The following is a 144179-nucleotide window of genomic DNA, read 5'->3' as shown; positions in this document are numbered from 1 at the left end:
TGCAGAGAAATCTCAGAATTTGCTTGTAGCCTGTAATCGAGCACATGGAAATAATTTCTGTGAAAATGAAAAATCATGAAATATTGCATTGCCCATGCAGGGAACAATGCCATTCTGTGGATCAGTTTTCTATGCAAATGGTTTTTATTTTGTTTGGATTCATCTTTTCAGTAGGGGTCTAATTCCTACTTCCCTGTGAATAGGGATCCTCGCTCTGAGCACTTGGAATGTCACTACAAATATTCCCTTTCAGTACTGTAAATGTACTGGAAAAAAAAAATAACTACAGCACATGAATCCCATGTATAACCTTTCACATCTTTGCTTTTTTCTTTGGATGTTTGTGTCAGGAAAGAATAGTGATGATAAAGAAGCTAACAACGCTCCCTAAAGAGGGGAAGCACAGGAAACTGCTGCTTGCGTCACAGTCTTGTCATATACTGGACTTGTGGTTGATGACTGCTTTTTCAGAGATAGAAGGGTATCTTGTCAGTGCCTTACTGCTGGGCAAGAAGCAGAAGCTTTCAATACTGCTTTTCTCTTCTGATGGGGTCTAGGAATATATGTGTATGTATCAGGGTCTCACTTTGTCCTGCCTGGCCTAGATGGAGTAGTGTGATGTGAATCACTGAAGATGTCTGGGTGATAACCAAGGTCCTGGTGTTTTCCCCATGGTTACCATGCGTGCTGGGGTATCTCCAGCTGCTGGTAATCAGTGGTGATGACTTTTCATCCACAGTGACACTCTGCACTGCCAGCTTCCCAGTCAGGCAAAGCAGCTTAGAAAAAGGAGGCCCTTCTCACTTTTTCTTTATTCTGTATGACGCCTTATGATGGGGCATCTGAACCCTGAAAAGTGGTCCAATCCCCATGTCTTAATGATCATCCACACCCACCACAGCAAAACGTTTTATTTATTGCCAGCTAACCTAAAATCCCCTATAAGATAAAAGTAGAGGAATAATTTACTTAGTAAGACAAATATAGACAATGAACTTAGTAGGTGCAGAGGCAAGCCAAAAGAAATAAAAGCAACCCTTTATATCTACCTATTTTAGCTTAGTTTCAGCTAGTAAGCAGTTAGAGTATTTTGGTTCTTTGTGGTTGGGATCCAGTTCATAAACAAAAAAGCACTGCTCTGGATTTAAATATCACTGAAGACAATGTTAAGGGCTTATCTGTATCTGATAGCTACCTAAATTCTTCTTGGAATTCTGTTCAGATTCAGGCACTCCCTCTTTCTTTGTCTTCATGTTTCCATTTAATTCAACAGTTTCTCAGAGGTCAATTTTAATATTTCTCATACAAGACTAGTGACATCTCACCTTACTGTAAAAATGCTGGTGTATTTCGGGTGTTAGCTAGAGTCATCTCCTTCCCAGAGAGCACACAGGCTAGTTGCTTTACGTGACTACAAACGAATCATTAGTCCAATGCAAGCTAAACGTTCTTTCGGCTGATTGATGCTCAAATGTCAGTAACATAGCTTTTCATAAAGGCATATCCTTATAAACTAATGCTGTGAATACTGGGTACAGACGTGTAAAAGATCAGAAGTTCAGTGCATCACCAGTTCTTGTGGCTTATCATGCCAATAACTGGTGTCTTTGGTGAGACACTGGATTTGAGATCAGAGATCCCCAGGCCTTGAGAGACACCATCACAAGTTATTTTCTGAACCAGTAGACAAAAAGGGATGGAGAGAATTCACTTCTTTGATCAAATTTTAGCTGCTGTGTATAAACACAGAAGCACTGTTATTAATACCAGAGTTATTGCTTTATTTAGACATACCTGGGATAAAAGTAGGTTGTACATAGTCAAGGGAGTTGGGGCATTGCTTTCATTGCTGCTAAGGAGTAGGGATTATAGAAAGCTCTTCTGATAAAACATGATTTTTTTTAATTTACTCAGCAGTCAAGTGTTCTGTCCATCTAGCTGGTATAAAAGTTAAACCCCTGGTTGTTTCCAGTGTGAAGGGGTTGGCTACCACAGTATGGTATGTGATGGTCCTTTACAGAGAGGATGTAGATGAGAGGTCAAAATGAAATGTGCCTGTCAAGGCTGTTGATTTTTCCTTTGTAATAGCTTGCTTAATATTACAAGTGAGCGCTAAAAATTTATTTGAATTAATGGCTTTACTCTATCATCATATATAATTTCAGTTACACCAGAGGAACTGCAAGTTAGTGGAACTGTGCTAATGGGAGAAGAAAATGAAAGATAACACCTATCTTTAGCCTGTCTGTATACATATGCTGTTTCCCAATTTCTTTGCATATGTACATACATAAATTGAGAGATTCTTAAAAACTGTATACAGCAAAGTATAATTAATAGGGAAAAGAGTCATAAGAAAAAACTTGAACTTTACCAATTAGTCATTGTTTATATAATTTTTTTCTGTTTGCAGAGGGAAAATAACTTTTTTTTTTTTTTTTTTAAATATTATCCTCCAGACTATAGACCCAGTTCTCAGATATTGTGGATGAAAGCCTAGCTCCACTGAGGCCTGCAGCAAATTAACTTCAATGAAACCAAGATTTTGCCCTGAATTTATAAAGTGGTGAAGTACTACTAAACCACACATGCCATAATGCACACCCTAAATGCCAGTGGTTTCTTTTCAGGGATTGGCAAGAATGCTGTTGCCAGATCATGGCATACTCAAACAATGTTTCTGTTGTCAGATATCCAACAGAACCTTTGTTGGCATGCAGAAAAATGTTATTAAATGCTCCACCCCCAAAATGGTTCTTAATATCATATGGATGGTGTACGTTTTTACATGTTACTTTGGGGTTTAGATATATGTGCCTGTTTGCAATGCTTTGGAATTTGTCTTTTGTGAATACTTGAAATTCATCTGCAATTGCCTAAAAATGTCAGCTTCGTGTGTTAGCATGGTTTCAAAATACCATTATTTTGTGTATGAGCATAGTGTGGGATAACCAACCTCAGAAGACCTGTTATGAGCTTTTCCAATGTGTTTTTGGCTTGTTGCAGAACTTCATCTAGGCTTAAAAGTGGAAGAATTCTTGGTGCTAAAACTTGGACATTTACTTATAATTCTGTATGACACCTCCCAAAGAACTGTGTTTTATATAGATTACTATGCATTTCAGAAAGTGGTACCGTCCATCACTTATGAACTGATCTCGATGTAAACTACTCACTGAAGATTAAGGAGTCTGTAGCCAATACCAGCTTTGATCTGTACTGATTTGCCTGAGAACTGAGCACTATTGCAGTTGTACAGACTGGAAATGATACATGTAGAGGAGACATGGAGCTGTGATACTGGAGCTGCTTCCAAACACTTTAGTAAGACATAAGGAGTAAATGTATTGAAGTAAAACATATGGAGTACAGTACTGTAGCTGACACACTTAAGACTTCTTTTTTTCTTGAGTATAATGTAATTGTCCAAAATTACAGGACTTCTTATGGGTATGTTGAAATCAAATTGCTTTTTGTAAAGGACTCAGTTCATTGACTACACTGGACATCTTGTGCCTCCATGTTTAAATGGATTTTTGTTTCATTCACTGAATTAAAGAAGGTTGCTTAACTGCAGTGACTTAATACAGAAGGGAGACACTTTAAAGGTGTAGTTCTCCTTACAGTCAAAAGATGGTAGTACAATTTCTATTCCAAGCAGCCCAGCAACAGAGAGCAATTGCTACGCATCCATTGTCTGCATTTATAGAAAGGGCTTTGGCAACAAAAGAAGGGTGAAAATCCATAGTTGGGATCACAACAACCAATTGTTTGGCAGGCAGTGGTTATGACCTTGATCTTCTTTGTTAGTCAGTAATTCTGAATGTGGTCATGATTGCCAGATTTCATTGGCTCTAGCACAGTTTTGGAGTTGTTCAGAATGGACGTGTGTAGTAAATGCTTTAATGAAGGATTTAGGGGGCTGAGAGAGTTTGAAATGAAAATGTCCTTCTCACCATCTCTGATGCTTTCAGTGAAGTCTAAAATCAGCAACTGATGTAATTAAAGCAGTAAGTTTAATTAACTACTAATACTAACTACTGACTAGTATAATGTTAATATCAAATTATTTTATGGTGTGGTGCAAGTTGTTCATTGCAAGAAAATGATGATTTTGTGGAAAACAGTGCTAGAGTTTCCTTAAATAAAATAGGAGAGAAATCACTATGCATTAACTGCCCAAACAGATTCAAGACAGGCTGTTAACTGAGATCTGTGGGCTCTTGCTGTTTCATTTGTTTTGTGGGAATAAAACCAAATAAGATGCTGATACTAAAGAAAAGGAACTATTTATCTGCTTTACTTGGTAGTCAACAATGAGATTAAAATCCCATTTTCTCTATAATGAGTCTTGTTAAAGCAATTAGTTGCTTGAGTATACTGCTGATTGTAGCAGTACCTGGAAAATTTATTTCACACAAAGGATGCATGATGTTCTTAAGCAAAGTAGAATCATCTAGGATCTGATGTTCCTAGCACAGTTACTGAAATGCCTGTGACACTGCATCTGAGCTGAGAAAGCAGGAACATGGCTGTACTCCATGAGTGCAAGAATTGTGGTTGAACGCTTGCGTCCTTGAATCATATAGAATGCCTCTGTACACCCTGAGATGCTATTGTGAATCGGCTTAGAAATAAGACTAATAACTTGAGATCCTGAATTACAGGTGCAATGCTTTTAGATGCTCGGTATCTACTTGAAGAATCCCAGTTCTGCACTGCGGTGCCTCTAAAGATTGTGCTTAGTTCTAACAGGCTAAGCCTGCGAACGAGAATTAGGCACCCTGCGGGGTCAGTAAAGAGCTTTTAGGCTCAGCAGAGAAATACCCAATAGAAAACAGTGAGCACAGGGCTTTGTCCACATTTTCTTGCTTTCAGGATCAAAGGTGTGATTAAAAGCCACCCATTAACACATTTTTTCTACCCAGGATTTCCTTGTGGATGTCATCTATTGCAGCAGGACTGTATTCAGAGGAGGCAAAGCAAGTAGTGGTATTTTCTCAATTCTTAGGCTTCAGATTGAAGGGTACAATGAGTTATACTGCTGAAAAAGCTGTGATGGGTATGAGAGCATTATTCTGTAAAACCATGAGTTGTTTTCTCTTCTGTGATTTCAGTCTCAGCCTGGGAGCAGAAGGGAGTCTGCAACTCCTAGAGTTAAAGGATTACTTCCAGGCACTGGGATTATCTGAGATCTGTCTAAATCAATCTGGTATCTATGGAAAACGATAGCAGGAAGAGACTCACTTTTGATTCTTTCTCACCAAGCCAGAGTGCTCTCACTTCCAGAAACTAAGGAACTCTCTGTGCATAGAGAAAAACTACTGAAAAATCTAAAGGAGAGAAACAATACTGCTAACACATCACTGCAGCTTTTTGCTCCCTCTTCCAACAATCTTCATCTGAATCTGCCGTGATTTCTGCAGCATTCTAGGTCTCTCTAGGAATTCATTTTTGCAAGCATGACATAGTGTGTGCTTCATAAATTATAAGTAATCCCCTCAAATAGCTGATTTGGACTGGAGTGCTGGAAAAGGTTACTAACCAGTGTTTTGAATGAGTGCTTTCATCATTTCCATTCCACTTGGAACCCCACACACCCAGAAAGCTACTCAATTCATTTTAAATTTGAGGTAAAGCCATAAAGAGGTTTAAATAGCTGAATGTGTTAGTCACATTGGAATAATTTTCCCAGAGGGTAATTTTGGTTTGTGTGTTTCAACTTATTTCCTTGTATTTAACAAACATAAAGACGTTCCAAGTAAGCAGTGCAGTTTGTGGAAAGCTGCCTTTGGATGTCCCTGGAGTCTAGAGGCATCCATTTCAGGTCAGAACTACTAGGGCACAAATGGGCACAGCAAGCAACAAAGTATCTCCGTGCTGACCTGAAGCAGAAGAGCTAAAGGTAATTTTTTTTTTTTTTTTTAATTATTCTTTGTTTAGCTCCCTGGGCTGAAAGGGCTAAGCAGAGAGATCATAAGTGCTGGTTATGGTGATGGCATAGAGTAATTCCTGTGTTTTGCAGTTAGAGGTACTAAAATGCAGGGAGAATGTGGAAGGTGGACAAGGAAAAGACCAAATCGTGACACCAATGGCTCATTTGTTTTCCAAATAACTGTTTGACTTCCTTTTTACAGATATATATTCCCCTGTGTATACCAATACCTCAGTTCCACCTGCTGTCTTGTAGTAGCAGTAAGCAAACCAAACAATCTAATGATAAAGGCATCCTGCAAACAGGATGCTGCATGTACGGTGTTCAAGAAGCTTTTGATAGATATAACCTCATTAAAACACATCCAGATGTGTTTGAAATTATGAATAGCTGTTAAAGACAGAACCTGCTGCTTTGGAAAAGAATCATATGAGCAACTCAAAACCTGTGAGACAGCTAAGAAGTTGTGCTCTGCTTTTTGGATGCATTACTCTCTGGGTATGTGACAACTTCAACAGCTCTTTTTCCTCTTCTGAATTTATGCTGATAGATGCAATCCAGGAGGAAACACATTTTTTTTTTGATTGAATTCAGAACACTGTTCTGTGGAAGTTTGTAGGATTGTTTCCCACTTTTTAATTATAATGTTAATTATTATGTATCTGTTTTTCCTGCGTTTTTAGCTAAGGTACTGAGGCATGGATAAGGCTTTCACCTTCACTTCTACACCACTAGAACTCTAAAACTTCATAGTGTAAATAGCAAATTTTACTCTCCTGTTTGTTACCTTAAAGTACCCTCCTCTGCTGTAGCTGTATAGACCCAATGGAGCTTCTTTCTGCTGTATCTGTTCTGCGTGTACAAATAAGATCACAATGGCTAAAATTCTTCTTTCTATGTTGTGGGGCCTTTTAAAAATTTGTGTGAATGCATTTGATTCCGTATCCATTTTATTTGGATAGTATGAGTACAGAAAGAGTCACGTAAAACAGAACGTTAAGCGGCAGCATTTTGGATTGGAACTTTTAATTTCATCTAGTGATATAAGGGAAAACTTGGAAGCATTTGAGGTATTCTGGATTGAAAAGGGAAATCTTATCCTACAGTCTGTGATTAGAAACTTGTGGATCCATCACTCTGTAAAGCAAGGAAAATCATTAGGTTACAAGTAGATAGGAGATCTAGGAGGCAGTTTTAGGTCCGAGACAACCTTGCCACAAGCACGGAGAACTGTGAGAACCTTAGTTATTGACATTCTGGTATAATAATACTTGACCATTCTCAAATATTTATTGGGGAAAAAAAAATCTGAAATGACAGGAACTGTTAACTTTGCATAGGGAAAAAAGACAAAACATTCTGAGTTCGGGGCTGAACTATTGAGTTCCCACTTCAACCTTTTATAAGTCTCTTGATTTTTCTACATCATTCAGTCCCCTTAGGAATAAACACACTTCTGTTTAGCAATACACGGAGTTTGTCTGAGGTGAAGAACCTTGTTTAGGGATGGCACCTTGCATGTTACATCATCATAACATGTAATTTTACAGAGCAGTCTATGTTCCACTCTCCAGGCAGTTGAACATCATCTCTGCATCTCACCCTAGGGAGTGAGTAGTTCATTGGCCATGTCATGCAATCATATCACAAAAACCTTGGGGACTGTCAGCATTTAATCTGCCCTTAATGAAGCCTGCCAGATCAGCTTACACTGTTTGTCACTATTTTCTGGCGTGGTTGCTGGAGCCTTGGCAATGATTTCTGCTTCTAAAACAGGGGAAGAAATAGGCAGGCAGGTCTGCAGCTGGGAGCATTAACTGAAACTGAAATCCATGAGAAACCCAAGCAGAAATCCACCTTTGATCTGTTTCCTGTGTGTTCGAAGATAGATGAAATCAGATTAGTTTTAATCCCCATAATGACTGTTTCCTTGGCTGAACTCAGGCAAAATTCAAGCAGGGACTGAGGTCGGAGGTAGGGCCTGCCCGCTCTCTGGGGTAGACTGGGGTTCAGGAACCACTGGTCTGGAAAGGTCCCCCAGGAGAGTGCAGCTTTGTGCACAGCACTATGGCTTGTTGGTGACCATGCACAGGGCCGGATCGTCTCTGTTCCTGCACAGAGCTCCCCAGCATTTCTGGGCTATGAGTCAGAATGCAGATCCCTGCCAGCTCAGGTGCCCCTGTTCCTGCATTGTAGATGGCCTCAAGTACCTAATAGCCACCTTAAACACTTCAGGCAGAAATGTAGGTCTTCAAAACCTGCCACGTAACCCAGGTGTCTGGAGATGCTAAACAGCAGAAACTGGGCATCTCCCTCATACCTACACGTGTCAGGGCCATCACAGAAGACACTCCGTGCCTGTCCTCTCTGAAAGCAGTTTGTCTGACAGAGCTCTGAAAGCACTTGTTGAACCCCAGCGAAACAGCTCCTACCATCAGGGACCCAGAAACCTGGTACTACTGATGAGCAGCCAATAACCGAAGCAGATACTGGACTTGCCAGGTTAGTGCCTTAACCAACAGCCTGACTACTAGGTTACACGGTGGTCTTTGTTCCCTCCTTCATTCCTTTAATTGTTTACTGTAGCAGGACAGCTGTTTCAGGAAGATTCCTACCTTAGAATAACCTAAAATATATTGTTAAAGAAAGGGAATGTTGGTTCAACTTTCATCTGGATGCTAGTGGAGTTGAGCCACATGCTCTCATCTTGGAGTATTGTAATTGCCTCCCATCTCTTTGCCAGTCAACTTTTGTGAGAAAGGGTACGGGTAGGCACTTAATTCCGGGTAGTGGCTGTGTATGAATCCCAGCCAGAGATGGGCATTTTCCTGCAACCCTGATGAGGATACCAAGTTCATGGATAGAGTGTAAGGTCTCTTTTTTGGCTTTCCCCATTAGCTATCTTAGACAGCTCTGTGCTAGTGTGCTGGCTTTTATGGGTGTCATTCCTGTGGACTGCTTAAGCTAAGAACTCTTGGCAGGGGAAATCTGCAACCTATAAGGCACCTTGCAGTTAGGATCTGGCAACCCTGCCTGTGTCTCTTTGTAAATCTGTCTCCCCCTTTATTTATTTCTATCAAGTAGATAGAAAGAAGGACCTTTCTCCGTAATACAGGAGATGATTTCCATAGCAGGAAAGAGACTGCTGTATCAAAAGCAATATAAATCTGATGTAATTCCAGGGTATCGACTGTTGAAGTAGTTTGTCTACGTAAAAGCGAAGCATGGAGCTAATTAAGGTGATATGTGGACTAGAAATTTCTTTGGAATAAGTAACGTAATATTGTACAAAGATTTCTATTGACGCTTCTCTCTACCTTTGAGGAAGGCCATATGTAATATTGTGTTACTAATACAGGGTTTTCTTAAGCTTGATGTAATGAGATAGGAAAAGATGTTGGAAACATAATAAATACTGCTGGAATGGGTAGATAGCATTTTAGATATAACCACTGAAAGTCAGCATTTCTCAGCTGTGTGTTAGGCTGTAGGATTGCTATCATGTTCAGTGACAGGCGCCAAACAGTGTCCATGTTGTAATAGCTCAATTACATGTTTTCTGAGTCTCTTTGCGAAGAGACAATTATTGCAGATCCAAAGCTGTCAAGAGAAGTTTGTAGTCCCGGAGTGAGCTAACTCTGTGCTGGAAGGAAACTAACAGCAAGTTCATGAGTTACAGCTGCATCTCTGCGTGCCTGCGTCCTGCTGTGAACGTAAATCTTTCTTTTGTCAGTCTAACTGCCTTCTCAGCAGTATCTCAGCCAGGTCACTTAGTGCGATCAGAAATCTGTGCAGTTTGAGATCCCCACGTAGCTAAAGAAGGAATTTAGAGGAAGAAATATAAGTGCTGCAATGTTCCTTCTTAGGTTAATTTACTGGGAGTACACTGGTAGTAGTGAGATGCCTGTTTCTGAGTTTGATGCCCAAACACCCTATCCTATGCATGAGGAAGCAGCAGGTGTCTATGAATTGGTTATTTGCATAGGTAAATGGTGATGGATCTAAGTTCATGCTGCCTCTGTGCTGAGCTGACCAGTTAAATAATAACTTGGTCTAGAAGCCACGTAACCAATAATAACAATTGGATATTATTCTGTGATGGAAGAATTGGTACAGCTATGAGAATTAGTTGAGTTTTCTCATTCTATGTCAGATGTTTGCTTTTTTTTCTTCATTTCTTTACCCTCTTTGGTTATAATATTAATTTCTCAATTTGCCCCTCTTGCAGTCTTTGTGCAACATACTCTTAGAAGTTCAAGATTTTACATAGCAAAATGTCAGAATGACGTGAATTTAAGTGACAGTTTAGCTCTTTCTAATTTGCTCACAGAGTATTTTCACTATTATTGCTTTTCTTTTGAGTATATTTTCTTTCCTAGGGCACTAAATATGTGTTTCATTAGACATTGTCTAATTATTATGTGATTTTGTATGTAGGATTAATTTGGAAAGATGATGAAAATGTTTTCTAATTTCCTGGTTTTTTTTTCTTTTTTTTTTTTTTTTTCCAGTTTTGCAAGGCAAAGGGTTGTTTTTTATACACTAGTTGTTGTGTCCTGTGGATAGAACATGAGATCAGAGGTTCAAAGATCAACTGTCAGAGAGGCCTGACTCCTGTGTAATATTTGACTATGTATGAAACTTTTATGATTTATCCAATATCACAGTCACATAAGGCGCAGAGAATGTTCTGGTGGTGGTGACCTTTGTCAAATCCATTTGAAATTAACACCACGCACCAAATTTCCTTTGTTTTTCTCTGTAAAAGAGAGATAACGTTTAATACTTTCACATCTTCATAAAACACTTGAGTTTTAGAAGGAAAAGAAAAAAATATCAGCCAATCTGCCAGTATGATTGTCAAAGTAGGTGTATATTGTGTAAGTCAGTTTGGGTATTCAATGCAATTAATGGAGCAGTTTTCTTCTTTAGTTTAAAAGTCAAACTTTTCACAGTCAGGGAAATCCCTTTGCTTGGGTTTGTCTTATTGGATGTCCCAATCACTTGTGTCACCAGCTGCTTTTTAGTGAAACCTTGCTCTTGGTTCTTGAACACCTGCTTGGAGAAGTAACATCCCAATCAGCACCTTGCCTTCAGGCAGCACAGGTCATCTCAACCTCATGAGATTGTAGGCTGTGGGGCTTTAATCAATGCTTCCTGCTTGCCTTGTCCCATCTGGAGAACCCCTTTGCACAGTGCAGCGCAGGAGGACCTTGCTTAAATTTGGGGGAAATACTCTGTAGGCTGTGTGTTCTCTCTTGTTCATCTTCTGAGTAGACATAAAGGAAAATAATCAGTCCCCATGTATATTAGTGTATTTTATGCTAATAAATTTGCTAGATTGACAGGTAAAGAGAGATTGTGATCCACTGAGTCACAACCCTGATACCTCAAAGATAGGCTTTTACTCATGTCTCCCCAACAAGATTCTTCAAACTGAGATCTCTTATTTTGTGTAAATGTATAGCTCTGACTTTTTAATCATTTGACTTGTGTTTTTTCTTAATAATAAAAGGGCTATCCGCAGGTGTGGCTGGAGGGGAGGCAACACCTACCTGCCTTACAGAAGTCACTAAACATCTGTTACATGACCACCACTTCATGTCATTTCCAACATAGGCAGGTCTTCAGCTGCTGAATTAGAAGCCTGCACAGCCCCATTACCAGGGCCCTCATCTTCCCATCTCCCAAATAGGATCGGATAATCTGCCCTCCCTGCCATGGCTGTGGACAGGTTCATCTCCTCCCAGCTGAGAGGAAAGCCATGTAAACAGCAATTTGCCTGATCGCTTTCTGCTCCACTGCACACTATGCCTCACTGACTCGTACAGCTCCTTCCACCCACTTCCTCGAGTTTTAATGTAGCACCATCTCATAATGTCTAATGAGTGATTCTGAAGCTGATATTTCCATTTTGAATGTAGTAGATGTAGTGAGATCTCCATTGCTGGAAGAATAAACAGGAAAAAAAAAAAAGCCTCTACACTTCAATGTGCAGTATCGATTGCTATGTTGAGCCATAATGTCAACTAAATGCCTCCCTTTCTCCTCGCTTCCCACAAATGCACAATAATAGACCTTGCTTACTGGAATTTAGAAATTATTTTCTTTGTGAGTGGTGCTGTGACAATGCCCGCTACGTTCTCATTTAATTTGTAATATCATTTGTATATTGTGTATTTCGGATACAATTTTTAGATAACTATATTTCTTGCCCCCAAAACTAATCAGCACTAATTTTGTAATGAGAATTTCAGTGTTACCTTATTATTAGGAAGAATCTAGGCCATATGCATTATGTAAGGTTGCCATAGGAACAGTTTCTCTGAGGGGAAAACCGACTGTCCATAGTTTCCACAGAAACCACTCCCTGCTGAGACAGGTGCCTCCAAGGGAAGTGAAGGGAATATAAATGAGAGAGAAAGAGACGCACACAGCTGTCATACGATCTCTGCAGCATCCCCACATTGCTGCAAATTCATTTCTGGGTTTATTTTTAGCCTGTAGTTTTTGTCTGTATGTCTGGCACCTTCTCTTGGCATGTAAACTCTGCCCATCCCTCCCTCACCTGGAGCTGGTTTTGCAGATGGAGGTCCGGAAATGCTCCACCTTGGCAGTGAACCGACCACATCTGATAAGAGAGTCCAGTGCTCTGGGAACCACAGTGCATGGGAGGATTTAAATGGTAAATGAGAACTTTCCCCCTTTTATTAATTCAGTTTTTCTGAAAGAAGTCAGCAAAGGCAGATTTGGAAGTAATTCCTTCTGGAGAGGAGTTGGCTATCTCGACTAATTTGTCAGTTAATGGTTTTATTATTTTTGGGTACCAGCAGTTGCTGCTAGGAAAAATGTGTGATGAAAGATCAGGAGTTAATTCCTTTTTGCAACATCAATTCCTAGGATTTGTTAACTGAGGAAAAAAAGCCATTTCTTTTAATACGCTTAAATGTCACTGAAGGCAAGTATGGATTCACATTTCTGAAATCCTTTGGCACATTTCTCCACAAATAATGTTGATCTGTTTTATTTTTTTTTTTCTTCAAGGGAAATAAAACCATGACATTCGTTCAAGGCTTAGTGCGGCCATAGCTACAGATTAACACGCTGGCTACTTCATCTTCATCCTGTCATCTCTGCTGCTTTATGGGGAAAGCAGGCTGACATGGTTATTAAATCTGGCAGCTGTGTTGTATGCACATGGGAAGAAAGTAGAGCACAGCATATAGAAAATGAGTAGCTTTCAGATAACTGCCTTCTTTACACTGCTACAAGGCTTGAAACGCAGCCTAAAAAGCTCCTTCTCCTCTTTGTAATCAGCAGTCGTTGGATCAGTGCGCAAATATTGCAAATACAGTTGCAAATGTAAGTATTCCTTGCCTGTGTGCTGCTTTCAGATTGCTAATTAGGGTTTCTACCTTGGTGTTCTGCTTGAAAAAGCAGAGAGATGAAAGCTGAAAACATCCCGACAGGGAAGGCTTCTATGCAGTATTGTTTCAGCTTTCAGTGGAAGAGCTGCTAAGGGAATGGGATGCATGAAAGCTTTCCAGAACAAATAGTTTGCAGTTATGTTTGTTGATTTTGAGGATATCTGCTTGCCACTTTGTCTCTGAGGGAAGAACCCAAGCAAATGCAGGGGGTGCTTCTAGATAGATAGTTTTGTTAGATAAAATTAGATATGCAGTGGGAAAGATACTTCAGTATTAATAGGCTGCTTGTGAACACATAGGAGGGAAATCTGCCGTGGTATTTTTCACCTTGAATCTTTTCTTTGAAAATCCAAAAATGCAGAACTGGACTTCTCTTTAAGAAACTCAGCAGTACCTTATTATCGGAAGCACAAATAGTCATCATAAGGGGCACCAGTAAGTCTGCATCTGACCTGATAAGAACAATGAACGTAGCACGGTGAGCGATGCATGTTTTTCACCAATCTCACTCTATTTGTATGTGAAGAGGATCTTTATCTGCTTTGTGGCATGAAGGCAGGATGGTAAGGTTGTTGGGAAGTAGAGGAGTTGCAGGTTTCTTGGTGTCACGGTAATACTGTAAAGAAGAGAATTGGTATTTGTTGAGTGTTTTTTTTTTTTTTTTCCTCTTACCACTGAAGAAACAGCATCCTGTTTTTATAGCTTCCCTTCTAGTTCAAAGCTTCTGTAGTACCATTGTTCTATTGAGTTCATGGCTAGTGAATTCATAGTATTCTGTGAACAAAATCTGTTTATTGGAAACAGCCTGCAACCAGTGACAAGTATAAATGTCAGATAATTGCATGAGAAATGCAGGCTATAGCCAGTTTGTCTGAGATGCCATGTCATGTTTCTTGCTTTATTTACGCAAGTTTTTGTTTCCTAGGGACTGCTTCGGTACTGTAAGCTTTTTATGAACCTCGTGAAAAAGTCAGGTGACTGCTGTGAAGTGACTAGAGAGACAGTATGTTGTATTGTTTGGTGCAAGAACTAAATGTATTCATAGTATTACTGTCTCTATAATGCTGTTATAAGACAGGTTATGTGCTTGGTCCATCTGCTGTTTAGAAGCTGTTTTTTCAGTATTTCAGCTTCATCTTACAGATGTATACATAGAAATGCCTGTCTTCGTTTTAGGAACTGAAAGGTGATTTTGGAGTTTCTCTTCATCTTGTCCTCAGTGCGTACCCTACTCCCACCCTCCCCATACACAGTTAGAAATTAATAGCTTCTCTGAAACTTAGCTCTGAAAACGGTCATTTTCGATGACAGCCGTGGAGCTAATCTTCCCAAGCTTGAGTGGCAGCAAGCCAACTGCTGAGACAAGTGGTGACCTTTTAGGACAATGTCCCTCACAAAAATGTCAAAATGTTAAAATGGCAGACATCAAATGCCATGTGTGCAGGGAAGGGGTGTCAGCTGGCAGGCTTTCGGCTGAAGGCAGTTAATCCATTGCTTGCCTGGATTAAATACGGAAAGCTCCTGCTTAAGTCTATAAAATGTAGAGAAATAATTCATGTGTGTCCTGAATCATTTCAGATTTGGGACATGGATGAAAAATCTCAGGTGTTTTACTTAAAATCTGCTCTGGCATTTTCCTGACAGATATCCAAAAAAACATCCTTTGTACACTGCACTTTGAACCATATACCAGTTTTTCCCCCAGATCTCATCCACAATGTAAATTGATCTTGATGAAGCCTAAGCAATGTTCATTGATGTGCATGCAGCTGGATGCTGAAATTCAGAAAGTGTGTGCACTGACTTTTAGGCATATGCTCACTGAATGTTAAACAATCCCCTGCAGTTCTTGGTGCTGCAGCCCCGAGCTGTAACCTCATTTGTAATTATGTACACTGATGCTTTGTAGCTTTCTTTGAAAGCAGTGAAGTCTGACCATTCCCATGCCTTCTGCTGTGTCAGCCTCTTGCAGATACCTTTACCCCTGGTAAACAGCACAGGACCAGATCAGTGATGCTGATTGCCAGCACTGTAGGTGTGTCATCCCCCCCCCGCATATTTCAGGGAGGTGTGGGAGGTGAGAAACCACCCAATCCTGTACCTTGGCCTGTAGGAAAGCAGTATGGGTGGTTGGAAACTAACCAACTATCCTGTTCGCCTTTTGGTTGACCTCACTTGGAGAATTAGAAAGGTTAAACCAGTGTCTGTATCAGGCCAGTCTTGTCTGGCCAGGTTGCAACTGGCCATAGTTGAAGAGAACTTTCAGCGTTCTCTATGCAAAATACAGGGTGCACTGCCAACGCAGGTAACCCCTGCAAAGCAGTCAATGACCAGAGTTTTTCTTTCCAGTCATTATTGTGATCACTCCTGTTTCCTAATTCCCTACATGAAGAATTGTGAAGCACACGAGGTAGGTAAGGACAAATTTCCTTAAATGTATTTCCTCTCTCCTTTCTGTTTCTCCCTCCCACCTGTCTTCTAATTTCTATCTGCTTTTCCACAAGCACTTCCATGATTTGTGATTTACCAAGACTTAGAAATCTGTCTGGAAGAAGAGCATTATGCTTATCTAGTTGAGGAATAAAAAGGAAACTGATGTACTGCTTAACGTAACCAATTACAACAAAGCTACCTACGAGGAATTCTGGATTTTGATTTTCAAACAGCAAGCCACATGTAGTTACAGTCTGTTTAGTCATCCATGATAATTAAAAAAACAAACGAACAAGATGCTACTGTTTTTCTGTGGACTTTGCACGAAGAAGAAATCTGAAGAAAGTAATTGGGTCTATTCATTCAGTTATAAATTGTTTTTAATCCAATTATACAGGACTTGTTTGTTTCCTAAAAACCCATGCAGAGTCAGATCAATTTGTTAAACATTATCAGTCATTACACCTGATATGAAATTCTGATCCCAGCAATGGCATTTTCACTTTATTCTGCATATTAGATTATTACTCTTCTATTTCTGTATCATCCAGGAACTCTCTTATTGGAATATCACTGAGCTAGATACTGTATAGAAACAGAAGGTAATCCTTGGACCTAGATTACTTACAAGCTGTTGTAAAAATAAAGTGAAAGCTTAGCCATGAAGGAAAGAAGAACCAAATATTTTAATTATATGTGGTCCACATGTAAAATCTTATCATACAACCCGTTTTTGTGTTTGTATTTTTATCTGAAGTCAGAATACTGATGTCAGTGGTATGTTGAAACTGAATTGGTCATGAGGATGCCAGAGTTTTGCCTAGATATGAGTTGAAATTGCATGTAATTAAAATAAGAAAATGTATACTTACTGTGACCTTATTTCAAAACTGTCATACTGATTCACATGGAATGGAATATCTCCCTTAGGCTGTTAGAGTTTAGCTATGAAGTTAATGAAGTATATTAATTGAAATTAACTCTACTGACCAAAGCATGGCTACAATTACAAGTAGTTGTAGACCAGTAATGAAGATTTCCCTTAAAATCATTAAGACACTATTTTATTATTGACTTTAGTAATTACTAAGTTAATAATGTTGACGATAACCTTAATTACCAGGGCAATAATATTCATTATTAAGTTTAATGAAGCATGTTTACCTGCAGTTACTTATAGGATCTAAATTTCAATGTTAATTATTGGAATGAAACAGCAGCAACATGACACTTGGCCGTCAGATGGTAATCACCATGATAGACTCATCATGGATCGTGTACTGTGAACAGTGGGGCTCATAATATCCGTGTTTTCTGTAAAGCCAATTTTTCCCATCTTTCTGCTCCTCACCCATTTTACAAGTAGATTTCAGGATAAGTCACACATCTGTTAACATCACTATTTCTGCTATGTTTTGTTTGAAAGGCATGGTGTAAGGTAGGCAGTGTTTTTTTTATACCCATAAACTAGAACTGAATCTGCCATGTGAAATAAGTCAGAAATACCCATATTATAATATGCTATTCCATTGAGATGGTATTTCATTTATTCAGTTTGTACAATCTTCAGATCATCCTTCATGAAGCAAGGCTGGAGCACATGAATGCAAGCTACAGCTTAACTGAGCAATGTGTAACTGACATATCTGAGCAAAATTGTGTAATTATTCTTTCTGGACATTTATATTGTGCATATGACTTCTAGTTGCCATTTTTAGTATGAGGGCATGAACCTAGCTGTATATGCAGCACTAAAAATTCTAAAGAATCCCAGAGGGTCAAATTGCAGTTGGAAAACTGCAATACCTTGAATTTGATTTTTATTTTATTTTTTTTATAAATTTATTTCAGGTTGAAACTACTTTGCAATTATATCTCCTTCTGTATTGACACTGCAACTTGTATAACTATATTACTATGTTATATAATTATGTTATCATAAACATACACAAAGCTAACAGTGGGCATTAGTAATGGGCCTAAATTTAAATATATTCTGACAGTGGTACTGTTGTCCTTTTCAGAAAGCAGTTGCAAGAATCTAAATGAATGGAAGCTGCTGAACGTGAAAGGTTATTGTACTCATCAAATGTCTTTTTTTTTCCTTGAATGCAGGGAACAACGAGTAAAACAATTCTGAAAGATTATCTGCAAGCATGCAATTATCTAGTTTGATCTGAATGGATAAAGTAGTATCTTATCAGTCTGGTTTGCGAGTACTTTGAAAGGATTTTGCAGAACTCATTAGTTCAGGAGTATTAGGACAGGTGCCTTTTTTTTTTTTTTTTTTTTTTTTTTTTTTTTTTGAGGCAATGCTATGATTCCCAAATGGATAAGCTAGAATGGCCAAGGCAAAATAATTTATCCCCAGGAGGAGTATGGATTACTGTTAAGGAGTTTCTGAAATCCTGTCCTATCATTCACATATTTCAAAGCATTACTAAAAGTAATGACCTGATTTTAAAGATGGTAGATGAGAAATAACCACTGCAGCTTGATTGTCATTTAGAAAGATGATTAGTATTAATTTTTAAAGGCTTCAGTTCTTTTTAGTTGTCTTTACAAAGACATTCCAAAATGTTAAATACTCACTGGTCTGAGTTTTTTTTTTTTTTCCCGGATTCAGTGGGAATTCAATCAAGGGGCCTTTCTTAAGAACTGAGAGAGTCTGTAGACTAAAAGTGAGCTTCCTCTGCATTGTTACAAACCTACTTCCATTCTTTGCTGGATGGAAATAAGTTCATTAAAATATAGCTCTGGTTCTGCCTCAGCGGAGTGTAGAAAAATAATTCCTCCTGCATACCAGGGCTAGGTTTTCTTTTGTTTTTGAAAGAGGAGGTTGGTATTGACTCCCTTGACACTGAGTTCTTTCCTACTGATATATCTGAATCCATAGGCTGTTACAAGAATCCATAGGCTGTTACAACTTTCTTATAGTATGTGTAGCCCTCAAACGGATTTTAAATTAGCCATTAGTTTATGCTGAGGCATTAGGTAAGTCCTATGTAAAAGCGAACCAATGAGTCTGAAAACTGATTAAAGAATTAAATCATCTAACACCCAAATCATTTTAATGTGCTGGAGTTCCTAGGGCAACATGTATATTAACCTTGTGCCAAGACGTAGCCATCCTACAGGTGAATGTAACTCAATACTGAATATTCTCATGGCAAAATTTTACCCTGAAGGGACTTCCAACCATCATACCATTCCACCCAGCAGGATGGCCAAAGTACTCTTTTATTTGATTCTGCGATTCACAAAATGATGGCTGTGCAATTTAAGATGTAAAACAATGAACTTGTTCAGCTTATTTTGTTTTTAAGAGCATGCTGAGACTTAACAGCGGGGCTTATAACATGGATGGCTTTGTATGGTGCTAATAATAAACACCGTAGTATGGACATCAAAGACATAGAAATCAATAATTATTGATGAGAAAAGTAATCGTTCTCATGGTAATTACTAGGAGACTCGTGATTGTTTGCTTTGATTCTGACCTTGGTTCTTCATGCACTGAAATAATTTCAGCTAATTCATTTTTTCCAGAATGTTAATTTCTTGTTCCATGTCAGACAGTATAGGCAAGGGAGGACCACAATGTAAAACACCGTTATTCTTATATTTTGGGAATTATCAGTTTGGTCTCTTGGGGCAACAAAAAGTCACATCATTGTTTTCAGGTAATGTTTTTAAAAAACAGGTCTGTCCTTAAAAAGTTTTCTGAAGAAAGCACAAAAGTTTTTTTGGCGTTGCTTGCTTTGAAGATATGAGGGCAGTCAGATGCAGAGGTGACCTCACCTGACTGTACGTCCTGTGGAGGGCTAAAAGAAGAGAGTTCTCTGACACTCCTTGATCCTCAGCTAGCTAGTCCTTGGAAAAACAGGGCTGGGCGTTAAGCAACCCTGATTTATTGAGCTGGGAAAAGGTTGCTTAGATCTTTCAGCAGCAGAGACCCCCCACTAGTCTGACCCTATCTTCTGAAAAGCTTTTTCCTTTAAATATACTTCCCTTCTGTTGCTGAGGAAAGTTTGAGTATGGCCAGAGCAAGAAGTGGCACAACATCGCCGTGTTGTCAGCTGTACTTCTCGTGAGCTATCCAAATAAAGCTATTTGCTATTACTAAGGAGAACTCAAGAGAGCTCTTCAACTGATTGCTTCAATCAGGTGTGGAGATTAAAAGTAGGTGCAGGGGTGTCTGTCACACTGTAATTCTCTAGGTCAGTGGGGTGTTGTCTCTGTCTGTGAATGGATGCGTGTACAAAGAAGTCCATAGTAGTTTGTTTATCTACTGATTCAGAGCAGATGCTCAAATAGCACAACTTTTATGAAGGAGGAATTGATAAAGAGTGCAGCTGGGATGTGGTTGGTACAAGAAACTCCATCCATCATTTTCCGAAAGGCACAATGAATGGCTTAATTGTTGCTGCTAACAATTGTTGGCCATTTTATTTGCTATAGACAACGTATGATCCCACTAAGAGCCAACTCAGAGAAATACAGTGACAGAGGAGTCTTTTTTCCATTCATTTGACTTCATTCACTGCACAGATTCCCTCTGGACCCTGACCTTTGAATACTGCTTACCTGCAGAGGAGACAGCCAGCAGCTCACATCTTGTCCACCGTGAGGTCCTGAGCTGCCTAACATAGCTCTAAATGGGGAAAGAACAGCCCTGACAGTAAGGAAATAGTGTTAGAAAAACATGCAAGAAAAAAAAAGCCAACATTGTTTCATGCTGGGAAATCTGTGTACAGCAATATGTAAAGTTACTACCTTCTGAGAGAGCCACCCATGGGAATACTTCTCATATCAAAGAGTTTCCTTCAGAGTCTTGCAAATGTAATCTGGCCTCTTCTGTGTAACTGGGTTCAGTGTGTCTTGTTTCATATCTTCCTCAGTTGCAAGGCTTATATAAAAAAGGCTATCTCTGGTGCAAGCTTAATTTTACTGGAGTATTGACATCTCTAGAGGACTTCACAAAATATTTGATGTTAACAAAATGCCTATCTGAATGTGTTTTTGTTTATTTTTGTTTTGTTTTTAATTTTTATGTTTACATGTTAACAGTCTCCTGTTCCTTTCTGGCTGACTTGTGCTTTTTTGATATCTTTAACCTGTCTTTAAAATGGCCAAGAAATATAGCTTTAAAATAAGTCAATTAATTAAACAATTGCTTAATTTTAGCGATTATCAATACCTCCTTCTATGAGATCTCTTTCAGCTTGAGTCAGAAAGCAACCAAGAGCAAACAATCAGTTCTAAGCAAGAAACCTCTTTCAAGCATGCCACATGGCTCATCTTGACAAACATGCAGAGAAGCACAAGTGAATACACAGAAATTCTCAAGGCCTGCTGTTCATCCAGACTCTGGGTACTGTGCAGTATCGCCTCACAACACATTTTGTTCCTTGCATGCAAATGGACGGCAGTGTGCAAACTGTAATTTAATCCATGCCATAGACAAGGTCAACACGAAGGCCCTGGTAGGGCACTGGGTTGTAGTCAGGCAGCTGTGACTGCTTTAACAGAAATCAGGGAGTCCTTGCTCAAGGAATGAGGCAACATAGTCAGTACTTTTAGAGCAAGAATAGCACTAAGACCAATTGCTGAAAGAAACACTTATATATATATAAATTATTTTAATGGTAGTTAAAAATAAAAAAAAAATAAAAAAAAATTGAGGTGGAACTGATTTCCTGTAACTGTAAAAAACATAGTGCTGCTAGATCTAAGTTATAGATACTTCAATTTTTTTCTCATTCTGCATATCTTCAGAAAGTCTTTGCTAATGTAGATAGCATTGGAATTGCTTTTACACGTATTTTTCTTTACTTATTTGCTTAAGATAGACTATACAATATCCCCAGTCTTCTTAGTTGGCTGGCTAATATTTCAAACACTTTGTTCTTGCCCCAATGTAATATTAGCAAGAAATCTTTCTGGACGTATCTAGACACTATTGGTGGTAAATAAAAAGCTACCTAGTTGATTTTAGAATCACACTGAATAAAAAATTAAGTATGTTTAAATTCTCAGACATGTTCTTTGTACTTCATATTGGTTATAAGTACGTTCTTATATGGATTTTCCTCCATAACTTACAGTTGCTGTATCAAAATACACTCTCATACAACCATTTTCTTATGAAGAATGTTTTAAATGCTTGCAGATCTCTAACAGAATATATATTTCTGGAGCATTTTATCATTTCATGAATTTCATGTCTTGTCAAAACAGTGAGACTGTACCAAATGGGACTACATTCCTTCAGTGTGCATTAGTTTAGTAGTTTTGCTTGAGTTTTATCAACCCTTTAGGAATTTGTGATAGCATTGCTGCTTTCACTCTGCAGTTATCCATTTGTCTATGGACTTGTTTGTTGTTTTTGCCTTTAACATGAATCTTAGTATGCTCAGTCTGCTAGCATTGTCTTTTATACATTTTTATCCTGGTTCTTGTATGCGTGATTGACAGAAGAAAGCTCTGGGAGTATTTTGACTCCCAGTTCAGTTTTCTTAGGCTGCTATAAAACGATATGACTTAACGCCATGCATGGGAGCAGTTTGGTCCTGCTCACACGACAGCTTTAGCCATGTGCTGCTTGAATCAGGGGACTCTTATGTTCTAAATGAGTTCTTCGTGGCTAAAGTTTGTGATGTCTTATGATATTAAGCTCTTCCCCTCTCCTGCAGTTCAGAATACCTCTGTAACAGAGGTTTGATTGCAAACTAGCATGGCCCTGTTTTTATAAGGAACTGGGTGACCACAAGGAGCCAGACTTGAGAACACCTGGAAGTCATCAAAAGTTCCCTTTTATGTGACCCAGTTACATGAGGATGCTGAACACTTAGACTGTAGTGTTTGCTTGCTTTCAGGCTTCTGTGAGTACACACTACCATCTTTTAAAACTATCTTTAAAAGCATTTGTTCATTCAAGTGAATGATTCTGACCTTTTTTGTGCCTCTACAGTTTCCTTTCAACTGTTTGAATTATTTAAGTGCTTCCATATGCTAGGTAACTAACATGCTCTCTAGGTTTGCTAGATAGAAAAGGGGTTGTAGAAATAAACTGGGTGTAGCATTTTCTTGGTATCTCCCTCACCCAGATTCAATATGTAGACAGCCAACATAAAACAGCTGGGTAGTCTCACTCAGGAAGAGGTAAGCTGCTGATCTTTATTGGGAGTGGGAAGGGATGAAGGGAGTGAGCCTCATCTGCACTGTGAGGTGCAGACCACTCTGGCCGTTACTCAGTGTGTGTGTGTGAGGAGAGTTAATTCCTTTTAGTTCCTGGCTAAATCCATGGCTGACCTCATTGATGTGAGAGTGAAATCAGCAGGAGTTCTCATATGCTTGAAAGGAAGGCACGTATTAAAGTGCTTTCTTTGAAACAAGGTCACTGCATTGCTAATTGAGCATTTTTCCTCTGATGGGCAAACACCTCCTCTTCTCTGAGCATCCTTTGCTCTTGTTTGCAGAGGTTTGGTGCCGTGCCAAACAAGTGAGTGTGATATTTATGTCTAAGTTCAAGATAAATAGGTTTTATGATGGGAACAGGAGCCACTGCTATCTTGAAGGCAGTCTTCTAATTATTCATATCTATTTGTTGCTTAACAGCAAGGTCTTCACAAAGAGTTCTTTTCAATATTTTCCCCGAGTTCATATGTGTGACCAGGGACATCTCAACCCAGAGAAGTGTGAAGAAAAAGCCTGTGTTACAAAGGCCATATCTAAAAAGGGAGATGGCATGTTTTTTCATATCAGTTTTTCTGTTCCAAATATACTGCTTGAAATATTTATACTGTTATCTGGAAAAGCATTCCTTGGAGGTGAATCATTTTGTGTTGTTTGAAATGTATTGATGTTGCTGGTGTCAGTGGCTCTCTTTGGAAGTACCTGCCACTGAACGTAGGCCTCTTCCAAAAGCAAAACATTTGTCCTTCTGGAGTATATAGTGAACTCCAAAGCTAATCATAGCTAAGGGGTATTTCAGCGTTGTTTGAAAAATCCCACTACAAGTAGATGAATCACCACTGAACACCAGTGGAATTTAAATATCATACCTAGATTCACTCAGAGAATTTAGCAGAGGAGTGACTATAATGTAGTACAGCATAGATCAAAGTAGCTTACAGCCAGCTGGGGTATCGGAGAAATTTATTTAGGGCAACATAGTGTCCAGCTACTTCGCTTTGTTGCTGGACAGAGTTTTCTAGTATTTTGGCAGCGTATATAGCAGACAGCTATCTTAGAGCTAGGTTTGGTATTTTTTGCTACTCTTGACGCAGTGCAGTCTGGTCAAACTTTGAGGCTCAAAAAGTCTTTGGTGAGATGGGAAACTGAGGAACTTAGTCTTTAAGTAGGATAGAGCATATGCAGAAAGTAGTTTGTACATGAAACATCTCCTCCAAGCTCTGTGAACCACCTCTTACAAGGACAAGGAACCCAATTAAAACAGGGAGAAAACTTGCACAGAGGGAATATTAGCCTGAAGATTTACAGTGCCCTGTGACACCAAGGTTAATCATTATCCACAGCACGTGTATTTTTGGAGGTGCTTCTGTTTTTATTAGTATATTTGTATTATGTTTGGAATGAGTGACCTTAGAGGTGTCAAAGTTGAAACAAAACTTACAGAAAGACCACATCAGTTGAACTGGATGAAGAAAAATTTCTGGCCTATTCTTTTTCATTCTCTATGCACTGATGTTCTCTAACAGTATTTAATTGGTACTGTGATCAACCAGAGAAGGTCAAAATTAGAAGCATTAAATTATCCAGCAAACTCCTGTTGGAAATAAAATTCTGCCAAACTAGTTATCCTGTATTTATTGGTTCTGGAAAGTTGTCTTTCCTAAATCAATAATGAAAGCAGTAAGAGTCTGCGTGTCCAGAATTTCTTCAATGAGAGCTTCAAGGTGCTGTAAATGTATCCACACAGTAGTTCTGTGAAATAGATGAGACATAAGATTGATATTTTACAGCGGAATATAAAGGATTAAATCACTAATCCACATCTAACTAGAACGTCAGTGATAGTCAGATAGAATAGGAATTATCACAGCTGTTGATGTACATCAGCTATGTAACCTTATTTCTTTCAACACAGTTTCTACCATGATAAATGATATTTGTATTTTTGCTTACAGTTTTATTGTATTATGCTGCTTGTCCGCTCCTGTGCTGTAGAGAAACAAGTCTCTGTGTGCAATTTGGCATTATTTCCAGTGTTAAGTTCCAGGTGGATATCTCTGCTTTGATCAGATCCCTGGTGTGGCATTACAGATGGGGAGCTGGCAGAATAGGGGACATCCCAGCAAGCCTTCAGTGGTGCGGGAAGGAGGATTTGTGAGCTTCATCTTTCTGTGTAGCGAGCCATGAACAGTGATGTGCTGACAGCTGTTGTTTCACTTAACCATTTGGAGCAGAGGGATGTTTCTTGTAGTCAGATGTGACCTCCAGGGGCTAGATATATCCCCAGTGTCTTTTCTGGCATTTGCTTGACCTTGTGAGGCACCACAAAAGGGTTAAATAGTTCCACAGTGTGCCCCTTGCTCTCTAATTAGGAAATGGTCCAAGAGCTCAAAGTTCAAAATGCACATGGTCTGAGCTGGGACTAAGCCCAAGTTCCCATTGATTGCAGCCTCATGTGTTAGTGTGCTACATCTGCACATGATCTCTTCCCCTTGCCATTTCTGCGATTTCTTTTCCTTTTTTAAAGAAAAGTGGAACAATTCACGTACAGAGTTTCACTTTTGTCACCATCCAAAGTCTTTTGTTGCCTGAGCTTGTGTGCTTTCTGGGAACAACTTGTGACCCACTTTCTAATTGAAACCAGGCCAGTAAAACATGACAAAAATCTTCCTGCTTAACTCCCTTCTGCAGTGTCTATGGCTACTGCTGGGGAAGCAGGAGAGGACTACTCCTAGTGGAGGCACAGATACAAATTGGTCAGGCTGAGCCCCAGGGTCTGAAGCTCCCTGGTGGCCTCCTAAGGGGTGAAGGTGACAGGCAAAACAGCATGCAGCTGGAATTGTGTTTTGAGAAGAAAGGGCAGGCTGAAGATAGGCTGAGGCCACAAAAAGGGAAAGGGAGAATAACAGTTTTACCGAGCAAAGAGTAAATGGTATAAGCTGGATGCATGGATGGAAGTAGGGAAGGAGACAGACTCTAAATGTTACCCCATGGAGAAGCCTGCAACCTAGGGAGTAGGCAAGGTTAAATTGTGGTGATTCATATTCCAAATGCTTTCTGTTTTCAGATGCAAAATACTTAAATGCTTCTTTTTTTTTTTTTTAATTTTTTTTTTTCCCCCCATAAGAATCTATCCCCTATCCATTTTTTTTTTTTCCCTGGTAAACCAAATTATTACTGTTTTCAGAAACCTGCATTTAATGAATATAGTACTGCACTTTCACTTTGACAACATTTTATTAAAACATGTTAGTGCTTGCTGGAAATCAAGCAAGGGGGGGTGTTAGGTGCTTTTAGGATCTTGTGCTTAAGATTGCCATGGTTTGGGACCTCATAGTTTTAGGTCCCACCCCAGAAGGGATGGTGGTTTCTGGGGATGACAGCCAACTTTCTGCTTATAAAAAAAAAAAAGAAGACAGATCCCAGTCTCCACCTCTCTACTTCTCCTGCTTCCAGCCACATGTGATCACTGCTTTCCTTTGCTGCCTCTTGCGCTGTTTGACGTGACAGGGAGATGAGTCAGATCATTAACCTGTCTGAAAAACATACCCAGTGAGTAGAATTGGCTCCGTGAGCCATCGCACGGCTCCTTGAGCACGTGTGAGGGAGGGGGCAGGCCTGTGCAGCTGGCAGTCATGATGAAGAGAGGGGCTGGATGGCCCCTTTGGTAAAACTGAGCTGTTAAATGAGCTTGGCTGTCTTCAGATTAGCTGGCACTTGGGTTTGTACCCTTGGCAGTGCTGGTGACAGTTTTCCTGCGTCATACAAGGCTTAAGGACAAAGAGGCAGCTTCATCCTTGGCATAATTCTGTGAGTGGAGTCACTGGAGTTATACCCAGAGTGACTTTGTCTAAAGTCTGCCTTTTCAACATAGTTCACTAAATCAGCTCATTCTTGTTCTCTCTTTTGTTTCTGTATTTGTGGTTACACTGAATTAGCATCTTAAATAAATTGCCATGGGAATCGGAGATGCAATAGCTAGCTTTCTTTCTCTTGTGCATCTACAAACAGTCTTTTCATAGCAGTCTTTTCACAATCTCATGTACAGTGTTTGAGCACTTGATCCATGTCCATCAAGGGCTTTTGATACCTATCCTCTCCATTAAAAATCTAGCACCAAAAGGTGCATTAAATATGGCATATGGTTGATAGAAAAATTTGAGCACATAAAATTTATATTGTGTATGGAGCATCTCTCTTTCTGAAGTTACTTGTAGTCTACTTATTGCTCCTGAGACTCATTCTGATATATTATTTCAATGTTTTGTGTTGTGTGGGTTGTAGAAAAGAAAGGGAAATAGATACTTTGATTTGATCAAGCCGGGCATTCTCTGCATAGAGGACAAGGTGGAAAGAAAAGAGCTTTGTAGGAAGAAAGAATGCTGAAAAGAAAGGCCTTGTGGTGAAGAGAGCTGTGGGAGTGGATCAGTAAGAAAGGAGAAACTCTGAAAAGGTCTTGAAGCTCAGGACAAGAAAGCTTGGCTTGCATGGAGATGTGTAGGCAGTGTGGCTGGACTATGAAACAAAAGATGACCTTAGATGCTGAATTTTCTAGGGAGAACAATGCAGGTGCATTGGGAATGAGATCCAGGCTCAGTAATCAAAATGACTGAAGTAATCAAATCCTGTGATCACACAGTAAATATCAATACTGAAAACATTAAAGAAGAGATCTCTAATAAAATATTGCCAATGTGCCTAGTTTAGGGTTAACTAAGCAGCAGACTTGGATAAAGGTATAGGCGCTGTAGATTGTATGCTTGGATGGCAGCTGATGGAGCCGTGCGGTTGCACTAGGATCTCAGCTATCATTAAGAAACGTGCCCAGTATGCCTCACTGTGAAGAGAAACTTGCAGACGTGACCCAGGCACGTTGTGATGCAGCGCAGTGTGCCAGAACTCACGCGCAGCCTGTCAGCAGGAGCCTGGGAACTGCGATATGCCTGCCCACCCCAACGAGGTGCTAACTTCAGCATCTGCTTTTGCAGGGGGCTCAGCTCCTTCAGCAAAGCAGGGGGACGGGAAACGGCTTGTGCCAAGGCTGTAAAGGCAGTAATGAATGGAGTGTGATCGGCCGGCTGTAATCTGCTCCCAGAAAAGGATCTGAGAACTAGGAGCTGTCAAGGCATTTAATGCAGTATTCTTAAAACACTGGGTAACATGTAGGACCAGAAAGAAGCAGAAGGCTGAAAAATAGAAATGCACGCTTACAAAAGTGAAACAGGAGACTGCACCAGCAAACAGTAAAACCTGTATGAAGTATAACAAGAAGTAGGATGCCTTGGGAGCGAGCGAGGAAGATGCTGAGAGAAGAATTAATTGGAAAGGTCAGAGAAAAAATAGCGAAAGCCAAAAAGATAGCATGGCATTTAAGAAGCATTTTAATTATTTCTGAAGCAGGGAAATTGCTCAGAGAGACTGAAGTACAAAGCATGATATTCATCCAGGGAGTTGGTGTAAGAGACTTGATGAGATTGATTTCAGCGGCAGACGGGCCTCACAGCCAAACTAGAGGCAAAAAAAGTAGGACAGAGCAGGGATGAAACAGGATCAGCAGCTGTAAGCAGGATATTCAATTAAATAGGAACAGTTCAATTCAAACAACGAAGGAGATAAGAACTTGGAGAAACAGGTGTGATCATAGACGGCTGAGGCAAGATCAGGAGGAGAAATTTCAGGGAGTACTTGCTGCATGAAGCAGCTCTTCTGTCTCGCTGTTAGAATCACTAAACTGACCTAGATGTATTTGCTTCTGGGCTACCCTGCTTTTTCGTGGAAGGATGGGGGGGGTGGGAGGGTAAACAGAAGGGAGGCTCGGCATCTCCACTTTCACCAACAGTATGTTGCTAGATTAGTTTGATCGTCTCACAAAACCTCACCTTGGGGGTGCTGGGGTTGTGACTCTGCCCCAAAGGGAAGATGATGACCAAAGGAACAAGCAGTGACGATGGAGGTGAAGAGAAGCAATGAAGAGGATCGGTAAAGGCTGGGAGGTCAGGGCCAAAGATGTTTGTGACTGACAAGTGAGAAGCCACGGTGTCAGCAAATGAAACATGTTAGGAAGGATGAGAATGTGAAAAAGAGTGGAGAGAAGAAAAATCAGAGACTTTGCAAGTGAAACTTCTCTATAGCAAATATGGACTGGACTCAGTTTGCAGTGTTTGTTTGATTGACCTAAAAGAAACAATGCATTGGGGACGCCTGTGGGTTTTCTAAGAGCAATCGCTGCAAGTATGTGTTTTTCCCGAAGTGACTTATTGATTCTTTTTCCTTCCGCCTTAAGCATTTTACTGCCCAGCAGTAAACTGTCAAGCACTAGTCCTTCCCAGCCAGCCCCTGCTGAAGAATGAAACACAATATCTCGAACACCCAGAACGCCGAGCAGCTAATCATTGGCTTGCATTGTGGCCGGCAGGGCCGGCCCGCCTCTTTGGCTTGTGCTGACAAGCTGTTTGTGTTTGTGCAAGGCCACCCTTCAACGCAGCCGCCTGATGGCCAGAGTGGGACCAACTGTCTGAATGCTGCAGGGAGCCGGCTCCTCTGGTTGGAGGCAGAGTGAGTTTCAGCCTCTCGTACTCCTGCCCGGACTCTATGGAACGGCAGTAAGTAGCCTTCTGCCTCATCGTGGCTTTTCTCCTAAGATTAAGGGCAGATGTTTTAGCAAGGCAGGTAGGCACTGCCATTCACAGAGGCAGCTGTTAGAGTATTTTCCTCTGTCTGATGTAAAAAAGCAGCTACTTTGTATGCAGTGTCATGACTACTAGGATTACGCTCTTTCAGTCTCAGATAAGACCTTCCTGGGAGGGCAGAAGTTAACGGGGACACGACCCATTTAAACTTGCATTTTTAAAACTAAATAAATAAATAGGTAAATAATTAATCAGTATTTAGTTCTTTTTAGCTGCGTTTCCCGTACTTGATCATTCAGTTTTGTTTCAAAGCGTAACAGTTTTTGCAATGTCATGAATGGCATTGTGTGAAGTGGCTAGATATGGGGTACTGTTAAATGAATGCTTCCTGAAATGCTGATAGGTGCTGTCATATTCTAAGATATATACCTAGCCATAGGAAAAACAAAGTCACGTTCAGAGATTTCTGTCCTCTTTGCTGGCCGCTATTAGGAAAAATTCACAGTTCCACAGAGCAAAAGACTGCAGAGATGGATTGAGCTTTACTTTTTTGTTTGTTTGTTTTGTTTTTAATATCATTTTTTAATGTTCAGAATTTTAAATACAATAGTCCATTTGGGCAGTATTCTTAAACTTAATCCTGCAATGCAAATATTGATGGACTTTTCAGATTCTTTCACCCTTCCCACCTACAAAGAAAATCATAGTGACCCTATCAGCTGGACACCATGCAGAATCTCAGACGCACTCTGCCATTGAAGTTTTGTCCAGTCTGTCTAGATTTCATGTGGTAGCTGAGCTCATCGTCATTCACATTTTATAAATGAAGAAAATTGAGATATAACAGATTAAGTGACTTTGCTATGACCATAGAGCAAAGTATCTATTGCTCAGCAGCATATTGCTGAGGCTACTCATATGTTATATTTTTTTCTTCCTTTCATTTATTTTACAAGATTCTGTTGGATAATGCTAATGATAATTCCTAGGGATGCCTGTGTATATCTCCCGGGGTTCAGATTGGCCAAGCAGATTGGCTGCTTATCCAAAGTGCTCTGAGCTCAAAACTGAGTGGGAAGCCTCAAGCAGATGAGGCTGCAACAGTATTTTCAGTGTTTCCTTCTTCTGGAGTAGCTGGAAATGTCCCATATGGCACTACGACAGCACTTCAGTAGTGCCAGGATGGCAGGGATGGTCCGTTCTCCAGGGTGCTGCTTCAGATGCTGCCAGAACCAGAAGTGCTTGGATCTGCAGAAATTTCAGCTCAGGCTTGGAGTTCAGAGTACCTGGGGGGGGGGGGAGGAGAAGCTGTTACTGTACATAAGCATATTCACTGTGCCTATTTTTAAAGTCACAGAACTAATCTTACGTTGAAGTTTCAATCGGATCCTGGTTAGCCTTGAGTCATGACAAAAAATTAAAATCTTAAGAGACCTGTTGCCATATAATTGTGCCCCTGTGTCTGCCCTGCTGCTTGCGCTTTGGGGTAGTGCACTGCTTCTGCAGACAGCCCTAATGCAGTTGTAGACCCTTGGCTTAATGCTCATACCCCCCATAATGCTTCTAAGGACTGCTTCATTTAGTGAATGTTGAGTTGCAGAGGGTTAATCAAGCAATATTATCTGTGCAAAACACTGGTTAAGAGATATTTAGAGAGGAACCTGCAAATAAAACCAGCCAAACTGTGGGCAGCTATTGTACTTTGTACATTCTAACTAGAGGGGTCTTGATGCTCACAGAAATTGAGGTTTATTGTTAAAACACTAGAAAGAACAGTTCAGTTCTGAGACTGAACCTCCTCCAAAGCAATAGTGTGTGAATAAAAGGTAATTACAGAAATAGGCTGCTTCTGTGTCAGGCTATGAACACAGACCGGAGGTTTTCAGTTACTCTAAGTAGTAGATAGATACTAAGCCTTGAGAAATAAAGATGAAAATGAAATTGTTTTTTTGTCTATAGATTAAGAGACCTGGATCTCAGTACTTAAATAAAAATGAAAGCAGAATGGGATACATTAGGCATAAATGCACACCTAAGAGTTTTTGCTGTGCTCTCATCGTACACAGTTAGGAATAATCAATATGCTTACCACATTGTCTGTCTCCCGTCTAAAGAAAGAACTCCCTTGTGCATCACGAGCTCAGCACAACATGGCTTGCTCTGTAGAGGCAGACTGTGCCTGTTTGATTTACATCAGAGTAAACAGGCAGCAGATTAAAATTGATTTGTCTTCCTCCCAGAGAGATAATTTTCAAGATGTATTCACAGAGGTTGCTAAAACAGGGCACTGAATCAACATCCTTCATTAAAAAAAATAAAGAAACTGACTACTGTGAACAGCATACACTATAATTGTACTTTCTGATTCTGAGATGATAGGCAGTGTGTGGAAACAAAATGATTTACTAATACTCATTAACTCAGCTTTCAGATAACCAAGAAAGCAGATTAGCATATCATCCTCAATCTACAAGAGGGGGAAATGAAGTCTGCAAAAAGTTGGAAATAGAACTAAGATCTGCTTCCCAGGGATGTGTTTTCAGGGCAATTCATTTTCTTCCTCTGTCTCTGTAGGTGCACTGCATGTTGACTGTGGGATCACTTGCCAACGTTTCCCTGTGGCTGGCATGTTCTGCTGGCACATGCAATACAGCTGCACTCATGTTATTGTTCAGTAATATGGCAGTTAATAGAGGGAATTAATTAGGGGTTGACCAAAACCCTGACCTGTTAATGAAAATTGTAATCTGCTAACAATATTTGGCAAAGACTGTAAAGTTGAATCTGATCTACTAGATTTCCTCTTCTTTGTCCTTGACAATGTCAGGTGAGCTCCCAAATGTGATCCATCTCTCGGGAAAGAAGGGCTACCTAGATTAATAAGTTTTGTGTAATTTATGAGCTGTAATTTATGACACTGAGCATTCAAATTCTCAGTGAAAACAGGAGGCTTTGAGGGCGCTGTTCCTCTCAGGGATTGAGCTTATTTGCAGGTGATCTGTTGATGTGTCCTATCTGCCTGACATTTATCAGCTAAGGCTATGATAAGAGAGAGAGACATCAGCTGTTTGAGTCTGAACAGAAAACTGAGCTGTCAGGTAACAGAAAAAACCTGAGTGCATGAAAGAAGCTGTGGGAGCCTGCTGTCAGGTGTGGGTAGATTTCCTTGTAAAACTCCTCATGATCAGCACTTGGGTCTCCGCTGGAATAGAGACTGAGGTTTGCAAACAAACCATCCTCAGCCTCCCTGTATAAGGTTGTCCCCTCTCTTAAATCTGAACCCTCTAATATTCTCCATGCTATTATCCTCAACCTTCACTCACACCTGGGAAAGCTTTTAAAATCTTTAACTGTATTTTTTCAGGTCCGTTTTCCTAGGTATTAGATCCTTTTCTAGGTAAGGGATATTGTTGCCAGTGAAGTGCAAATTCTGCTTCATTCTAAAAAAATGTAAAGAAAAAACTAGAAGGGTTTTAGTACTCAGATCTTACTTGGATATCAGAAGCAGAGGGTCTCCACCTGCTGTCAGTTTTATTTTGGTGGCGTTACTCAGAGAAAGCACTGCACCTAGGAAAGAAAAGGATTGCAAGGCAGGGTATACATGCAAAATTCACCCCAAAACAATGGCAGAAGTTTCTCAATTGAGAATTTGCTACAGAGACAGTCCCGTAGAGTGCTCTGCATGCAATATAGTTGGAAACAGGTCAAGGAAGAAAGAACAGGGACCTTCCTTGCCTGTGGTGGAGGGAACTGCAGTGGCTAAGTGGCCTTCAGACCTGTGCTGCCTTAAATCTGTGTTTACCAGAATCCACTGGTCTTTTTGACTTCTCTCCCTCCTGTTCCGTGTACCTGGCCTTTCAGCTGGCCTGAAATGCTGAAGGAAACAGGAATCAGCAACGCACGGTACTTGTACCGGCTGTGCTCTGTTCCCATGCTGGGAAGATGCTCCCTTGGCCTCCACAAGCAAGCCCAAAGCTTTCTTCTTACAGGAATCACTGGCTTACAGAATTAGGCTATCTGCATAGCTGCATTAGTTTGATAGTGTAGGAAAGGCAGAGTCTGGCTAACCACCTTCTTTTAGGATATGTACAGAAATGGTGTAAAATTAATTGCAGCCTCCAGGTGGCCCACCCAGATTCCTCTCTCTACCCTACGTCTCCTGGGCCCAGAAAGTAAGCTGTGTCCCAGTATGTGCTCAGGTAGTCGGGAAACGTTATAAATGCCACTGCTCTTTCATCCATAAAGGAGCTTTTAAATTTTTCAGTTTCCTTCCTTTTTGCCTGCGTAGCTAGGTTGAAGGTCTGAGAAAGCAGCAATTTAAGCATAAAAGGGCCTTTAATTGAGTGGGCAGCTTGCTGTGTTCTGTCCTGGTTGGTGCTGTCTAAAAAAAATATCGCCTGCCATCAGCCTTTTCCTCTCACCACTGCTGCTTCACAGCATGTGAAACCGAGAAGCGTAGTACCCATTAAGCTTCAAGGCTAGTACTGTAGTTTATCTCATGTAATCAATTCATACCGGGGCTCATGTTCTTCCTGACTTCTTTCTCATTACATGGTGTCTTCAGCAGGCATTTTACCTCATGCTCCCTGAGTATAATGCCCTAATCTACTGTAAGACAGATGTTAATGTTTGTTGCAGTAATATCCTGGCATACAATTCTGCATATATACATTCTCGCATATGTTGTGGGAGCCAGAGCTGCATCAAAACTTTTTTTTAAACTTTTTTTTTGGTTCTCAGTAGCTATGGAAAATGTAATGCTTCAATGCACAGATGGGAACATGTGAGCTAGAACTTATGTGGCTCTGACAGGGAAAAAAAAAAAAAAAAAAAGAGGATATAGGAGTGGGAAGAGATGATCATGTAGGTAGGAAGAGCAGGGGAAACATTCTTGTATGTGTGCTTAAGTACCTAAATTAGGGTATCCTCAGTAGAGATTCCTTGTATTTACATCTGCCCCAAAGCCCTGCATAGCCAGGAGCCCCTCAGGCTTTCACTCTGGCTTTTAGTGTCTCCTAGCCTAAGGCCCCTCACCCTTTGTCCCAGTCTCCAGCTCAAGCCAGTGCAGAGCATCTAGCTCCTCACTCCCTACAGCCCATGTCCCCGTACCTCAACCACATGGTTCACAACCTCTCCAGAAGAGCTGCCTTCTTCCCAGGAGTCCTCCTTAATCTCTTCGTTCCATACCATTTAAGATGCTTATTCTGCTTTCCTCACAGCCCTTACAAGCTCCCCCAAAGCCCTCCACCCGCTGACATATTCTCCTCCTACCCTCTTCTTGTAGTCTTTCCCACTACAGTCCCATGCTTGCAGTCACAAACAGGCTGTTTTTTCTCCCCCTGAGTTCCATGTTCCTCAGTGCAAAGGTCTCAACATACTTTCTTTTTCCTTTCTCCTTGTACTTGAGGGCAGAAAAGTAGGGTAAACCAGGCATATACTGGCCCTTTATGCTGTAAGAATGGATGGCTCCGGGCAAGGTCAGAGAAGAACCAAGTCAATAAATATTTAAGCTTGGTATGCTTTTTAGAAAAAGTAGCCCTTCCTGTTTCTTTTGCCAAACAAACTGCACAGTATTCAATACACATCTTGTGAACCAACTTCAGCCCCACAAGGGCTTTTGAACTGTTTGCTGTGGTTATCCATGTGCTCTTTTCTTTGTGTTACTGGTCACATGGTAACACTTCTGATTCTTGGATGAACAACATTTTATTTATTTTTTTTAAAAGGAGGGTTTGGACACATTACTTTTGGTTCTGAACTTCTCATGAATGTAGCCATATGAAAATGTATTACATCAGTGTTTCCTGGACACTTGCTTCTGAAAGAAAATGTGCTTATGTGAATGAAAGCTCCTGAAAAACAGTAATGCTGAGACACCATGATTTAATGGGAGCCTGGACTGGTGGTTAATTTTTGAGGATAGCAAACTATGTATGATTCAGGGCAGTACAGAGTAGAACTGTGGGCCTGCCGCAAACTGAGGGTATGCCAGAATTTAAGGGTCAAGATTGCCATGGAAGTGGGGCTTTGAGCTTCAGCAGGCAGAAGTGGTGTGGTGCTAACCTGCCTGTGTCATGGTATATTTTCATGAGCAACTTGAGAAAATGGCTCACAGTCTTCATTCTTCCCCTGCTCTGGTCTGTAATGCTCAATCTCTTCATCACCTGTGGCACTCGCCAGACCTGTGAGCTAATTCATCTCACTCTCCTTGCAGAAAATTGATGCATTTTGCTGTGGGTTAATTTTCTCTCAGGTAATGAACTGCATCCATTCACTGGAGGTCCCAAAATTGCCACAGTCAGCGTAAGAAAATATAGCCACACAGTGCAAGGTAAGAAATAGGAGTGTGCAGCTGGGGCTTGGGGAAGGGAAACAGGAACCTTTGAAAACAGCCTAATGTATGTCTTTTGGAATCACATCCTTCCAATCTGTAACCTTTATGAACGCCACTGGCAGAAATACATTGCATGCTCTTTGTTTGCTTATTTGTAAGCTTGAAGAAGACAAAGCAGTATCCAGCCATTAGATTCTGCACTGTGGGCTTCAGAGTGTGAAAAAAGGGCTCACCATTGCAGCTCTCTTAGAAGGGACAAGGCTGAATGTCACCAGAGCTCTCAGAATCAGATTATGTGTTCCAGGAAAGCCCAGATCCCTGCAGTCACAGATGTTAAGTGAGAGTTGATGTGAAAAAGTGGCTTAGTGCTATGCATGTTCTTGCTTTTTCTTGGGGACAGCCAGGGGCTACTCCAGGCTGTAGTGAAAATATCAGCAGCCTTGGGGCTACTACAGCTATGGCATCAATATTATAATGTAATTTTTTTTGTCTGAGCTGTGTATTTGCTTTCTGTGGAAGAGGAGTGTTACTGCATTATAAAGCAAAATACCAACAGCTTTGAAGCAGCCCAGTCCTGATCTAACAGTAGGAGCAGACTGCAGAGAATTATCACAGTATTACCTCTTCAGATCATCAGCAACTTGCAGGGGAACAGACTTTTGCCAAACTTAAGTCTCTGGACAACAATCTGAAATACTGAAATGAAACACACAGTAAGAGAACAAATTCACAGTAAGGAATACAAGCTCAGCATCTGAACCCCAATCCGAGATACTCCGTGTGCTGGTTTTAAATGTTTTAAATCACAACTAATTCTTCTTTTAAAAAAAAAAAAAAATCCAAAAAAATGGGTCATGGTCAGTGCCAAAATCTACATTATTATATTTCATCAACGGTAGGAGAACTGAAGCTTTACCTTGAACTCCTCCTCCAAGGGTAGATTTGTCTGTTTATTTGACTTGGGGTTTTACAGTCTGTACAAAGCATGACAGCTTGTTTGCATCAGAAGATTCATATAGGACTTGAACTATGACCAACCTGGAATGTATTTAAAATCCTACACCAAGTAGTTTACTGTGTGAATGAAAGGTGAACACAGAGCTGTGGTGCATCCCTGGTTTGTTAATCTGCCATTCTGAGCTTCCATCATTCTGCAGTTTCATAGGTTCAAATTAAATGGTAAGGTGTGTTCTCCAACAAACCCAGACCTTTCACCTACCACTTTCTCAGTATTTAAACTACAAAGCAACAGGATAGAAAATAAATTGCTTCCATCTATACCTTTACGATATAGAAGTTCCAAAAAAACCCCACTAGGCTCAATGGGAGCAGAATCCAATCCAAGAGAGAAACAATTTCTGCCAACTACTGTGCATCAAAACCTGTCACTGACTGAGGAGGGGCAAATTTCTTTGCTTTAACAAAGATACAGTGCAGTTAAAAAATATATTTCAAGAATCTAAACACGAAGTTGCACATGATCAGTATTACCAAGATCTAAGCTGCATCCTTCTCCTAGTCCTTGTCCTGCTAACACTGCTGATATAGTTGATCTTGGTGAGAAGTCAGGGTTGCTTTCTATTTGCATGGAAAATAACAAGGTTATTTTGTAGCTGGCATTTGAAAACATCCCTAATGGAAGCTGCTATTTTTCTGAGAAATAAAATTGTTCTTAGCAGATTGTTTTCCTGAACTGATCTGGTCTTTGTTGCAGTTGTTCTTGTTTAAAACCTTCTACTGTAAATTTTCTCTCATCAGCAAACTGACGAATATCTTTCAGTTTCTCAAGGAAAACTAACACCCCTATGCTAGATAGGAATGTGATGCTTGTCTGCCTAGAAGTCTGTGGAGATGGTGTGTGATAAACTGGGTATCAAATGATGTCTTAGTATTATCCAGGGGAAAGCAGTGCATGCTACAGTGAGGGGACACACAGCCAGCCTGCCTCGGAGCAGGAGGTGTCTGTGGGCAGTAGGATGCTTCTACTCACACAGGTGGTAGTAAGGAGGAAATGAAGAACAGGAAAGGAAGGGGAAACAGTTGAAGAATAAGAATGATCCCCAAAGCCTGGAAAATGAAAGATCGTTTAAAATCAGTCCTCTGTTTCTGAATCTTGAATTTTATTTTATTTTTTTACATAGCAGTTATTTGTGAAAAAAACTCTTGATGTAAGTGGACTGCAGTATTTTTCTGAGAGAACAAATAAATTGAAGGGTACCTGAGAGATTAGTGTAAGTAATGCCTTTGCTCCTCAAGGCAAAAAAACATTGTCTGCACCATCATCACAAACTGAAAGTGGTAATTTCCACCTACTCTTCACTTTAACACCATGTCTCACTAGAAAATGAATTCTTATTCCAAAGATAATGCTCATTCAACTTGTCCTGTGCTATATCAGTATGGATGGGAGGAGAGCCTGCACATCCAGAAAGCCACACAAGGGCTATTCTGCTGTACCCTTGTGAAACAATTTCTGTCCCCAAATCTGAACTCTGAACCAGGATTAAGTCCTTTGATTTCATGGAAAATATCAGTCCTGATAAAAGTAAGATGTAGTCAATTGACCCCAAGCGTTTACTAAGAAAAATAATAACTCAACTGTTAACCAACCCTGTTTACTGCTATATCAGAAAGATACCTTTGCTTAAGCTGATGCCTGTGCATTTCAAGTGTTTTGCTGTTAACCTTCTTAGGGGAGCAGAACAAAAGGAAAAATGCTAGCCTGCAGGCCAAAGATGTACAACTGTGGTAGCAGTCAACTGGTAGGACACAGGAAATCTGTTCTCATGTACCTCTTGTTTGTGTGGGGTGCTCTGGTGTCTAATAATATGCCTGAGCTCATGTGTAGCCCTTTACATTGGATCACTAGATTGTATTTCACTCTTCTGGAGGGCTGCCTGTTTTCACAAAAGCTGTAGGAATGTAATACCTTAGAGAGCTCTAGCCCTCTACCAGATTTGATCAAAATTATGCAATGGCTTCTACAACTATTGGAAGGAACTGTGACAGCACAGGCAAAAGTACGTGTACAGAAAATTAGTTCATAATTTTCTCCTTTGTATCTATTAATTAGAATCTTTTTTTTTTTTTTTTTTTTTTTTTTTTTTTTAATAACAATCCAGTCATATCAATCCTGAATCCAAGTAGAGGATCATAATCATGCAAAGATGAGAAGTGGAGCAAGTGACAAGGCTCAGGATTTTCAGGCAGACTGTTTACAATGGTGTTTTTATTTTGTTAATGACTCACTGCACTGATTCATGCTTTGGTGAAAGCTGCCTCATTTACAGATTCTCAGTGTCCAAACAGAGTAAGCTTATTCCCAGCAGAAAAGCTTGCAAAAGTTTGCTGGCAAAACTGAAGAGTAAATCAAACTTGATATTTTGAAGTAAATAACACAGCAACAACTTTTTGCCTCGAGCAACAGCAAAACTTCTTTATCATCTGTAAAGAAGAGAAAATTCGTTTTTGCAATTTTTTGTTGGAAAAGACACATAATTTTGTTCTGACTCAAAACCTTGAGCTACCCAGAAATGTAGGTGAGCACTCAGGCCTCTTGCATCTGAATGTAATCAGGGCAGTAGATCTTTAAATAGCTGAAACTAGGGTGTGAAAGTGACTTGGGAGCTTCAAGTCAGGGACTTTCACTGGGTGCTTTTAGAAGTTTTATTTGTGATACTTTTGGTGTAGTGCTCATTGTAATTATGGACAGGATCACCCCAGAGGCTCTCTATCAAGCAACCATCCACTGATTGTGAGTTGCCTTACTAGAGGAAGAAACAGCAAATGAAAAGAAAAAAAAAAAAAAAAAAGACACCCCAGTGGGTTTGTTTCCTACCTGGAAGCATTTAAAGGATGTAAGTGGATCAGCATTCACTTCCCTGTTTATAAAAACCAGGTTGTTCTAACTGAGTTGCTAAACTGTTGAACTAAGCAATGCACTTTTTTTTTTTTTTTTTTTTTTTTTAAATTCCCGTTCCGGAGAGGCTGTTTGTGCTGGGAGGGAGGGCTGCAAGCTTGCTTTGTTCCCCTGGGGGGGGGGGGGGGGGGAAGTGTCTGCCACCTCCCTGAGCCGTGGGGTGCTCTCAGGGACTGGGGGCTGCTGGGGGGCAGCGAGGCGGCCAGCTGCACGCACGCAAGAGTGCATGCAGTCAGTCTGGCATGGGGCTGCCTGTTTATTTTCAAAGCCTTTGTACCTCAGGTTACTTGTAAGGCTGGTGCTCGGGGAGTTCAGCTAAAGCTGGGCTGTGTATATTCCCCGCTTTGCTCGTAATTTGCAGTTTATGAAAACCAGATGGATGACTCCATGCTCTGCGAATTAGCGCAGGGATGGGAGCTCCTGACATGAGAGCAGCTTTTACAGAAAACACTGAGTTAAGAAGATTCAGGCTCAAGCTAGATCGCTTCTTCCCTCCCCCCCTTTTGTCTATTTTTACTGCATCATTGGTATGTGTCCAAGGAGAGTCGGCCATATCATTCGGAAATACGAGGGGATAAACTTTTGACTGTTGGATCTCGTCAGGCTGAGAGGCTCTAGAGTAAATGAACTGGGAGAGAGAGAATTAAAGAGGGATTTCTGTAGGTGAACTTCTGTGGTTGTCTGCTCTGCCAACAGCAGTGTAAAATAAGGAAGAAACCGCAGCAGTCCTTTCCCACTGTCTCTCTAAACAATGTAAGTTATCCTTTCGCACTCGTCTCTAACTATCCTTGTGCTTTTTCTTGCTCTTGAGTGTTTTGGGAGAGTAGCGGCTGAGCAGCGGGCGAGCTCCAGCCAGGAGCTGAGCTGTGTGCGTGAGCGAGGGCTTTGTCTTCGTTTCTCTTCCTAAAGTCAGGGTGGCAGTGGCGGAGTTGGAGCAGTTTGACAGCACCTTTCTCTGACAGTCATGCCGGCTCAGCTTTAGGTGGCTGTCGAAACCTTTAAACCTTTTCAGTGCTTGTGCAGAAATCCGTTTGTGGCTGGCACGAGACAATAGGAAATGTTTTGATTGAACCGTGTGTGTGTTGAGCTTGCTGTAAGAGCAAGCGTTTCAAAGGGGATTGATGGTGTGATGCTGTGTAAACAGGACAGGATGTGACGGGGAAACAAATGCCTTCTGCTCTTTAATATTTAAAAGCAATAATTGAAACAAAGCCAAGCAGTTTGCCAAGGAAAGGCACAGTGATGTTTATTCAAAGCAAAATAAATCCCTGTAAATCTGAGAGGTTGATGTCAAGGTATTATTAGGAGGGAGACTTTTGCTTCTCACAGGTGTCAGGTTTTTTGAAGTTGGCATTAATGTTCTGACAACCATATTCTGTTGTTCTGCTTTTGAGAAAATTAACTTGAGCCAATACCTGATGCACAGCTCCCCTGCTAAGCATGAATCCCCCTTCCCTCCCCCCAGCGCTTTTTTTTAACTTTATTTTACTGTTTTCAAAAAGCATTGTAGGCAGACTGTCAGGCAGATTGATGGGGTAAGAAAGAACAAGGAAATATAATGTATCAGGTAATATACCAAGAATAAGACGATAATCACCCTGAAATCAAATATTCGTCAAGCCGGAACAATGACATAAATGTCCATTTGTATGTATATAAGAAAAACGTGGTGACAGTGCGGTGACTAAATAAGTATTTATTAGGTAAGGACATGGTATAAGAAAAGCCACTGTCTGTTCCAGCCTCAGATTATTTGTCTTTGAGGGCAATGGATTTTATTACCTGGATAACAGCTATTGTGATGTACTATATAGTGATATAGTGACCAACTATTGTGATATAACCATCAGAAGTTTTCTTTCTTAAAGTTCCACATATCCATTTGTGCAAGAACTGAACAGAAATTGACCAGTGATGCTAATGAGAGCTTCTAGGCAATGTAAAATACTTGGAATAAGTGTAGGAATATAAACTGTAGGGCTTGAAAAGTGTACTAAAAGGCTTGGTTTGTTAAAATCTATATAAACTTGTTTATTTTAAAGATAGCCCCATGACTTTCTTGAAGATGGACTCATGAAATCTAAAGCCTGGAGCGGTTATAGAGAGAAGGTACCAGGAAGCTACTGTACCTGGTCTTGAGACAGCAACGTCTTGCTAGAAAACAAAGAAAGCAGAAAGCTGAGGTTAGTCCCTATTTCCAGAGAGTTTTTTGTTGTTGTTGTTGTTTTTTTTTTTTTGGGGGGGGGGGGGGGGGGAGAGAGGGTTGTTCTATTGGCTGTTGACAAATGAAACAAAGCTTCTGTGCTTTATTTACCCTTGTCCAAGATTGTTTATGGCAAGCCACAGGTTTCCTTAAACTTCTCAGCAAAGCATTTGACAAACTTGTGAAGAAACTCACATCTCTGATCTGGTCCTGTAGTGCCCGCAGTTTGGCTGTAAAGAACAGCTTGGTGTTTTCTTCAGCGAGGGCTTCGTCATTTTTTATGAGAAATGGCTTTGGTACACACCAAGGTTTTCCTGAGAGGGAAGGTTAAACAGAATCTCTTTGTTACTCCAAGGAGCATCACTAATGCATGCTGCTTGAGGGCCAAAAGGAAACATGCAGTGGATTTTATGACAGAACAAATTCTAGATAGAAACATCTATTTCAGCCAACTGGGGAAAATTTTCTGTTTTGTGTATTGAATTTTAAAAGGGAGACAGCAAATGTATTATGCCAGATACAGAATAAAAGCTAGAAGACTATGTTTAATGCCTTTATTTAGGGTGGGGGAGAGGGGGGAAATACAGGTCTTAAATATTTTTTTTGGAAGTTGTTTTCTGTCTATGAATTCAGTGGAGTCTTGGCTCTGAGGTCAGGTATGAGATAAGCAGTGTCCATGTCCTGAGAGTACACAAGTGCTGTCTGAATTCTGCTATGTCCAGCAGTATGCACAGTGGTTGGAAATTCAGATCTTACCTGGACAAAGATGGCAGTGCAGCTGGGGGATTTCCTAAGCCCATGATAGTATTTTTCTCTGGCAATCCCAGCTTGAAGGTCAGGTTGTTTACTGGAAAATCCCAGATAATTGCTGCTTGAAGCCGTCTCAAAAACATGTTGGGCCTGTCTTTGCCTGATAATGGAATTTAATTAATTCATAACAAAACTAGGATTTGAACAGCTTATATAAACACAGTGAGGCTCCTGATTCCTTTGAGGAAAATTGGGGAATTAAATGCACTGAAAAGGTTTGGGTGTTCTAATTCAGAGAACAAAGTGTTGTACATTACTATAGTAAAGCTGAAATTTAATCATCTGCATAAAATATTTCTGCATAGTTTTGCAGAAATGTTTAAGATTGTGTCTAGACACATCAAGTATTTATACAAAAACAAAGGCAGGATGTATGATAAGGTAGGAGAGATTCTTGGGCCAAGTGTAAATGAATTGGATTTGATCAGTTGGCAGGCATGTTGTCTCATCAAAATTAAACATGCCCAAGGGTACAAGTGTAGCTGGTTTGAACTATTTGTTTATATACAGCAGCAAACACATCTTTACTCCAAATAATTCAGTTTATAAAGAATGATCCTCAATAGAACTGTACTATAGAAGAGAAAAACACCACAAATTTAAATATTTTGTATGGACAATGCAGTATTATAAAAATCCATTAATTCTTAAGAATCTACAAATGGTTTGAAAACTCAAAGACAATGTTTTTCAACTTTTTTCTTTTCTTCCTTTTTTATTTTTCATTTTTATTTTTTAATTTTTGGAGCCCTGAAAACTTTCTCCTGAACACCTGCCCATCTCTACTTTGCAGGATAACATATAAGAACTTGTTTTTTTTTAGTCAGGCTTCAGGGACCACACTGAAGAAATCTTATGACTGTCAGAATAAAATCCACAATTGCTGATCCTATGCTTGGCTGACACCTTGAACCAAAATTAGATATGCTATTTCTAGAGAGTGCAGGTTGTGATTTAAGAAAAAATGAAACAAAAAACTTGACCATGTGGAAGTGTGTGACATGAGCTGCAATTAAAGAAAAAAAAAAAAAAAAAAGGAGAGAAGACTCCAAAACAAAACCAGTACTTATTGAAGGGAATAAAAGTTGGAAAGGAAATAATCATTGTTTGGAGGTTACTAAAATACTGAAGGGAAAAGAACATGGCTTATCGGTCATATAAATAGACTTCACCTCTTTGTGCCTCTGTTTTTGATGGGTTATTGCTTATGACGTGCTTCTTCTGTTAGAATTGGGCTTGCTCTTGTATTTGTTATATGACATTACTGTATTGTAGACAGTCTGTTGGCGTGTTGTAAGGTTCATGTTGACATGTGCCTGTAATGGCAGGAGCTTCTTGGTTGCAAACATTGAGCTAATGCAATTTGGAAAAAAAATCTTATTTTGTGAGAAATTGTGTGAACCTTTCCCTTGCTTTTGATCAACTGGAATTAAGCCCACCACCCTCTGAGCAAAATTCATTTTGACCTTTGGAGAGATGCAGGTGGCATTTCTTATCAACCTTTCTGATTTGTTTCATTTCTATAAAGACCGAGTTTTATTTCTGTGATTGAAATAATTAAATATTTGTTGTATAAATTGCAATATTAAAGACATTTGTCTACTATTTTCAACAATAAACTCTCTGGATATTTTCAGTCACAGAATCTATAGACTTATCCTGGCATTGCTTGTCATTCCTTCTAATATTTGGGGTGTTTTGCTATATTTGGATTGGACATTGCTTATTTTAAAAGCTGGAATTAGTAGTTTAGTTTGAAACTGGACTAGTATGAAGTGAAATAAATGACATAACATACCATTCTAATGTACTCTATGGGGAGAGCCAAGGATCTAGTCAGTTGAGAAGTCTGTTGGCCACCAGGCAGCTTTCCCACTTGCCAGCTGGACGTCAGGTAAGAGCTCAAAAGCAGATCCCATTCAAAAGGAAGAACTGAAATAGCAATTGTAATATACTGCTTGAGGCAGTGAACAGCTACTGTGGCAGGTAGATGTGGTCTGGCTCCATCCACCTTGCTGCCAGTTCATGCAGTAAGGTTAAAAAAGGCATAGCTAAATTAAGAAGGAGGCTAATCATAGACATGTGAAAAATGTTAACAGCATGTATTCTGGCACCTCTTACGTTACATGGTGATCTGCTTGACACAAGCATCAAAATATATCCTGTATAGCTGGACTGCTACCATAGCTGTTTTGGCAGCAGTTTGTCTGTAAACCATAACACTTTACTGTTAGATATTGGATCTTTAAGGTAATAGATTAACTTCAAGAATATACCCTGCCCCTAGGAGAAGGCAAATGACTGTAATGACTGCAGATATCATCTATAATCTGAAAGTTCCCCTGAAAGGACTGGACAGGTTGGCTTTTTATGATCAGCATTTTGGTCATGTGTAAAAGTATTATTCATTCTCTCTCCCTTTGAAACCTTCTGAATATTTGCAGTCTTGGGTGGATGTTAGTAGCAATGAATTAGGTGGATCTTCAGCTCTTAAGTCAGGGTGGATGCCCTCTGCAGAAGAGATGCAAAGATTGGAGTAGCTGCAGTTGCTTCTGGACAGTTTTTAAATGCATGAGATGAATGTTCAGCAATCTGCTGGTTCCTAATCCAGTATGGATGTATTTATTTGTGTTAGTATTATTTGTCTTTCTAAACGTGTGTATGATCAGTTTATTTCTGGGTGACTTTTTGTTTGTTTGTTTGTTTTTGTTTTGGTCATGTAAAGCTATTTTATCTGTGTTACCATGAGCTTCTGTTCTTGACTTCTCCCATCCCCATTCTGGAAATGTAGATTGAGAATTCCCTCTTTTTCTGTTGATTTTTTTTTTTTTAATCAGTATTGAATGCTAGGCTTAATGAATAATGTCCTTTCATTGAATTTGTCATTTGAAAAACTGTCACATGGAATGATGGCTACAAGGAAAAGTGTAAATTTTAGTCTCTGCAAAGATTTGTATTGTGCTTGACTTCTATGCCCAAGCTTAGTTGAACTGGGTTATTTTTTATCTTGAAGGTTTGTGGTATCTTGCAGTGTGCTTTGTGTAGTGCTTATGAGTTGATTTAGCAAGGAAAGAGCAGTGGTTATATTATGTTGAACTTTTGACTGATATGAAGACACTCCTACAGCTTGTGCAGATCAATAAACCATCCAAAGCGGTGATGGAATATTGAACAAATGCACTTGGCATAATTACTTACAGACAAAAAAAAAAAAAAAAAAGAAGATTTTGCTGAACTTGGAAAATACTCTTGAAAAGATCCCAACAATATGTTGAGCTCAGCAAGTTTGCCGATGACACCAAGGTGTATGGCGTGGCTGACACGCAGGAGGGAAGGGATGCTGTACAGAGGGGCCTGGACAGGCCTGAGAGGTGGGCCTGTGCGAATCTCTTGAGGTTCAGCAAGGCCAAGTGCGAGGTCCTGCATCTGGGTTGGGGCGCTCCCAAGTGCAAATACAGGATGAGTGGAGAATGGCTTGAGAGCAGTCCTGAGGAGGATTTGGGGGTGTTGGCTGATGAGAAGCTCAACACGAGCCAGCAATATGTACTTGCAGCCCAAAAGCCAAACATATCCTAGGCTGCACCAAAAGCAGCATGGCCAGCAGCGCAAGGGAGGTGATTCTCCCCCTCTGCTCTGCTCTTGTGAGACCCCACCTGGAGTGCTGCATTCAGCTCTGGGATCCCCACCACAAGAAGGACATGAACAAATTAGAATGAGTCTAGAGGAGGGCTGCGAGGATGGTCAGAGGGCTGGAGCACCTCTGCTGTGAAGACAGGCTGAGGGAGTTGGGGTTGCCCAGCTGGAGAAGAGAAGGCTCTGGGGAAACCTCATTGCAGCCTTCCAGTACCTAAAGGGGGCCTGCAGGAAACCTGGGGAGGGACTCTGTCAGGGGGTGCAGTGATAGGACAAGGGGTAATGGCTTTAAACTAAAAGAGAATAGATTTAGATGAGATGTTAGGAAGAAATTTACTGTGGTGTTGGTGAGGCACTGGCACAGGTTGCCCAGAGAAGCTGTGGATGCCCCATCCCTGGAGGTGTTCAAGGGCATGCTGGAGGGGGCTTTGGGCATCCTAGTTTAGTGGGAGATATCCCTGCCCATGGCAGGGGGTTGGAATTAGATGGTATTTAAGGACAGCAATAAAGGCCTATTTTCCCCAAGCTCTATGGCATTACATTTAGAAAAATAGAGAGTAAGTACTTCTGCAGGGAAGCAAGGTAAACACATCAGTCTAAAGGAAATATCACTAGAAGTATTTTTTTTTTTCCTGGAGGATAAACTATGTTGGAAAAGGAAGGAGGATGTGGAGAAATGGTAGGTTAATATTGTAATCACTACGAAGAGGTTCCCTGCTTGAGGCAATGACCAGTCGGTCTCCATTGTTGCATGTCTTGTTCGTATGATGTAGAAGTGAGCATACATGCTAAAGATGCTCTGTGGCTCTCAGTGGCATTCTTCATACAGCAGGTTGTGCACTAAGGCAGCAGTCTGATGGATTCATTTCACCTGGCATCCCGAAATAGCTCTGCTAAGTAATAAAAACAGCCCTGTGGTGCCATTATTGTCCATTAACTATGCAAAAAGGGAGTGGCTACTATGACAGCTCCTGTGATGTCTACACTGAGTATTTTGAAGGTGAGACTGGGTCAAAACAAAAGTAAATCTAGCTCAGCCTTATAATCTGAATGGTGGCTGACAGTGGGTGCCTACAGAGAAGCATAAAAATAGATCAGACGTATAATAGTATGCCCCTCAATACTCTTTCATCTTCAGGGATTTGTGCTTCCAGCTCTGCTTCTGGTAGAGGAGGTGTCTTTATATTTAAAAATCTTGAGTCAGTTTACCCTCTGTGAATTTGTCATTCTGTCCTGGAATGCCCGTAAATTATTAACAGCTGTAGCGCCCTGGGGCAATGAGTTTCATAGCTCATGGAATGAAGTAGCCAGGACATGGCTGATAGCCTCAAAAGGGGTTTCTCATCTGTGGCCATTAAAAAGAAAGATTAAAATGCAGTGGATATAAATTGTGAATAAAATTTAACTCAGACTTACAGGTTCATCAGCATTCCAGAAGCATTTATCTGAAGTGTGTCCTAACAGCCCCTGACTATGCTAACTGAGCCAGAGAAGAAGTTCAGCACCCAAAATAGTGCAGAGCATGTATGTTGTATCTGTAACTGGTTTTCCACTAGGATTTCTCAATTCCTTTTAACAGCAGTGCCTACAGCTGGTTACTTCACATACTTTTCTAACAGGTGTTGTCGTTTTGATGATACTGCATATAACCTATATCAAGAACAGCATGTTTTGTCTTGTCACAGTCATCACAAGGACTGCTGCTAAATTCTCAGGCAGCTCTTACATCGCTTCACAGAACTTGCAGAAAGAAGAAGCTGGCAAAATCTAATCCTGATGTCTGACTGCAAAAAATTTGGTCTTTATATGCTACGATCTTGCACTTCTTTCATTATAAAAATAGCCCTCATCCAAACTAAAGGCTTTCTATGAAAACTTATTTCATAGCATAGAAAGTGTTTTGTGTTAGATTGTGTCATTGTGGTTAAATTGCAGTAGCTGACTTGTGAGACCTTAGGGTGCTCCCAGTATTTGCAGACGCACTGGCTTTCCCATAAGGTAAACGAGATGTATTTTTGTAGAGAAATGAAGGTACTGTGTTTCCCAGTTCAGTTTGGGAGCATTAAAATTTGTACCATATGAGCGGTACTACTTTTCTCATCTTTCATTAGCTATTACTTCGTAAGTTGTGATGTCAATTTGGAAAGACAGGATGATACGTATGAGGGTCTTTGGAGCATGTAATTTTTGCAGCAGGCTGGCATGTTGTCAGCGATGGGCATCTGCCCATGGTCAGGCTGCCAGTGCCCTGTAGGAGCCTTGGGCATCTGGCCTGAACCTGCCCTGTGTGTTTGCTAGCATGTGGGAACCTGGACGGGACGTCCAAGGGAAAGCTTAGGAGAGTTACTCTTGGAGAAGGATTCAGGTGGGCACCTCTTCCTGCTGCTTCTCCGTGCAGCTTGTGTCTGCTCTAAAAGCTTGTGCCTCATGGAAAAGGCCTGAGGAAAGGCCAGGCTGAGGCAGTGCAGCTGCTTGGTGGGACCTGAGGGAGGACCATGAGGACTGCCTGGAGGCCCGGCCTGCTCGGGGGCACGGGGGGCCCGTCCGGAGGCCCCATCTTACTGTGAAATTTTCACAGCAGTGAAACCCTGCTGTGGAAATGCACATTGGGAATTGGTGCATTTCTGCAGACAAGGCACAAGACATGGGGAACGCATCGTCTATGCTGCAGAAAGGTTTCGGCTTTTTCCCACAACAACAGTTCTTTAAATAGGAGCACTGGAGTGCAATCAGCAAGTGAGTGTCCTTGCTGCGGTCTGGAAAGGCGTGTTTACCCACTGAAGTGCAGCCATTGGGTGCTCCCAAGCTCCGAGGTGCTGGGGCTGAGTAATGCTAACTCAAATGGAGCGACCCTGTGAGTGTGGAGGAGGAGAAGGCAGCGCTGCAGCCAGCGGGCTCTGGCTGTGTGCGCTTGGAGCTCCCCACAAGAGCTGCAGATGGCTTTGTGTTATTGTTTTTTGGTCGGTTTAACTCCTGTGCGTACAACTATTGTTATAACCCACAGAGCTGCTCTTGCCAAGGTTATTCTGACACTGTCTCGCTGTTTCTGGTGCCAGAGTACCTGCCGTATGCGGCTACGTGTTTACCTACTTGCTGTGAAAGCGCAGTGTCGCGTTATTGCCAGCGTAAAGAGCCTGCCTGGGTAAACCTCTGCCTGCCGCTTAACGCTTGGTTGAGGTCTTCTCTGAGACCGAGGGTGATATATAGATGCTTAGACATACATCTGTGTGTTTGAAAGGCATTTCAGTTCAGAAGAAGGCAGCAGACATAGAAGGTAACGTCGCTGTAGGCTCCAAGCGAGAAAATGAGGCGGATACTGTACAAAAGCTCAGGTAAATGCAGAGAAGCAGCAAGCAGTATTTCATCCTTTAAACAGTGTAAGTGCTGCAGGTTATGTGAAAATGAATTCAGCATGCTCACGGGCTGGGGAGGGTCTCTTCTTCCTCTTGTCCTTCAGTCTCTCTCCCATATGTGTTTTTGGCAGAAATCCCGCCTGCTCAGGCACCCTATCTACACAGCCCATGTGCTACGGAGACCTGAATTCCTGTGCTTTCCTGTGCCTCTGTTGTTTGCTTTTTTTTAATGCTTATACTCTGTCTGACATTTCTTGCTGTGAAACATCTGTATTTTTTCTCCCAGTTTATTTTTCTTATGCTGTTTCTGTTGAGAAGTGGGATTTTGAAGGTTGAAAAAAAAAAAAAAAAGAGGAAGAAAGAAGCCTGAAGGGCTGGCAGTCTCTAGGTTAATTTTGCATAGAAGTTGCATGTCATGTGGTGATAGCTGGGTGCTGTCTTGTCCCTTGCTGCTTTGAACTTTGTGCTAATTCAACATGATCCAAGTGAAGTAAATGGAAGCAGAAGCAGAGGAGAGGCCAGTGGGGAATATATGACTAAACTCAAGGCTATCATCTCTCCTAAAGGGAGAGCTGCAGAACTGTAAGATCAAGCAGAAATGCAGCATGGGGCAGGTTGGTGTTTCAGGAGGGAGTGGAGGGGATGATCTCTGAGCAGTTCAACCTTCACTGCTCACCTCAGGACCAAGCATTTGCATCTACCTTTTACTTTTCTTGCCATTGCTCAGCAGCTCTAAAGAAAATGCCTAGAGCAGTTCTTAATGTACCTTATATCTAACAGTATGTAGAAGAGGCCAGGGACCTCTTCCCAAACAGATTCCTGCTCAGCCTCCTGCTTTTTGTACTACCTGATGTCCTGCGCCTGGAGGGTTTAGCAGTGATTAGTGTGGAGTCTCCATGGAGCACTTTGATTTCAAGTAGCATTTCAGAGCAGCTGTTATGGAAGCTGCAGTGATTTAAGGCACAGTTTTAATTATTTGCCAGCTCAGCTTTTTTTTCTTTTTTTTTTTTTTTTTTTGAGCTCAAGTACCTAAAAAGGCTGAACAGAAACCTATTATTGTTAATAAAATAGATAGGCCTAGAGTCAAAAATGTGTAAGTATGAGGATCATGTTAGTGGCACTTGGTAGTTAATCAGAAGAGTTTTTTTTTTTTTTTTTTTTTTTATGGATGCTCTGACTAGCAGCTTTGGATGAAAAGTGTAGAATTTAAAATCCTTTTATTTAGCCCTGCACAACACCTAGCCCATAAAATAATTATTTGGATCTGCCTCGCTGTGGATTTTTTTCTTTAAAATAGCTCACCTGAGAAAATGTCTTATTAAACACGGAAAGGGCTATGGTCCTGAAATGAGGTCCTGAAAACCTCAGACAGACAAATAACCTTAAAGTAAGTATCACATCTCGGGTGTGTGATTACTGGGTGATAATATGAGCTCTAACCTGCCAGCCTTATCCCTTGGTGTGTGCAGGACAGCCAGCAGAAAGGCTTCCCTTTGTCTGAGGGCGAGACTGGGGGAACATGGGGTCTGTAGGGATGGAAGCAGGACCACCAAAAGGTCCTGCTTTGCGTTGGGGTACTGCAGAGGGAGGCAGAGGTTGCGGGGATGTGCAGAGAAAAGGAAAGGGGGGGAGGGTTAGATGTCAGCTGTAACCCTTTTCTCCAACTTGGAGTATAAAGCTTAAGTGTGTTGGTGTCTCAAGAGGCCCACCCACTTATTTCAGACACACGTATTGTTATAGGTTTTGATTACAAACTGAGGAAAGGGGAAAGAACATGAAGCAAGTAAAATGATTTAGTTTTCATTTATAGCAGTGGCTTCTATCCTTGTTATTCCTGTCTTCAGCAGGTGAGAGCCTGTAAAAGAAATCTAATTCATGACCTTGACATCTGACAGTCGAACTGGGGGTGATCCCATTGCTGTGCCGAAGAGATGTCAGGATACAGAGCTGTTTTCTGGTGGCTGCAGTGCCACCTCAATGGCAAATGCCTTCTTCAGGCTTGCTACAAAAGCCACAGCCTGGGCAAGCAGAGCTAGGTGTAAGCAGGAGGTAGAAAGAAACAGAATAAGGTGGTAAAGGCAGAGGAGGATGGGCGCTGTGGGGGCTGTGAAGGTCTCAGCAGCCCAGTGTTAGATCCCAGGCAAACCTTTCAAGTTCTTTGCCTCCCCCGGCTGTGACAAGCCATGTGTAGGGTCACAAGCTTAGGGGAAGAGCATCTGCCCCACTGGATCACAAGATGGGCGAGTGATCATGGCTCTAGGCTGTGGCACGGGGAGAGGAGCCAGCACCTGACAGAGCTCCTTTCAGGGCAGAGGCGTTGTGGCTGCGAGCCTGGCTGCAGTGCAAGCAGCCCTGGCTTTTCCCTGCCCGTCTGAGCTACTGCCTGGGCTGCTGGAGCATGCTGGGTCAGGCTGCAGGTTGCACTTGTTAATGGTGGGGAAAGGTAAAGGAGCCTCCACCAGCACCGTCCCATCCAGATGACTAAGGGCCCGTGATCCTGGTGCGGGCACGGTCCCACAATGACAGAGCCTGCTTGTTTCACCCCACCTGATTTCCTGGTGCCAGCATCAAATTAACAGTGTGGAGCCAGGGGGTGGCTGAACAGCCCATCCTGGCCTGTGTTTGTGTTCCCTCATTCCCAGCATCATGGCTTTGGGGAACTGATTTCTGGTCGCTCCCACCTCTTATTTTCCAGACAGCCTTATTTCCTGCAACTGTATTATTTAGCCATTTAGTTAGGACTAACCCAATATTTTTTTTTTTTTTTCTGCTGACCTTAAAATCTTCTGTAGAGCAGGCTGAGTTAGATTACTCTCCCTTCAGTCAATTTATGGCAGAGACTTCAGTGCAGGCCATTAATCTTAACCTGGAGTGTTTGAATGACTCATTTAATATTAGGGGAAGGATGTAGCAATATCCAGCTATGGTCTGTAAATTAGCTACAGGTTTGGGGTTGGTTTTGATTTTTGTTGTTGTTGTAACTTACCATTTATGGACTCCCTCAGAATGCTAATTCAGGCTGTGTTAGAAAAAGGAGAAGAAATTATTTGAAAATTGTAACAATTACAGGGGATGATAGCAGGGGCTAGACCACTCCTTTCTGTGGTGCTATAAAGATGGCATGAGCTATATATTTTCCACAGATCTTACTTCCAATGGGCGCAGCAAACTTCTGTGGGAGATTAGTGTTTTTTGTTCTTTTTTTTTAAAAAAAAGAAAAATAAACAGCAACAAACCCCATGCCCTTCCCCCAGCTCAGAACAGACATACAATAAACCTGGTTGAAATGGGCTGGCAATAACTGATATGGGGTAAAGTGCAAGATTGCTCACTGAGCTACAAATCCATTTCCTCTTCACAAGGGAGAAGGAGCCCATGTGTCAACATTAAACATGCAAGAACCAAAATCTCAAGGGAAATGAGATTTTCTGTTGTCTCATTTTTCGGTTGTCTCCTCTTCCTTGCCACAGTACCAAGGCTTTGTTTTGTTTAAGAAGCAGAATCATTTCCAGAACATAAGAGCATTGTCAGAAGGCAGCTTCTTGGAGTTAATTGCATGAGAACTGCATTTTGAAGCAATCTCTCATTTGGAGTTGTAGTTCCCGGTGAGAGAGTGGCTGTAGCTGTGACTCCTGCGGTCTCCTTTGGCCATGAGGTATGTTACGGGAGCGGTTCTGAATCAAGGGGTTTGTAGTCCGTGCTACTGACTGTGAGTGGAAATAGCAATTTGAGAGATCCTTGTTGTTCTGTTTTAGTGTGTGTAAACTTGATGCTGGAAATGAGCAAGGAAAAGCAAGCAGCTAAGTGATGTCTGTGTGCTTCTGTCTGAGCCCTCCGCCTCAGGTCTGGGGGTGCACTCCAGAGTTTTCAGTCCTGATTTTTGTTTTAAACGTGCCTTTGTTCAAGTGGCAAAAACAAAAGACTTTGGATCTCCTAGCTGTGGGAGTTAAAATTTTTGCTTGTTCTTTGTAATGGAGTTCTCTATACAGTTGAAAAAGAAAAGCAAGAACCCAAAGAAAGAATAGCAATACCCCGCCCCCATTCCTCCAAAAATATGCCTGAAACTCTGGCCTTTTTTTTAAAGCTGTGAATTGTGCCATGCAGATCCCTGCTTCTTCTGACCTGCTGAGTGTGGAGCTAAAATGAAACAGACTTTGTTTTCTTTGACAGAGTTGGGCACATGTCGAGGGAATCAGAGGAGCAGCGTTTTGGCATGAGCACCCAGACTCCTAACACATGCACGCATGCTGCCTGATGTTTCATTTCAGGTTATAAACTGGATTACAACATGCTTTTGCCCAGTGGGCATTACCCAGGGAAACCAGGCTGGATCTGCACGATGTATAAAACCAATCTGGCTTAGTGATTGCCAAGCGGGAAATAAATGATGGGAAGAGATTCTATGTTTTAAACAGGAATTTAGATTAAATGTCAGTCATGATAATGATTATTAATCCTATTTACCTGGTCAGTACAAGAATAGAATAAGTATTTTCTGGAAACTGTTTAAAGAGTGTAAGGCAACTTTTTAAGCTGTGAGGTCTAAACTAACCCTACCTCTTCTAATTAAGTCCAAGTAGCACAGACAGTATTTAAAGCCAACAGTTTTTATTCCTGATGCAAATGGCCTTTTGTGTCCTTTTATTTGTGGGAAGCTTTGTTAGCCTCAGTGAGCTGAAATACTTGCATATGATTTGAGTTTTTTTGTTGTCGTTTTGTTATGTTTTTTTTTTTTTTTTTTTCAAAAGAAAAGATTCACTGTATTTAGGGATGCAAATACTACCTTGTCTGCAAAGCCCACCAGCTGTTGTACTGGAGGACAAAGCTAATTCTATGTTGCTTAGCTTCAGTAGTGTCTGTGTATTCACAAGCATCTTTTGAGCAACTTTCTCTGTATAACTGAGAAATTCCACTGACACCAACTTTATTTCCTTTGGTAACAGCCTGGTAAAATCTGGACTGATCTGTGAGTTAGTTAGTTAGTTTAAATAAGTTATTAGATTCACTAAGGGAATGCAACTTCGCATTAATGCTTGTGCAGAAGTTCAGCAGACAGCTGGCTCTGAGTCTCTTGGTCCTTGAATGTGAGGTTACGAATCACAGCTGTGAGTGTTTGAGCTGACTCGAGGCAGGTTAAACTCGTGGCTTTGCCGTGCAAGAAGCCGCTGCTGGTTTGTGTGTCAGTGGCACAGCTCTCGGAAGAGGTTCCTTGGTGCTGCTTTAAACATCTGGAGGGACAAAGGGTGTTTGTGGGGTCTTTTGTTGGTTCTGGAAGCTGGAGCAGGGGAGAACCAAGCCAAGAAATACTCTGAATCCTGGACAAATCCGAATGCAATCACTGAGCACTAAGCTTTATCTCCCTTTCTAAATGAAAGTGCTTTCGTTTCATCTGCGGCGACCGCCCTGATAACCAACGTTGCGTAATAGCGGCTCTCCCCCGGGGACTCAAATCCCTTTTCCGATTTGCGAGTAATATTTGCATATGTGTTTCGGGGCTGCATTGACATGCCAGCTGCACACTGGTGGCTGTCTCCGCCCGCTAATCCTGTAATAACATTCTGGTGCCCAAATTCAATGGCCCTGCGCGGAGCCTCCGAACAGCTGATTGCCGAGTAGGGAGGGAAAAAAAAATAACCCAGCGAATCTCCTTGCAGCTCTCTGCTGCATCCCTATCCCACAATGCCCCGCACGCTTTGCTGCAGTCTTTCTACACGGGCTGAGTGAGAAAAAGATGTGCTAAATAAAGATTGATTGGTTTGCATCCTGAAGGGGTCTCCCACTTGTAAATGACCCGGGGGGGGGAAAAAAAAATTCATGACGACTTCACTGGGCCTCCTCCCGTTCTTCCATTTTTCTTTCCACCTGTCCTCTTCGTGGAATGGAGCATCACTCCTTAGAGCACAAAATGCGCTGTGCCTCTAACGGTGACCGTGCTCCGATAGGGATCCTTAACCGGTTTTACGCGTGAGGCTTGAAATATTGACAGATGATGTTTTGTTCGTTTGGATTACTGCGGAACTGCAGCTCCGACCCTGCAAGGATTTGGTCCTCAGCACTGCACTGATTAAGCTATTTTTCTGCAAAGATGGGTAGGTCAAAAATGCTCGAGTTTTGCTCAGTGTTGTTCCCGGTGGCTGCTGTTTCAGCCCCGATTGTTCATTATGCTTCTGCATGCTGTAAGAATGAAGAGGGTTGCTGTGTTTTAAACAACAAGGCACCAAACTGATTGCAAGAGTGGGAGAGAAAGGAATGCAAATGTAGCTTGTCGAGCCTTCTACCCAAGCGGGCTGTGTGGCGGTGATGATTATTGATGTACTTGCTGTGTCCTGTATCGGCTCATTTCGGGGCTGCTGCTGTAAATGTCTCGAATCTGTCCTTTATTCCCAAAAAGCGTGGACAGATGGCATGTCTGTTTTAAGGAGTTTTAAAGCCCAGCTCCCCCAGTCTTTGGAGCAACATTGTTGAGGTTCCCCACCCTTTCTTACCGCTCTCAAGGCCTAGCCGTTCCTTTGCAAACGTTGCCATTGGAAACCTAGTCATTCATCAGACATGAATAGACCCTCGGGTTGTGAATGCCATTGATAAGAAGAGGATGAACAAGCTGCATGCAATTTGTTCTCCCCAGGCTGTACTTTCAGGCTAGTTGCATTTCTGGCTGGGTGGAGTTCAGCGATAGCAGCATCTCAGCGAGAGGGAGTTCTGAGCTTTTAGGGATAAACCCTGGGAAACGGACAGTTGCAAGTTTTCCCCCTGTCTCTTTCTCAGCTGGGCCATGGAAACTAACAGAGAATTCGGTAACGGTTGAAGAGCTGAGTTAAAGAGACTTGCAGAAAGGGTGCACTTCTCTATTGCGTGACTATTTGTCAGAAACAGCTCTTCTGGAACTGTTATTTGCTGTACCCTAACATTTTCTCCCCCTTTTTAATAGTAGGGGAAGTTCTTTTTCATATGGGTGAGGCCACACCCTGACTTTGGTTCCTGGAGGCATGCATGTGTAGCAGGGCAAGGCTTTACACCAGCTTAGAGAGCCATTGTTTCCTCCTTTCTTTGCTCTATAGTGCATCTTGAATTCAAATCAATAGTCCTATCTCCAAGTAGGAGGAAAAATAATTAATGTAATTTTGGGGATGGCTGAAAACAATCATCCTTAAGCCTCAAATGGGTGACAAAGGGTGTACATTTTCCAACCATTTTTTGCACTTAATTTGGCAAACCTGACCCAGGCTTCCGCTCTGTGTGTGCCTCTTAGAGATAAATGGGTGGGGTTTTAGGTCTTGTTTGGTGCAGTGTTTCAAAAACCTTTAGCTTTGCCTGTTTAAATTATAAAGTGTAAATATATGGAGAAGTGATTCAGTGATTCTCAGACTTATTTTCAAATGTCGTACTTCAGCTGCTCTTTGTCTCTGTCTTCTGAGATAAAAATGAACCTCTGAAAAGAACCCTAGCAGTTCCCAGAAGATGCTACTATTAAAATGATGGGTTTTCTGTTTAAAAAAAAAAAAAAAAAGTCTTACTTTGCACAATCTCCCGCTGCCAATACATCTGAAACTTATGTTGCTGTTTTTGAGGAATTGCTGATAGCGCTGCAGAAAATTAGAATAAATGCTGTCTTTGGCCATATTTAAAGGGATCATCGAAAATTTGCAACTTTTCCTCAGATAGTCTTTGGTTACACAGTTGCTTTCATTGAGACAAAATAGTCATTTCCATAGCCATACCACATTTAGCAAAATTACATCAAAGGTGAAGTTGGCTGAGGGAGGCTGTGGAATCAGATGCTTAGTCCTGGAAATAACATACTTGACAAACTTTTAACATGAATAATTTGTGTAAGAATTTAATGTACCATGTAGTGGCCACAGCTTGAACTGTGCTGATGAAATTCTGTTTTCAGGTGCATGTTTTAAGCCTGATTTATGTGAGCACAGGAAATAAATGATAATCATGGCCTGCTGTGCTCCAGACAAAACAACAAATATTAAAAGCACTTATTTCTGATCTCTCATTAATCCTTCCTTTGACTGACAAAGCTGAAAGTGTGAGTATTTGAAAGTTAAAGCAGCTGGCATGAGACCTATGTATGAAATGCTAGGAATCAACTGTTTTTGCAATGAGATGGGGAGTTCAGAAAATGAGGATGAGGATCAGATGAAATGCACATGAAATTTTTCAGGCTATGTGAGTTGTCCATGTATAAACAGCATTTGCTGGTGTACTTGATGGCTGAAAAAGAAATTGCAGTAAATCATGTTTGGTTGCTAGAGAGCTTTCTTCTATTAAATGGCAGGCAGCATTATTAGAGACCTACTCTTTTGTATCTTAAGTACATTTTTTAATAAAAATAGTCTATGCTTAGTCTATAACAAAAAAAAAAGTTGCACTGTTCATAATGCATTGGTGTCCAGTTTGGAAACTGTGCTTTTGATAAGACATCCTCCTGCTTCTGATTATCTTCCTTGTTTTGTTTGGGTTTCCACCCCCCTAATTTTCGGGTTGGGAGAGTGGGAGGCAAATGCAGCTGCATCGATGGTGAAATGATTGTCTTTTGAAGCACACAGCTGAAGAGCAGCATGTTATACAGCCGAATGCACGAATGTGTTAATGCATGTTTGATAGCCTGCTCCTTCTACTCCCATGTGTGAAAGCTGAATGTTTTTGTTCCACTTCTTGTGAAGCCATTTTTTAACTCTAGCTTTTAAAAAGAGACGTGGGTTCGTAACTGATCCCTCAGCATTTACTGTGTGTGATCTATGGCGTTTAAATAGACTCAGTTTGTGTTTTTCTAATATTTACATGGTATTTTAAGGTGGGGAAAGAAATGGAAAAAAGTGAAACAAATGATCAATTCTGAAATCACGCATTTTTGGATCATGAGCAAACATTGAGTTGCATGAATATTATAACAATTTTTAACCTTACAGATTCCCCTTTTTAGGGGGGTAAAAGGAAACCAAAGGGCCCACCATAAATGTTGTGCCTCAAGTTGCAGGTCAGCTACCGCTGTTGGGGATTTTAACTGCGAATAACTTTCTGCTGCTGTACTTGTTAGCAGAGGAGGCAAATCCCCAGGGACCTGTTACAGGGGAGATCAGTGCACCCTGTTCCATAGGCACCATCATTATCCTAGAGGTAGCCACTTGTCCACCGTAGTAAGCCAGCCATACCTGCACAGCTTAATACACAGCTCAGGAAGATCAGGATGTGTCGCTGCTGGTAAAATGCCATGGGCCACAGCACTCATTATGGAAGTGAGTGACCTTGAAGGGAGCGTGATCAGCACCTGTGGCAGGGGGTCTTGGAAAGCCTCATCTGCCTGTAAGCCAAATATTGAGCTGTCTGGATGACTACAAGCTGGGGTAGAAAGTGCTTAGGGAAGAAGGAACCACCTCAGGAGTGTGCCTGTGGTGGAAGCACCCAGCTGGGCTGGCTGCTCACACAGAAAAGGAGCCCCTGGTCCTCGGTGGAGGCAGGAGGACTGGCAGGCCTCAGGGCTAGGACAGCGGCTGCGGTCGGCTCCTCGGGGAGGGAGCCTGCACCTCTCAGTGCTGGGGGAGAGGAGCCGTGCTGGCCACCCTGCCAGGAGCTCTGCTTGTCAGGTTTTTCTAACCTATTTTAACCAGCAGTTAACTTTTTCCTGAGGTTGGTCCCTTCCCTTTCCTCCTGTTTTCTCTTTCTTCTCATTAATTCTGTTGCTGTAATCTGTGCCTCCAGTTGAAAAATTTTTCTCTCCCAGCACCTTGCTTGCAGGACAGGAGGAGTTCCAAATCTGCTGGGGGTCCTTTAACCTGTGATTTTAATTCTGCCAGTCGATAGCTCTGCTTCTTTCCCTTTTATTTCATGCTCTTTATGCCGGTGTTATGGAGACATTTCGGTGACTACTCTTCCTGCCTGGAATGCCATTTTCCTTGCATTCATTATCCGGATGTGCTTCCTGTATCCCTCAGCCCTACCTTTGCTGATTCCCAGCAGCTATCAGCTGGCTCTTCTTTGCTCAGGCTCTGTTACTGTGAGGATTTCCTCCTCACCTACCCCACCTCTGCTGCTGGTACAGAATTTGAGCATTGTCTTCCCAGGGACTGGCTGGCTCTGGAGGTTCCTTCACAGGAGTTCCTGAAATCCAAGCCTACCATATCTTTGGCACCATCAGCACTGATAAGGGGAAGAAATGTTAAGTTGAACCATTCTTAAACTCTGTGACACAGTCATTTGGTTGGTGCAGTTCCAGTTTAAGCATTTTGCCAGTGGTGCTCTAGATGTAAGAAATCCAATGTTTATTAGAAGTGGCTTAGCCTACTGGCACAAGAACACTTTTATCGTGGATGTCTTTAAAACCAAACAGCCCTGTAACTCATATTTCAGAGGCAACATGTCTTTCTGAAATGCGTGCTCACACAGAGGTGTTATGTATGGTGGGGTAGACTGTTTCCCAATCTCTCATCACCAACACGACGTTTTAGAAGTTTAATTCTCCGTTGGTTTTGCTTTATATGGAAATATGAATTCCCGTATCAGGATGAAATATGGGTGAATTGGTTGTTGATTTTGTAATTTCATGGAGTTTATAAGCCTTTTTTCTTTTTTTCTTTTTTTCTTTTTTTTCCCTCTCAACCAACTCCAGCAGTGTGCAGGGTAGAAGGGAACAGGATCCATATGTCAGTGGTCTAGGATGGCCAGTGAAGGCTCTAACATCCCAAGTCCTGTGGTCCGTCAGATTGACAAGCAGTTTCTGATTTGCAGCATATGCCTGGACCGTTACAAGAACCCCAAAGTACTTCCCTGTCTGCACACTTTTTGTGAAAGGTAAGTCCTTTCTTTCTTTGTGCTTGTAACTTGACATTTGTCTTGGAACGAGCACAGAAGCCTGTGTCCTTTATGGGACGCTGACTTTTCTCTTTACTTGTAAAGGTCATGTTAAGGGACAATAAATTGTGGGAAAGCTGGAGAAGTAGGGAGGTAAAAACTGTTATATGTGTTGGGCAGGCAGAAGAGGCAGCTACAGAATATTTCAAATGCTTTCCCTTTATGCAAAAGTAAGTAAATATATTTCATGGAAGTAATGAATAGAGTTACACCAATGAATAAGGTCACAGTCAGAATTTGGTCTTCAAATTAATAGCCTCAAATTTATACTGATTATTCTTTAATTAGAAACAATAAAAACCTTTCTTTGTTGGTTTACTAAGTAGCAAAATAATTATCCCATCCTTTAATGTCCAAGGGTTAGACACAATATATACATTATTAATAACCGGTGATTAAGTGTCCTCATTATTCTGCAGCTTGGGTGACTGAAGTAGAAAAACTCTCTGAAAAGAGATGGAGAAAACCCAGCAATTTGCCTTCTACTGTATTCATCTGAATTAAATATACATACCGAGGGATACTTTAATGTTGTATTATCCATTCAAACGGTGGCAGGAATACAGCATCTGCAAAAAAGTTAACTGAAGAATTACTGATTAGAAGTCTTGATCTGATGACGGGATGCACCTCTTTGGGTTATATATCGAATGGCAGGAGAATAATAATAAATGACGCTTCATGTGAACACAGTTAAGGAGATTTCCACCTCTTAGAACTGTGATGCGCGTATTTAATTTTACGGGGTCCAAGAAAAAATGTGGATCTCTGAGTGTGCCAGATTAAATAGTTTTTCCTAAAGGAGTAGGAAACTCTGTCTTTACCAAATCCAGCAGTGAAACTCTCACTGAAGTTAGTGAAGTCAAGATTTTCACCATTGTGTCTTAAGTTTCTTGACTTCAGTTCATGTGTAAATCCTAAAGTCAGCTTCTGGTTTTCACTGTAATCCTGTTATGATGATCTGGTTATGGAGAGAGGTTGGAAGAACTCCTCCAGTGTACAGCTGATGAACAAAACCTAAGCTCTCCTTTCACAGAGCCCTTACTGGGGGGTCAGGAGGAGGGCTGCCAAGGGAGGATGAAGAGTGGTGCAAGCAAAGTGCTTGGAAGTGGATGAGAGACACATAGCTGTGCAAGGTCACCCTCCTTGATTGGCATCACATGAACAACTCGGTGTAGCACTGCTCGCCTTTCAGACTCCTGAAGAACTGCATTCTGCAGAGCTTCCCGTCTTTACAGCGCTATATTGAATTGCAGTCAAATGTTGCATGCTCAGCAGTTGTTAACTTGGATTTCAAGGCCAGAAGAAGCACTAACTACTGCATATTCTTGATAACAGAAGCTTTGTGTTGGATTTGTATTCTATGAAATTTAGTATCTCTAAAACAAGCGAACTAATCAAAATGAAAAATAAAACACAAAAATCCCCCCAAAACTTGTCTTAACATAAACTATGATAACTTAGGATATGCTTCTCTATGTAGTAAGAACAAAGCAGAGTGAGCTGTGTTGATTTTGGCCAACTGCCAAATAACTTTCCTAATTGAAATAAATGGAAAAATTTCCATTGGTTTCATTGGGACCAGGTTTTAGGTCTGAAACACTAAACCCAGAGATACAAGTTAATAAAGGAGATTCATTTGGAAAGACAAAGGTCAACCATCGGTTACTCGGTTAAAGACGTACACTTAATGCAATAACTTGATGTCTGTCAAACTTTATCGGATAGTTTATCATTTTTACTATCCTAAGAGCAGGATGCAGTAGATGTCTCAAAGAATAGATCAACTCAGCATGAATGGCTCAAAGAGGGGCCCATAACTCTCACAGCGATGTCAGCTTATTGAACATTTTTTGATGTGGCAGGGGAAAAAAAAGTCCCCATAATACTTCACTTCTGAAGCCTGGAATATGATTTACCTTTTCTCCCATAAGTAGGGGTAGTGCTATTTCAAGCCAGTTCTTAAATGAAGGGAGTTTTTTTTCCTCTTTGATGATACTTTCCCTCTCTTTCTCCCCCTCCACCTCCCTTCCCCACAGGTGCTTACAGAATTACATTCCAGCCCATAGCTTAACCCTTTCTTGCCCCGTGTGCCGCCAGACCTCCATTCTGCCAGAGAAAGGGGTTTCTGCACTCCAGAACAACTTCTTTATTACCAACCTGATGGATGTCCTGCAACGAACGCCAGACAACAGCATTGAAGAGTCCTCCATCTTGGAGACTGTCACCGCTGTTGCTGCGGGCAAACCGCTCTCCTGCCCCAATCATGACGGAAATGTAAGTGAGATGAGCTCCCGTGATATGCACAGGTACTGATGTGTGCTGACTGGTCTGGTTATTTAACATGGACAGGTCATTTTAAATAGGTAGTGGGGGAATTGGAATGACACAATTGCTTTGATTTTTATTTTAGCTCAGCAAAGACAAGTGACTTCTTAAAACCAGCAATACTCAAACACATTCAGAGGAGCATCTTAAAGTAGTGTTATTTCATCTTAAAAACTGCTTTTAGTGATACCTCCTCTTAGTACATTTGGTCACAATTGCTCCCCTGCAAGCCCTGGACCTTGTGCCTTTGGCTCTTTGGGATGGCTTTCCACAGCTGCCTTACTCATAGGCTCAAATATTGTGGTGAGAACCTGTGGGCTTGTTTAGGCAGTATGAGGCAGGTACCTTATGAGCATAACCTACCCGCATACTGACCCTGAGAGATTGGAGGCAGTCCCAGAAGCTATGTGAGCATGTTAACATAGCGCCAAGTAAAAGGCCATCCTAACTCAGGATGCGCTGGGTCAGCACAGGCTTAAAACAGAGAGCTACTGTTTATCTGCAGTGCTTTGTGCCTCCTGTGTTATCAGTCCTCGGAGGCTGCTTTTTTTTTTTTTTTTTTTTTTTTTCCCCCCACCTACTCTTTTTGTCCAGCATCCTCTCCCATACGCCCTCAAATGGTATCACTGTATTCATTGGCAAGTACCCCCAAAGTGAGTAAGTATTCCAATATTATTACAAGAACAACTCCAACTCTGCAGCTTTCAGCATTTTCAACAGTAACCTGTGTGGTTTCATGGTAGGCAGATCAGCTTCTGTCTCAAAGCTAGGCTTTGCAAGAGTGTACATAGACCATATTGAAAAACTGAGCCATGTAGTGTTGTAAACTTCTGTGCAAACCAAGAAATGTATGCCAGGATTTTAAGACAACTTTCTGTGAACTGTTTTATTCAATGCTCAGTTTAGGTGTATGGGTTGTATAAAAGTAATTCAGTTGATAGGTGTTCATTGCTCTTACAGAAAAACAGCTCAGTTCCCTCTCCTTTACTAACCTGCTGCAATTAGGTTGGCATGTAGAACTGATTTGCTTCACAATCTGATTAATGAGTAGCTTGCGTAACTTTTTTAGTGTGTGCTATACCTGTATGTGTGTAGTGGTTACTCATTAATGTATTCCTATTTTTTTTTATTTACATTTTGTTGGATCTCCTTAACATGAATCACAGTTCTTTTCTGATAGAGGAATTGTGATGGGAGCCATTTCATATTTCTTTGTGAAATGCAGAAAAAAACAAACAAACAAACAAACAAAAAAAAAAACAAGAAACAGACGTCAAAATGAAGATGTTACTTGTTTTGCAGTTTACATTATCAACTGATGACTCTTTGGGTATATGTAGAAAAAAATGTCTACATTAAAGTTGGGCCACCTTATAGTTCTCTGAAAATTCCTTTCTATGGAAAGATGTGTTTGTAAGTCCTCTAAAATAAACTTAGTTGGCTTGCCTTGAAGCATAGCTTGCCTTTTAAGATGCAGAGTAGGGTGTGATGGGAATATCTTCTTGTTCCAGTAGGAACTGGGAGGGTGGGGTGGTGGTGGGGTGGGGGAGAGGCTGAAAATAGCACCAATTTAAAGCTTTGTGAACTAGGAAATTAAAAGGTAAAGTGCACATTAATCACCATAATGGGGGGAACTGAGGTAAGTTTGGGGGAGAACTGACCAAGGCTGGCTGGGCAGGCCTGGCCGAAGGGCAAGGTGTGCAGGGCAGGGTGCCGGGCACCCTGGGCATGACTAAGGAAATGGACTGTTGCTGGCTTCATGGGTATACAGCATGACAGGGTGCTGCATGGCAAGGAGCAATATCGGAGTGAGCGAGGGGGGACTGAGGTGGTGGCTGGAGGAGGCCTGCAAAGAACGGGCAGCCATTCTGCACTGAATCCTCTCCTCATTCACTTGTGTATATGGACTTGGGTATAATCATATGTATTGTCAGATCCATTGTATTTTTGCTCTTGAGGGAAAATTTTGCATCAAGTTGGTTTGATTTAAATATTTCCAGATTTTCTTTGTATTAGCTTGGAAACAAGTTTCTGTTTAAACAAGCTTTTTCAGCCTCTCCAGTGATGCTGGCTTTAAACCTCTGTGATTAAAATCAGATAAAAACTGCTGTTTTTTTCTTACTGAGTTTCCTGTCTGCTTCTATCTTAGCTTTCCTCAGGCCCTGTAGGTTAAGTGCTTTCCTTTCCAGTTGGTCTCGTTGCCACCACTCATACTTTCCATACGTTTGTGTATATCCTAGTTCTTCTGCACACATCCTCTCATCCTCTGTTGTGGCATCTTTGTTGTGTGCGTGCTTATGAAAAATGAAACTCAGCTTGTAGTATCTTAACGTAAGAGATTTCCTGTGCTGGAACTATAAACTAATGCTTCCTTATTCACCAAGCACAGAGCACAACAATGTCCTTGTGAAACTGGGATAGTAGGGCCCATATGCTATGGAACTTCTGAACCTGAGAGAAGGTTCTAATCTTGTATCTGCGCATGCAAATAAGATTGGCTTTATTCTCAGCTGCTAAACTCCTGTAACTCCTGCTGGGCATAAGCATGCAAGTTTGGAAATGTTGGTTTACAATCATTTAGGGGCTAGGTATAGCCTGGACAGGGAACAATGTGTAACTGTAGGTCCATTACTATATAATATGGATTTTTTTCTTTTCTGAGTTTGAAGTGAAAGCCAGCTTAGAGCCTAGGATCCTCAATTTTACAAGTGCAGTTTATTTTCTGCCTGTAGAGTGCAACAAGAGAACACACCCGATACTAGATTAAACACTTGAAACAAGAGAGCATGTCTCATCTCTGGCTAGGTTTTTCTTGAAAGTTGATAGAATAGCTTGGGAACTTGACAGGTAAAAGATTGTGTTTAGAAAAACATTTCCTGAACTTGTGCAACTTTTGCTTACAGCCTATGTGCTTCTCATAGAAAAATAAGAAAGCCTCTATCCTTGATGTTCTGATGAAATGGCTTCATAAAATACCTTTTAAACCCTTTTTTCTCCTCACTTCTATACTTCCCACTGTGTCACTTGTGTATCCCATTAAACTGTAATCTATTTTTTCTGTACTCTGCAATATTCAGTGTGTCACTGAGGCTAAATGAAAAATTCAGAATGTCAGAACTTACCTTTAATGAGCATTAGCACTAATGAACTGAGATCACTGCTAGCAAAATATCGTTCTCCCTCACCAGAAACACTTAATACAGTTAGGGAGCAGTAGTCTGACTCTGATATAATCATATTTGATTAAATACAAGGGATTTAAGTGGTTTACTTGTATGTAAGTATGTTGTTTAAGTCATAACAGTTTTGTAAACTTTTATTTTAAATTTGATTAAAGCTTTCAGGTTTACTGCATCGATAGGCAAAAGCTAAGACTTGGGAGAACAGGAGTTTGTTTCTAAGTTTTGCCACATAGTCTGGGAGGGCTGCTCAGGTAATCCAAACTTTTGTTCTTCTAAAAGTCCAAACATACAAATCTCAGGTACACACTAGCTCTGGGACAGAGGAACTGAACATGGGTGAGAGATGGGGAAGAGGGCTGGCAAAGAGCAAACACTTCCTTTTCTCTGGACTGGTGTTTTAATTCAAACAAATAGAAAGCAGAGGATGAACAATATGATTATTTGGATGTAGTTTTGGATAAATGAGGCTTGTCATTGCTGAGAGCTTTTTTCTTGAGACCTGAACTTTGAAGGGCTGGAATCCATGTGTTTCGGCTTTGTGAAATCTATTTCAGAAGTACATGTATACCTGATTATGCAAATGGAAAAAAAATCTGTAACTCAGTTAAATTACAGTGGTGAAGATGTGTGGATCTCTAGTTAGATCACTGTGCTGAAATATCCTGGTCTGGTTTAAGGCAGAGTCAGTGGGGAGGATTTCAGAACCAGTGAGTATTAACTCACATTTCATTACAGCTGATAGGGCTGTTTTCATTGCCTGATTTTGTGACTTCAGTGGAAACATAGCAGAAGGCAATGCTGGATGCCACAGTCTATCCTGCACAAGAGGACATTTGGAAAAAAGGGTTTCAGGCAATTTTTTAAAATTTTTTTCTTCTGAAATATTTTGTGAAACAAACCTGAATCATGAAAAGTTTTCTGGGAATGTTACATAATGTGATGCTCATGTTGGGAATGGAGAGGGGAGAGGAAAAGCCAGTAGTACGTGTCTGCCTCTACTTAGAAATTAAGAAAAAAATAAATATATGGAATCTTAGATGATTAGGAAGTGCTAGATAAAATCTTAGGAAATCAGCTCATGGAAGCACTTGAGGCCTGAATTGTGTTAATATTAGCTTTTCTTTCTTCTTCAGCCATGGCACAATCCAAAGATTTTCATGGGAAATGAAAGATGTTTCACTCAACACATTTTGAATGTGACTGAGGCAAAGAAGACAATTTCTATGCAGGCATATATTTTAGCTCTTTATGGTCTGCTTGCTATTACCATTTTGGCTTATATGTTTCTCTGGCACTTGAATAAAGAGGAAGAAAGTCAATTAGGCTAAAATTTAATTTGCCAATGAGATGTTTTCTCTCATGTATATTGTTGTAAATATGATGGTATTGTTATGAAGTATTCAATAGGAAACAGAAATATTACATTATTCTATCGTATCCAAAGATAAAAAATATAGAACAAGTAAAAAAGCTTGTTAAAATCTCTTGAACATGAGCATTAAATTATGAAGAGACAGAAAGACGAACTTTTGACACTGATTCAAAATAAGTGAACGTTTATGACCATATAAAAAGGCTTATAGTTTCCTAATAAAATGTTGTTCATTTTGGTTGGTTCTGGTTGCAAATTTTTGAAGCCTTTGTAAATAATTGAATCCTAAGCGCTATTTAACTGACTTCCTCTATGCTTGTGAGACTGCCCCACATGTTAGAGATCACGAAAATAACTGCCAGGCCTCAGAGGACCCACTACCGTCTAAGTTCAGGATTACTGGAGTGGTGTTAATGGGAGTTGCCATTATTTAGGTCTACATGTGCTTTCCTTACCCTGTTAATTTGGGGGCAGCTTTTACTTTGTTTCTAAAGTGGCTTACACAAATGGCCAGCAAACAACTGAACCCTCACTACATGTGAATCTCATGTCTTGTGAATTGAGATAAGAAGGAAAGGAGCTTATCACAGGAAAATCCCTATTAATGCTAATAGTACTTCTAATAATAATAATACTTCTCCCTCCTAATTCTCAAGACTTGGAACAGCCAGCTCCTTTGGAGCTGTTACAGGTCCCTCTGCTCAGGTACCTGAAAACAGCTGGTTCTACTCTACCCACACAACCACCTAATGTCAACCCACATCTCCAGCACACTCCTCTGTGTGAGGTCTGCGTGCCAAAAGCATCAACCGAGTTATTCAAGATTCTGATGCTATGTGCTGAACGCAAGAAAGCTGCCAATGGTTTGCTTTGAAGCTTATGTACTGTGAGCTTTCTTACACACTCAGTAATAAGCCTAAAATTATTTGCGCTGAAAAACTTTCGAGCTGTAAAAGAATGTCTCATGCTGAATTTGCATGTATGTGTGTTATTTTGACTATTATATGATTTTGTACACAGCACTTTTCTTTACCATCATGAGTATATTCAGATTTGGGGGTATTTATTACACAATGAAGGTCTTATTTTTTAATCACCAGACAGCGTTTGACTGGGTATTTAACAGGTTGAAACAATCTTCTGCTCTTTTAAGTGTAGATGAGCACTCTTATTATAGTCTCAGATATGGGGTTTTGATGGTTTTAAGGGATTAGCAGTGGGATATAGAGCTTTTGCCCTGCAGCACATTTGTTCATTGAGGGTGTTTTTCTGTAGCAAATAAACATGACGTTTGGTGATCTCAGTTGAGTTTGTGTTGCACAAGTGGCCCTGCTAAGAAAAACAGCCTAAACTTACACTTTCTGTGGCAGCCCCTTAAGGGAGACAAAGGATTAAGTTAGTGAGGTGATCAGAATGCCCTGATTTTTTTTGTTTGTTTGTTTTGTTTTGTTTTGTTTTCATGGAGTAGTAGAGAAACACCAAAGTTTACTATTCCACAGTATAAAGATGGTATTAGGGCTAGCATTGGGGTCCATCGTTGAATTTTCCAGATTGCTGTTTTGATGATTCCTGATAGAATAAAATGCATTTGGTAGGAGATATGTAAGAATAACAGACAACTGTTAAGCAGTATATTGTTGGTGTCTTTGTTTCACGTTGAACTGCAATCTGCAAGCTTGGTTAATAGCATGAGTTTAAGGCACAGAAAGATGTGCTTAGAGCTGATGGTACTGCTGCTGTGTCTGAATCTAGAGCTGTGCACTTTTTCAGGTGATGGAATTTTACTGCCAGTCCTGCGAGACAGCCATGTGCCGGGAGTGTACAGAGGGAGAACATGCAGAACATCCCACAGTACCACTCAAGGATGTGGTGGAGCAACACAAGGCTTCCCTCCAAGTCCAGCTGGATGCTGTCAATAAACGGTACAGAGTCTCCATGGATTATTTTTCAGTTTTAGCACTGCCTTCCTGTGTTACCTTGGGTAATTGTTTTAATGTGCTTGTGCCATGGGCCTTTACCCATAAAATAGGGATTGCAAAGAGGACAGCATAAGGGAAAAAAAAATCCAGTGAGTTTGATGCACTGAGGGATTAAAGAAAAGAGTAAAAGATACCTATTAGTCTTTTGCAAAACAGAAGCTGTTGGAAATACAAGTGTTCTCCAAAGAAGGAGCGTAAAATATTATGGAGAAAAGTACTAGCCAGCCATGAATTTAATAATAAATAAGTAATACTGTATGCTTAGACTAGCACAAACTTTACTGTGGCAGAAAAGCTTAAAAAAACAAAACCAAAACCAAACTGGGGTAAATCTGGTTCCCTCTTCCCTAGTAGATACATCTGCATAAAGGACAGAGAATCTAACGCCTCCCTGTTGGAACTGCCTGAAGTGTAATGAATTTCCACAAGGGAAGGCCCTGGCTTAGCCTTGTTTTATCAGACCCAAACCATTATGTGGTTATAAAAAGAATGAACTTACTTCTGGGAAATGACCGAGTTTAAAGACAGCCTGGTGATGAGATTGTTTCATCAAAAAATGTCAGGGCAAGGGCCAATGTTTAATAACTTTTGAAACAGCAATCTTTGTAATTTAATCCCTCCCTCAGGCTTCCAGAGATCGACTCAGCACTTCATTTTATATCTGAAATCATACACCAGTTAACCAACCAAAAGGCTAGCATTGTAGATGACATTCATTCCACTTTTGATGAACTCCAGAAGACTTTAAATGTGCGAAAGAGTGTGCTGCTTATGGAACTGGAAGTGAATTATGGCCTTAAACACAAAGTAAGATGCATGTTTTGTTTCAATGAAAAGCTATTAATTTAACAGCCAGTTTTTATAAATGATGCAGGACGCCACTTTGACAAATTGTGTCTGAAATCCAGAGGACAACTTTGTCTTCCTGAAATCAAGTACTTCACAGCCTTGCTTTTGGCTGCACACACTCGAAAATGGAATCCAGATCCTGTATGGGTAGCTAGCCCCATGCATGTGGTGTGAGGAGATCTAAAACAGCAAGCACAATGAGCAGGTATCTGCTTAAAGCCCACGTGTTTCATGTACAGATGCCAATAAGGGAATACCAAACTAAAGTCTGAAATCCTTGGGCTGCAATTCCATGAATCCTCTCATGAAGATACAAGCCAAACAATTTCTCCCGAAGAACTGAGCAAGGCTTACCATTTGGCTTTAAAGCACTGTTTTCCTTTCAAATGCCTGGTAACATATTTCATCCTAGAAGTCATAGGTTGAGGATTAATAGGTCTGAATTCAGATTCTCAATTCTGTTCATCTAAACATATCCAAGATGTCCCAAAACTGTATTTGCTTAGCAAGAAAATATACTCAGTTTGTGTATGAAGTTCACACAAGATGGAATATGATGTTAAATTATCTTACTGTTGTTTAAAGGGGCATGTTCAACTATTTCACAGAATCACAGAACTGTAGGTGTTGGAAGGGACCTCGAAAGATCATCGGGTCCAACCCCCCTGCCAAAGCAGGTTCCTCAGAGCAGGCTGCCCAGGTAGGCGTCCAGACAGGCCTTGAATATCTCCAGAGAAGGAGACTCCACAACCTCCCTAGGCAGCCTGTTCCGATGCTTTATGATTTAGAGAGCCAAAGTTTATGAAGCTGCATATAAGCAATAAAAGAGGTATTTCCTGTTTGTATAGCAAGAGTGATTAGAAACAAATTTTGTTTTGGACTGAACAGTAGGCCTGCAAAATAATTCAAATCCAAATATTTCATCATTCTCACCTTGCAAAAAAAAAAAATAAATAAAAAAGGAAGAGCTATTCTTTACTAAAAGAAATTTAGCCAGTCAGTTTTGGTTGTCCAGTGGACTGAGAGGCCTCATGTAAAATGCTCTAAACACATCTGAAATGCTAGTTATGGTAGGACTTAATATTTTCCATGTCTATAATGAAAGAAAGCTACATTGAGAGTATAACAGTTTTAAAATATAGCTGCAAATTGTCTTCCTCCACAGTCTGTGGTTTATCCTGAGTGTAGGGGTTTTTGTCATCCCGGGACTTTACTAGCTATGCTGTCTGTTTAACTGTTTATGGCCTGGAATAAAGGCATGGCAGATCAAAAATGCCTAGCACTGAATCCTGGGAGGTTTTTAGATGCCTCTCTAGGCATCTAAACAGATAACAGTTAACAGTTTTTTTTCCCAGTGAGTGGAGAGAAAGAGATAGCTACATAAAAATCAGAAAAAAAATGCCCTTAGTATCATTACATAGTGTTTATCAGCATGGGAAGAGTATCTCATAGCAATAGACACAGAGTCTCTAAGTTTAATTTAAAATCAACTGAAGTGTTTCAAAAATACTAATTTTGCAGTGACAGTCAACAAATAACCTCTCTGATCCACTGTAATGCCTGTGCCCTAGTTCTTTTCTGTAGGAAAAACATACCACATGTGTGACTGAGTCCTTTGGTTTGGGGATTTTGTCAGTGGAGATTGTGCGGGATAACTGGAATGTTTGTGTTTTCCAGACTCCCATGAATTTCTCTGTTAGGTTTTTATAATTCAGGGATTTTTTTTCTAATTCATCACAAAACTGTTTTAAAAAAAAAGTTAGCCTTGTTCCCAGCCCACACTTAACAATTTTGAGGTCAATACTGTTTTAAGGATTTTAGACTGAGGGCCAGAACTGAGCCTATAATAAAAGCTCCTTTTCAGTCTTAAATACAGAGTAGCTACTTGCTGCCCACTAAAATTTCAGGCTACTCAGCCCAACTCTTTCCAGTATCCCCGGTCCATCCTTTACGTTTTCCTCTCCTGACTGCTGAAACTGGGGAATCATCTTGCCCAACTTCTGCTGGGGAGACTTCTACTTTCTTCAGTTATTTAGGTCAAGAATTTTTCCTCAGGATGGATGACACTTTTCCTCAGGGTGCATGTAGATTCCTTCTTGTCCCTCTCCATAGAGGAAGGAGTAACACAAAGTTTCCTCTGGCCCTGAAGAAATCATTTTACGAAGTCCTTGCAGCCTTCCTTGTTCATGGGCCTGGTGATTCTTAAAATCTCTCTCTCTCTCTCTGTGCAGACAACTTGCTTCCCATTAACTATCTCATTAACTGTAACTGAGAATTAGATGGAAAGGTGCTTAAAATTCCACATTTTTTAATATTTAAAAATAAATAAATAAATAAAGGCAGGTAAAGGGAGTAATTCAAACTAGTGACAGTGGATCTTTGAAGCCCTGGAGACCCAAAACGGGGTACATTTTTTGTCTCAGTGTGGTATTCTGAGAACGTGCAGGGAATCAGTGCAGTACATTTTCTAAAAGAAAACTGTAAAATAAACTGTAAAGTAAAGCACGATAAATTGTGTTTCTTCAAATGCCTTCAGGCAGAAAGCATGCAGCATCTTGCTAGCACAGATCTTGCAATGTGATGCTAATCTGGTGTTTGGCAATGCACACAGGTCCTCCAAACGCAGCTGGATACCTTACTGGAAGGACAAGAGAGCATTAAAAGCTGCAGCAACTTTACGGCCCAAGCCCTCAACCATGGCACTGAAACCGAAGTGCTGCTGGTGAAGAAGCAGATGAGCGACAAGCTGAACGAGCTGGCCGAGCGGGATTTCCCATTGCAGCCCCGTGAAAACGACCAGTTGGACTTCATAGTGGAAACGGAAGGCCTGAAGAAGTCCATTCACAATCTGGGTACCATTTTAACCACCAATGCTGTTGCCTCTGAAACAGTCGCCACAGGTGAGGGGTTGAGGCAGACCGTGATCGGACAGCCCATGTCTGTTACCATCACAACGAAGGACAAGGATGGGGAGCTCTGTAAATCTGGGAACGCTTACCTCACTGCTGAACTGAGTACGCCTGACGGGAGCGTAGCAGACGGGGAAATACTTGACAATAAAAACGGCACTTACGAATTTTTGTATACTGTTCAGAAAGAAGGGGACTTCACTTTGTCACTGAGACTTTATGATCAGCATATCAAGGGCAGCCCATTTAAACTTAAAGTGGTCAGGTCAGCGGATGTGTCACCTACCACTGAAGGGGTTAAGAGGCGTGTTAAATCTCCTGGCAGTGGTCACGTGAAGCAGAAAGCTGTGAAAAGACCTGCGAGCATGTACAGCACTGGAAAAAGAAAAGAAAATCCCATTGAAGATGATTTGATCTTCAGAGTAGGTAGGTGACTTGTGCTGACTACTGACGTTATTAAAAATAGCTCGGTGAAACTGGATGAAAAGTGGCAATATAAAAAGATTAATGCTGCAGATTTAGATTAAATTACTTCTTTAAAAAGCTGCATGGCAAGAAGCAAAGTTGGAGGACTCCCTCTCTAAAATGATTATGTTAAAGGTTAATCTAATTAATTAACCAGGATCTATACATGCTAAAATTTGGGACAAATATAGTTATTTCTTGATGTCAGCATTGGACAAAATTAGGATTTCCCTTATTTGTGTTCCCTCTCCCCCCAGTCTAAATATGTTTGGTTCTTTATATAGTGTTTGGTTCTTTATATCTCTAAATTTGTGCATTTTTAATGCTCGGTAAACACAACATCTAGGTGTCATTGTGATTTTCTTTCAGCTCTTCTGATGCAATCTGTTTTAAAGCTAAAGCTAACAAAGTTAACTCCTAATAGGTGCAAGCCAGGATTTCAGCAGCATGTTTACCAGGCTTGACCACTGGTTAGCAAGGTAGCTTTCCTTCTTGTAGTGGAGAATGGGTGGTGGTTAATCCTGCAGGGATTTTCAGTAGTTCTGCTGAAAACTTATCTGGATACCACTTGTCAGTCAGTTAGCCCTGTCTACCTGATTTCTCATCTGTTAGTATTTCTTTAGGAATCTTTACTGTGACAGACAGTCTGTGCAATAACCTAAGTTTTGTATCAGAAAATGCATTCAGCATGCATGCTTTGCTTACTGACAGGACAGCACAGTGCAACCTTTGGATGGAGCAACTCAAAATGTCCGGCCTTTCCCAGATGGCCAGTGCATTTCCTTGTAAGATAAACAACCCCCTATATATAGCAACTCCAAGCATTTATACAGAGTCAATGGCATCCTGTTCTACTGTTAGTAAGGCTAAGTTTTATGGTGATTCAGACCTGGTCTGAAAGAAAGTGTCTCTCTGAACTCTTCTGGGAGTGCTTGTGATATGTTTTATGAAAAACAGAGAAGGGGCTCGATGCGCAGGTTCAGACTGAAAGGGTCTCCCTAGGTCTGTAGCAGACAGGAGCAGGACAGAAAAGCCTGCACAGACACAGCATGCCTGGGAATGGCAGGGGGCCATTGTGGCTGATCCTTCTGACAGTGCTGGCCCTTTTGGTCACATACATCAAGCGCTAATTTGTCTGTTTGTGGAAATTGCATATCTAAATGGAGACAAGGTTGACCCAGACTTCAAAATTCCTCTTAGAGTCAAATAGAAAAACACACGTGTTTAATAGTAAATACTTAAGAAAAAATATCCTGAAATTATTTTGAAACTTTAATATTTTTGTTATAAACCTTTCGGTATGGACTAACAGGATTTCAGATTACAATTTCCACTTCTGTATCCCTTGTTTCTAGTGACCAATTTCTAACCTAACTACCAAACAGTAGTATGGCTGCAGTTTTTTTTTTCCTTTTGTCCAAATGGTTCTCTCCAATACACCATAATCTCTAAAACAATCTTGAATGTTGTTTGAAAAGTTCAGTGCCCTTTTTTGTTGTTGTGATGAAATAGATTACGTTCTTTATTTCAGAGTTTTTCCTCCTCCCTGTTTGCTGTCTTCCTTGCTCTGTGTCCCCTACCTCCCCCCAAAAAATAAAAAACAAAAACAAAAAAAAAGGAAATGCATAGCTCTAGTTCTAGAGCTTTAGCTTGTTGAAACCCTTCATGAGTTTCCACATTTGGGATATAAGGATTGCTGTTTTATTAAAAAAACTGAACCGAGGGTAATGCTTCATCCCATTCCACGTTCCATTCTCAGCCACTCATTTGACAGACTGATCCTGCATAGGGATGTCCCTGTGGGGTTATGTATCATCTGAAAAGTCTCTTAAGTATTTGCAGCTGCAATGCTCTAGCTTTCTACACGCTTCCAACATATGTGTAATTAATAAACACAGGTAAAACTTCCGACGTTTTCACAGGGATAGCCTTCAGGGATTTAAGATTTTGTCCAGTTCCAGTTTCAACGCACTTGGAAAAGTTGAGTTTCGGTTCATTTGTTGATGAAGTCATGCAAAATAAAGTTTATTGCTGCTTTCCAACACAACTGTGTATTTTTATTTTGAGCTCTGATAGCCTGGCCAAATCTGGATTTTTGTTCTAAACTGGGCAAGATAAAGCCTGTAGTTGGGCTGCCAGAAGCTTGTACAGCTGTGTTGGAGAATCATACTGTAATATTCCTCTGGGCATCTGGATATATGGAGCATGCCCTTGTATATATGCTGATATATGGACTTGTATGCACAAGTAAATCACTCAGCTCCTAGCAGGAGATAGTTCTTGTGTGGGTATTAAAAAATAATATTAATACAACATTAGTGCAGGTAAGTGCTTTCATTCATGGGGAATTGGGCATTGCATCCGTTGCCAATTCCGTCATATTCATGGCTTTTAAAAAGGCTTGTGGTTCTATCTAGACACTTTAGGGTCACGCTATTGACTGCACGTTCATACAGTTATATAATTCATTATTTAAAAGACCAGAGTATTTCTTGCTTCCTCTTCTTCTCTCTCAATAATTTATGACCTCAACCTTTTTTTTTTTTTTTTTTTTTTAAGCAGGCATGAGCTGTAAGAGTGTGTCCATGCAGTTCTCATGTTCTAAATGTTACAGCCTGCTAAACTTGCTACAGGAATGAAAAGAAACAAGTAAATCCATAGTTTAACAAAAATCCATCTCTGTGGCATGTACCTAGTTTGTACATACACGAGCAAGACTGTGTTTGTGATATCCAGAACATAATTGTTGTACGATGGTTTTCTCTACTGCTGCAAGTGGTAGGAAGCATTACTGTGAGAGGAAAAGCTCTTTTGTTACCCAGCTTTTGTGCCTTAAACCCACGCTGAGTGGAGAAATGTGGAGGTGAGGGAAGTGTCAGCCACTTCCACCTTCCCTGGTAAGCCTCTTCCAGGTCCCCCAAAGGAGGGTTAAGAGCCATGGGTGGCATCAGATAGCTCCTCCTCTGCCCAGGACCCTGTCTTGTGCTCCAGCTCTGCCATACCAGGCTGTATGCCTTGGTACTCCTTTTTTTTTTCTTTCTTTTTTCTTTCTGGCACTTTTCATGACTGGGTTCTTTGACGGTATTTAGCAGTAGTGGTGCCATTTCCCACTTCAACTGCTTTTTCTCTTTTTCTCTTCGTTTATTTGTGCTTGGACTTGGCATCAGGCACAGCCAGATGGAGAGTTGGCTCTCTGCTAGAAAGCTCAATTTTCCTTTTCCTCAGACTGTGTTTAGCTCTCTGTTCAACCATGTAACTGAGCGGCTAAGTTTAGCTGGTAAGTTTAATGGGTGTAAATTGCTCTGCATTTTTTTTTTTTTAGAAGAAAAAAAAAGACTGAAAATAAGCCGTTAACAGTGCTTTCTGTCAGCTTCCTTACTAGGTGTGGATGTCATCATCTGGGCTGTTATCAGTGCTGAAACCAAATAGGAGCCTTACTGTGAATTTACTCCACATATGAGCTCATGAAGAAGGCCTGTGTAATAATAGCTGGTAGCCTGATAAAGAGTGCAGTTTCAAAGCAGGCTCAGGGGGAGCAGAAGGGTTAGATTTACATTTGACAAATAATGAATGGGGAGCTGTGAGTTGGTTTTAGGGAAATGTTTAAATTTTTAGGGGACTTGTTCTTAGTCTGGTATTTAAATTTTCTCTGAAGGCCTCAGCCTGACATTCTGTATTGGATTGTCCAATTTGAAAGAAAGAGGGCTGCCTATAGGTATAAACTTCTTAAGCAATTACAAAAATAAAAGTGAGCTCTCTGCATGGATATCTTGAAAATAGGTCTGTTTTTCTAACTGACATAGAGAAATATGTCTATTTCTCTAACTGAGCCTCCTTGTATGCCTGGCTCAGAGGAATCCCAGCTCCCCCATAGCAAGCAGCACCTGCTCATCCATTCCCCTGTCCCAACCTTTGCAGGGAGGTCCAACCCTATCCACGTTACGGCCAGGCTAAGGGCACTGGGGAAGGAAGAGATGTGCAGAGGCTCCTGACAGGCTTTCATCAGTTTTCTATTCTTCATTTCAGAAACTAGGAACACACCAATTAAGAAGCAGTAGGATATATTTTCTATACAGAATTTATACTTCTGTAGAAATAGGAAAGCCTTGTAATGGGCAAATAGAATTTCATTTTCCAGTTTATGAGCTCAAATCCCTCTGAGGCCAGTCATGAACTCTTTATAGGCTTGTGACTGCCAGTGTGAAATTTGGCCAGACCTACGCCGTGTAGATTTGCAGCCATACCTGTATTGGACTGGGGCCGAAGAACTCTGATGCCTCAGACTGAGGCAATGACCTATGATGACAGAGGTTTGCCTGCTGTGGTCTGGGATCTCGCTGCTGTCCCAGCAGCTCTGTAGCTGTGGCATACAGTGCACCTACCCCTAGGACCCATGTACACCTTGCTGCGGTGGGGCTCTGTCGCACAAGCAAGGCTTGGCAGAGCTCTTTGCCAAGCTTTTAGGGGCAGATGTTCCATCAAGCAAATGAATACAAATTAGCTCGAACTCCACTACTAACAGTATGTGTGTCTGCCTGAGTTCCTACTGAATTCCTCTTTACAGGTTACAAACACTGTGTGCCTTCATGCAACAGACTGGTTTTAAAACTTAGATAACTTGGATTAGTAACACTGATGTTTATTCTATGATAAGTATGTAGTTTATTAAATCTGATTTAGTACAATTTTGCTACAAAGCCTTTTGTGTTTCAGTTGTATCTATTACAGGAGAGGCATATCCTAGTAATGTGTAGGGTTTGACTAAATATCTTTTGGCCCTCTAAGAGAAGAAAGAAATGAAGCTAATGAACAAAGAAACAAGAAAGCAATTCCTTCATATTTGTCTGTGCTTTCCATGCTGGCTTTCCATGCTGTTCAGTTTTATCTTTTCCTTTTTTTCCTTTTTTTTTTTTTTTTCTCAATACCATGTAGAGTACAGTCCCAGAAGAAGTATTTGGTGTTGTAGGCAGGAAAGTAATGGTAGTTAAACAACATGCTCTTGGTACTGCATCCTCAGTCTCCCATTTAATCTCTAATCTTTCTGCAGGGTTTTTGTCTCTTTGAATACATTCCCTTTCTGCTGGGGGGAGTGGTATGTATTTTCCTTCTGTTTTAGGAAGCTGGTAAATCTAGGTTAGCAAGCAGGGAGGTTATTATTCGCATCAGTAAAACACAGCAAAATAAAAACAAAAAAACTTCTGTTTTTATGAGTATCAAAAATGAACATTGTTCAGCAGGTTTGTCCAGATGCCCTGCGCTTACACCGCAGACTTAGGTACATGATGTAATTTTTAACAACCCCTGTGATTTTTATAGGTTTCTAGTTTTTTTTTCTTCTTTTTGGTGAGATTCAACCTGGCCTGTACTGTGCAAGAACAAAAGACTGAAATGTTGCAGCATTCTGGGTGTGCTGCATTGTCTTGAGCTGAAAAATGGCTACTCAGTTGTTGAACGCATATCTTCAAAGCTAAATTAATTGGTTTGTGCAGGGTACAATGATTAATGTCAGCCGGGATTAGACAGGGCTAAATCCAATCTGATTGTTTATTTGGAGAACTGTATACAGCGATGGTTTGAAAGGAGCTGTTCCATGGATCTGATTCCTAATGGCTCTGTTCAGCCCGCCCTTAGAAAACTCTGCTCTCCTCTCCCAGTCCCAAGCAACTTGCTGCAGAAATTGCAGTAAAATGTCTTTTTCCTCTGTTGTGCCCCTCAGTAGCTCAGAGCCAGAAGGGAAGCAAGGCTGGGCAACAAGAAATATGAAAGATGCAGGTTTTTATCTCCAAGCCAAGCTGTGTGGGAAACCCTGCAACAAGGATCCACAAGTGCATCCTTTAGCCCCAGCCCTGGGCTGGGGTCAGTCAGACTGACTGACTGCCCGGAGAACAGAAGACAAAGCATTGGTTGCCTTTGTGTAGAGAGGTGATACCTCGCAGTAAAAGATTTGCTGAAGTTTCTCTCTCGGGCAGGTGTTTGTAAGGCAGGAATATGCTTAACAGGGAGGAGCTGTCATCCTTTGGTATTACAGGGCTGCAGGATCCTGCTTTCCCAGAGTGTGGACAAACACTACTACAAGCTTTCCTCTCAACTGAGCTGCTGCCACTGCCTGTGCTTGGCTGCACATCTTTGCTGGCATAGTGAATTATTCAAAGCAGGAAGTTCAAGGTTATCTGTTTTCTTCCTGAACATAATTTAAGAAATAAGGTGTGTGTTTCACTAGCCTCAGCTGAAATCTTCTGAGAAATTTGCCCCGTTGCAGAGGAGACTGTAGAGGAGCCTGTGTGCAAATTAGGACCTGTGTCCTGGGTTTAATAAATGCAAAGTGCTATTAACAAGAATGTTTCATGGAGCTTAATTTCATCTGCACACTGTGCTAGTAAAATACGGTATCTAAAACTTACTGTGAAATGTGACAGTGGCATTCCTGGGTAATTTCTTTTCTTTTCCTTCCCCCTGCCCCCTCCTTTGATGCATATGTGAAGAAAACTGAGTAACTCTTTATATAGATCTCACTTATCTTTAAAAATGAACATTTTTCTAAGGGGAAAACGCATACATTCCACAACGGTTGTGCTAGTTGGTTCCAGATGCTCTAGCTTGCACCTCCTCTTTTCTAACAAATGTTTTTCCTCTTCTCTCGGTATTAAAAGGAACGGTTCTTACTTTTCATCCACTCTCTTTGGCTAAAAGGCAAAAAGGAAACTTAACATTAACATATGGTGGAAAAAAATTACTGCAGGCATCCCTCAGGCACTGCTCAGTAAAAGAATATGCAGAAATGGCTCAAGTGTGGGCAACATAATTGGTGCATAACTCACTATTCCCTTACCATGTAGTTTCCTCTTGGACTACAGAAATTGAGGAGCATTTGCCTTGTTGAGAAGATGTAAGCATACAGAGATAAGAAAACAAGCCTTGGAACAAAGGGACTTGTTGTCAGCACCAGGTGACGAGGAGTTGAATGTTGCTTGTTGGCCAGTGACAGGAAATATGCATCCCACATCCATCACCACAGCTGAAGGAACGGGTTTTAAGAGTGTGCACATCCCTAATGAAAGCTAAATACAAATTAGAGCTAATATGGATGCCTTCTATTGGGGGTCACAGTCAGAACAGTTTTAATCATTGAGCTCCGGGATATTTGGACTGACTACAGTAAAATACAAGTTCTTCAGTTGAAACCAATTAATGTTTGATAGGCAGCCAGTGAATGCTTGTGAAAATACTTTACTGGGGAAAAATAGCTCTGCATCCAAGTCTCAGAAAGAACAGCTTATAGAATTGTTTTTTGTTGTTTTGAAATTCATTCAATCATTATGAATAACCTTGTGGTTCAAGATCATAACTCCAGCTTGTCTAGAGACCCCTGAGCCTTCTTTACAAACACAGCAGAATTTGGATACTGTTACTGTATTCCAGGTGTAGTTTGGACCAGACACTTCAGTGCTGACCTTTTAAAGACACCAGTTTGCTTTGCAGTTCTCCTCATAACGTCTCAGAACAAGCATCTACGTGATGAGGCACCTAAACTTAATGAACTTTTGTGAAAACCTTACTTTTTATTGCTCTTTATCTCATTAGACCCTCTGGGGAAAAGACTTACGGTTCTGTGTAAATCGCTATTGCATTTGTCCTGGATAAAAATGGGACCCGTGTGTGTGTGTGTGTTGCTTTATAAGGATTATCAAAGGTCTTTGCAGAAAGATTCGGTCTCCAGGTATTGGTCTTCATTGGTCCACAAGTCCCAGTCATTCAAAAACAGTTCTTCATCACAGTTTCCTATCTAATGGAACTTCTATATCCTGTGAATGAAAACTGTATGAGTGAATGGCAAACTTCCCTGTTTTGAAAAGGCCACATCCAAAGAAACGACCGGTATGTTTCTTCCTTGACTTTATAACTTGACTGAGGAGATTTAGCTAATTATACTAAACGCCTGCCATCCATCCAGGTTCTTATCTTAGACTATCTGTATACTCCCCCAGTACTGCCTCTTTCATTGCCTTCTCAGATGAATAAAAATCCATATTTAAAAAAAAAAATCAAACATATGAAAAATATGTTACTTGTAACCTCTCGCAAGAGGCAAATTGTGAAATTGTGAAGACACCTTAATCCACAAAAGCCAGAGGTAATTCCTCTGATAAGAATAAGGACAATCTCTTCTTGTACCTAACTGGGATCTGTTACTGAGATGGTTCTTTGAAGTTGTACCAGCGATAAGAACTCTTCAATATAGGCATCCATACATCAAGGATGTAATAAATGCATGTATTGGCATTTAAGTCCTAACTGATTAGTCCTGTCTAACCTAATTTGTTATGTGTTTTGTGTTCAATTTTAGGCACCAAAGGAAGAAACAAAGGGGAATTTACAAATCTTCAAGGTGTAGCTGCATCTACAAATGGAAAAATATTAATAGCAGACAGCAACAACCAGTGTGTGCAGGTATGAGGATATGCCACTTTCAGTATTCTTCTGTTTCTCCCCCCTACCTTTGCCTTATTTGTATTCCAGGAAAGACAGATTTTGTACAATTCAAGGACATGTAAATTCAGAGAAATCTCAACATCACTCATTATCATCCCATCTTCTTGACCTGCAGCTATCTTTTTCATATCTGCACTGTATCTAATATGTATATCAGAGTATATTCCTTCCTTATTATGTTTGGCATTGATTGAAGAAAGCAAACAGTGCAATAATCTGGAAAAAATGCCCTTTTGTAAATACGATTTTACATTGTAAATTTATCACCCTGTGTTTCAAAACAAATATAGGACAAGGTGCCACAAGTATCATTTCCTAAGTGAGCACAAATCCAAAAAACAAAAAGGGTAAATGTCATTTTAAAGTGACATTTAGTCTGCCTAATGGATTTTTCTGTCTGGTATCATGATAAAATATTTTGTGCAAGCATCCCTGACACCCGTGATTTCTTGGCTCCTGTAACCTGTGTGAAAATCAAGCTGTGCTTTCTATTTTGCCTGCCATGGTTTTTTTTTTTTTTTTTGTGTGTGTGTGTGTGTGTGTCCTTTAAACCATTTACAATTTGTCATCGCTCTTCAGGCTGCTCATGTGGTAGCAATGAACAAGGCAGAAGTGAGTGGCTCGTTCTTAGTATATCAGAACCAAAAAGCCACATGCAGTAACAACTTGTTTTCAGGCCTCTTCAAAGAGACAGAGTCAAATATTCATCAGTACCCTCCCACTTGGTAATTTGCAGCCTTTAATTTAACAGATCTCCCAGAAAGTGGCCCAGTACTTACTCCGAAGTTAAATGATTACATACTGAAATTCTCTTTCAGCTTCTGCTCCTATCTCTTCTAAAGTCTAAGTGTTTGACTGTGGCTGAGACACTCGTTTTCCTCATTTCTGTTATGGGAATAACACCACTTCTTTCCAACTACCTGAGAGGGACATTGTGAAGTATAATTCACTAATGTTTGTAAATTACTCTGAGATCTCTGAAACAGTGCAATGTAAGTGCTGAGAAAATCTTTATTAGGAAATCAGGATCCAGGTTGAGGCCTCTTCTTAAATTAGGTTTATTACTTTCAAATATGGATTTTGTAAAGTGTTTCACGTGCCTAACTCTTTCCTTACTACAGTGTTCAGACTTAATGTAAGCTCCAAGAAATAGATGATGTTCTTATGCTGACTTAGTTTTAAAATTAATGTTTTCTCTTACAGATATTTTCCAACGATGGCCAGTTCAAAAGTCGCTTTGGCATAAGAGGAAGGTCTCCTGGCCAGTTGCAACGGCCAACAGGAGTGGCTGTGCATCCCAGTGGTGACATCATTATTGCAGATTATGATAACAAATGGGTTAGCATATTCTCATCAGATGGAAAATTTAAGGTATGAGTTACCATGTGAGCTCTGCTGAGCTTTTTCCTTATTTTTTCCTTATTACAAAGGAATGCAAAGGATTTTTTTTTTTTTTTTTTTTGGTGTGTGTGTGTTTGTGTGAAGAAACTACATAGTTTGTAACTTAGTCCAAGTTTTGTTGTTGTAATGTGGGAACAGCCACGTTGTATAATAAATAGGAAGAGGTCACAGCTGTGATGCCAATGTAATAACAGACAGAGTTGATACATTCCATTCTACAGTTCTTCCCACTGGGTGCTTGGATGCCTTTCTGCAACTCACAGTTGAGAATAGCTCATGTAATCAAGTGTAGTTGAACTAGCTTAACAACATCATATCATTAGTATTTTGATTATACAAAAAGGCGTGTGTATATATGTATTTACACACAAGACAGACATAAAAACTTATGGGAAGTCTTCAGTAACATATGGAAGGGAAACATAAGGTAGCAGACTGATGGTGACTTCCTCTGTTTACTCCATATGTATCAACAAATCAGGTGCATAATTCACGTATGGTCCTGCTGGTAATAAATGCGAGGAAAGGCATCCCAGGAGGTTGTTCCAGTGCTATAGCATGGTCAGGAGTATTTTATCTGGGGTGATGTGCAGTGGAAAAACTGCAGGAAATAATGTCAGGCTTCCGAAATAAGAATTTCTGAGAAGAGTGTACTTCTTATTTTCATAGCAGCTGTAGTGATTCTCATAGGAGTAAAATAAAGAGGCAGCTACTGTACTACACTAAGGCTTGCAAACCTGCGGTATTTTTCATGTTTGGGAGCCAGCTGCAATTCCAGAGGGAATTAAAAGTTGCCTTCATTTGGTGCTGTTCTCTGAATGCATGTTACAAAGACTGGCAATGCATGCTAGAAATAGCCATCTCTAGCAGAAATTAGCAGCACATTGTTTGGTGAGATAAAAAACCTGCAGGGAAATTTCTACCACACTTACTTAGTTCCAGAGCCTTCTATTGGAGATAAGTCACCTGTTTGGCATTTTCTGACAGCCTAATGACCAAAAAGCTCAGGTCCTGACATGATCATGTGGCTGCCAAGAAATGGCCTTCCTTTATTAGACTTTCCAAAGTGACAAATGGTATAGCAAATAGCTAGTTCTGCTTGCAGGGTCCTCAGTGATCCCTTTCTGAGAAGCAGACACCTGTATGCTTTTAAAAGTATCCAGATCTTATGTAGACTCCAAGCTAAAGTAAAACAGCACTAATATGTAATGCAGCTGTTAAAAAATATTTGCATTTGCAGAGAATGTATGATCTTTCTTGACTAGTTTCCAAACTGTACACAGGAACACTTTGGCTGAAGGCCTTGAATGAAATGAAGACACCAGAAGGAAACAAAGATATAGTTAAGAATCCAAATACTCTGAGTAACTTAAGTGTGGTATAAATAATTATTAACATCTTCAGTGTGAGCTGGCTTGATCTGGAAACGGAGGGTGGAGGGTTCATTTTCCTTCCTTCTGCAGACAGGCTGTAAATCCAGCATTTTGGATGGTGTCAGCTCTGGAGGAAAAAGCCATGGCTCTGGAGGAGCCATGATCCTGCATACTATAATCTACCTGCAGCGCGACAAGTATTGAACAAACTGAATTAAGGTAGTTCCTCAGACACGGAGCCTGGCTTCACTTTTAGTTAATGTTTTTGCTGGACTGCAGAAGCTACATGAAGTCAGCAATGTTTGTGTGGGTAATGCTAGTTAGTGCATTGGACTTCGTAGTTCCTGGGACTAGGCTGATTAAACAAAAGATGAAACATTATCAATATACAATAGTACTTTTAGATTTCACGCAACAAAGTATATTTGTGAGAGAAAAACACGGTGTTATTTGTGGAAGCATGCTATATATGGATGGGAGGCATAGTCACATAGTTGGAGCACAGGACACAGCTTTACCAGGTCTAGCCTGTGGCAATCTGGGAAGAGCTGCATGAATTCTTAGGTGTTCATAGTATTAATGGCATTCTTATGGGGGCTCTGTCAGATTAAGCTGGGCAATGCTGGCAAAGATACACAGATAAATAAAGGGATAATGGTGTTTCACCTCTAAGGATTGTGCCTGCAAGACACTGTATCATCTGTGATACAGGGGTCTGCTAGCTGTTAACTCAGCATTATCAAGGGCCTGTTTTGTACTTGATCTGTTATTTCTGTATTTACTCTCCTTTAGCTTAGCAGCATTTAATAGAGCTGTGAGCCAGGAGGTGGATTTCTCCTGGAGCCAGGCCCAGGCACCTCCCTGATTACAGAAGGGGGCTGACTCACCCCAGCAGGCTCTGCCAGGCAGAGAACTGTCACCTTCCTCAGTCGCTGCTGGCAACGCAAACAGCGCTGCGTTTTCTCAAGGCTGGGAAGCTGGCATAATGCAGAGCTTGGCAAACCCTCGGCTAAAGTTACACCAAAACATGAGTCTCTTAAAATGAAAGGCTACCTTATCCTTCGAACAATGAACCATCTGATAGGGTCTTAGAAATTGGGGCTTTTGTTTCTGGCTATGTCATGGGTCTCACAGGTGACTACTGATCTTCCATTTCATTTCCTAGTGCTTTATTTTGCTCATGTATAAAAACCGGGTAACAAGGCTGGCTTCCTCTGTAAATTACTTTCAAATTGCTTAAGAAAAGTGTTATAAAAGATGTCTTAATTGCTAGGCTGAGAGAGAACGCATGCTGAAGCAGATGTTTCAGCCTCTGTGCCAGGAGTGGTGTTCATACCTAGTGAAGGAACTGGAGGCTAGGACCACAAGAAGGATTTGTGGTTCTCTGAGGACAAGATTTATTTCTTTCTAGTCTTGAAGGGTCACATCTAAGACAGCCTGTTGTCAGCCTACCAGGGCTGTAAATCAAGTTAAGACATCATGTTAAGATGGGTGGGAAAAGATGGAAGGAAACACCTGATCTGTCAGACTTTTATTTCTTCTTGTCTCATTAGAGGGACTAAGAAGGGAGCTGCTTGAAGCTGGCTGCAAGTTCAGATAGGAATAGTTCTGTGGAGTGTGGTGTGTGGTCATGGTTCAATTAAGACAGTCAAGTGAATGATAAATCCATATATCATGTGAAGTTGCAATGTGTGGTGATGATGCATCTCCATGTTAGGGAAGTTCTGGAACAGGAAGAGGTGTATTTTAAGTCTGTAAATTAATTCCTGACAGTCATGAACAATTGTGAACCTTTCTGACAGAAACAAGATTGGTGGAAATGAACTTAAAGCCCCAACACACCTACTACTTCAGTGAAAAAGTCTGTATAATTTTATATATATACATATATATATATAGAGAGAGAGAGAGTGTCTAGCTCATTTTTTATATAGCCTAGCTGTCTCTAAAAAAAAACACAAAACAAAACAAAAAAAAAACACCTCTATGAATATCCCAGAGTGGAATATTTTTCCATTCTGGTAGAGTGGCTTTATAAACACATATTTGAAAACCAATCTAAATTCATAAGTGCCTATAAAATAAGGGACATAATGTCCTTGACTGAATTCAATTAAACACAGTATTTGTATTAAGGATTCAGATGATTCATTATACTTTATTCATTTCTAATGGCAGAGAAGTCTGAAAATACTTCCATTCATAAACTTAACAGGAGTGACTGGGTTTCATAATACTCTGTTTTAAATAATCAAACCTATAATTCTAAGAAACCTTCTGAAATAAAAATACACAAAGCATATGTTCAGCCAGACCCAGTGACGTGTCATTAATGTATTTTGATCTAAACTGGAAACAGAGATTCTTAGTATAAAGAACTTCAGGCTCTAGCTGGACATAATTTATTGCTGCCTGCAAATTGTGTTTTAAATCCTGGCCCAAGGATAGTGATTTTTGTTCCTTTTCTCAGCAGTGAGTGCCCGTTATTGTAGTACGTGATTTATTCCTGATTTTTTTTTTTTATTATTTCTTATGTATTCATATGGTCAGGAAGACACTGTACTCATGAGTCTGAGTCATTTTTCCATAGGAATCCTGGAAAGATGGTAAGGAGGTGGTACAGTGCACAGGCAGACAAACAGCCAGGCATCCCAGAAGAAAAAAGGGAGTATAATCACCCCAGAGGAAATAAATCTACTGATTTGCATTTGGTTTATGTTGTTGCTTTGTTGTTACGCAAACCTGAGTACGTTTTGTAGGTGTGTTCATGTCTTTCCCTTGGTGATCACAGTCTTTTTTAATAGTTTTTCCTGGGGATGTTTTAGCATGATTTAATTAGGTGTTTTTTGTCTAAATATTGAGCAATTTCTAAGAGCATATGTATCTGAACATAAACCAGACACATGATCCTTGCATGCTAGCTAAGTGTAGTCTTTTAAGCTGCAAGATTTGTTCCCTGAGGTTTTCTTTATTTGAGACTGAAAGAGGTTGTGCAGTAATGCTTTTGACTTCATACTAGACAGCTTCAGGGAATCTGGATTCCTTTATTTTGGAATGGCTCCTACTTCTACCTGCAACCCCACCCATGAGAATGCACGGTCGAGTAGGAACATGGGGTTTCCTAAGGACAGCTGAGCTCCTTCATATCTTAATTTGGTTGTTTGCTTAAAAAACATCTGGGAACTGAGCAAAATGAGTTAGGCGATGGATCTTCTCCATGCCCTGTAATCTGTCCTGCCTTGTCAGTCATGGACTAAGAGACCTTCAGCCACTCACAGAATCACAGGGTGGTTAAGGTGGGAGGGGACCTCTGGGTCCACCTGCCCCAACTCCTGCTCCAGCAGGGCCACGCAGAGCAGGGTGCCCAGGACACATCCAAGTGACTTCTGAAGATCTTCAAGGAGGAGACACCACAGCCTCTCTGAGCAGCCTGTGCCAGAGCTCCGTCACCTGTACAGGTGTGCTCCCTGCTGTTCAGAGGGACCCTCCTGTGTAACAGTGTGCACCCAGTGCCTCTTGTCCTGTCCCTGGGTGCCACTGAGAAGAGCCTGGCTCTGTCTTCTCCTTGTCCTCCCTCCAGGTATTGGTACACATGGAGGAGATCCCCTCTGAGCCTCCTCTTCTCCTGGCTGAACAGTCCCAGCTCTGCCAGCCTCTCCTCACATGAGAGATGCTTCAGTCCCTAGATCATCTTGGTGGCCCTAAGCTGGACTCTTTCTAATATGTCCACACCTCTCTTCTACTGGGGGGCTCAGAACTGGACACGGTAGTGCAAGTGTGGCCTCACCAGTGCTGAGCAGAGGGGAAAATTCCTCACCACTTGCAGCAGGGCAGGGAGACGGACACAGAAGGCAGATGCATCACTTGTTCTAAGTGGTGATCTGTTCCTTCTGCAAAGGCAGCGCAGTGAAAAATGGTCTTTTCATAAAGAATATGAATCTCTTCCTATCTATTTCATTTAAATTCAGTTGGAAACATAAAATTATGTTTATAGAACACCTCTGACAAATTACTACAGGGACTGGAAGCTCTGGGATCCATAATTCCAGCACAGCCAGGATTGCCTGTCCAGAAAGGTAAAAAGGCCAGCAGGAGCCTAGACTTTTGGAGCCAATCTGGGAAACTGCTTCCAAACCTGCCCATCATTTAAGCTGCCCATCTCCTCCCAGCCCCTCCCAAACCAGCAAGCAAGTTGCTGCATTCCAACAACAAAACCTCCAAACAATTTGGTGGTATTTTTATAACGTGTTTTTTTATTTTATTTTTTCTCTTTTTAATTGAAAGGTCAAAACTCGACTGATTGTATGCAGTTTAAACCAGCTTCTAGAATCTGCTTGGGGAAAAAGATAAAAAAGAAGAATGGTGAAAAATGTGAAATGGTTTGGGAGGTGATCACAGCATCTTCTTGGGTATACGCCTGGGTAGCTCAAGGGTTCTATGAAGGCTTTGCTTGAATTTCTGCTTGCCCTGGGCTAGGTGGGATGCTGTTGCCTAGAGCCACCCACTATGTAGATCCCGTACGTAGTCCCCATTAGCTTCACCCTGCTTTTTGAGAGGCAGTCAAAGCATATGTCTAGGCCAGTGGTGGCTACCTGTGTGCTTCTCCTGGAAGGAGAGGTGCTGGCTGTAGCTTCTGTTGGCTTTTCCTGGGGTCTGGGAGAGGAATCTAACATTCACCAGTTCTGGTGTAGGTACCTGCATCTTTCAGCCAGGAGGCCTGCCTGTGCTAACAGGACAATCTGGAATATTCCGAGCTGCTGAGGGGCAGCTTGGAGCTTCCCACAGCTCCTCGCCCTGAGGATGAGCTGTAATTGGTGACAAGAATAGAAAGCAGGTCTGACCAAACACAGAACACAAGGCTGAGCTCAACAGTTGCCTCTCTAGTTATTATTCCTCTTCCTTTCTTTTTAAACCTAAAGGAATAACTAAGAGGAATAATAACTAAAAAAAAGAGAATAGGAAGGCTAAGCTACAGTCTGACCTGCCATTAATCCATTGTAATGCACAAAACCCAATAAAAGGCAATTGCAGTCAGTTGCGTAAATACCCATGTATACGTCTAGCCTACTTAAAGAAGTATTTTCATACATATGTATGTAAAATTATATTGTAATATCTATTATAATAGTGTATATAAAAACATACATATGCATGTTATGAACATATAACAAGGTGTGTAAGTTGCCCATTCCTTCTAACGTGTTCTGGTTGGAGAGCTCTCCAGCCTTTCTAAATAACTCACTGTGTGAGATCCACATTATCTTCACTGAAGTTTTTTTTTTTTTCCCCTTGGTACAATATTGCATACAGTTCCCTTCCTGGTGCTGATTATACTGGCAGATGTTTTTGGTAGACACGAATCCTATTTAAAATGATGAAGTATTTTTATTTCACCTAAGATAGGACCAAACTCTGATTTCTTTAGTGTTTCAGAAATTACTCCATTTGCAGTTTGGCAGCATAATCCTAACTCCTTTGCAGGTTTCAGCTGACACTTTAAGTGTCTAAGCAGTCCCAGGTAGATCTGGTGGAAGATGACAATGAGATTAATGAGGTAGCAGATCTTCCACTCCAGAAAGAACATACAGAAAACAATCTTTCTGTTTGGCTGAAGATATAATGAAGAAATACACGATCTGAGTTGATAAAGCAATCACTTTCCTCTGGCAAACTTTTGCCAACAAAAATTTCTCTCCGTGCTACTGTGTGTCTGTAATACAGGACATCTTTGAACAGTACTAACTTATTTCTATCATGTTAATGTATTTTCCTGTTCTGTGTTTTCCCTTTTAGGCCAAAATTGGGTCTGGAAAGCTCATGGGCCCTAAAGGTGTTTCTGTGGATCGTAACGGACACATCATTGTGGTGGACAATAAAGCTTGCTGCGTGTTCATCTTCCAGCCAAATGGGAAAATAGTCACCCGGTTCGGCAGCCGAGGAAATGGTGACAAGCAGTTTGCAGGTACACTTGATGGTAATATGTAAATCCCCTTTTCTTGCCTCTTCTGCTCACATTTGCATGATGTTTGAGCATGTTGAAGAAGCTCTATCCTACTCATTTTTTTCCTGAGGGGGGAAAGGTTTTACTAAACACACAGCTTCTGTTCACTTCACCATTTGTTTATCTGGCTGGGAAGACTGCAACATCTGTTCTGCAAATGTAGCTGTAACTGGGCTGTTTCATCTACCTTTCTGTGCCTGGAAGCATTTCAGATCACTGACCCAAGAAAGACTGATCTTAACCAGCATTTTATAAATGCTTTGCAATGCCCACGCTAAGCCGTTCATGATAATCAACTCAGACATCATGCTTTGTATTTCCCGTGGTCAGATACACATTAACCCGTGCCCTAAGTAGTATCTTCCCATTAGAAAACAGGCATAATGGAACAGTGTTAAGATTGAGATCAGGGAGACACAGTTATGCAAATGGGAAACGCCAGTCTGGGGAAATTGCCACTTATATATTCAACTGACTACTTGCACATGGTGTCTCTCAATGAGAACATGCAATTAGGTTTAAAGAAAAACAACAAAACTGATACATATTTTGACTGAAAAGCTCTTTCAGAATTTGAAACGAAGACACCAAATTATATATGCAGGTCATTTTGCAGGTGTTTGGTCACTTACAGTAAGTAGTTATAGACTAGTCTGATGTTTTGACAAGCTCACAGCGTAAGAGAGAAATAGCTTAAATGATATAACAGCTCTCATCTTTCTTGAGATCTCTTTCAGTATCTCATGGCAAAAGTAAAACTATATAAGTAAAATAATTTTATAAAGTGAAACTATATAATTTATGAAAGCTTTGGCTGTAACACAGCCAAGTGTCACCAACATTTTCTGGGTACGTCCAATTTCTTTCATCTTAAAATTTGTAAGAATACATCCCGATAATAGGTGTGCAAGTACTCTGTAACAGTGCATTTGCGCAATGTATCATCTATTCTTGGTGGTAGGCGACACAGAACAGGTGAATTGTCACTACTGGAATGTTTTCACTGTAGAGGTCTTCACCTGTTTTATACTGTATACTGATGAACTGTGAAAATTGCAACCGAGTTCCAGTATAATAACACAAAATAGCACCAAGTGTTTTGATTCAGGTGATTTCCTGTTTTCAAGTTATCGTTTCTTAGTAAGTTTGTGCACATAGTTTAATAAACTAGAAAACAAAAATGTATTTTTTTTTCCCTAGCAATATTATTCTAGTTAACTTTTGTATTTGTCCTAAAACTTGCTTCCTTGAGAGCTTGTAAGAAGCAAGCAAACAAATGATGGAAGATTTCATTTAAAGCTGCTGTACTTTTTGAGTACTATTTTCATTTTATATATACAACTTTATCCCTAAGCACTGCGCTGTCTTAATAAGCATATTAATATCTATGTAGTCATCCGTATATAGAGGAAGAGGAAGGAACAAACAGTGCTAATTGGTATGATAGCACTAGCTGACATGGTTGAAGAATAAATGATTTGTTTACAAAAAGGCACGCTGAGCTTTTTTAAACATGAAATGTAATTTCATGTTTCATTTGTTCTTTCAAATTGAGTAATTTGATTTATTCTTTCAAATATGAGTAATTTGAAATGGATTGTCCTGTTTAACTGTTTGTTGTTCAGAAAGCAAACATAGTGACATTTTGATGTATTTATTTTAAAAATTATTTTAATGGTATTATTTTTAGTTTTTTTTTCCTTCTGTATTGCAGGTCCTCATTTTGCAGCTGTAAACAGCAACAATGAAATTATCGTTACAGATTTTCATAACCATTCTGTCAAGGTACTGTGAATTAATAGCAGTTTGGAAAGCCTTTTATTATATCATGTTACTTTCCTGGGGAAAATAAAGTATCTTTAAAAACAAAGAGATGATGCTCGCTATGTATGAGGCCTGATGAGAGGACTGCACATTTGGAGACCTTTGCATGCAGTGCATTGCTTAATGGAGATACAATCAGTTGCCTTTGGTTTCACTGTCATGTTCTTTAATTCAATTGCTTAAACATAAGTTATACCTGAGATAAATTATATCACTGTGGTTATTTTTGATTAGCTGTCTGCCAAGCCAGTTATTTATTGTTCTTTGCTATTTTAGGTAACTGATAACTGCTTTTGAATACCCCAGTAAAATCTTCCCACTTTTCTAGTAGAATACAGGTATAACAAAGTGAAGATACCTGACAGCCTTTAATTCCATATTTGTAAGCTTTGTTATTCTGGATCCATTTATCACATGATAGTCTTAACAACTGTGTGATAGACCATCAGTTTTTATCCAGTATATCCTGCACAAGGCAGAAGTGTCCGCCAGTCTTTACTCACATGGGAAGTCCCAACTCATGGCCTGTTAAACAGTCATGGTAAGATTGGGTGGTATATGTGTTTGTCCCAGTAATAAACCAGAACAAGGGTAAATGTTGAGATGTGATGGAAATTTTATGTTAAGGAGTTACAGGCCATTTCAGAAATTAGTCACCTGTGTTTGTTTTCACGACATGACAAACCCTTTCAGGCACTTTCTGCACTCTGCACAGATGCAGCCTCAGTCGAGTTCATCAGTGTTACTAAAATGATAAATTGTGTATGTTTATGTGGAATATGGAATTTCTGTCTGCCTACTACTAAGCATATACAGCTTGATGTCCATAGTGCTGCTGAATCACCTAGCATTTGAGCAGTGATCTTGCTTTTATATGCTCTTGGAACATGAGAAGAAACAGCGACTCATGTGGTTTGGATTACGACAGTAAAGCCAAGGCTGTGGCAGGAGCCCTGTCGCAGAGTGTTTACGTGATTTAGCAGCAGGAGGCCTGTGGCTCCATAAATTACCTCTCCACCAGCAGGGCTTACTGTGGTAACAAGGATGCCTGGAGAGAGTTAACAACAAGGGCCAACTAAAACGAACAAAAGCAAGTGAAGAGATGTAAGAAATGAGGCGTTTTAGTGAATTAAAATAAATTGCGTCGCTAATGAGAACAGAGCGTCCTGTCTGTGTCTGGTGTGACTCAGGGGGATAAAAATGTTATTTGTTGCAATTTGGTACTAACTGGCAAGGATTCTTATTTTTGTAGCGTTCTCTAAATCAATGCAGATAGTTGTTGACACTTTGAGAGTTATTTATAAACTGAATCATGCTGTTATCTTTTGTTAGATGGTGAGGAAAAGAGCAAAGAGTAAACTTTGTTTTAAATAGTAAATACATTTGTACAGAAACAATTTTCATTCTTATAGCTCTCAAATCCTTCCTGCCACCAGTGTCTTGAATTACACATCCTCACTCTGCAAAGCATTATTTTCCTTCTGCCATTAACCTTCAAGCTTTTTCCTCATTTCAGGCATCTTCTGTGCAAAATCCTCCTCAATATAGGCTTCTCTCGTGTTCTGTCACTGACACCCCATTTTAATCCGGGCAGAGAGCAAATTATCTTTGCCTGTTTTTTCTTATTAGCTGACTTTTTTCCTATTGTTTTTCATCATCTGAGGCACCACCCTGGTGCTTCATTCATTTCCGCCCCCAAAGGCTTTCTCTCTGTCCTTTGTGGGTGTTGGAAGAGGCTGATGTCCTCTCACCTCCCCCCTTCTTAGCACCTCGGTGTGTGTTTGGCACTTGTCAGGTCTTTGCTTTTTCTTGTTTGGGTCACAGCTGGTCCTTAAGAACACTGCTGGACCTCGTGGCACAGCTGGGCCTGGGTCCAAGATGGATGAAAATAAATGGAGATAGTTATGATGTTACGTAAATGAAACATCCTGAATCTCACTTTCTAAATACTTTGGCTTTTTTAATTATGGGAATGCTTCTTATTTTGCTTAGCTTGTTTTCAGGATGTAGGCTGGTGCTGGCATTGTCAGTGAGTTCTTTTTTCTTTTATCATATTTCTAAATATTTCTAAAATAAGAGCAAAATAGGAGAACTATAAATGTCCATGCTGAGAAAGGATGGGGAGGGAGGGAGAGGGGGAGTGAGTGATTGAGGCAGAGAATATTGCTTGGAATTCTTCAATTCCCAATTTTGTTAGTAAGTGAACTGGTAGTAGTAGATCAGTAATATTTGATGTGATGTCATGCTTTTTCCTTTTCTTATTTAAACCCATACAGGTATTTAACCAAGAGGGAGAATTCATACTGAAGTTTGGATCAAACGGAGAAGGCAATGGACAGTTTAATGCACCAACTGGAGTAGCTGTAGACTCTAATGGAAATATTATTGTAGCAGATTGGGGAAACAGCCGAATACAGGTAGAGATTTGTGTATTTCAAAGGTGCTCAATTAGGAAAACTAATGGATTGATAACTCTGGTCACTAAAGTCTTCAGAGTTCCCAAGAAGCAGGACAGCAACAGTGATGTGGTTTCTAACACAGCGTTTTTTCTTCGATGCCTCATTGTTGGTCTGTCCACTTTTAGAAGTGGTAGTGTCAGACCATGGACTTCCCAGTGTGACTGCTGGCAAGTCTGACGGTTACTTAGGCTCTTGTCTCCAAGTAGTTCCCCAGAAGCTATTTGATGAGTTCAGGCTTACAAGCTTTACTGAGATTACAGTAATTTATAATAATCATCATAACAGAAGATTGGAGACATGGTGGAAAATACAAAAAAAAAAAACAAAAAACACAAATGATCTCTTTATACCCTGAGGCAAATACAGCAGATTTTTATCATCTTTTTAAAATGTCAGAAAAATATTCTGCTTTTATGTTAAGAGAGTTGCACTCTTTTTATCATTCAAGTGCTAATCACAAAATTCTTTCCTATTTGCCAAAGAATATCTAATAAATAACTAAATGTAGACATTAGTTTCACTGAATATGAAAATAAGGGAGCTGCTCGTGAGCTGTTCTCAGGAAGCACTGTCAACAGTGTAAACAAATTCCTGGTTTTCTCTGTGTGGGAACCTAAGATTCATGCTAGCCACAACAGTAAGATTTGTTAGGAAAACAAGGTGTTGGTTGAGTCCCTGATTGAGTTTGTTTTATTCTAGCTGGTTATTTTTAGAGCAAGGAACAGCCAAGATGCTTTTTTTTATTATTACTTTGTTGCATGCTTAATTCTTGCCAAAGATCCTGGTAGCCTTAATTAGTTCTTTTTAATAAGGAAATATATTTGTATATAAACTTGCATATTATGAGACTAACAGATCAGATTCTGTGTATATTTATTCTAGGGTATGTATGTATGTATGCCAACAGTTTCAAAAATAAGAACAGTGGTATAACTGAAAGCAGATTTTTGTCTGCTAGTTTTCTTTTTTATTCATAACTTTTCATATGTGCTTTATCACCCCAAAGGTCTTTGATGGAAGCGGATCGTTTTTATCCTACATTAACACATCTGCTGACCCACTTTATGGCCCCCAAGGTCTGTCCCTTACTTCAGATGGCCACGTTGTAGTTGCAGACTCTGGAAATCACTGCTTCAAGGTCTATCGATACTTACAGTAACAACGAGGTCTGGAGATGGATAATCCTCCACCCGTAAGCAAAGACTGGTCCCAGAGACCCAAGGCAGGATGTCTCCTACTTTGAGTTTATTTTTAATTATGAAGGAGTCTCTTATGGACTTCTCATGTTAATTTCCAAACTTAATCTTGTTTACATAGAACTTGCACCTCTTACGTTCCTCACTCAACTTTTTGTTGTAAGGGTTAATACACAGAATCCTCTATAACTGAATTCATAGAGACAATGTGATATTAAACACAAACTGCAACTTACGGAACTGGAATTAACTAGTTAGGCAAAAATGAGAAAATTTGGGGGAAAAATCCCCAAAGCTATTTGAAGACTGCGAAAGGTAGCTCCTGTTCAGAGCTTCCAAATTTGAAAAAGTGTCATTGTTATGCATTATTTCACCCAAAGGTGATCCTGGGAATCTTCTAGATGTCATTATCATGGTAGGTATTACACTTTTAACATTCTTAAGTCTTACTATCTATAACAAGTAGGTCCTTTTAGTATAAAGTTAAGTCACACAAAATCAGTCTAGTTCTAACTGTCAGACCTAACGCAGCTCAACATTTAGCACTATGAGAATCAATGCAAGTTCCCAGCTCCTGTGGGATTAATGAAGGATTGTTTCATGTGCTTGTTCTTCACTCTTCCTCTTGCTCAGTGTGCTGGAAGGACTTTGCAGAGACCTGACATTTCTAAAGCTCTGGAAAAGCTTAATTGTAGTGATACATTAGCGAGAGCTGAATTTCTGTATAACGACAGACCTTTTGACACCAAACTAGTTCATTAGGATCAGGGTTATTACAATGTCAACTCAATTAACCTCATGTGTGCCACTCTTTCGTATGTGTTCATTGCCATGTTTCCTTAAGGCAACTCATTGTATTAACAAATAAAAGAAATGCAGCATCACACAGGACAGAAAGCCAGAGAAGGTACCCCTATGGAGGACCTACATTATACAACCAAAGGAACTGTGGTAAACAGAGGTTGTATAGGAAAGCCAAGGGTTACCAAAGCTATTTCTTTTTACATGAGGAAAAAACACATTACAAATAAGAATGAATTTGAACCAATTCCTGAAGTCCTTCATCAAAGGGAATTTTGTTAGAGGAAAAAATAAGGACTGTGAGATTTGTTCTGATTTGTTTGTATGTATGTATGTATGTATGACTGACAGAAAACAATTTAAAAAGTAAATGTATGTTATTTCAGCAAACTGGAACATATGTGTGCCATTTGACAATGGCAGTACTCTGAAAAATGTCCCTCCTCCTTCCTGCCAGATCTTTCTACTGTGTTCTTTGTTGAAGTATTATTTTAATTGGAAATGCTTACAATCACATGACTTGGTTCTGTTTTTAAAGTTGTTTTTTTTTTTTTTTTTTAAAGTGTGTACTTGTCCTTTTTAAAGGAGTATTGGCTTTACTCTTAATTCTAAATCCAGTGGTCAAAAGATGAATTGCTACCATAGCCTAACGTAGAAACAGTGGTGCTCACTCTTAAACCTCATTTGAGGAGCTGGTGAGCGTGCTGCCAATGCTTAAAACAGTGTGACAAGTAGCATTTTTCTCTTCTAATTTTAAGGGCCTTGAAACAAAAGGGCATTGGGTCAGGAACAGGGGAACGTTTTAAGCATATTTGCAAAATTGAAAGAAACCTTTGTTAAATGACTTGTTACAGGTGTTAGTCTTATTTCTAAAAGGTTAAAGTTGTTTCAATCAATTTGTGAAAAAAAAGAAATGAATGGTTTTTCAGAAAGATATGTTTGACTTGTAAAAATGCAGACCCACAAATTCTTATATGTAGTATTGTCTATTTCTTTTAATTACTGTTTTTTCTCTTTCCCTTGTTTATTTTTTTTTGCACATAGAGTCAATTTACAAACTCTCATGCAAAGACAAGTTTCCTTATTTCATTGGAATAAATATTTGTGTATAAGGCATAAGCTTTGGACTATATAATGCAGCTAAGAAACTGGTAGTAACATTTTTGAAATGTTAAAAATCAAGTCTGTTATTACCAAAAGAAAAAAATAGCCTCTGCTTGAACTGAGTTTGTCCTAAAATTCCTAAGATGATAGTTACCTCAGATATTAGACAATAAGCTGTCCTATCAAAATTTAACAAAGTTTTAAATCAAATGTTATGATGATCAAGTAATTTTCTTCTAAGTGTCCTTATAAGAAGCCTTCTGACAATTTCTAACATTGGAATACCCTTAGATGGCTAATTATCAATGAACAAAGGTACATAGTGTTTTAACTATATTGCTTAACAAAAAAAAAAAAAAAAAAAAAAAAAAAGATTTGCACTGGTTCTTTGAGAGGAAAAAAAAAAAGAGAACATGAAAACTGTATTGTTGCTGTCAGTTATGGATACTACTGATTGAATCTATTTCCAAATTCGAATTTTCTTAATAACATTTTACTAAACTTGCATGGCTTCCTCTAAAGAAACATTGCCAAATCCTCCATTGCCAGGAACTCTGAGAACCACAGCCATCAGACCCTAACCCATATATCAAAACGTATACTTAGGACTGTACTGTTCCGTGCATCTACTTTACTTGGAGATTTTCAGTTCATTTGACACCGTGCTGCTCATCAGGATTTTACGTAGCCTCTGTCAACCCTTGGCATCCTGATGAAATGTGGAATTCGGCACACAACCCCCTTGCTACTGAGCTAGCAGTATTAGGGGTGATGTGGGTTTTTTTCTTAAGATTGAATAGTGGTTTGGGTTTTCCATCTTATTGATATTTCAGACATCATTAGAACAGCACTTAGGGCACTTGAAAAATAGCACTGATTTGGATTTCCTCCTGATAGATAGCAAATGCTACAAATTACAGTTTCAAATTCAGTGGCATAGGCTATTTCCTTCCAAAGGCTGACCTTATCTCCCTGGCACAGGAAAACTGAGGAACATGTTGCTTTTGCAGTGTGCTTTTCAAGTCAACTTAGCTAAAATGCTTGGCTTACTAACCTTACAAAGAACAACCAAAGCAGAAATTCTGTTCTAAAAAACCTGGCAGATTGTTTTCTCATTCAATTAAGTGAACGTCAAAATTGCACTACTTGATTTACTGAGTTGTTAGCATTTATTAAAGGCTTTACAGGCATTCTGCTGCCAGATTTCAGGTATAACCAAATGTTCCCTTGACTTCCCTGGAATGCTAATTGACTAGCAGCGCAGCATGAATGGTGAAAGTATGTGCTTCGTTTAACTAATCTTCCACTCAAAAGTAATTGCAAAAGGTTATCAGATCTTGTGTAATTTGGAGTATTTTAGGACAAACTAGCCAACTGTATTTTCATTATTTTGTGAACAGAATAAAAGGATCTGTTCAGGTAGATCCACTACAAATAGTAGAGGATTTTTACCTAGCTTAAAACAGCAGCAACGTAGCTGAATAGGAAAAGGAAAATGGCTTAAGGCAAAGCATTTGTCTAATGTAGACGGAGAGTTATTTATTAGTAAATGCTCTTCTGTTCTGTAAAAGCTAGAGGGTTTTCAATTTTACGTCACTATTTTTTATAATTAAGGATCTAGTGTTGCCATAATGAGAACTATAAGTGCCCAATATGTTGTGTTTGTTATAAAGAAATGACTTCCAGCTGTGGGTGACAGCTAGTTATGAAACCATGGTGTACATCGAGACTTTTCTTGAAGAACTGTGAGCAGTGATTGTTTTGGTCTGTTTGTGGAGAGTGCACGGAAGGTATCTGTGCTCCGCAGTAGGAAGGTTCCTAACTGGTTGCGTTATTTCCGATGAATGTACAGCACTTCAGTGATGTTTGTGAGCAACACGGCCTTAACCCGGACAATTTTGCTTTGGCTTTATGACATGGGAATGTTCCCTGAGCTGCACAGTGTACAGCAGTACCCCCATTAGAAATCTCTACCAGTTGATACGCTGCAGCTTTCCGGTTCCAAGAGTCTGTCTTTTCTCTTGATTTTTTTTAAAGCTTTTTGTACATTCCACCTTTGTAAGTCCATTTCATATGTTTTGTGTACATGTAAGTCTTATGTAAGTCTTGCGCTCTGTTGAAACTCATGATGAATTTTTTTTTGTTGGTGATGGTGGCGTTTTTTTTGTTTGTCAGTTTTGTTTTGTTTTTGTTTTGTTTTTGAATCCCTATGAGGCTAAACACAAACTTTGTCTCCTTAAGGTCGAGGATGAAAGATGCGCATCAAAGTGTTTGTGTGTGTGTGTGTGTGTGTGTGTAGTTTTAGCTTCCTGTGTGCCACGGTATTATTGATGCTTTAGCCGACAATAAAAATAAAAATTACTCTGTCTTGGAAATGTAGGAAAATCAGAGTCAAATGTGTACCTTTACCACGCACAAAAATTTCAAATAATAAAAATAAAGCTTGTTTCCTCTGTTATTCTCGTTGAGATTTTATTTTTCATGTGTTTCGTACTCATTGTCCCTAAATATATCTCCATAATGCAGCAAGATGGGTAAGTTTTTTTTGAAAAGGAAGCTCTGATACCAGAGCTTTTTTTTTTATCTAAAAAAAAAAAAAAAAAAAAAAAAAAAAAAAAGAGGGACTTAGATCCTCTTGGGAAGCAGGCAGAGAAGTGGGCTTCCTTGTCCTCCATGTTCTATTTCAGTAATCAAAAGTTCAGTGATCAAAATTAACATTTTCATTGGAGAATACTGCTCTTTACCAGGAAATTTCTGCAGCAAATGGCCAACTTCCTCTTTGGTTTTGCTGTGGTACTTGCTTGAATTCTGTGCAGAGATAAGCGTGTGATCTTTTAGAAATCCTGTGAAGAAGAATATGGAATTCTGTTTTCACAAATAAGAAATAATGTCAGGGAAAGCAGGGCCAAAATAATTTAAAAGGGTACATATATTCTGGGCACCCATCTTGAGATACCCAGAATCTCTATTTTTAAGGACTGCTAACCGCTTATAAATAATTACACGATCAAAACTGTTTCATTGTTCCTTAGGCTAAAATTCTCTTTCACAAGCAGCTGCACTGCTCCGCAGTTAACTATCCCCATAGTTTTGCTGACAGTTCATGTGAATGCTCCCTAGTTTGCACCAGACAAAAATAACTCCCCGAACTGGAACAGTCAATACAGTCAATGCAATTTCTGCGGACAGATGCTCTCCCCAGGCACCAGCTGTGTTGGTGGAAGAGTGACCCACTGTCTGCTGCTCCTCGCTACCATTCTACCATTCATACAGTTGAAGTTTCTTGACCCTCTCGTGTGTCAGATGAATGTGAAATGCCACATTACCAAAAAACTAGTAGTTAAGCTACTCATTTAATCGAGTTGATAAGTGGTTACTTCAGAGGTCTGCTAGCAAAGCTGTGGCAGCAGTGATCACTGCCGTAGGGCCAGCTAGCATCTCCCACCGGGCCAGATGTTTGCAGAGAGAATGCCTGTTTGCAGGCTGGGAGCCCAAACACTTGCTTGAGCATGACAGGAGGCAGCAGATGCTGTAGACACTGCACCGCATGGATTACTTGTGGGTTACGTTGCCTCCCGATGCCCAGCCATGTCCCAGTGCTGCCTGCTGGGCCCGCAGAGGAGTTGGTATCACCACTGATGAGCAAGTGGCTCCGAGAGCTCCCCTTCTCTTCCAGCCTCCAGCTCCACCGCAGCACCTTCTTGTGTCAGTCATATGGATGTTGTAGAAGGTAGCCCACAGGACCCAGAAGGTTTGCTATTAATTTCTGGAAATGAATTCATCCGCTAGTCAACTTGAATTCCTTCCTTCTGTTGAAAAAATTAGCTCGTGAAGACTGCCCAAAAGGAACAAACCCGAAGTAGAACAGACAATTGTTGTTCTTCTACGTAACCTTCCTGCCTTCCAACACCACTGTAATGCCTTTTCAAACAGTATTTGTGAATGTAATTCAGTTACAGAATTTTAAGAGCAAAATGAAGGAGTACAAGGTCTATCTATCTCATGTAAGCATATTTTAACACTGACAAAGCAACGGTCTTTTTCTCTGCCTCAGATCTCAGAAACAGCAAAACTGTTGCAGCTAGTGCTTAGACATTTCCCTCAGACACCAAGCACAGAAAATTTCTGCCCGAACTGTTAGAACTTGAGAAAATCACACAGAAATTACGACAAATTTCTAATAGAAAAGCAGTTATGTGTCAGCCTTCCACAGTTTTTCCATCCATTATCATTTTATATTTAAACAATTACATCTAAACATTCTGAAGCCCATAAAAATGTCAGACCTTTCTGTATTTTAAGAGTGGTTCTTTCAGACTTTATCCAGTAATGTAAAACAATAATCACTGAACAGAGCAGGAGATATTCCTGTGTACTTTCTCTTTGTTTGGGACCTCTCCCACCTGGTCATCTTTCAAATTAGTTAGTTTCAATTAGAAGACACTGAGGCCTGTGCCCCAAACCAATTCAGAGTGAGTGCCCTCTGAAATGCCCTCCTCTCACGCTTTTCCTCATCTCCCTGTGGCATTTTTAGCTCCAACACCCACTCTGCTACTGGCATGTGTTGCTTAGAGAAAATCCACGCTTCAGCAGGTGCTTTGCAAGTGCCACAGCAACCTTTTGAGAGGAGCGGAGCTGGGTTTTATTTCAGGCTGTGAAGGATGTCCTGGGGGAGAGAAGGGTGCAGAGACAGGAGGGAAGCAGCTGCTGCTGGGAGCCCCAGGAAGGGAACCAACCCTTTGAGAGCTGGCTAGAAGAACTGGGAAGCACCCAGACAGAGCAGGAGCCATCAAAAACAGTTGAAGGGAAGCGTCAGCTTTCACAGCAGGTTAACAAGCTGAAAATATGATGCACAAGGAAGAACAAGAAAACAAGCAGCTTTGTATTTAGTATAAATATTACACTTCATATTAATAATGCCCTTTTAAACTTGCATTTCATTTTTAGCAATACACCGGTGCACACATTGAAAAATGGGATCATTGCTAGGTCTGTGTGGTAGAGAGCTTCAGGTTTCAGGAAAGGGAACACTTCATAAATGTGCTGAAAAATATTTATGGGACTACCTGAACATTTCAGTTGGCATGTTTTTATTTGCCTGAACTTAAACTCTACAATTAGAGTTTACAATTAGTATGGTAGATAGAAACCCCTTGCTGTTACTATGCTGAGCAATTTCTCAAGACCGCTGTAGCTGAAGGAAGGCAATTTACAGCACAACTAATAATTACAATGAACTGTGAGTAATTAAAGTTGTTAGAACAGTCATCGCGACGAACAATTGTTTCAGCAACACCAGATGTGCCCAAGACCCTTGCTTCCATATGTCGAGAGGGGTTTTGCTTCCCCACATCCTCCCTCACCAGGCTATGTGTGCGATAGCACTGTTAGTGTAGCTGTATTTTACGTTTGCTGTTGGGCCTGGGAGAAGAAGTAAGACATAGTGTGTATGTGGGGCTGCATAGTGCATAGGCCACAACGCCTCGTCGCGGGGGTGTCGCTATCTGGAGGCACACAGCACGTGTCCTGCAGGTTCTCAAACCCATGGCTGTAAACAGAGACTCAAAAACAAGGCTGGAGCCAGCGGTGGTGGGATCTGAAGTATTTTTTAGGCTCTGTATTGTGGAAGTGAATAAATTTCAGCATTGCAAAGATATATCAAAGATACGGCAATTATATCTGTCAAGAAGATTGCACTTTCCACACAAAATATAAAATGGATGCGTACTGAGAAGTGTGGGCAGGGTGAATGTAGTTTGTCGGCAAAGCCTGGGCAATGCCACCTGAGGAACTCCAGCAGGGCCCCTGCGCCTTAACGGGCTGCGTGACCTGCACCCGCTGCGACCGGCAGCCAGCCAGGGGCAAAACCTGCTTCACCTGCCTGCGAGGGCATACGATTTCAGGTTTAAAAAAAATAACAATTGAAAAAAAAAAAAAGAAAAAATGTGGTATTTTAAATATTTGAGGTGATAAACTGCTTCGTGGTATTCAAATAGAGGTGGGTTTGTTGTATGGAAACTGCTTTATTCAAACGCGAGGCTCTGTTTCTCGGCTGACTCCACAAGGTGCAGAAACCAGGATGTAATTTTACACGGTTTTTTTTTTTTTTTTTTTTTTTTTTTTTTTTTTTTTTTTTTTCCTTTCCCCCCCCCCGCGGTTTCATCCAGCCCCGGGCGCTGCCGCTGACAGGAGCCGGCGGGCGGCGGGGTGCGGGCGGCAGGCGGCGCTGCGGGCTGACAGGCGGCTTCCCGGCGGCCCTTGCCCTGGCGCCCAAATCAAACACAGCCCGGAGGCGGCCATGGTAAGCGGGGGCCGCCCTCCTCCTCCTCCTCCTCCTCCATCACCACCCCGCGGCGCCGTTAGCGGGGCGGGGGCCGCTGAGGGGCGGGCAGGGGCCGTTCCGTTCCGTTGCGGCGGGTAACGGCCGCTGCCTGCCGGAGGGCGGCCGCGCGGATGGGGGGGCTCGGGGAAACACGAATAATGCGTTGTAAAACTGTAGAAAATGCAGCTAGTGAAAGCAAATCCTGGCTGTCTGTGGGAGGCTGTATGCCAGCGTTACCATGTCCTAGTGTTTCTGCCCCTTGGTTGTACTTCAGTCCGTGTTCTATACAGCTGGGTCGCACAGCTACAGAGAGAAGAAGTGAAAGAAAAACAGCTTTCAAAGCGTGACCTTGAAATTAGGAAGCTGAGTGGGAAATCTGAAGGCCTAGTACCTGAAAATGCACTTTATCCCTTTTCACATTAGTGTTTACATTGCTCAAGATTAAATATTATAAACACAAAAAGCAAGAGACAATCATTCTTATCTTTTTAAGAGCTATTAAACGTTTGGGGAAGTTACTGAGAATAGACATAAATACACGTTTAATCACATTCAAAGAAAACAACAAACTGTTTGGCTATGCCAGGAAACCTCGAGGCTTGAGCTTGATTAGGTTGCATGAAAGGTGAGCTCCTAACTCATAGTTCAGCTCCAGCACTTTAATACATTGCAGGTGGGTCAGCTTGGTGTAACGATTCCTTGTGAAAGGTTAGTGGTAAGGTATTTAAAAGGATGGCAAATATACCTTAGAGGTACATAGGTAGGAATTCTGAGCAAATGTTGTTTATGCAGATGGAAGAATGTTTTTTTTTTTTTTTTTTTCTCCCGCTTTAGTCCAAGAAAAAAGGGCTGAGTGTTGAGGAGAAGAGAGCTCGCATGATGGAGATCTTTTTTGAAACAGTAAGTCACTTTCTTGTAATTGTCCTGCATTTACATTCAATGGGAAGATAGGCCCTAAAAGGAGGTTAATTGTAGATGAATTGTGTGTATACATCTGCTTTTCATTGATGCCCTGTGTTGTTGTATAAATTACTGGGATGGAGCTGGATCTGTGTAACTTTGGATCAGGTGGCTGGTCCCCTGACGGAGCAGTGGTATTAAGATACACAGGTGTTGTTAAATGCTCAACGTGCTCATCTTTCTTGGGGCCAAATCTTCTCATGTTGAGTCTGTTACCATAAGAACAACAGTGAGAGATTATGAAGGATCTTGCTGACTTTGAGAGGTGAGAGAAATCTCAGTGTTATAAGAGATCAGAGCAGGCCTGAAAGGTCACTGGGGAGAAGAAACCTGGAGATCCAAAAAGCAGACCTATGGGTATACTGGTGGGATATGTACAGCATGATGTTATTAAAACATTTACTGTCACCTTCGAGTACTTTAGCAATGCAGTACAGTGCATCTGGTGCAGACAGTCTAACCCTGACTCTGTGCCCTCAAAGGGGTTTTCACTCTAATTTTAGGCGAAATTTGGTGACTCTTTTGGAACAAAGAAAAAATTCTCATTCTTTTTCTTTTTTATTTTTTTTTCTTTTTGTTTCTTTCATTTTTTTTTTCTGTTACTCTAGAGACAGCAATAGTCTTTTGTTGTTGTTGTTGTTTAAATTTCTCAGAATGCCTTAATTCTATTGAGGGATATACATCACATTTCCCTAGCAAAAGATAAACAATCAGTGTATTTTCTGCTTGCTTTTGTTGGCATTGATTTAGTGTAAAAACCATACAGGCTTAGATGGTGCTGTCATTTGCAGCTGAAGTATCTTTTGTGTTTTGCACAGAAAGATGTGTTCCAGTTGAAGGATATAGAGAAGATTGCTCCAAAAGAAAAAGGGATTAGTAAGTATTTACAAAGGTTTTTTCTCTCGAGCCATTGATTATTTTTGGGACAGGTCAAATAGTGTAATTTTTCCTGATTCTGGTTGTAGGCTTGTTATTTTAATAGCAATGGGAAAAATATCTGGAAAAGCAGACAGTGGTCAATGGCAGGGCTGCAGGAGTAACATCAACAGAATTTTCCTGTCATTATTTGCTAATGTTTGCATCACTTATATTGGATGATAGTGCCAAAATTAGAGATTACTGAGATGCTACCTCCAAACAAACCAAAACAAAACCTTAGTCTATTGAAAGTCCCTGTTAGACTTGAAACTGAAAGTCAGACACTGAAAATTACGAATTAGCTTGAAGTATTTGCAGCACTTGTGGATGATGGTAACTAGTTCCCTTTATGGAACTAGAATAATTCTTAAATTGGTGAGTTGTACCCCACATTTGCTACAGAATGAACAATTCCTGCACGTAAATAACGTTACAACAACTTTATGTATTGGAAATGATTAAAATCAAATGCAAAATCTGTCACTCCTGAGCCTGTTTGCAGGTGGGTTTAGTGCCTCTACTGCTGTTTATTGCTTTGGTAGGCATTTTAAAGTGAGATGTAATCACGGTCCTAATCAAGAAATTATAAATTAATCCATGTTATAATTACGATTGCAAGACAACTTTTCAAATGCCCCCTCACGCGTTTGTCACGCTATTGTACTGCAATAAGGATGTATATTTTGTGATAGCTGTGAGCAGTTTACAAACATCTGGTAGCAGACTGCATTGAATAGCAGCCTTTATGTTGAAACCGCTGATTTCAAAGGGATTCGTTCTTTGAAGTGAAGCATCAAGCATGGTGTCCTCTTGGAACCTTCCAGCTAGCTGACATTACAGTAAATTATTCATACAGATGACTGTAGATGGTGTCTAACTGTATTAATAATTCTCCGTGGTTCTGTGGCAGTGCTATGCAGTTCTAATGTGATATTTTTGTTTTTATTAGCTTCAATGTCAGTGAAAGAGATTCTGCAAAGCCTAGTTGACGATGGCATGGTGGACACTGACAGAATTGGAACTTCCAATTATTTTTGGGCTTTTCCAAGTAAAGCTCTTCATGCCAGGAAGCGCAAGTTAGAAGAACTGCAGTCTCAGGTAAATCGGTTTTAAGGAAAGTACCTGGTAACCAGAATTTATTCTTACACCCTCTTGCTCCTCTCACTTGCTCTCATGCACACACACCCCCACACACATACCCCTAGTTTCCTGTGGGAATCATTTGGCAGTCAGGATAGGAGATTCTTTCTCGTTATCTTGACAGCACCCCCAGAAAAGTCTTGGAAGCCAATCTTGCTGGAGCTTGAGAAGACTTTTTGCCACTTGCTGGTGAAAACATGTTATTTGTGATGGAAAACATCATTTAAGGACTTCCTTTAAATAATTAGGCAACATATGCTTTTATGTGTCTTATATAGCACAGGCCACCATGTGGTAATGTTCTGAAAGCCAGGAGAGGTCTGAAATGGATATCCCAAATCCATGTGGTTTCTACTTAGGGCCGTTGTTCATTCACATCTGTTCTTATTGATAGCTTAATTAGTGTGCACTTTTATAATCCAGTACTGCACTTTTATTAGGAGGGAAGAACAAATTGCTCACTCGTGATCTCCTGCAGAAGAGCAAGGCATCTTTTGTTGCAACGCTGCTGTTCTTTTGATCTGGCTTTACTAGTTTTTAGGAAGTGTCTTTCTTGCTTCTCCTAATTGGAGCGGGAAAGCATCTATTCATCAGTTTGTTTGCAACTGGAGTAAATGATAACACGTTCAATAAACTAGTTTTATAGTCTTTATTGTCTGCACAACAACCCTGCCAGCTTTTCCCATGCTTATATAGGGTTATGTTCATTCATCAAAGAATTAGCTGAATTAATAGAAAATTATTTGTAGCATCTGGAAATTTTTACACACACTTTTCTTCAGGCATAGCTCTGGTGTCATCATTGCTATTGTATGTCAACTTCAGCTATTTTGTTAGTGCTGCAAATCAAACGTATAAAAACATGCTTTTTTCCCCAACATGAATTGAAAAAGTATTTTGTGAATCTGAAGTCTTTTCACCAAGATAAAAGTAAAAAGTCTGATCAACGCAGTTATTTGGTAGCTGAAGTTCCTTCTTTATGCACAGAGTGTAGTAAGAACAGCTGAGAGGTAACCTTGTCAGCTGTCCCTGGCGATGCTGTCACTGTTTGTAAATCTTTCATGATTAAACTGGAAGAGTCCATTCCACTGCTCTCTTTTAACCAACATAAGGTCATTTCCACTTGCCCTGGGGAAAGGGTAGATTAATTACTGGCCTGGATGCTCTAGGCAGGCATCCCAAGGTGTTTTGTGTGTCTGCTTGTGTGGATTTGGCAGAGGGAGGGGAGTACCCGTACTCTGTCACATGCCTGGTGCATCTACTCCAGTTTTTAAGGTTAAAAATGAGACTTGCCAGAACTTTTGGCTCCTTTTACCACATTCACAGATCTGTGTTGCTTTTGTGAGCTGGTGATGTCTTCAGGGCTCTGAAGGAGGAAGCGCTGTGGAAGGCTGCACTCCTGATCATCACTAACTGGAACTGCGTGGTGACAGCCTTCCAGGCAGGTGCTTTGGATGAGTTGAAGAGTGCTGCTTGGTACTGTTTGGGTCATTGGAATTATTGATACTTTCATTTCAGGGTCTGCCACTGACTTCTCTATTTTGGGTACCTTTCTCAGCATCACAGATGACCTGTTAGCATCATGGATATAAACTTCTGTGTACTTGTTCACCAAACACCCTAGTCTTGTTGAATGCCAATGGTTTGCTCACGGATTCTTTTGGGTTTTGATTGTGTGACACACTGTAGCCAAGTAGCTGAATGATGGAACTGGCATTTGTCTTTGCCCTTGGGCCCAGTCCCTTCGTGAATTTTCAAGATAATTGATCAAGAAAGCCTCTGGCATACCATGATCAGTATCTTTCTTTGAATGCCTTGCAGAATGAACGTAACGTGTTCCACTGAAAGTATCCAGGGGTTGTCTACGAACACGTTGTGCCGCCTTAAATGTACTATTACGTTATTAAGCATAGTACCATCTATTGTTATGGTATTATAATAGTCATGCAGTTAGTGTAATGTTATTTTGTGGTTATTTCTGTTTATAAATAACTGTGCTGATATAAACAGTTTCATAATACTAAAACTGTTGCAGTTGAAAGAAGACATTTTGTTACCAGACCCTATTTGCAAACCCAAGTCCTACTTTTAATATATAGGCTTCCTGAATTTTCTTTAAAACATGTTGTAAGTCCTTAAAAATATTTTTATTCATTACCTTGCTTTTTTGATGAGAATGGAAACGTTTCAGTGTTTCAGGGGAAACAATTTCCAGTAGCCAAACCTTTCCCTGTTGACACAGTGGAGGGGTGGCACTTTCAAATGAATAGCTCTCAGAACATTTTTACAAGATGATAACAGATACTGTCTGTGGGCTTAACTCGGCTGTATTTAGTGTTTGTGTTATTCTTTATGTGAACACACACACGTTTCCTGAAGGGGTTTCAAAATCCAGTCACCAGGTATCACAAAACGTCCTGTCGGAACATGTGAAGCAGAGGGAAGGAGTAAGCTGTTGTACAGTTTCTGCTGCACGTTGCCTGTCTTTGATCATTCCCATGCACAGCTTGTGGCGTGCTGTGAGACGTGTTTTCTTTCTGCCTCTTGTCCAGATCACTTAACTGCTTCAGTTGGTCTCTTTCTTCAGCAGTTACAAGCTGGGATTGGAGTGCTTTACTTAAAGCAGAAGTTTAAAAATCCAGCAGTCTAGTTCATCCACAGTTAAGGCTTTAAACCTAGAGGCAGTACCTTTGTTTGCTGAGGGCATGGGTAAATAGTTGAGGGAAAAGGGTGATTCCACATGCTGAACCAAGACATTTGAAAATAATGTGGAGGAACGGAACAGAACAAGCTACTTCATAACGCAAATTCTCCTGTTAATTTGTGGAGCCCGGGCCTTTGTTTGACTAGTCGGGCCTGCTACAGCATCTTTTGACTGCAGACATAGGTATTGTATAACGATTTAACAAAGCTAAAGCTCATAGCGTACTGCATCTGACAGAGTATGTGATTGTGGGGAGTCTTGAAACAGAATTTTGGTTCAGTTTTTTTAGTGATGATTGAGCCACACCTCAACAGAGAGACAGTAGCAGAGAGGTCTGACTCACTACTCCTAACAAAGAGTATGCCATGTTTGCCTGGGTGTTAAAAGTTACACCTCATGGTTGTTGTGTATATCCTTGGTTTTGTTATGTTTTGTTTTGTTTTTCTTTCCAGGAAGGATTTGTTACGTCTTTGGTGTGATCTCCTTGTGCAGATATATGGCATTCAAAAACAATGGTTGAATTAAAGTTGTTTCTGTTGGCATAGCTCTTTTTTCCTTGTTTTTCAGCATGCTTTTCTAGGGCATGTGTTTGAATAAGGCTGCAAACCCCTGAATGGGACATAGATGGCAAATCCTGTGCTGATTTCATTAGGATTACAATCTTAGTGCTGTTCTCCAAACCAGAGTTACTCTTTGGGCTTCTTCCTGTTTTTCTGAAAAGCAATTACCAGAAATACCTTTGCTTTGTGTAGCTTCTGCTGATTTTTTTTTTTTCTCCAATAGGTCAGAGTAAGAATTGCTTGGTAGGTCCCTATGGATTTTGGATTGATTTGCTGTGCAGTGGCATGGCTGCTCTTAAAGGTTTATGCCTTCCGCCAGATGCTTGTTCTTCACCTCTCAGTTATGCTTATGCAGTTGGGAATTGAACCGTTGAAAAAGACAGTGGAATCTGCATTTTGGTTAAATCAGATTGCTCTGCAGGTCTGGTTTATTATGGCATCAGTACAGCTATGAGATTGTGAAACCAGAGTGAGGGTGTGGATTGAGAAGTATTGTTTAAACAAGGTTTATAAGTGGAGAAATCTTTAATGGAACTCTACCTCTGTTGAGAGAACTGTGGAAGCTTTACTCAAGGGGTTGGTTCTTTTCCTCCCGTAAAAAAAAGGTGGAAGGATGCAGTTTTATTCTTTACCAATATTCTCCTGGCAGTCAGTTTCTGAAGTTTTGTATTACTTATGTTCAATTATGTTTTGACAAAATGAATTGTTTTTTCTTGGCTTAGCAATACTGGAAGCTCAGGGGTTTTATTAAGCTAGCAAAGAATGTGACCTGTGCAGTGTAAGCAGGAAGATCATCTTCTGGTGAGGATTCTTCTGCCTTTTGTTGATTTCATTGCATGCATAAAATGAGGAGATTGGAGATGAGTGGCTCTGGCATGTTACTCACAGTCACGTTCCATCTCAGTCGAGAGTTGGTAATATATCGCATACACACTGCATCTTGGGTTTGTGTGTTGTTCTGCTGGATGTGTTGCCTACCGAATGGATATGACTGCGAAGGATTCATTACCTGCTGAAGATGAGAAGGCACATATGCAGCAAAACCCTAACAGCACTTTTACTGGGAAGGAAACAGCATATCAGTGAGTGAGGCAAACAGAGACCTTTCTGATGTAACCTTAGTATAAAGAGATTCAGCTTAGATTTTGTTTCATTTCTTCTTCTTTCATTATCTATGTGTTTTTTAATACCTGTGCAATTTTATTGTCTGTTTTAGATAAGGTGAATTAATTCCTGCTTGCATTTTGCTTTATAGTGGCTTGAGTTAAGCCTTAATTAAAGTAACTGCTAACACTCAGGTCTTTTTTCACCTGAGGGTGGACCAGGCTGTGAACCACAACCCTCAGAAGCTGTAAGGAGCATCCTATCTCTCCAGCATGTTGTCTACAATAGACAAAGTGAGGAATTCTCTACTTGAGTTGCCCAGGACAGGTTTAGTACTTACTGCTGGGCTTAAGGGACCAAGTTCTTCAACAGAGATCTTTCTGTTGTTAGTGTTAACTATTGGCAGTACTGGAAATACCGTAACTTAGTAGTTTGGGGAAACAAGAAGTTTACTTCCTTTCCCCAGTCTGGTTTTATGATGGTTCATTTCTCTCTTCAGTTCAAAACAGTTTATTTCACCATTTTATTGTCAATCATTGCAATTTATTTCTCATAATGTTGCTTTCTTGTGGGTTCTTCTTTTATGTTCTTAGGTTTTGCAAGGGCAAAATGCAACATGACTGTGTTATTGCTCCTGTTTTTTCTGAGGCAGAGACTAGGATGGTATCACCTTTTACTGCAACAAAGATTAATGAAAATCTTTTCAGAGGGGAATATTGGATGGACTTTCCAAGCTGGTCCATGACCTCGGTTCAAGATACACATGATCAACAGAGACTTGGGGAGAGTTTCTGGCAATTTCTCTTTTTCTTCCCACTAAATACTGCATTGGGCAAGTGCTAGTTAAGATGGAAGAGATTAGTTGATGTTTCATTCCTCAAATCCCTGCCCTAGGGTTGGTAAGAGGAGGGATTTTCACTTCCCATGACTCATTTATTGAGCCTGGGGAAGAATTTAGAAGTCAGTATATCCTAACTCACTTTTGGCAGTTAGTTAAAAAAAAAAAAAAAAAAAGTTCTTCAGGAATGAACATGTTGAAATAGTGACTTCACATGTACTAAATTGTTTGTATTTAGGAACATTGAAATATGAAAATAGGGGATTTAATGCATTTTAAAAAATGCTTGGGGAATGCTATATTAGGAAGTGCTTTTGTTAGGAATGCACATTGTTTGAAAATAGTTAATGGAAAAAAATAATCATATTGGTGAGTAATCTGGCTTGAAGCCTCCTGGATTATGTTTGGCAATTTAGCTAAAAGGAGAGAACCTTATTTGTTCAGAATGCACACAGAAAACTTGGGGTTTGAACCACCAGCTAGTTTGGTTTGTATCTATCCTATTTAGCCAGATACCTTTTTCCTCCTCAAATATTGTGACTGGGTTCCTGCATGGAAGCTTTGCTGGATTGTGACTGCCTGAGGCCACTGGCTGAAGCGAAAGAAACCTCTGCTGTCCACCTTGTTTTGGGCTGAGCAACCTCCTCCTTCCCCAGCCAAGCGATGGGGATGTCAGCGTGCCGCCACGCGGCTCTGAGGCTGATCCCTGGCTTCGTGTAGCTGCAGGCGCTCAGCGCCAGCTGGCCTCAAGGCCTCGCGGCTGACCTGAGGTGACGCCCCGGCGGGCATGGCGGACGCCCCGTGAGGGGGAAGGAATGGCCTCGTGGTGCTCAGGTCACGCTGCTGACAACCAGGCCCCGTGTACCGTGGCTGGCATTTTGGCTTGGCCCGTCAGACCTAGAAGAAAGCTTTTTGCATCACTTCTCAGTGGTATCCTCAGTACACGCTATATCGGCCTTCAGCAGAGCCCCTTGGATCTCTCGTTCGGTTTTCAGTCTCTGTCAGTGGCTTTGAATGCAGGGTCTCCCTAGATGTACATGTGCAACACCTCTGGAATCCATGGCCCACTGCCCTTTGTAGGGCTGTTCATTTTGTTTATCAGTTTGTCATGTTACTTGAATAGCTGTAATAAAATAAATAAGATAAATAGCTTTACCTTGAAGTTTGGTGAAATACCTTCTGGAAAAGCTTGGGTCTGTACTTTTAGTATGATTTTTATGAATGTTAGGATAGCATACTGAGGAATTGTCCTTTAAAACCAGAGATTTACGTCAGTAGTTTTGCAACTAATGTGTGCAAGTTATATTAGGAATGATTCATTTAGACATCTTTCTCTTATATGTGTGCTTATAATTTTGTTTTATTCAGTTGTGGAAAGCATACTAATTTGTCCCTTTCCAGGAAAAATTAAAGTTTAATTGTTAAAGAGTTCTGTATTTAATGCCCATTATAAAACATACGCAGGATCCCAATGTGTCAATTAAGCAGTTATGGTAGTCTTTCAATATCCATGCTGGGCTTCCCTTTTTCCCCTTGTATTTGAGGGGATTTAGGATTCTACTTGCTAATTTATTTTTCTTTTTGTATTGGCCTGGCCATTTTGACAATCATCAGTCCCAGCCATCGGGACTTTTTTTTTTTTTTGTCCTTCTGTTTTTTTTTTTTGTTTTTTTTTTTTATGGGTAGTGATGATCCTCCCAACAGAGGCAATTAGTGATTTTTCCCTATTTTCAGCCTTCAGGCTTTTACAGACCTATACATTTCCTTTGAAATAAAGGACTAGATACATAAAGAAACGTACAGCTGTGGAGCTGGTATGGTGTCTGTCTTGCTTCTTTGTACTATCCAGTGGGCGTTGTAGCAGTAAGAAGTATCCTAAAAGCAAGTGCCTGAGAATCTGCGTCATCTAAACAGATAATATGTTGATTGCATTATGCTCATTCATCTGCTGATCCTGTAAAGCTTCTTTCCTGAATCAGTCTTCTGGAAGATGCTAATAATTTTTTCTTTGAAGCAGTTCAGCTTTTTTTCTCACCTATTTGCATCTTGCATTTTAAAAAATGTTGATGCCTTGAAATGATTCTGAATTTAGTAAGTCCTAAAATGTCTAGCAGAGAATACTCTTCTAATGCTGTAACTCATTAGAGCCTTCTGGATTATGTTTAATGGCATGCTACAAAGCCCTGGAGGGTATGCTTAGTTACTGCTGTCATGGCAGACTTCTAAAAATATGGTGCTCTGGAGGCTTCTGTTAGAATTAAGCAACCTCATAATTTGGTGTTCATTAGCAGAATTTCATGCTTTTCCTTTTACTAGCTGTTAATATGTAACTAGATTGATGGCAACTGTGCAGTGTAGGTTTTCCTTTCCTGCCTCCTTGGTGAACATAAGCTAAAACTGGCATGATTTAAGAGCATTTTTTTTTTTTTTTTTTTTTTTCTGAGCTGGCTCTGTAGTACCTGTAAAGACTATAAAGTAGGCTTAGAGGAGGAATCCTATTCTATTAAAAGGGATGTCTTGTTACTGTGTCCTGGTAGTGTATGCTATATATTCATTCTGCTCTAATGGAGTAAAAAATACTAGTATTTTTTGACTGTGTGTTCTGTGAAACTGTGTTTTTTTCACGTTATGTCTTCACATGGTTTACCTTTCCTATTTGAAGAGGTTTGCACACAAGCTGCTGGCTCAAATATATTCCTGATCCTGACGTTGCGGTGAAACTGTTGATCTGAAATGCAAAGAAATTGGGAATAAACATAGAGCGCTCTCAAAAGCCTTATCAAATCTGGCACACATGCACCCCTGTGCCTTGCATATCTTGAGTGACAGCTCAGCACATTAGCTGAAACCCAGCATCCTGAGAAAGTTTAAGGGCTTAGATGTTGTGTGCTGTGTGGCAAGCGTGAAAGTTTGCCTCTGCTGTAAGGCCAGGAGCATCCAGCCTGGGGATAAGGCAGATGCAGTACTGCCTTTCAAAGCTCGGTTTGATGGAGGTGGTGAGTTGTAATCTTATTTAATCTGAACTTTCACCTTCAAGTTTTGTCATTTGATTAATATAGCGTATTTTAACCCAGAAAATGAGCACACATGCAGAAATAAAAATCCTGTCATGCACTTATATTTTAAGTTTCACTTCATAGCATTTTTCTCTTCTGGAGGGGATGAAATAGAAACAATTTATTCACTGGAGTGTAAAACCAAATGTGTGAAGTCAGTTTGAAGCTGGGGGACTTTGCGGGAAAAGTCTTTCCTGACACAGACATGCAGCAAATTGTTGTTGAACACGTTGTATTTCCATCAAAGACGATTCCTTGTATCTGGAATTTGAGATGACTTGGTTATCTGTTTGAGCATTGCTTAAAAGCTGTAAAATTGGAATAAAAAGTGAATATGCAAGGGTGCTGTCAAAACTCAGATATTTGATAATGTATTTTACAGAGGCTTTTTATTTACTGTTAATACCTTGAAGTAGAATTTCAGCTTTTCTAAAGTTTCTGGAATAAAGTTTTGAACTGTATCTTGTAATCTTTAGGCAGGACTTGAGCTGAGGGAGTATCGGATGGATATTGTGTTTTGACTCGGGGCTCTGTGCTGTGTCCCTGAAGGCATTGTCAGCTGGTTAGGATAGCAATTTTTAAACGCCCTTTGGGGATAAAATAAAACTTTTTTCTTTTCTTACCCTTTGTTTCTATTTTCCTTTGAACAGACCTGCTAACAATCACTTTGCACTTTTTGGTTAAGTAAATGCACTAAAGCACAGTTACAGGCATCCTTCATGTCCAGATTTAGTGTTTTCTCTGTTTCTGTCAGTTGTGTTGGGTGCCTTTTGGTTCTTTCAGCATGTCTTATTAGATTGCTTGCGTTTGTGAGGCAGGGTTGAAGACTGAGGCATTTCTCCTTGTTCTTTTCTTTCTTTTTTTTCCCCCTTTTTTCCAGGTTGATTTGGCATACTTGGTATCTGTATCTGAGAGGACAGCCATCTGCCCCTCAGCTCATTCCAATTATGCCAGCTCTGAAAGCAGCCAGTGAAATTCAGTTCTTTCATTCAGCCTGCACGACTGTCTCCTTCACTTCTTGTGCATTAAAGGGGTTGGCCTGGAGTTTTTTTTTGTTTTCGTTGCATAACCAGTACTTACCAAATGGTGTTGCAAATGAATAATGCAAAAACCAAAAACTCGTGGCAAGACATCTTCTCTGAGTAAACTGCAGCTTAACCTTTAAGGCAAATCTAAGTGGATTTTCCATCTAAATGGATAGAAAATAACTGAATTAAAAAACACTTAAATGCACAGTGGTTTACTTTATATGAATGATCTTTAAAAGAACTGCAATTAGCAATGTAAGATTTGTACGTGGATGGGTGAAGGTTCCATTGGAGGCAGAATGTGTCGTTGCTTTCTTCCACGTATGAGGCCCGTTCAATTTTCTTTAACCGAAAGCGATTGCAGACAGGACTCATCGTATACTCCACGGTACCTTCTGAGAACACAGCCATACCTTATTTACTGTGGGATATATCAGTTTTTATTAGCATGCCAAATAAATCGGGATTATAGGCCTAAATTTAATCTTGGAACACAAAATGGATTATGTTTGTGGGAGGGATAAGTACATCAGTATTACCTACATCAGTACTAGTGCAAAACATAAATACGGCTTATGAGTGCTCAGACCTAACTTTAGAGTTTTTATTTATTTATTTTTAGGATCTTAACAGTGCTTCATCAGACAATTATACATGTGTGAAGTCAGATATCTTTTCAGTTAGGTTCCCCCAAAAAACTTCACTTAGCTTGAGTTTCTTATACTTAAATCTCTGCCATAAGTTATAATCCAAAGTTTAGAAAAATACTCACTGATTACCTATATGTTAATTATTTTGAAAGATATAACTTGCAGAAATAATAACATAATATTTTAGAAAAAGTATTATTCACTTAAAAGTATCGGTGCACCAGCCTTTCATTTTGAATAGCAAATATAACTTCTCCTGGGGTTTTGGGTCTCCTTTTTCTCCAGAAATTTGTATTTATTCTCAATATTCTGGAAGTTTTTGAACCGATTCTTTCAAAAGTTGTATTAAAGTTGAGGTAATCTTTTATGGTAAAATTTTCAGCATGCATAAACAGAAGAGAATTCTTGTACTGAATGTTTCTCCAGTATACCCATAATTCAGTGTTTAAGAAAAAAAGAAATATTTAAGTACAGAAATATGGTGGGCTGTGATTTACCTTTTTTTCTAAAATATGCTGCTAATCTCTTTTATGGTGTTCTCTTCCTGTAAAAATCTTACTGTCTATTCTTTGATTTCTGGATTAAGTCTTATTCTGTGTTGCTTTCATCTCTATGCTTACTCTTGCCTGTATTTCTTTAACTATTGCTGTCTCCCAGGTGCTTCTCATAGCCTCCAAGTCCAGCAACCACAGTTCCCTACTTCATATTGCTCAAGTGACTTGTAATGACCTTGGTTAAGACAGCACATGTTCCTTTTCTCTTCCTTTCATAATCATATTTAAAAAGAAAAAAAAATAAAAGTAATTTAGTTGTATTTATGTTTCAAGTATATGCTTTCTGTCTATGCTTCACTAGAAGTGTGTAACATCCCTGACACAAGACCCAGCGGACCTGGGGCCTGCCCCATCTTCACTCGTGTATGTGCAAAATGGCATTTCAACAGCGGTGTGCCTGCGGCCTGGGAGCAGGGCAGGAGTGGCAGGGCTGCAGGTCGTGGTGGATGCTCTCTCTACTCCAATGGGAGCGTGCTAGTAGCGTGATTGGCGAGCCTGATGTTTACTTCTGTGTGTTTGGAGGCCCTGGCAAGAATTGATGTAAAAAGTAGTTGTATGTTTATTTTGTGCAGTACTTTAGAAAACAATTCTGCACGTCGATGTGCCTTTCTGTTTTTTAAGTTTTATTGTTTTAGTCAACAGCAATTGCTGAGCGGTTGCTTTTAGTGGAGTGCTGTGCCTTTGTTTTAACACAAGGCGTCTGTTTTCAATATTTTCAGATTGTGCTTTGGCTGTTAATCTTTGCATTTTTACTCTCTCTATGCTATCAGTCTTTTTTTTTTAATCTTTCTTTAAAATCTAGAGGAATGCTTTGAAGTACTTTCTCTCCATGCCTTCTGTCAATTCCACTTACTTTTTCAGTGGTGAATTAGATTTAACGTAGGACAGAAATACACTGCTCTGCTGCAAATGTCACCCCAAAACTCTCGGACCACATTTCTTTAAGTTAAAAGCAAAGAGTGCTTGCCTCTGGCCTGAAACAAAGCATAGAGAACTTCAAAACTCAAGTAAATAGTTTAGCAAAGTTATGAACAATTAAAAAATGGATGTCTTGAATTCTTCTGTAGTGCCACAGTTGAGTGGTGCACACAATAGCAGTAGTTTTTTTAATACCACTTTGGGTTGAGTATTTTGGCCAGGAGAAAACTAAGCGTCTGATATTTCTCCCTAAGACCATAATGACAGTGGGATAACATCTGTGAACACTCTTGGTGGTTAGCGTGCGAGACCTTGGTTTGATCCACATCCAGTGTACATACGAGGGCCTGCGTTTGCATGGCTGACACCAGGTTTGTAGATACTTTAAAATGCTAGGAAGACAGGCTACATGCTTGGTGGGACACCGGTGGTTGCAGTGGTTGAGAAATGAGAAACCAGAAGGAATACGACCAACAAAAACATTTGCTGGAGAATAAAATACCAATAGTGTGGAGCTAGAGCCCTATCAGGCAAATTTGGAGGAGAGGGAGGATTGAAACCTGCTGCTGTTGTGTGTCAGGGTTACACGTTCCTCTTCCAAATGTACATCACTGACTTGCTACAGTGCAACCCTAGCAATGGTGCGTGCATAATGTATTATAAATCGCCTGTGCACATCTAATCTGTATCCCTTGACACAAACCAGACCCCCAGGCCTCTGATGGGGGTGATGGTTATCATCAGCATGTAGCACTTAACATGTGCAAACTGCTGCACAAATGTATAGCTAAATGCTCTGAGTCCCTTGCAAAGCAAGAACGAGCATCCTTCTGGGGGACTTGGGATTGAATTAATGTCAGGGCTAGGCCAGTGGTCAGTCAATTGACCACAGAGGTCTGTAAAATTAAAGGAATGGCTTCCCAACTCTCCTCTATTATAGATGTTAATTACCTCATTTATCTGCCTTCTTGCAGGTTCCCACCATGTCTTGCAAACACTGAAAATACTCTTGTGGAGATTTTTTTTTCCCCTTGACTTTTTACTTTCATTATTTAGTCTTGTTCTCCCCACACACTTGTTTAAACAGCTTTGTGTGAGCTGACAGTTTTTCCTGCTTTCTTGTACCTTGCTTAATCGTGTGCTGGTTCTGAGGAGGTCTTTGTGAACAGACAGGCTGGAGACATGACACTTTACAGTATAGCAGAAAATCTTTCTGCACTTATTTCCACATCTGATGAGTTACACTTGTGGCAGAAGGTTGTTCTTGTGTCAGGTCTGACACATGTAGAGGGGAGGTAATAAGTAGCTTTTCCTCCAGATCAATCCCACAGCTATTGGCAGGAGTAAGACTTCTCTCAGGGTGGTTAATGTTCCTTGAGAAATTATTTGTCAGTTCACTTGAAAAACGTCTCATGACTACTCCAAGGATTGAAATCTTCCATCTGCTACTGTGCTCCTTTACAATCAGACCTTTCTACAGCTGGTGAGTGGGAAGGTGAGTTGCTTTATTTGGCCAGATGTGATCCTCTGCTAACATACATACACAGCATTTGCAAATTCTGAATTTTTTTTTCTTTCCATTTAATGCCCTGTAACCTGTCATATACCATTTGCCCTTACCTGTCAGTTAAGTATTGTATCATCTGTCTTCATCCTTCCTCCATCTGACTCCTTTATCCTTAACTATCTTTTTTCCTTTCATGTGCAGTTATTTTCAGCTGTGTTCTTGCCTTTTTATCCAAGCCTTCCTGTTTCTTCCATCCTCACAGATTCCTCACACAGACCCTGGCCATCTGTTCTTCGCCCTTTGCATTCTCATCCTATGTTTGTTTTTTTTTTCAATCTCTCTTCTCCTTCTGCAGTTCTTTCCCTTATCTTTTATTGTCATAGGAACACCCACTATGACTTCTGAATAACCCATAGAGACCAGGGGGTTCATTTTATTTTGTAAGAAGAGAACTTCTAGAATTATTGATAGTGATATATATATATATATAAAATCCCACAAGATATTAAAATCCATGAGAGAAGAAAGCAAAAATCTTCAATAAAATTGTATAAAAATTATCATTGCTTTTAGGCTGAGGAAGATCTTCTAGTCTTGCAGCATGGTAACCTTGCACATTATGTAGGTCAGAATCTAGTCCTGGCAAAGAAATTTCTGTACATCTCAGTGCTTATCATTACTGTCTCTTTCATAATTAAATGTTCTGGAATATGGAGGACCAAGAAAATAATGAGATGCCATAGTGAGGAACATGCTTTCAAGCTGGTAATCAGATTGTATTATTTTATTGCACCTCTCTGAAAAGTTTTCCTGTGCTTCCATCTTAGAGAATGCAGATTTGTTTTTAAAGAACCTTATGAATATGAAATCAGAGGAATTAGCTTTATGGCTTTCATGTTCCAGAGAGCACTGTCTTTTTCTTTGCACATGCACTTATATAGACCTAGATAAGCTCTTTGGCATTTCTGCTTCCTCTGTGAGTTTAGTTCCAGACAAATTCTTTGTTCAGAGATGCTGAATGATGTGTGTTTTGGTATTTTTCCTCCTTGGGCTTCATAAACTGAAAACTACACCTAAGTGCTTGTCCTGTGCTGAACTGTGTACTTCTGCCTGGTAAGACTTAATGTGGGCACTAACACATTTAATTTTATATGAATTTTGTGGAAACCCCAGAAAGAGTACTGTTTAGCTCCCCACCAAAATTAAGATGTTGGTGTACTTCAAGCCACAGACTGAAACCCACACCGCCTAGGTGGTTACTTTCAGTGGTGCAATGAATAAACAGCTGGATGTATTTTTCCCCAAATCATATATGCATTGCCATTCATCTTATAACACATGCATGAACATACTTATCCAGAAAGAGGAGGTAGTTTTGAAAAATTGAGGTACAGAAGAAACACACAGACCCTTCCCCAAACCAAGTGAACTGCATTTGGTCTGGGGCTTAATCCACAGAGCCCACCAGTATGGGATTTCTTTTTACCTTTATGTCCGATATCTAAGATTTGACAATAAGGTCTGCCTCATACTTTTCATGCATTTATATATAATGCGTATTTCTGAAAATGCATACTGGACATAAGTTTAAATAGAAATCGAATCGTGGCTATAGCTCCAAAGCAGCTCTATTTGCATTGTACGAACAAGTTGAATTCTTGTAAGCAATGTGATAACATGTAGTCCACCCAGAGAGGAGCATGCTGCAGAAACGCTTCTTCATGTAAAGACTAACATGGTCTTGGCATTCCAGTTGCATGAGAATGTAAGTATGATTAAATCTTAAGGCAAGGGATTGCAGGAAATGTTTGGGAATGCCCTTCCACCAAGCGCGATCCTCAGTGAGAAAGGGAATGTAGAAGTGGAGGCCTCGTGAGAGTTTGGGAGGAAGGCATTGCCATTGGAATTATTTCTATTTCTATTTTTTTCTTTTAAGAATGAAACATGGGATCTCAGAGCCACCTCCATCTTCCTTGCAATTAACCTGGTATACCAGTTTTCTTCCTGACTGATACGCAGAACATCTCAAAGTTAAGCTGAAGAGTTAGTTCTTACAAAGAATCCCAGTGTTTCCTTTTTGTGTGTGTGTGAGAGGGGGTTTCAAATTAAGGAATTGCTTTCCAAACTACATATTTGTTAGAACTTTTTTGCATTCTTCTTCATCTTGTGTGGTATTTCAAGAAGCTCTGGCTAATGCTGAGTACTGCGTCCCCGAGGAGCAGCGGGTGAGTCACGCATCCGGCTCAGCTTCCAAAGTGTCCTTGGAAAACGTCCAACTAAACTGGTTGGACGTGGCGCAGGATGGGCGGCAGGTTAACTGAGAGAGATCTCTCCATAACTGATGTGTCCTGGAGTGACAGGACTGTGCAGGGAGCACTGTACTGGCCTTGGAGATGGGGTCTTCTCTGAAAGGTGCCCCTGCCTCACTTGGGAAGGAGGGCAACTCAGAAATCTAGCCATAGGAAAAGGGGCCATGGTTTTACATGCCTTAGAGCTATGGAGACTTCTATTCACCAGTATGCAAAAAGGATTGGGGCAGTGCCAATGGCGTAGCAAAGTTGGGGAAGGCTGCTATCAGCAGCTGAGCAGGTGGATTTGCTACAGCTATTGTCACCCTGTCTAGGGAATAAGGGAGTGGCTATGGGAGAGATTAAAGGGCTGGAAATGGATGAAAAGAAATTATCTAGTCCAAAGCCTCCATGTCATGGAGGCCTTTGCATAGGGATCCCAGACTACAGCATGAAACAGGATTTTGGTCCCATGCTGAACATGCAGCACGTAACAAGATTTCGTGGTGTGGGAGTAAAAAACTTGCTTCCTGTTATTGTTTTCTGTGGATCAGAGCCCCAGACTTATATTTGTGTGGTTTTGTATTTATTTTGAGTTTATTTTTATTACATGTATTATAAATATATATATATATATATAAATTTATGTACTTGAAGTGTATGTTCTATTTGTTTTAATATTTTCTCTATATACACACTTTCATAAGTATGCTTAATATATGTCACTGAAATAGGTTGATTTTATTCTTTGTTTTTTTTTATCAGCTTGCTGAAAGCAGTCAGAAAAAAGAGGCTCTACAGAAAAGCATTGAGAAATCAAAAATTGGACGTGAAGATACTGTAAGTTGCTTTGGGGGTGGAGGCGATCCTATTAGGGAACAGGATACAAGTATTCCCAGTTTGCAAATAGTATGAGTTGTTGGAAATCCATTACTGAAGATGAGGAAGGGAGAAAAAAAATCGGATGTTCCTAAATGTTAAATTCTTCCTTATTTGGTCATGTACTACTGAGGAAAATATTGACAACTCCAAGGTGCTTGAAGTCTGGTAGTTTTCCAGCTTTTTTCAGATTTAAAGATATTGTTAAACTTGACCTACCCACAGTTATATGCCAAAGTTGCCAATGGTTGCTGAACTGCCAAATCTAGTAACTGTGAATTTAGGTGTTGGGGATCTACTTTTTTTTTTTTTTTTTTTTTTTTTTTTTTACATTTTACTTGTAATCTGGATTTCTAATTTATTATTCTGAGAAGTCAGTTAAGCTTGGTGCTCTTTGCATGCTGAAGCTGTTTAAAATACGTTGTAAAATAATATGTAGGCTTCACATCTAACATGCATATGAAGTAGTATGTTAGAAGAAAATCATATGGTATTCTAGCTGCTGATTTGTTTTGAGATGCTCATTGTAGACTAGTTTAAACCTCCAATATGTAAACGCATAAACAGGGACGGACAGAAGTTTTCATATAGGATGGAATTTTGCAAGAAAGAGCCGTATCTTAGAATCCAGAATGCTTTGTAGAAGCACTCTGAGCTTGACCATAATCAGTGAAACACAGGCAGGTTTCTCATACAGCTGTGCTTGTCAGGTTTCCAGATGGACTTAGAGGCTTGGGCTTCTCCACCATGCGGCCTGACCTTGTCACAGGAAGCGATTGGTCCTGGAAATCCTGTTTTGCCTGATGCTTCCAACACCTCAGTTCCAGATTAAACATTCGGAAAAAGTCCTGAGAAATCTAGATCAGGATGTATGTCTGAGCAGCTGGCCTCCATACCCCAGTGTCTGGAAGCCTTTGATTTCCGTATTGCGTTTTCAGAATAGGCTGAATCCAGGCAGAAGCTTTGCAAATGTGGAAGTTCAGAAATGCTTCAGACTGCCAGGCTGCTGTGGAGATTGTCACTGGATAAAAACCTGACAGTTTACAGACTTGTGTTACCTGTCTGTCTGAGGCTGCCTGGTGCACTGGCATGAGATCTTTGAATATCCCAGTCTTCAGCCAGGTCCAGAGGTTGGCTGTAAGTACAGGATGAATTTGAAATACGTGCTGAGTTGGCTACGGGAGTGCTCATGCTGAGTCAGGTGTCTGCAGATATTATTAATCAGTAGAACATTTGAGGTAGATAGGGTATGCTCTCCCAGGAAAGACTACCGTGTCATAAATATTTGAATTTATTTTTGAGACTACTACAGTTGGACACTGTGGAACAAACACGAAGAAAAATACATTACCACGGCATTCATACATAATATCCAGATACGTGGAAGTGCAGTCTTTAATGACAAGACCAGTGATCTTAAATGTTCTTTAACCTGAGTTTGTTAAACCATTCTGAGTTCAAAGATTGTAGGAATTTGTTCTTTTGCTTATCCATTTTAACCTTATTGATACTGAATACAAACAGGAAGGAAGAAAGTTGAGTGTCACTAAGAGTTGTGTGTGCATAAAATGCTCAGTTGGTTCGTTGGTGGAAAGCAGTAGTGAAAACAGCTTTCAAATTTATATCTTTTTATTTTTGAAAAATGTTCTCTGCAATAATTTGATTTTTATTCTTTTTTTTTTTTTTTTTTTTTTTTTTATCTCCCAATGTGCTTTGAATCCTCAGGCAGAACGTGCAGCGCTGACAGAGGAACTTGCAGCCCTTCGGAAGAAAAAAGAGCAGCTAAAGGCAGAAATAGACAAATACAGAGAATGTGATCCAGACGTTGTTGAAGAAATGCGTAAGTCAATATTGTTTGAAGTGAACTTTTGCGTGGAAAGTGTCTGCACTTTTTTAGCTTAAAAGCTGGTGTGCAGAGATAAGCCAATGAATAGCTGCTTTTTTTTTTTTTTAATTTGTAAGCAATAAAATACAGGTACACTGACCATTTCTTCTCGCGTTCTGTCATACTATATAGGGTGATTTATTTTAAATTGGTATTTACGCTGCCAACAACTGAGCTGTTAACAAACAATCCTAAAATTGAAATAATTCTGATAATTATGATTAATGCCAGGACCATTCTTTCTGGTGCCATAATAATTCTGTAACTGAATCTTAACGTGTGTGGCAAGTATTCACTGGTTCCCATTTACCTTCAATCCTATACTGATACAATAAGATGCCACTTTGTCTTTTCTATTTAAAACATAAGCATTTCATTAGAGACACTTAATTTGTATTTATATTTAAGTATGTCTTTACACTGTTGACTTAATGTTTGTACTTTCTGAAATTGTGGGGTTTGGTTGAAGTTTCTAACTCAAATAGAATACAAGGAATAATGAGTGACTGTAATATTTAATACAGACCTGACCAGTGAAATGTACTTAATATTCTGATCCTTAACATGAAAAATGAAAAGCATGCATGAAATTTTATTGAATTTTCTCTACTTTCATGTTTTATTTATTAGGCTCTTAGGTTGCTACCCAAACACCACTGCATATTCAATTGCTCTAATGCCAAAATGCCAGTACAGAGTGATGAGAAACTAGCACAGACCTTTTTTGAGGAAAATACTTGACTAAATCTTTTGCTTTCCTTATTCTTCCTCCTCCTTAAAGTCCAGCTTTAGAAACGTGCTGAGAGAAAGCCAGGAACATAAACAATTGGCAGCACACCCTCCAATTGGACAGATATTCTTTCTTTAGAGAGGCTGTGACATTTTTCATCAGCTGCATTATCTTTCCCTGAGGATGTAATGGTATGAAAGGGAATAAGCAAACTTGAGACCTGAGATTACAGTACTGTAAATCCTTTGCTGTGTGCTCTCCTGAGGAGAAATAACAGACACATTCCAGCTGTGGAAATGAGTAAATTTAGACAGATACCAACAGCAGAGGATTCGTAGTGCCAGGTATTGAAAGTGCTGAGGTATCCTTACAGTAAGCATTGCACTGAAGGTGTTGAGGAGCCTCTTTTGAAGCAGTTGCCACGAGCACGTGCATAAATACTAGGCACAAGGGAACAAATCACAGCCTGAATGGCAGGACACAACTGCATTAGCTGGCAACATGGGGACTAATATCTGAAGAGAGAGGAAGAAATGTAATCGTTAATTACTCCAGGCACATCCTTCTTTTCTTTGAATTGTGTGTAAGGTTCACACAAGCTTCTGCAATGGAGGGATGAACGTCTAAGGGAGCTGGTGATGTGAGCCTTGTAGGGCTACCCAGGGGAACAGCATTCCCAGAGGAATGTACAGTAGTGTTCTGAAAATAATTTGTCCCTGACCTTAAATTAAAAAGCTGGTGCTTTATTATATGTTTTATCAGTCATTGTTGCACTGTCTAAATTTCCTAGCAGTGTATAAATGGCTAAGTGTCAGTTTGGGGGAATTAATGTGTTTGTCAAAGCTGAATGGAATTTCACAGGATTTAAATAATAATGGTAATGGTGGGTGGGGGATGGGGATGCGACTTCTCTCATTCCAGAGTGAGGGGAAGTGCAAAGGCAATAAAAGATGCAGGAAGTTATAGTTTTTAGTGTAAGAAGATGTAAAGAATTTCAGGCAATTGAAGGTATTCATTTAGACATAAAAGTTACCACTGCTGTTTCCCCGAACAACCTTATAATCACAGTTATTTGTTCAGAGATTTTTAAAGCTTTTTTCAAATTGCATGAGTGATATGTATTTTTCCACTAGCTATACAATTGCAGTAACTTAATCCTTATGATTATTTTCGGTTGGATCAATGAGTGGATTCCTAAATCTAAATTAATTTATTTTCATTTTAAGTCAGAAATCAGAAATGGCTGTTAGGTTACATAATGCACTTTTTAAGAGTTGGATTGTTCAGTATAATATGTTTTGTAATGGGCTGTTGGCATATTCTACATTTAGGTTTTCTCTTTCCTTCCTTAAATGGCTTTAACCTCTAAGGAAATTTTTCTGATATTTAGTATAAAATTTCATACTTGTAACTTCCAATCCTGTATCACAGAGCAGCCTTGATTTTTCTTGTGATATTTTAGGGGTATGTCAAATTATCTTCTGATTTCAGTGGCCTTCTAATTTGGTGAATACTTTGCTGTGCCTTTTTAATTGCTCTTTCCCTCATAAAAAATATTGCAGAAGCAAACCTAGTGGTGTGTGTTAGGTTTACATACTACAGCAATAAGCCTCATTAAAACACGCACCAGCACGTGTATGTGCACAGTAATTCCAAGGTTAAAATGAAATTTGGATGATTTGTAGTAAATATCTAAAGGCAATGAAAGCTGAACATCTGTCTTGCTTCCTCAGTCTTGGGATGAGAAAGTTGTGCTTGATGATGTAACTAAATATACTAGAATTCACCAGGGAGCAAACTAGAGAACTAAATAATAACTCAATTTTTTGCTGGCTTTACCACTTGTCCTTTTAATATGAATAGCAAATGGTTTGTTATATGCTTTACCTTAATTTCCTTGGCTTTTGTACTGGAGAGCTAAAATATAAACTCTAATGCCTACCCAAGGTTACAGTGCTTGAACACAGAACGTCAGCATTTGTGTTTAAACAACTGCAGTAAATGGCAGCAGAAGCAAGGTTTAGGGACTGGCCACTAGAGGAAGCTACATAATAGTCTGGTCTTGTAGATGCATGGGTAATTCCATTTTACAGGTAGGGTATTGTAAAACTACATCTAAATTTGCAAAAATACAGGGATTTCTTTCTTTTTTTTTTTTAATGACTTTTGTAGTTCATTGCTGGAAGCTTGTGTTTGATCCTCGGAAATGTTGTTTAAGCCACCTAGTGTAATTTAGGATTGAGCTACAGATCTTTCCTCATTACAGGCAGTAAAACTGACAACAGTCATCGGCAGTAAAAACAGAAGTTCTGGGATTTTATTTTTCTGTGTTGGACTTGTAATCCTGCTTCAGTTGGCACAGGACTGTGCCGTTGTTTCTTAACCTAGAGGCAGATTTTTGTAGGCTAGAGGATATTCTCATGGGGAAGCAGACATTGTGGAGAAGAGTTTCCCTATTCCTCCAGCAGAAGGACTATATGTATATAGTCCTATATATGCGTATGTATACAGATTGCATGTGTACAGATGTGATGCTGGTAGATTCCCTAAAGCTGATGGTAGAGAACAGAGGCATGGAGAATGCAAGCTGTCAGTAGTTCATTATTTATCTAAATTTGCATAAGGCTGACAAGCCTCCATGTAACAGCAAGATTAACCTGCTACACAAGTTTAATTCTTTCTGCCCACCAGAGAGAGGTTAGGGAGCTAAAATAAATAAATAAAATTCTGACAATTAATTTTACAGAGTGGTTTGTCTGGCAGCTGAAGTATATAAATTATACTGATTTTGCTCTTAGTTGTCAACCAGTTTACAAGCAGAAACAGACAAACACTTCCAGTATTCATTGTACTATGAAAAACGTTTCTAGAATTTAAAAATTCTTCTACTTTGATGAAAGGAATGTTAATTTATATTATGTTAAAACATAGCTGGGTCTAAACAAAACTTTGTTATTTTTTTCACAGTAGCTGTGCCTTGCTTGCTTTGGGTAGGGCAGTAAACACAGAAATAGTTATGCACCGAGTGAAGTGAGTGTGTCCACTGGGGTATGAGTGCCATTATTTATGTGGCTGGCTTCTAGATGTTGCCTGTCAGCATTCCTGGTTTATTTAGCATGTTTTTAGAATGCCCAGTTACTGATAATTTTTATGTCTTACGCTTTTAACTTTAAAAAAGTGTTTGGACAAACTGTATTCTCACAAAGCAGCAAACTACCGAGCACAGCACACGTAATGCATCATTTCTGATGTCAAACTTCTCTCTTTGTTTATTTTTATCTTGTAGCAAGGGGCATCAGTGGATTGAAATGGACTGCATTTCTAACCACAAATATCCACATAGTTATCTTCTTGAATCTCCGAAAGTGTAATTGCAGAGGCACCACTATCAGCCCATTTGAGGTCTAGATTATTTTCTAAGACTAATGCTTATATGGCTGTATAAAAATAAATGTCAGGAGAATAACTAGAGTTTACTGAATACCAAAAAATATCACGCTTTACTTATTTGAAAGTGCTGTTTTTTTCATTGTTGATAGATGTTGATGTTGATTGCACTGTTGATAGCAAACTGTAGATGCTTCAAAAGTTTCTAATTCTGATTTGTTTAGACATGGAAAAAAATCAGATTTGTGGGGTGAGTGGTTTAGGGTTTTGTTTGTTTGTTTGTTTTGGATTTTCATTGTTGATACACCCAGGTATTATTTTGTAATTGTTGCATTCAGATTGTTTTGAAAACATGTTATGCACGCAGATGTATTTGACATTACAGAAACTTACTATCAATTACTAGATTCTTTTAGGGATTGCTTCATATTAAAGTCCCTGTTCCCGGGGGGATAACAGTACTGAAGAAAATGAAGAAAAGACTGTCCTGGCTAATGGAGAGGCTTTAAAATTATCTGCATTGGTTTTACTCAAAATTCTCCAAAACACCAATTACTTACAAAATGGTTTAATGGGCAATTTTATGGTAAAGTCTTTCTATTGTTTGGAAAAAGGTATCGGAAAGATTATTTAAACTAGAGGATTACCAGTGCTTTCTGTTTACAAACTGTTACTTAAATAGCTGTGTTTATAAATGCAATGATTCACATAGGAAAGTGAATGTCTCCAAATAATTCTAATCACAGTCTAGATTCCACCAAGGTCAATAGGATCAAGCCTATAGAGAGAGTGTTTTTTCAATCACCTCTAGATCCAATATGTTCAGTTTTCAATTAAGAAGATGTTTTCTAGCTACTGACCCTGAAATATGCACCTGGCATCTGAGAGGCAAGCTGTGCTTTTTATGGTTTATGCGTCAATACCATTAACAAAGAGCCTGCAATTAGAAATTAGTCATTCTGTTGAAGTTAGATTAGAGTCTCCACCCACACTTATGTTAGCCTTAGAGGGTTAAATTGAGCTTTATTTGGAGTGAACCATGCACTTAAAAGCATGTAGAAAAATAATAGATTTAACATCAGCCCCCCTCCCCCCAATATATATACACGTGTATATATATATTTTAGTTAGTCTCAATTTTTGTAGAATTACATATTCAGTGCATTCATCTCCTAAAGATCTGGATGAGTATATTACAGGAAATAGACAATGCCTACTTTTATACCTATCTGGCAGCTATTTGCTACTAATAGAAGCAAACCCTAAAAGACCCTTTTCCCCCTCTTTTCTTTTTCCTTTTTCTTCCTTCACCATGGCGTACAAGAATGCATATAGATATGTACCAGTAACGTAAGAACACATTTACTTCACTAACTGCATCAAGCTAAGATTTTTTTTTTAATGTTTACCCCACTCCCTATCCTATTCAGTTGGAAGGCTGAAAAACTAGTTTACCCATTCTAGAGCTGCATTAAATGACAGAGCGAAATCAAAACTAAAGGTATCTTTATTCTTGATTTTTTTTCTACAAATGATAAAAGTACTTCTGTGTAATCATAATTATACACAGTACCAATAAAAATAGACCTTAAATGCTAAGTAAAGTTAAAAAAGGAACAAGGTACTAATGAGTGGAATTGCAAATGTATATTTGATCACAAATGCTCAAAGCTCCTCAAGCAATCATCGCAAGCAAGAAGGCATTGCAGGCTTCTGCAGTACTTCCGCTCCTTTATCTTCATCCCTTCAACTTTTCTTTCTCTCTTGAAAATTAAGGGAGTCTGCAGTTCACTTATTGAAAGTGCCGTTCCTTTGATAGAGCAACCAGTTGCACAGCAGAATCTGGTTGGGATTGCTGGAGGCTGTAAAGTGCTTCTTTAGGGACCTTTCCAACAGAAGTAGATTAAAAAGTTCCCACCTTGGCCCTTCATTCCTGCCTTGCAGTTTGCCAGTGGTAACAGCAAGTGAGTCAGACTTGTCAGTTTGAGTTAGGAACTGATGGTGTATGCAAATATCCTTGTCCTGTGGTAGAGTCTCGTGAAGTCTTTGAAACCTCCTTTTCCACGGACCAGCCAGCCTGCTGAGCACTTATGCCTGCTTCTTCTGAAGGCTTTCATACATATGGTAATTTGTCAGGTGTTTCCCAGAATTGTCGTTCTCTTGGTAAACGTCCTAAAGAGCGATCCGGTATCCTCTGATTAGCTAGGTAACATCAGGTAAAAATTTTTCAAAGGGCATTTTCCTGAACTCTTGGTGAGTTGAACAGTGTAGAGAATTGATTTGGGAAGGACTAAATGACAGAGGATCAGGAGGCGGTAAATGAGCAGCTACTGGCACTTAGAAGGAAAGGCGAATATAACAGCCAGGAAGAATCTGGGGCCTTGGCCAACCTGGGCTAGTGGGTGGCATCCCTGCCTATGGCAGGGGGGGTGGATTTAGATAACCTTTAAGGCCCCTTCCAACACAAACCATTCTATGGTTCTATGAATTACGAGCATGGGACCACCAGGACAGACTGCTGAGGCTTTCGATGCATCTGCACATATATTTCAAAGGTGCAAATCTTGAGGTGATGTGGGGCTTTTCACTGAATCTGGGAAACTGAAGTGCAGAAGGGCCATCTGGCTTTCAGCAAAAGGCCCTAATTTTCAGTATTTCAGAGTAACTCCGGATACTCTGCATTTGACCTAAAGTTTGGACTCCAGCTGAGGTTACTCTGCCGTGAAAAAAATGTCCTAGATGTACAGACACAGGCATATTTATGGTTTTATACCTCAAACACATTCTGGCAAGATTATTATTCTTGCAGAGCTTGAACTTCTGCTGCTTTGCTTTAAAATGGAGCTGCAGCTTATCTGGTTAAGCCAAAATAAAACATCCAACCAACCAAAACAAACCCCAAACCACCAACAAACAAACAAAGAAAAAAAATACACAAAACAAAGCAAACTCTTTTTTTTTTTTTTTTTGTCAGTGGAGTTTTACTTACAGATTCAGAAAAGAGGCAATTGGAAGATCAAATCTTTAGCTAGCATTTGTAACACCCTGCTGAAATAAACTGGCTACTCTGGCAAGTTCCATGCTCTATAAATTAAATTAGAAAGCTCACAAGGTTTATTTTTGTTCTTTCTGTTTGTTTTCTTTCTTTTTTTGTTTGTATGGGAATGGCAGAAAAAAACATGTTGTGTGAGGGGCAGACAGGTGAAATATATGGGAATGATTTTAATGTCTGAGCTAGTAAATCTTTATGGCAAAATTTGTTAGGCTCCTTAAGTATGGTAGACACTTGATAAAATTTGTGATGTAGAAAATGGCTGCTTATGACTACATTTATGATCTTCATTGATTTAGAAATGGATTGGCAGCAATCCATTTGCCTGTGTTTTAAAACCATGAAGACAGCTTCAAATGGAAGTCGTCTATAGATCATTCATAAGAAACCAGAAAAGCTTTTGTGGAGAGATTATTTTGCTTGTCTCCCAGCGTTTGATGTTGGAGGTTAGTTTTATATGGTACCGTTTATTCAGTCTGTTTTGATAAACTTATGATGATATTAAAAGGAATTATAAATAAATACTTATATCTTTTCAAGGTTTCCATTGGTAAAATGAAGTCAGGAAAGGTATTTTTGATTTTTAAATTGTTGTCTTCAGTGCAAAGTCAAAGGTCCTTGTTTAAAGGAAAAAAAAAGTGTTGCCAATCCCACATGTTGAAAAATCTCTTGTCCCAGTCAATTAACCTGATTGGGACTGCATATTAGGAGTGTGTATTTCTCACGTAGGTACCTCATTCAGTGCTATTTAACTGCAGACATTTTGCAAGGCAGGTTGTATCAGTGTAAAATTAATTATAGTATTGGTGGTGTATTTGAGAGTATTGCTGTTTCTTTTTCTCTTCCTCATTTGAGCATTTTGTGAACTAATTTCAGTGGAAAAACTAGGAAAAAAAAAGAAAAAAATGGAAAAGAGAAACAATTTGGGAATACATAGAAGAAAACAGATTTTATCTTTGGTAGTCTAAGAGACCTTTGTGGCATGGGAGAAGTTGCTTTGTTGTTTTGCATGATGTTGTTATAAGAAAAGAAGGGAAACACAGTCGTGATGAAACTGGAATACTTTGTTATTACACTCAGGGTTTACTCACTAGTAATATAAACATCAGAATCTGAGGTTCATTCAAAGAACTTCTAATAGGGTCTGTTTCTGCTCAGTATTGTTATTAATGATCTGGATAATAGAACAGAAGATTTGCTTTTGTTACATTAGCAGATGATGTGAGACCAGGACAGCCTGTGTGGACAGAGGACAACATGAGTGTGACAAATTCCCAAAACAGAGAAACATTGGATAAAATTCAGTAGTGACCAAGTGCAAGGACATGCATGCATTCGAGGTTACTGTGTTGCACACAATCTGGAGCAATTAGCAAAGGGGGGAGGGCTTGAAAAAGATGTCAGGATTACAGTAGTTTACACATCGAGTGTAAGATACTCATATTGTGAAGCAAAATTGCCTTACAATGATACAGGAACAGAAGTGTAGCCAGCAATAAGATACATGAAATAATCTTTCTACTCATGTTGGCATTAGTGAGGCTTCAGCTGGAACACTGTGTTCAGTTTTGGATATCTTACTTTAAAATGTATGACTAACTGGAGAGAATTCAGAGTACAGCAAAAAGACTGGAGGTCTGGCAACCACAGTATAGGGGAAAAGATTAAAAAAAAAAAAAAGGGCTTGAAAGAAGATACATATTTCTGCTTCAGAAAAGGAAAGGAATAGCCCATTGCTCAGGTTCATGGAGAACTGAGCAATAAGTAATTAGCTTTAAATAGCAGGAAAAAGAAGGATGAAAAACTATTCTAATGGTAGCAATGATCAAGCACAGAACTAGATTGCCTGAGGAGGTCATAAAAGCCCTAATACTGGAAAACTTCAAAACAGGCTACCAACAGCTCTGAAATGGCATAGGTAAGGCTGGACACGTGTCAAGTCATGTGTGCAGAGAGTAGAGGCTCTCCTGAGACACCTTGCAGACATTTCTCTACAACTCTTGTGGCACAGGAGGTGTGCAGCTGTGACAAAAAGCCAAGTGCTCTGGGATGGGCCTTTGTGTGCAATGCAGTTCAGCAGCACAGCTCAACCAGTAAGTAAAGAGAGGAAAAGGAGCCCTGAATCAGACGGCGGCTGTGCTTGTTTCCCGTGTCTAAGAACAGTGCTTCTGCTCTGTTAATTGGATAAGAACAGATGCGTTTTAGTTATACACTAGGATTTCAGCATGGGCTTTCAGGTAGCGTACTTGAAAGGTAAGTGAGCTTTTTCTGTGGGTCCGTGAATACAGTAAACTTCAGCACGAGCACATCTATTTCGCACACAGGAATCTTTTGGTAGCGATTCTGACAAATTCTGTTGGACGTTTTTCAAAGAGACACTGTGTACTTACTGATGAAATTTGACAGTGTGACCTTTTCATATAGGACAGAGGGAGCTCTTGCTGATGAGGCTTGACACTTTTTTCCAACAAAGATTGCAGACCCTTTAAAAGCATATTCTCATAGATGTGGATCAGCATATTGGTAGCATTACTGTGCGCTGGTGCGTCTCACCGTATAAATGAGTGGCTTTATCTTATGCACGTGCTCAGATTTATTTTTAAGCATATATATATATATGTACATACAGCTGTTGAAACAGAAATGTTAATTTAATTCATTCGTGTGTTAAAATTCCTTGAATGCTTTTCCATCACAAGAGGCTTATTGTGTTGTGTTCTATGCTTTTAAAAATAATCGCAGATCCATAGGTGGCAATCATAATAATCGACACTTGTTTTCCCGTAGTTCTGATTTTTTTTTTTCAGAGTCTACATGTAAGAAAGAGATACTCCTCAATATTATTTAGTAATATGTCAGTATAAATAGTTCTATTGAATTTGTGATGTCGCTTAAATGAGAAGTTGTATATTTTCATTGACTTGAATTCAGTTGTTATGAATTCTGAAGCCTTGTGATTTGTTGCTTAATATCCTGGGGATAAGTGTTATGTGGCATGCTGAAGTATGGGGGAAAAGTATGGGGGAAGAATGATGTGTTATTTTGGATTCAAAGAAGCTGACAAAATTCTGATGTGCTCTCATTCTTCTAAAGAACAGCGCTTTATTCTCCTTATAGGTGGAAACTCCTCTTTGGGAAGCATGGGGGAAGGTGAAAATTGCACATAGCATTAAACAAGGATCTCTGCCTAACACTTCGTTACAAAACATCCTTCTAAAACCACTCTTGCTATGTTTTGAGTTACCCTATTGACAGCGTTGCAAGCTACTTCCTCTCAAGGATGCTTAGTTTCAGGTGTTTGAAGAAGCCACTTGATCACATCATCGTGTGATCAGGGGCTCTGGTGTTGGTTTGTGGATGGATGTGTGGGTACGAGCTGCTAGGTAGTTAGCTTTTGTACTTGGTGGATGACTGGTGTGTAATTCTTCACCCAGGGGTGGCAAGGCACTGGAACAGGTCGCCTATAGTACGGGGGGGTGTTCGAGGCCAGGCTGGATGGGGCTTTGGGCAGCCTGGTCTGGTGGGAGGTGTCCCTGCCCGTGGCAGGGGGTTGGCACTCCATCATCTTTAAGGTCACTTCCAACCCAAGCAATTCGATGTTTCTGTGAATTTCTATGTTCATATTCTACCCTGGGCTTTAGAGATGGGATCTTTATTTGCATGAGACATTTTCTTTTATGGGAAAGGTTTTTGCAATTGTGCATCACGAGGTGTTAAAAAGATGCTTCTCCAAGGGGCAGAGAAACATAAATCTGTTCCAGTGTGATAGCAAAGTAAACAACATTTCTGGAAAGTAAGGGTGGCCCGAGAGCATGAGAATGAATAACTGCAGAATGTGATAAATAATCAGTCATTGGAGAGTCACATTCATAGACTTTTCTTCCATTTGTTGCAGTTTTTCATATTTAAATTTGGTGTGAGTGGATGCAGAGTTATTACTGGAATTCAAATCCCCATAATGCAACTTATTTACCCTGACCAGTTTCATGAAAGAGGCTGGCAATCTTTGGGCTAATAATCCTCACTGGCCTGTGTGAACAGTTGCAGCTGTTCTCTGCATTTCATACACAAGAATTGCAATTCACGCTGTGAAATTGCTCCCTCAGCCACGTGCAAAATACAACCTCAGACTTCAGCAAGTATCTGCGTAACAGTCCCACAGCTTGATGGGTGGCTGTCTCCTTGAAAGGGAGAGAGCTAGCCTTGCTAGCTCTCTTCCAGGCATCTTCCAGGTGGGAAATCCACTCAATCCTCTTGTGGTGTTAGTTTTGGTAGGTGAAACCACCACCGACTTGTGCTAGTTTTATAAATATAGATAGCTTTTGTTATTCTGTAGACATCGAGGTTCCTGGCTGGTCCTGGAAATTGTGTTTACGCATAAAAGCATTGCTTTCAATAACCTTTAAAGTTATCTTAAAAATGTCAGAGTAGAAGTGAGGAAGAAGAGAAGAGGAAAAGAAGGCTACAGCTTTCTTCTTTTCCAGGTCTATAGCTGGCTGTGAGCTGGCTGAGGCTGTTGAGAGCTTTTTCACTATAGCTGTTGGAGCTAGAATATGTTACCTTTACAGTCTTATTTCTGAACACTCTTCAGTGACTGCTTCAATGGTGTTACTTTAGTGATAGATGCAGGACTTAAAAAAAGCTTTTGGGAAGAACCTGAGAGTAGGTTTGGAAATATTTATGATGTGGTTGTTATTGTAACTGTGTTTCAGCCATGGAAGTATCACAAGTCTGACAGAAGGAGTAACCAAGTCTCCTGGAGCATATTGTGTAGACGAGGCATTTAGTGGATTTCCCCTCCTGTGGAAATATTTGGGGGTTTTAGAAAACCTCAAGTGGCTCTTTCACTTTGGAACACAAGTAGGACCTTCAGTTCCCACCACCATCCCCTCCAGGGAAAAAGTGGGTGAATGTGGGGGCAGGAGCAGGGCTGAGAGGGAAGAGGAGGCTGTGGTTCTGCAGTATGCAGAGAGCGGCTTTGGGGCTTCCAGAGCTGAATCAAAACCAGCATGGCCTGACCACGCTGCTGCTGAGCCAGTACATGCTGCCAGCGCAGATTTGTTTAGAAACACTGCTGCACTAACGTTTTGTGCCACTGGACGTCACTCCTGGTCGGGTGCTGTCCTTTTGCCTCAGGAAGCTTTTTGCTGCACCTCCTGCCGCTGTTCCACGTGTCCTTTCTTCAGGGCACTCTCCTGCTCTGCTCCTTTATCCCTGTAGTCACCATCTGGCTGTCACTTGCCTGCATTAAAGAGCGTGTTTCCAGCCCTCCTCCACTTTCTCTTTAAACATTCAGGCCTTCCTTTCCCTGTCTTTTCTTTCTGTTAAGGGGATTCAGAGGCTTGTCCCTGTGGTAAGGAAACTGCTTGGAAAATGGTTCATTTCCCAGAATGTGGGCCTCCTGAGTTCCCTGAAGGTTTGCAGGGACATGTAGGGTTGAGGGAAGAAGAGAATTCCAGAAGGACTGGTTAGTCCTAACTCTTTGACCCATAGCCTTTCACTATTTAAGGCATATTTCCAGGTGTGTCTTGCTAACGTAACAGCCTAGTGTTGCAAGAATCATAGAATCATCGAATCATTTAGGCTAAAAAGCCATGCAAGCTGTGCTGCCCCTTGGTCCTGCACTGCTGTATGTGCACTGATGGCTTTCGTTTGGTTCAGGAGAGAGAATCTAAGAGAGAATCTATTTACCTGCTTAGAAAATGCTGAGAGTGCCCGAAACTGGTCAGCCCAGGACACAGGTGTGCGCCTCAGCCAAGCAAACGCCTTGTGTCCCGCAGGCAGGGAGCAGGCAAGTCGATCAATGAGTTGTCACAGGAACTGAAGTAAATACATACTTCACCCTGCTGTGTGGGAGGCCGATGGCTGTACGATCCCGTGGAGCTGGAGAACAGGCAGTCCGAAGCAGCACGGCTTTGAATTGCAGCAGCACATGAGGTAGGTGGCAGGGATGGCTGTTCTGCTCCTCCTCCAATCCCTCACCCTTCGTACACACACGTGTGCAGATGATGCAACCACTGAAGGTCCCACCAAGCAACTACAAGAGGTTTCCATAAAGCAGTCCAGGTGCAGATTCCTTCGTGCCTCTCAGTTCTTGTGATGGCGTCGGGGCCTCTGGAAGATGCTGGTGGTAATGCAGATGCAGCTGGTGTCTTCGGGTGATGCAGGTCCATGACTCCCAATATCTTGTTCCTCTTTCAGGCAGACGAGGTTCTGCAGAGGAATCATAGGCAGGAATTGCACCATGTCCCAAGGCATTTTAGTCTTGACTTCAAATAGCTAAATGCTCACCCAGCCCATAGCTATGGTGAATAATGCGGTGGTTTCTGGAGATGGATGAGGTGTGTTTTCCCCCACCCCAAATGAAAAATGGAAATGTAAAGGGAAAGTGAAGGAATTAGTGGTTGAGCAGACTGCAGCGCCATCCTGCAGCAGTGGCAGCGCCCGTCTCACTTGAGGACACGAGGCGGTGCAAGCTGTCTTGTTTGCATCAGCTTGGTCAGGCTGGACGTGAGGAGCACGTGGCAGCCTTGCAGCTTGTCAAAGTAGCTGACGTTGCTGCTGATACAATATAGCTGTTGGCTTAAGCAACTTCAGGCGTGGCAGAATAAACCCGCATCTGCCTCCATGTGATGCTCTTGCATGCCAGCCAGTGTAAATGCAACGAGAATTGCCCCAGCCTCTAGTGGATGCATTTTCTGGAGATGTCCTGTGCCTGAGGAAGTAAGTGGCTCTGGTTTCCCCAGCCCTGAGCTCGCTGTCAGTAATGTGGGGGATGCGTGTTGGCAGCTTCCAGAGGACTGGGGCAGCCTTTTCTTTGGTATTCAGCCAGATTGTTTGAATGTCACCTTCCTCGTCCTGAAGTTCTGCCTCCACTTGTCATCTTTCCACTCTCACAGCATGACACTTTGCTGTCAGTCTGTGATCAGTCCCAGGTGGTGCATGGCAAGAATGATGTGGTTAAAATCTTTCACCATTTTGTTTGTATACTTTCAATCTCCACTTTCTTTTGTTGTTTTTGTTATTTCCTGTTCTTTGAGTCATTGAAGGTGCTGCCCACTGTGGGCTTCCCCGCATAGCTTCCTGCCCATGCTACCATGATGTTATTTCTAGCCACAGCTCTGTTACAGGCAGCCACCACCATCCTAGCCACACTGTTGCCCAACCTGCATCTGTTGGTCACCTCGGCCTTTTTAGTCAGAGGTAAAAGTCACATTTGAAACACGATTGCACCTGTGTATTTTAACACGCATAAGCAGTGTTTGAAGGGTGATGGAGCACCGTGCTGCTGCTGTTCTTCAAATCCGCTGTACCAGTACAGCCACTGTGCTTTATGCGCAGGGCCGTGTGCTGAAAGCTGCAGGAGCGTAGAGCTGCTGTGCGGTGCAGAAGCGCAGGAACTGGCTGCTTAGCTGCTTCCAGCAAAGCAGAGCTTTCTGCAGAGCCCTAGTAGGCACCGTGAAGGTGGTCGCCACATCCCAGCCTTGGGTATTGTTACCTTGCAGCTCTGGATCCAGCAAGTTTGATGCCATCCTAGCTTTTGCCACTCAAACTTTGACTTGGAGTCAAATACAACCTTAGGTTGTACTCAAGCATTAAAAAAAATAAAAATAAAAATGAGTTAAGTATCATTGCTAATGCATTTAAAGTCTTGACCAGTAAAAGCCCTTATCCTGGCAAACTTGCTCTGTGTAGCATCAGGTAAAGCACAGTTCAAAATGTCCTTGGCTGCCAGTGTGATGGCAGTGCTGCCATTCATGGAACTGAAAAAGTGGAGGTGGCAACAAGAAGTCAGCAAAGAAAATAAGGAGTATATCTGCTCAGCAAGGAGTAACTTGAACTTCTGATGTATGCAAATGATCCAAAATGCCATCTTCCCACCCACTCCCTTTTCTGCCCGTCTTTCTTACTTTTTCTTTATCGTATGTCCAAGCTTTCTAACTGTGTACCATCCTCAGAAGCTGCAGTTATTAAAACTGTATTTTACTGTCATTTAAACATTTTCCACATCGCTTACTGAGGTACACCGAAGGGTAGAATAATGAGTGCTTACTTTCTTGCGTGCTAACAGATGATTTTTCAAGATAATTTAACTTTGCCTGAAGTATAATCTTTATAACAATGGATACCTGATCATATATTCACTTCTCAGTACCCCTGGAGACAAATTTCATGCTGACCATTCAAATGAATATTATCATGCAAGTACTAACAAGACTGACTGGGACTAACTGAGTTCTGTGTAGGCGTGAGAACCATGATGATTCTGATAAATTCCCACGTTACAAACCAACCTGTTTGATCTGATTCAGTACTTTTAATGGGAGCAAGGTGATCTAAGAGGATTTTTTTTCTTAATACAGTTTTGCCTCATGGAAGCTATATAAAAGCCATTTGTAGTAATGGCAATTTACTATTAGGTCTTTGAATCTGCAGTTGTGCTAAGCGAGGGAAGCCAAGGCTAATAACCAGGAGCATTATTTTGCCTTCATTTCATAGAGGGGGTTCTCAAAGCTCAGGGGACTTTCCAGAGCTATGTGATATGTTTGCAAATTCCTGTGATAGACCGTTACTCTTGTCATTTTCCTTATCTGTATAGAGTCGTACATACCTATGTGACAGATAGTTTACATGCTGAGAGGATTATAAAATATTTTCAGTCTCATTTGCCTCTAGTACCTTTAGGCCATGTATCTAGTTCCAATCTGGATACAGACAATTAAGTCCCCAGGCAAACCAAACTAAGATTTTATTTTAAAATACACTTTTAAAACTCATAATTGTTCATATAGTGTCTTTTATGCTCCCTTGCTCCTGATTTTCTTTAATTTAGCTTCATGCTTGATGGAACCTTAAAACTGTAAAACAGGAGAAGGCTTTGGAAGCAATAGAGTAACTTCCTTATATTTTGTGGTTCCCTAAAAATGGCATCAATAAAAATGTAATAATCTCCTTATCTTGAAACTATTGTATGATTTCACTCTGATTTATGTTTTTTTTTCTTTTTTTTCTTTTTTTTTTTCCTTCTATTCCAGGCCAAACAAACAAAATAGCCAAGGAGGCAGCCAACAGATGGACTGGTGTGTATGCATTTATCTTGCCTAGCTTCACACTAGAGCAATTTGAGTAAAAGACCTACTTGATGTTAAGAATTTTACATTTTATTAGGCTTGATGCAGGATAGTGCTCACTTCTAAAAAGCATACAGAAATATATTTGGATATAAATCATGGTTCAAAAAAGAATAAATTTTATCAGTTTAATTACTAGATGTATTTAATGTCACTTTAATAAATCTTTTCTTCTGGTGCTGTCTTCCATGCTATGTTAAAGCCTACAGCTCATTTTTTTGGTTGAGTTAAAATCTCTTAAGATGAGAAAACTTTAATAGAAAGAGACCAGAAATGGCAGTGTTTAGTTTGGCACTGTCATAATTCCAGGTATCCAAAAAGTTTAATTCTTCTTCTCTGAATTTTCATCTGTTTCTGAAGAGTAGAATGCTTTGTGGAACGTTATTGCTGCTACCATACGATGGATGCTAATATAAAGCAGGGATTTTTTAACCTAATTCATCAGCTTTGACGTGCAGGAGAAATGCTGCATAGTTTTATAGAAATTTACTGCGGTAACATTTGTATGGAAGTTTAACTCAATTTTCTGCTGTTGCTTAGCTTAGCTATGTTGCTTCATATTTCCATTTTGCAGAGCAAGCAATATGTACATCCGTTCTTTTTTCTTTAATTATTTGGAATATGGTTTGTAATTTTTTGTTTAGAATTCATCTACTACTGCTGGACTGCTCGCTATTATCTGTTATGCCAACTGCAGCTGACTATAGTAGTCATAGGCTTCTGGCTATTACTATTCTCTATCTTCATTTTCATTGTTTTTTTTACTGTTTGTGAAGAGACAAAGTTATGTATTTTGAAAATAACTTTGGGGGTGCAGTTATCACGGCTTTGTATTGTTGATGACAGGCTGTTGTTATCAAGATGTTTAGAGAAGTGAGGCTCCTGTTTTCTGTTCCAAATCTACTTAATAGTGATGTTCTTGACCATGTACGTTTCTCTAGAGCTGGTGCAAATGGATTTGGTGTATGCAAGACCACAAGTCACACTTCCTTAAACATTCAAAACTGTATGTTTTCCATCCTGTTTACAGATAACATCTTTGCAATAAAGTCCTGGGCCAAGCGTAAATTCGGATTTGAAGAGAGCAGAATTGATAAAAGTTTTGGAATTCCAGAAGATTTTGATTACATCGACTAGTTGCTCGGCAGTTGATTGCTGACATAATTGTACATAGTTTGTTAAATATCTCTCAGGTGGCATTTAAATGTGTGCTTGAATCCTCGCCAAAATGACTGATCACCCTTTAATTTGTAGTTTTTTGTTAAAGTTAATAAAATACTAAAAATATTTGTTGCATTTCATTTTTTTGCTCCTGTTCTCTGGACAATAAATCACTTGGTTACTCATGTGAGACAGACTACGAACGGAGAGAGGTTATTGAGGATAATTATCACAAAGTCCTGAGACTATTTTTTTTTGCTTAACTGAGAGCTCTAAGTACTAAGAGCTAGAAGACTGAGAGATTTATGTTTAAACAGGATGAAATGGAATGGAAAACACTGGGAAATGTGGAATAGAGTGAATATTTCCTCATCTAGAAAATGAAATACAAAAGAGGCAAAACCCATTAATGGCAAGCACCGAGACAGTAGCAGTGTGAATTGAAAAGATGTTTAATTTCAAGTTGTTCTTTATTGCATTGCTAGAGCTGCTTGGGAGTTTAACAACAAACTTTTGTTTGTTGTTGGAAAAGACTAGCTCATTGGAATTAAGTCTTCTCCAGTAAATGTACTGGATTAGACAACAGTCATGCTGAGAAAACTTCTCTGGTCAAGGCCTTTACTGAGTAGAAGAAGAAGGTGAGAGAATCTGTGCGTCCATTCACACCACATTGCAATGAGATTTTGGATGTTAAACTGGGATGTGAGAGACAAATTCAATTTGCTGTTCAAAACTGAGCATGGTAGGGCTATTTGGGTTTACAGGCTTTTATCAATTTTAAACTAAAAAAGCAGCCCACCAAAATAATATCAAGTTTCAGGTTGTCTCATTTTTGTTTGGTGAACTTTCACAAGTTCATAATCTGCTTCTGGTTTCTAGCTCTCATCAGTGCATGGCTACAAAAAGAAGGTTTGAGAGTACAGACTGGGCTTGTACCTCCC

General features: G+C 40.3%; 2 protein-coding genes across 5 annotated transcripts; both read left to right on the top strand.

The window, feature by feature from the left end:
- Nucleotides 1-60530: 60530 nt before the first annotated feature.
- TRIM2 (tripartite motif containing 2) lies at nucleotides 60531-96524 on the top strand (the record flags this gene model as incomplete). 4 transcript variants are annotated; one of them, XM_084285824.1, is made up of 11 exons in its annotated part: nucleotides 60531-60673; nucleotides 62773-63010; nucleotides 69386-69537; nucleotides 70221-70344; nucleotides 73055-73778; nucleotides 82162-82265; nucleotides 83511-83678; nucleotides 90875-91043; nucleotides 92797-92867; nucleotides 95183-95323; nucleotides 96372-96524. In XM_084285824.1, the coding sequence occupies exons 1-11, from the start codon at nucleotides 60540-60542 to the stop codon at nucleotides 96522-96524; spliced, it is 2178 nt and encodes a 725-aa protein (XP_084141950.1). In that variant the 5' UTR covers nucleotides 60531-60539. The 4 variants fall into 4 exon arrangements, with proteins under 4 accessions (XP_084141950.1, XP_084141948.1, XP_084141949.1 ...); XM_084285822.1 differs by having other exon boundaries at nucleotides 70221-70401; XM_084285823.1 differs by having other exon boundaries at nucleotides 70221-70401; nucleotides 90875-91055.
- Nucleotides 96525-104764: 8240 nt separating this feature from the next.
- Nucleotides 104765-143214, top strand: MND1 (meiotic nuclear divisions 1; the record flags this gene model as incomplete). The annotated part of the gene is made up of 9 exons (XM_084286065.1): nucleotides 104765-104883; nucleotides 105079-105175; nucleotides 105623-105688; nucleotides 106567-106624; nucleotides 107616-107764; nucleotides 123779-123853; nucleotides 125618-125732; nucleotides 141982-142026; nucleotides 143108-143214. 9 exons carry the CDS (start codon nucleotides 104765-104767, stop codon nucleotides 143212-143214), a joined length of 831 nt encoding a protein of 276 aa, XP_084142191.1.
- Nucleotides 143215-144179: the final 965 nt, after the last annotated feature.

This window comes from Netta rufina (assembly GCF_964035555.1).
Source record: "Netta rufina genome assembly, chromosome: 4".
Classification (NCBI taxonomy): domain Eukaryota; kingdom Metazoa; phylum Chordata; class Aves; order Anseriformes; family Anatidae; genus Netta; species Netta rufina.
Note: the sequence above shows the minus strand (reverse complement) of the source record. Positions and strands in the feature narration are given on the sequence as shown.